Here is a 119,194-nt window from a genome sequence, read left to right on the forward strand (position 1 = left end):
CTGTTACTATAATAATTAGCGTTAATTGTAAATAATATTCAAATAAATTCAATTTGTCATCTCGTTTTTCAATGTCGAATTCAATAATCAAGGTTATAATATTATCAAGTTTAACGGGACTACGTCAAGGTCAATGACATTATTGTTCCTCGGAAAAAATCAATACTTTCGCGTCTTCGCACATCTCACAATTCACGACCTAGAACAAGGTCACTTCCGATCTTGTCAGATACAAATAAAATGTATATATCTGAATAATTTCAAGTTAGAAATATGGTCGAGCATAAAAAGTGGTATGAAATTCGCCTATAATGGTAATTAAGAAGCTCGTATGAAAATTATGAAACTCGCTTGCGCTCGTTTCATAAATATCCATACTCGATTCTTAATTACTATCATTATAGGCTCGTTGCATAATGTATTATTATCTCTGATTGAGATTCTGGCTGATATGTACATCTATTAATTATAATTATCAGACAGTATAATATCTCACTTGGCGATATATGTCAAAGGAAGAACAATTGAAGGGTTTTTGAAAAAAAATATATTAAAAAATTCAAATTTAAGATATTAAGCATATAGTGAGCGTATTGTAGCAACCATCTACTGAATTATTTGTACGGAAAAAAACACCATAGAGAAAAATACTTTGGCAAGTGAATTGTTGTATTAGTTATGGAGTCATCTTTAGGTGCAGAAGTAACCCCATGGAAGAAACGTAAGCAACGAAAGGAGAAGAAACAGGATATAATAGAGAAAACGAAGATTAAAGAAGAGGCACACTTCAGCCACAACAGAGTATTTTTTCTTAAAACAACCATTGTCCACAGTTACCTACATTTATACATGTATTTCTATGAGGCAATTTAAGTTGTTAAAAATGTACTTCAGTTTTCTAAGTTTCTACAACACCTTAAGAAATGGCATTAATTAAATTTCATACTTGACGTGTCAACAACACTCACGCCAGATAGTTTTTTATTTATCCTGATTATTTATGTTTTTAGTCTATGGTTGTTTTTTCAAAAACCCCTACAATTGTTTGTATACATCTGAAGCCTGACTAGTGTAATATGTTACTAGTCATCGATGTATTCAATGGAGGGGAGAAGGAACAGGCCACTCTACCCCATTATCTCCTGGCTTCGTTGCCTCATAAGTGATGCCTTATTGGTGTCACTTATGAGGTTCAAACCAATCTTCGGAATGCTGACTTGACATACATACATACACATACATACATAATATCTGCAGTGCCTGGGTAAAGTGACATAAGCCAGTTTCCACAAATCATTTTTGATAATTTATTGACAACTTACACTGGTTTAAGTCGATTTGATTTTCTTCTGTATGAATTATTGTAATGGGAGGAATACTTATGTCTCTTTTCCCAAGCGAGCAGATGTTCCGTAAGTTATCAATAAATTATCAAACAAGGATTGTGGAAACTGACTTGTGTCACATTTCCGAATCACTGCAGATATTTAATTCTATTTTCCAACAGTGGTATATCACCACTCCTCCCTGTCGTACTTGACTTACATCATTCAACCACCTTTATACATAGCCTATAGGTGTTTTATACCCAAAATTCGCTGTATAATGTAAAATAGGGCTACTGTAATAAGAGTTATTGGGATAGGGAGTAAAGACTAATACACTGTACCCATATTATTATTATTATTATTATTATTATTATTATTATTATTATTATTATTATTATGTTTCACTGCCTGCTACACAATACTAAGGTTCGTATCTACAATAAAAGATGGCAGCAGCAATATGTAGCCTTGAGTCTCCATCTGTTGTCAGAATAGTGTAACTCATTCTAAACAACAAAAGAAGAGTGCATTGCGTTACCCGTGTCTCCTTATCTAAACAGAATGTCATTATTCATAATCACTAGTTTCGGTAAAATAGAAGAAAAGATTATTTTCAATAGCAGCGTTAATTCAGAATTCCACGGTTTTCCATGCCTTTGGATTACGCAATATTTTAAATTAAAGTTGATTTTTACTCTGCTTTACTCTACTGTACTTTATTTAATCTTTGGAAGCAGAAGAAAATAAATAATATTAATTATCTTAGATATTATTCATCTTAAAAAGTCTTATTTGTGGAATATAGGCTAATTGTCACTTATGACTTATGTACGATCCTATACCTTGGACAGTAAGCATTCTCTGCGGACCTCTGGAAAAAGAACTGAGGAAGAGACTAGTGAAGTGCTTTGTATTGAGTGTAGCACTGTATGGGGAAGAAACATGGACATTTTGACGAAGTGAAGAGAAGCGAATAGAAACATTTGAAATGTGGATATAGAGAAGAATGGAGCGTGTGAAGTGTACAGACCAAAAAAGAAATGATGATGTGTTGGAAAGAGTGGGTGAAGGAAGAATGATCCTGAAACTGATCAGGAAGAGGAAAAAGAATTGGCTGGGACCTGGCTAAGAAAGAACTGCCTGCTGAAGGATACTGGAAGGAATGGTGAACGGGAGAAGAGTTCGGGGCAGAAGAAGATATTAGTTGATAGACGACATTAAGATATGTGGATCATATGAGGAGACTATGAGGAAGGCAAAAAACAGGAAAGACTGGAGAATGTTGGGTTTGCAGTGGAAGACTTACCCTTGGACAGAACACTATGAATGAATGAATTAATTAATTAATTAATTAATGAGTGTAGGCCTACACTTCAAAAAAATGTCACTGATATAAGGAAAAATGCTTTAAAAAATTCTGCAGGTTACAGTTAGGTTAGGAATGCAGGTACAGTCTTAGATAAAAGTTTCGTCGCACAGATGCTTTGTAAAGTCGGCCTCGGTAGCGTAGTTGGTATAGCGCTGGCCTTCTATGCTCCAGGTTGCGGCCCAGGCCGATGGCATTTCGCGTGTTTAAATGCGACAGGCTCATGTCAGTAGATTTACTGGCATGTAAAAGAACTCCTGCGGGACAAAATTCCGGCACACCGGCGACGCTGATATAACCTCTGGAGTTGCGAGCGTCGTTAAATAAACCATAATTTAAAAATTTTACTTTGTAAGTCCCGGAAAGTAGACAGTGGGCACGATCAGACATACAACGAAACAAAACTAATTTTATTATTTCAAATAGTCCTTCTCTTGTGAACCAGGTCGCTTGTTTTCTGATTATGCCTCATTTCTGGGACTTACAAGTCTTCAGGTCTCTGGACATACCGACATCTTATATCATAATCATGTATGAAGTATGTGTAGTATATTCTCAGGACTCAGGAGCATACACTGTAAGATTAATTGCAAGTCGCAAAATGCAGAATCAAAATTCTTTTCTCTTCACAAACAATTTAAGTCATATTACGTGGACATAGCTGCGAAGTGGTTTGCATGGATATCGCTAAATGCCTTTTTTTTTTTTAACAATTTATTGATCGATCAGCGCATTTAGCGCTATACAGATCATTTCTAAAAACTATAAATACAATACATGCCACTGAATTGAGGGCAGCCTAGATTGGGCTCCTCAATGAACAAAAATAATTGTTAATAAATAATTATTTACATAGGTTGGTGTGATGATAAATTTTGATTATAATATGAGGTCCATTGGAAGTCGGCTCTTGATTCTGGTGGGAAATGTGGACTTCCTTCCGAGAGAGTAATGGATGACGCCTGGAACATTTTCTAGGTTGTTATAGAACTTCTTAGCTTGTGAATGAATAAACTGTTTGATTGTGTCAATACCAGTTTCTCTGTGTAGTTGGCTGTTACGGACAAACCAAGGAGAATTGAGTGAAATTCGTAGGACTTTATTTTGAAATGACTGGATGTGTTTAATTTCACTTATTGCAGCTCCTCCCCAGACAGGACAGGCATAAAGCAGTAGAGGCCTTAATAGAGATGTGTAAAGTAGCATGCAATTTTGTAGCTTTAGAGATGATTTCTTGTTGAGGAGCGGATATAATTTAGCGAGTCCTGAGTAGGCCAATTTAAGTTTGTTGTTAATGTGATAGACGGCGATCTAAGTGCACTCCAAGATATTTTACACCTTCATCCTTTGGTTTCCACGGTATCACTTTGGTTGAAAACTTTATGCGTGGAGGATTAGCAGGACGACACAAAGTAAATATAATCCCTTCGCATTTATTGTAGTTCAGTGCGATGCGCCAATTTTCAAGCCAAGGGCATATGATGCTTAAGGCTTCCTGAAGGTGATTTGAGGCTATGTTAATGTTGCGATGGATTGCATAAATAGTTGTATCGTCTGCATACATATAAATGCCTTTTGAAATCCCACGATTTTCAACCAAAATAAGCTACACTTCTTTCAGTGACCTATGAAGAAAAATTACAATAGTTTTTAAGTGCTTTATTTTCAAGTACATACAGTATTATCCGGACTAAATTCGTTCTGATGTCAACACTTTGTTTGTAGTCCTACATCTTAACCAAACAGTGATAAGTTCCGAGGTGCGAAGTGAGAGATTCGCCAAGGAGCATGCAGCGATCACGTGACGATTACATGCGTAAAGAACCGTTCACACCAACTGGTTTTCACAAGCAATTGGTGAAAATTAGAGTAACTGTATTACCGAGACATTTGGTGAGAAATATATTCCGCGCGCACGTACAACTCCAGGTGGCTCTACAGTCGATCGCTAGCCTCTTAGTGTCCATTCTGTCTTGTAGCCTTAGTTTTAATAATTACACAATGTCTTACAGCTTAACAGCGGCGCTCATTTAATTACAAAATTGCCTAGCGTCGGACGAATTGGTGATAATGAAATGATCCTGAGCCCTGGCCATGAAATTACCTAACATTCGACTTAAATTAGGGGAAAACCTCTAAAAAATTCGACCACCTATTCCTCAGTCAACTGTGAGTAGAAAATAAGCAAGATTCAGAAAACATGAACTACTACTTCTATGAAAATCGTCTTCCATTAACTCCTGCAAGTGTTTGACTTCCTAAGAGTGATATTTAATACTGTGTGATATTCTCCAGGCAGTTTCTTTCGAGATATCTAATGCAGATTCCATTTCACGGAGTGAAGAATGTGGTTTCTCTTTGACCATCACCAAACGTCAAGTTTGAAATCATCGTCAGTGGACGGTCTACTAGATTTTTTAATGACTCCGACATGTGCATAATGTTTTATAAATTTCGGTAAATAGATGATTGTACTGTTAGAGAAGATAAATCGTGGCGGTAATAGATATGATGATCTCTAATGTACGAGTAGTGATAGGTGATTACAATCGATGTTTTGGGGTGGTGGTAACAGCATGTTGATGACAATGGCACGGTGGTGATGATGCAACAGATGATCTGTAGTTACAACACTTCCCCGTTAGCTTCCAGGTAATGTGTTCAGCTACTCTATTTCCATTGCTGACGCAACCAGTTCTGCTCTACTCTATCAACATACTGTATGTTTATGAATTTCATTAAAGTTTTGGAAGTCATATAAATGTAGGCACTGCATGTGTTCTTTCTTTATTATGCTTATTCTACATTGTTTTAAGGTGCAGTTGAATATGATGCTGATCACGTGACAAGGAAGTGCTGCTACTTGTGAACGTCAGTGTATATTGTTATGCTCACAGAGTACATCCAATCTTTGACAGAAATTATTTATTTATTTATTTATTTATTTATTTATTTATTTATTTATTTATTTATTTATTTATTTGATCAGTTTTTTAAATGATTAAGTTTGTACTTTTGTGAACTAATATCAATAAATCTATCACTAAATCTATCACTATTTATTTATTTATTTATTTATTTATTTATTTGATCAGTTTTTTAAATGTAAGTTTGTACTTTTGTGAACTAATATCAATAAATCTATCACTAAATCTATCACTATTTATTTATTTATTTGATTAGTTTTTTTAATGATTAAGTTTGTACTTATGTGAACTAATATCAATAAATCTATCACTATTTATTTATTTATGTATTTATTTATTTTCTATTTGTTTTCTTATTTTATATTTATTTACTAATTTTTTGTTTTCTTTACATACTTTTACTCTTATGCCTTTAATTTCTATTTTCATTTTATTTGCCTATTTTTTATTGTTTTAATTTTTTTATATTTTTTATTTAATTTTACTAATTTATTTTTATTTATTTCAGTTATTTATTTTATTCACTTATTTATTTACTTACTTATTTACTTATGTATTTATTTATTTACTTATGTATTTATTTATTTATTCATTAATTTATTTATTCACTTCTGCTTATTTATTTATTTATTTATTTATTTACTCACTGACTTATTCACTTATTTATTCACTCATTTATTTATTCACGTCTTTATTTATTTACTTATTTATTTACTCATTTTTTTATTAATTTATTTACGTACTCATTTATTTATTTACCCATTTACTTATTTATTCATTCATTTATTTATTTATTCCCTTCTGCTTATTTATTTATTTATTATTTACCCATTTATTTATTTATTTACTCATTTATTCATTTACGCATTTATTTATTTATTTATTTATTTATTTATTTATTTATTTATTTATTTATTCATTTATTTATTTACTTATTTATTTATTTGAAAGGGTGAGAATGAGATAGTCCTAAGCCAAACTTTTAACAAAAATGGTTTTTTGTGCGACTTCATTTCTTATAGGCCTACATATGGGAAAGCTACTATTAAAATAATTACAAAAATTACTCAACAAATGACGTAAGTATACGCCGAAGAAATTACGATACCGCTCTTAATAGCATTGGACTCTAAACCTTCATTGCGCTATCCTGTAAAATTTTGTCTATGTGGCTTAAGCCTATATCTTTCCCACCCCTTCATTATTTATCTATTTATTATTTATTTATTTACTTTTTAATTTATTTTCACACTTAATTTTTTTATTTATTACATATATGTAGTTATTTATTTATTTATTTATTTATTTATTTATTTATTTATTTCTCATTTGATACACAAATGCACTTCTCTGAAGAGAACACCAGCAGTGGTTTCTATGGCGACCAAATGCAGCCTGAAGAGCAGTGGGTTAGTTCCAAAAATATCCGTGAGCACAGATGTATGTATAAAATGGGTATTAAAACGAGGGCGCGGTTATTGACTCGTATTTATTAATTTGACCGCTTGTACTTCGCACAAGAGCTCGGATGCGGAACAATCTCACGTTCCCGCATTGTTCTCCAGTCACATGGCCCGGTGACACATCGCAATCACGTGAAATTGTTCTGCTTCTCACATAGGCTGAGTCAACACCTGGTCCGTCACTGATTGGTACAGTCGCGACTTCTCAAGCATTGAGTCTTCCGTTTCTGTATTAAACGACTTCGCAATATAGAATTCAATATTGGAAGTCAACTGGTTATCCATAAACAAATGAAGTACTAGAAGCAGATCCGATGAGTCTAACCTTATTCAACATAGCCACGGCAGATATGAATAGAATCAGAGATGTCGTTACTAATACAGTATTTTGTCAATTAACTGTTTACGTATAATTTATTTAGTATTATTTCAATCTATATTTATGTATGGTATTATAGGTTGGGGTGGAACTTATAAATCCAACCTTTATCCGTTAGTTTTACTACATAAAAAAGTATTAATAATATGTTTAAAAAAGCAGAAAGATTGTCCAACTGAATTGGTGTTTAAACACTTTAAAGTTTTCAATATCAAACAAATGTATTATTCCATTTCATTAAAATACTTTCATAGACATTTTAATAACTTTGAAAGGTAAGGTATATACATAAATATAGAACTAAAAATATGAATTCTCTACGTTTGTGTGAATCTAAATGTAAAATCAATGTAGCATGAGTCAAGGTCCCAGATTATTAAACAAATTTTATTTCAATATTAATTTAATCACGAATCCTCTCCAAATTAATAAAAAAAAATTAAAAAATTGTATTGGATTTATAGTTTGGGTTTAAACATATTAAACACTTTTAATCTGTATTCACTCTCAATTTTAATTTTATTTTTGTCTGAATTGGAATCCCCTCCTGAGCACGAGTCTTACTCATTCAGGAGTGGGCTAGTTTATCTTTCATTGTATTTATTAATTTGTATTCATTTCAAACTTACTAGCAATAAAATAAATAAATAAATAAGAATGGACAAAAATAACCGGCAATTTTTGCTTTCCGGTTTAACCTGATAAACTGATAACTGAACGACCGGTTATTTTTTAAAATATACACCGAATCAAACATATTATTTTTCAGTCTACCTCAAATTTAATTTCAGTCAAATATCGTTACATACTGTTAGCATACCTGACAGATGGTTTCGTCGTACAGGACTATTTATTTCGACAAATATCGCCGATATTCCCTTCGAGCATTATCCGCAATATCACCATTTTTTATAAAAAACCTTTGAGCTATTGCTCGTTGAGATCCATTCCATCTACCCATGCTTGTGCAGGTGGCGTAGTATTGTTAAAAAATGACGGCCAAAAATAGTTGGCAACATAAAAAGAAAAATGTTCTCAGTAAATTAAAAAAAGCACGTTCATATCAGACACTTTGTACCATTGGTCAACTTGGTTTTATTGTTTATGCGTATAGGGAGCTACATAGTAATTTATTTTGAGCATGGAACAATAAACTGCATGTGTTTGTTAAGCGACCTCATTCCGTCACTGCATGTATAGAACTTTATTGTGCCGTTCCAGCAAGTGCCATAGTTATGACGTCGTTGTGATAATAGTAACATGGTAATAAGCTAGACGCTCAGTGAAATACATTCAGTGATTCCAGGTAAAGTACCTACACGCCTCTCATAATTTATATTTAAATATACGAAGTGGGTATTTTGAAGAACATTTCAATGAAAATTCTGTGCTAAAGGGGTTAGGTACAGCTTACAGCAGTAAGGGCCGTATTCATAGACATTTTTATCGCGGGTTTCCGGTGGATGATCAGCGTTTTTCGTATTCGTAAACCAGTGTTAGCGATAGGATATGATTTGAATTCTGTACAAGTAACCAGTGGATAGCCGGGGCTAGCTTAGTACGCTCGTTGCGCGTGCTGCGAGATGTCTATGAATAGCACCCTAAAAGTTTTGGAAATATTAGACATTTTTTTCCTCCATTACTGTATCTTGTACAATAATGGTATGTGTAAAATACAGTCCTTCTGCTATGTGAAAAAAATATTTTTACGGTTTATTTTTATTTTTATTTTTTTTTTTCAAAATTAAAAACGGTGGCAATTTACTGTGCAGTGATGAAACGTTTCCCTCATAACTCATAAACTTGTTAAATTTTTCATGTTCTCTCTCTTTTATTTTATTCGTAAAACTCATGTTTACAATATCATGCTCTTTCAACTACATTCCTTAATAAATAATATTTTTTTTTTATTTTGTGTTAGAAGAAAGTATTGATATTTGACCATTTTTTAAATAAATTTAATTTTTTATCACACAATTTATCAAAGATAGAGAAGTGAACTTGCATCATATTGTAGACTAGCCGTACCCGTGCGCTCCGCTGCAATTGTTAGAAATAAATATAAAGTAATTACATAATTAAAATAGGACGTTTGATCCTCGGAACATTCGTGTTTGATAGAAGGATAAATCGTTTAATATGTTACTTAATTTAAATTGTATTTAAATAATTAAAATGCGGTCATTTTGGTCCAGAGAGCAATCATTTGGTGCAATGACAATTCTTTTAACATGTTTCTTAATTTTTATTACATGCAACCATAGTTTAATGAACATTGACATATAATTTAGTTTTAATGTGTATACTCTATGTTACTTGATATATGTTTCAGAAGTTACTGTAATAACAATGTAGAATTATGTCCATCTAGAGAAACTACACTTTCCAATAGTGAAATAATAATTAAACAATTAATTAGCTTCCGATATCACTTCATACAAACACAGAAACATTCTCTGTAGGCTATGTTTAATACCTTTCGATTGTTGTTGTCCAAGGCCCCTTATAGACGAAGTCACTTGTTTTTATTTCATTACAGCGCCTTAGATGGCGTTATCTTAATTTTAAAACTCATTTATCTCATTAAATATCAGTCCTATCAAAATTTTTCAAAGAATAAAACTTATCGGAAATCATATTTAAATAAACTTTTGTTATGTAACATTTTTCAAGAAAATTAATAATAAGGGAGATATTTCGATTTACTTAATTCAACCCCCCTTATAAGCCCCCTTTTAAATAAAGTATTTTGAATGCTATATATCCTAAAATCTAAGTTACAACGAACTTAATTTATATTCCAATTTTCATATAAATCGGTTCAGCCATTATCGCGTGAAAAGGTAACAAACATCCAGACAGGCAGACATACAAAAATTTCAAAAAAGCGATTTTCGGTTTCAGATAGTTAATTATACATGTTAACACCAATTATTTTTGGAAAATCGAAAATTACCAGAAAAATTTTGGCTACAGATTTATTATTAGTATAGATATGACATGCATAAAAACACACAAAAAATTTCATCACACAATGTTGGATAGTTTTTGAGTTATGTGGGAAACGCTTCATCACTGCACAGTGAGCTGCCACCATTTTTAATTTTGAAAAAAAAAAATTAAACCGTAGAAACATTTTTTTCCATGTCTATTCTTTTTTTCTGATAGGATATTCTGCATCCTAAATATTTAAAACTCCCTACTTGCTCAATAAGTTTTGAATTTATTACAATTTTTGACAATATACAGGGTGTTTCAAAAATACGGGACATAATTTCAGGTATGTATTTCCCACATGTAGACAATCAAAATAGTTCATTACAACATGTGTCCGGAAATGCTTCATTTCCGAGTTATGGCCTTCACAACATTGAAATTCACCGGAACGTTTTTCTTTCCGCAGGTCGTTGTCATTACAGAAGATGCTCAAAATGTCCACCTCCTGCTTGAATACAGACCTCACATCGATATCTCATTGACCTGCGAACATGATCTCAAACTCCAGCAGTATTGCGTATGTCCTCAGAACATGCCACAATTCGATTCCGAAGGGATTCCAAATCAGGCACCGGAGACGAATAAACCAATGATTTTAAATGGCCCCACAAGTAGAAATCGAGAGGTTCAGATAGGTGAGCGTGGAGGCCAAGCATTTGGGCCACCTCTACCTATCCATCGATCAGGAAACCTTCGATCCAAGTACGCCTACACAACACTGAATGTAACCTTCAACTCGGAATGAACTGTCAGAGTGCCCTCTTAATGTCTCCTTTGACGGCAACGATCTATGGAAAGAAAAACGTTCCAGTGAATTTCAATGTTGTGAAGGCCATAACTCGGAAATAAAGTATTTCCGGACACATGTTGTAATGAACTATTTTGATTGTCTACATGTGGGAAATACATACCTGAAATTATGCCCCGTATTTTTGAAACACTCTGTAGATTACATTGTAGAAGTGTTACAATGGGAACTGAATGAAAGTCCTTTGAAGTGGCAATAGCTCATGGTCCGTGCGACTCGTCTTGAGAATCACAGGTCCATCACGTGACAGGCCAGATAAGATCGAGATAATGCAGATGGATCACCACTATCACGATTTCAGATCGCGACACCATATCGAAGAAGCGTATGCTGGAAGCGGGATTGAGAGTTCAAAGAAAGTGAAAGGAAATGACGATAGTAATAAATGGACATTCATTTTTATGCATCATAGTTAAAATATGCAAGCATATATGCAGTTAAAATCTACTACTATTATTATTATTATTATTATTATTATTATTATTATTATTAATTCTGTCGAATGATTTTCCAATTCACTGCGGGCTAAAGCAAGGAGATGCACTATCACCTTTACTTTTTAACTTTGCTCTAGAAAATTCCATTAGGAAAGTCCAGGATAACACAGAGGGTTTGGAATTGAACGGGTTACATCAGCTGCTTGTTTATACGGATGATGTGAATATGTTAGAAGAAAACCCACAAACGATTAGGGAAAACGCGGAAATTTTACTTGAAGCAAGTAAAGCAATTGGTTTGGAAGTAAATCCCGAAAATACTAAGTATATGATTATGTCTCGTGACCAGAACATAGCACGAAATAGAAATAAAAAATTGGAAATTTATACTTTGAAAAGGTGGAAAAATTCAAATACCTGGGAGCAACAGTTGTTTAGTCAACTGAACCTCAAAAGTGACACAAATAAGGCATCACTCATGAGGCAACTAGGCCAGGAGATAATGGGGTAGGGTTGCCAGTTCTTTCCCCCTCCATTGCATACAATCGCCGATTAGCTACATACTACACTAATCAGACTTCAGATGCATACAAACAATTGTAATTCCTCTGACACATATCGTAAAGTGGGATGTAGGCCTATTGTCTGATATTAGATGTAGGCTTACATACTAGCCAGAGGTAGAAGTAACAATAATAAATATAAATGATACTTGGGAAGAAATTAAACGCAGAATAAATATCGAAAATGCGTGTTATTATTCGCTTGAGAAGCTTTTGTCATCCAGTCTGCTTTCTAAAAACTGAATGAATTTATAAAACAGTTATATTACCGGTTGTCCTATATGGTCGTGAAACTTGGACTCTTACTTTGAGAGAGGAACAGAGGTCAAGGTTATTCGAGAATAAGGTGCTAAGGAAAATATTTGGGGCTAAGAGGGATGAAGTTACAGGAGAATGGAGAAAGTTACACAACACAGAACTGCACGCATTGTATTCTTCACCTGACATAATTCATTCATTTCATTAATCAGTGTTCTGCTCAAGGGTAGGACTTTCACTGCAAACCCAGCTTTCTCCAATCTTTCCTATTTTCTGCCTTCCTCTTCGTTTCCTCATATGATCCATACATCGTAATGTCGTCTATGATCTGATATCTTCTTCTGCCTCGAACTCTTCTCCCGTTCACCATTCCTTCCAGCGCATCCTTCAGTAGGGAGTTTCTTATACTCAGCCAGTGACCTACAAATTCCTTTTCCTCTTCCTGATCAGTTTCAGCATCATTCTTTCTTCATGCACCTTTCCAACACAGCTTCTTTTCTTATTCTGTCTGCCCACTTCACACGCTCCATTCTTCTCAATATCCACAGTTCAAACGCTTCTATTCGTTTCTCTTCACTTCGTCGTAATGCCCATGTTTCTGTCCCATGCAATGCCATACTCCACACAAAACACTTCCCTAATCTCTTCCTTAGTTCTTTTTCCAGGAGTCCGCAGGAGCTGCTCCTTTTTCTATTAAAAGCTTCCTTTGGCATTGATATCCTCCTTTCGACTTCCTGGCTGCAGCTCATGTTATGACCATACTGTTTACAATTGTATTTTTAATTGGAGTAATGATTCCCATTTGTCAACTGACTTCTGTGCCACACGGTATAATTTCTTGTACATTAAAATAATTTCTTCACGTACGTGTCTTTGTTTGATAGTTCAATAACTACACTACAACCAGGAAAACATTACTAACAAACTAGAAAACTGGATTATTGCGAAACAAGTAAACCGTATGGTGAAAAAGTATGCAATCTTCGTGACACCATTTATTTAAATTTAAAATTATACTCGTCTCAAAATGTACAAACACTCATACGTCAGCACTCAAAATACAGTGAGGTAAGTCAAGTAGTGGTCGAATGTTAATGACAACGGAAAACAAATCTCCTGGGAAAACAACCCAGCCAAGAATCAAACCACGGATATTTTGCCACGAAATTATCGTGTCTGCATACATTACGTCCTTTTATAAACTGTTCCCAGAATGAGAATCAGGAATAGTATAGCCTATCAAAAAATAAAATCTTTGCGACAATACAGTCTTATATCCTCCTCATATTTATTTTGTGTACAGTACAGCAGATCCTAAGAAGAGCCAGGAAATATTTTCTACTTATTCCGTGTCTTATTGAGGCAATAATGAATGATCACAGATTAGCATTCACCCTACTGATGTACAGGAATAACTGCATAGATATATTTGCGCTGCTAATTTATCTACCGTTGCGGACAAGAACTTCGTTGCTAAGCAACTTGTTCGTACTCCCCTCCGACTATCCACTTCCAGTTGAGCTACCTCGAAAAGATTGTCAATGTCAACAGCTACAGCTTCGCAGCTTTCTCCTCGCAGCTGTGCCACTGTGAAGTCCGAGCTTCGACACCTAATCCATAACACAAAGCAGTCTTAGAGACCGGCACAATATAAAGAAAATTTTATGAACAGTAATCTCACGAGAGGTTTTGATTTTATCGATAAATCTGCGAGTGGAACAGGAGCAGATTTATCTAGAGAAAATCAAAACTCGAGTGGGATTTAATTGACTATTACACGATTAGAAGAAAGTATATAAAGATTATAAGTAACAAAGTACTCCAATACAATAAAATATTAATTGACTTACGAAAATAAACCTGTCTTCAAATGTATTATTGCACCATTACGCTAGATGACAGTTGTGCCAACTGGAATCTTCATTGAACTCTGTAGACGGTTACTAGTCAAGAAAGCTTTGTTGATTCAGTTTCATTTTTATTAAGACAGTTGCATTCCACTTCAATTATCCGAATCCCAGTAATCAACGTCACTTGACAGATGATTTTCAATAAATCTTAATATTAAACAATCTCTGATACGTGACTATCCATAATATCATATAGCAGAAGCTATAACATAACCTAACTAATATACAGAAGTGTTAGAAAAGTTTTAATTAACGACGACGACATAAAAAATAAACATGTATAATTTTAAAAGGAATAATTATTGAATGTACAATTTTCAAATTTGAATGTGGTTGGTGGTTCAATTGATATTATATTGTACGTGTGCGTAATAGAAGTGGAACTCGTTGATTTAGGCCTACATGGTGTATTCAACTTATTCAGGATTTCAGAATGAATAATTTTAAAAGGAATAATTATTGAATGTACAATTTTCAAATTTGAATGTGGTTGGTGGTTCAATTGATGTTATATTGGACGTGTGCGTAATAGAAGTGGAACTCGTTGATTTAGGCCTACATGGTGTATTCAACCTATTCAGGATTTCCGAATGGTGCTCTTCATTTATTTGTAAATCGGATTTCAGAAGATGGATAGGTATGATCAGTGATTTTTATTAATTCTTGTTCTTGAATGCCAATGCGAGTCATATTTGAAACTGCTGTGCATCGACTGGAGTGGTTTGTAATTGTATATATATATTTTTGACGTCCAGACCAGTGCAGTTTCAAATGTTGGCAAACAAAGAAACAAATGCTAGGGACGCGATAAAATTAAACAAATGCTAGGGACGCGATAAGCAGCCATGATTGGTCGAAATACGTCCTTTCGTACCGTTTTATTGGTAAAAAGTAGTATGACGTAGTACGAGTGTAATAGTCATAATAATAAAATACGAAATAAATATTTCAATGCTAAAATATCTGCGTTCCTAAGCCGTTTGGAGCAGGTTTACATCATTATTTACAAAATAAGTCTTCAGACATTAATTTTGCCTATATTTAATATGATACGAATTAAAATAAATATGCTTAGGGGATAGTCGGGTAGTATCGGACATCGGGTAATATCGGACAGTGAGTTTCTTTCATCTACCACACGATGATAGTACCTGATTGACATGGTTACGTTTCTGTGATGTCGCATAGAGAAACGTAACCATGTCATTCAGGTACTACCATACGGTGGTAGATGAAAGAAACGCAATGTCCGATACTACCCGACTCTCCCCTAATTAGAGAGTTTTTCAACATCATCTAACCCTTATCTGAATGGAAGAAGTAGGTGACAATTTTTTTACACTCCAAGAAACAGAAAAAAAAAAAAAAAGTTATTACATTGGCTGGACTCAACATTGGTTACAGTACAACACAAGGAGCTTTTCTATATATTCTGGCAAGCGATTAGGTCTACACTTTCTATCAGCTAATATTGTTTAGTACGATGACAAATTCACGAAGTTGCAAAAAAGAGGAGAATTAAAGTATAGAGCAGAATTTTCATGGTTGAAACCATTAAAAAAAGTAATGATTTAAACTACGTAGGGTAAACTGTATAGTGATTGACGACTTAAGCTAATGAATAATAAAACAATGAAATAGCGGAAAACGGTGGTAACTTATTGAGAGAATTTTAAAGGCATGGGGTCAAGTGAAGATTCAGAAACAAATCAACATCAATAAACAAAAGAAAAAATAAAATTTTAATGCAAAGATAAATTAAATAAACACAACAAGTCCACTTTGACAGTTATTGACCGTCTACTGCACAGTTATTGAATACTCATTTATTAGTGATTGAACAACACATTTTCACAATTTTCACTTTTTTCTTGTGTGTTTCGTTTCTCTTCTTCCGATCTTTCTCATTAAGAACTATTCGCCACCGGCGTAGCTCTGTCGGCAAAGGTGTTTGCCTGCCGATCCGAAGTTTCGTTCGGGCGCGGGTTCAATTCCAGCTTGGGCTGATTACCTGGTTGGGTTTTTCCGAGGTTTTGCCCAACCGTAAGGCAAATTTCAGGTAATCTATGACGAATCCTCGGCCTCATCTCGCCAAATACTATCTCGCTATCATCAATCCCATCGACGCTAAATAACCTCATAGTTGATACAGTGTCGTTAAATAACCAAGTTAAAAAAATAAGAAAAGAACTCTTCTCGCTGCCTTTTCTTTCATTTCTTATTCGCTTCCTTCCTTCTCTTGCCTCTTCTTCCATTTTTCTCTTTTGTGCCTTATCAGAAGCAAGTGTGTGTCATTTCTCTGATGTTATTACAAATGGCTTCACCCAGCACTGGACGAGGACCAAAGAACACTTTTCCTTCAACGGGATATTTGCTTCTGGACGCTAAGGTTGCTTTTAGGACACCAAACTTCTTGGCAGCTTCATTTAAATCAAATCCACTGTGGACAGGTTCTGTAGCGTTTCGTAAAGCTTCCCCTGTATAATGCACTTTACCTGGCTTAGGCATTATAATATAGTGTTAGTCCTGTAAAAATCCCCATCATTTAACCGATAACATATATAGAATTGGAGAAAATTGGTCATTATTCTAACAAATAATTTATGAACGACCAATCACTGTAGTTTGCGGCCATTCACTTTATAGTGATTGACCACGGGGCATTTTTATGTCATATAAAAACTTTAACAAAATAATATTCTGTGGCCGGAAACCTTATACCTTTTCTCACACTGTGAGTGTAAAAACGAGCACCAGAATTTATGTATCCTTTGCAGAATAAATAAATTATTGGATGCATTATTCTTAGCAATTTCTCTAGTTACTTACACTTGTTTAGGTTCAGTTGCATTTCCAATCGATTTCAGTCCTCTCAGACAACAGACACTAACTCAGTGGGATGAACAGCGACAACTAACCACAAATAAGGGTTGTTACTAGAGGTATATGCAGCAAAAAGTGAAATCACGATCGTGGTTTATTCACAATATACTTGAAAAAAGGAACCGGTCAATCACCGTATACTGGTCAATAACTACCTAGTTTACCCTATGTTGACATGAAAACAATGAAAAAAACTTTTACTGGATTTAGAAGAATGAACAAAGGTGGAATGTGAAGCACTTGATTTTGTTTTGGTTTCTCGAATTCATTCGCTCAATGACTCTACAGAGGAATTTTCAGATTTCACTTGTCATTGTGGATTAGGGTTACCAACTCTGGTAAATAAAATTACCGGCCATTTTACACACGCAAGTTTGGATGAAAATACAGTAGAACCCCGATTATCCGTCACCCTATTAACCGATTATCGGATTATCCAACTGTCTTCCTCTTGCTTCTTTTTTCTCCAGAAATATATGAAGTTCTGTACATTACATTAGCACGTTATTTTTTCGAGAGAGGATATTACAAGATTTCGCTCTTACACAGTATGGCCTACTGTTCAAGTTGTCGTATGTATAACTTCTATATAAAATTTCTTCCACGGGCATAAAAAAAATCGTGTTGTACTAAGTATCAAAAAGTCCAAATAGAGTGGTTTGGAGAACGAGAAACTGTGGCTCATCTCAGAATACGAGATTGGAATCACAATTGTATGCAATTTAATAACAATCAGGGAGAAAGTGTATAAAGTACCGGTTCGTAAATCTATGACATGAAACGTCCACTCTTCCTATCTTCCGACAGACACAAACTCCTCGATGACTATCAATCGGGTTTTAGGCATGGACACAGCACTACTACAGCCCTACTTAAAGTGACCGAGGACATCCGTGAAGCTATGGACCTACAACTTTACATACATTCCAGACCCAATACGATCAATGAATCGATTGACAAGTTAAATTGTGACCTAGCCACTGTCTCCACTTGGGCGGCCAATTTCGGACTCGCACTTAACCCAAGTAAGACTCAAGCCATAATTATTGGACATAAGCGTGTAGTTAACTCCCTTAATAACAGTAATCTTTCAGTTGTTACCCTTAACAACACGCTAATCCCTTATTCATCTGTCGTAAAAAATCTTGGCTTCTTTTTTGATAATAATCTAAGTTGGAATTTTCAAGTTAAAGAAACGATAAAGAAAATCTGTTCCTCCTTTCACTCTTTGAGTCGCTTGAGAAACTTCTTGCCCCAGCAACTAAAACTTACCCTAGTACAAACCCTAGTAATGCCGCACTTCGATTATTGTGACGTTTTGTTAAGTGATCTAAGTTCTGAACTGTCAGTCAAGTTACAGCGAGCTCAGAATATGTGCATCAGATACGTGTGCAACATCCGACGATATGATCACATATCACCGTCCTTCGCAAGTCTCTCGTGGCTCCGACTTAAAGAACGCAGAACTTTACACTCTTTGTCTTTACTCTTTCGAATTCTGCACACCTCAACACCAAATTACCTTTCGTCTCGTTTCTCTTATCTATACTCTAACCACGACGTAAATACCAGATCACTTATCTGTGGCACGCTAAATATACCTCTTCATAGAACATCTTGTTATTCCTCATCTTTTACAATATCCACCTCGCGTCAATGGAATTCCTTGTCACAAAGTATTAGGGGCTGCAAGACAACAAACACCTTTAAGAACAGCTTAAAAGATAACCTTATTAGCATTTCACTCCAATCATACTGATTTAAAATATTACTGACTACACTGTTGCTTTTTTTCTTTAGACATCATCCTGATTGTGCTGCATTTTCAAAATTGTCTCATAATAATCTCTTTCTATTATCTAATATAATTTGAAATATATTAACATTCTATGTATTTTAGTTTAATTCTGCTACCCAGTTTATTTCAGTGTTTAATTAATAGTTCATAGTATTTTGTTGTTTAATTCGTAAATAACTCTTGTATACATGTAACTCTCATCTAAATCAATTTGTTGAATTCTTTGTAAGTTCATGCATATGTATATACACTTTTTGCTGGTTGTGTGGAAGAGAAGGCCTTACGGCCTTAACTCTGCCAGCTAAAATAAATCATTATTATTATTATTATTATTATTATTATTATTATTATTATTATTATTATAAGGATTTCCTTGCAACTTAACAACCCGTTGTTAACAACCAGCCTTAAATCAGTGAAGTTCTAGCGTATTCAATACAAGACCATAGAGGTGCTTACGAGCGTGTAAGCATATTCACTAAATTTACGAAAATCTTTTATGGTACGGATTATCCGATTTTTTTATTAACCGTTCAGCCCACCCCCTTCATTACCACGGATAATAGAGGTTCTACTGTATATACGGAGTACAGAATCTGCTCTATGTTATGAACAAAAAAAAATAATAATAAATTGAGAAACAATTTTGATTCAGTGTTCAAAAATACACTTTTTAGTTTTGTATTTGCAGCTTGATATCACAGCCTTAAGAACGTCTTTTTTTCCCTGTAGAGCGATAAAATTCTACACAACTAAATTTAAGATTTTCCCTAGTACAAAGTTCAGCTGTTACTATTTCCACAGTTAAACGATTCCTTCCATTATTCCAGAAGATATCCATGATACTGAATACTCCACAAAAGAATTTCTTGCAGAAATAGGGAACACATGTTGAACTACCTTTCTTATTTGTGGGGAGTCCTTTGCGGCATCCCTATCCTGAAAATACTTACACTATTTCATAAAACTTGTCAAATGTGCATCTTTCACAAAGGGAGGATCCGCGTCATTTAACAAGCACAGTACATCATAGGGTACATCTTCATCTAGTTGCAGCCTTAGTTTTCGTCTAATACTTAAAATTTCTTCCACTTCTGATGTATAACTATCAAGTAAAGGGTGCGTCAGAAAGAACGGATGGATTTCAAACTATCGATACGCAACGAGGAGAGAGATATAGTGAGGGGGACCACGACTGTTGGGTCAGCCACAGAATGCAGTTTCAGTTGAGAATATGGTGTTGGTCTGGTGTACAACGTGCTTTCATCGTAGAGACATTTCTGAAAAATGAAGAGTCTGTGATCGCCACTCAGGACTCATTTCGACATCGGATGTCACGCTAGGATTCCAACTCGGAATACAATTTTGCGGTGGGTGGCTTCATTTCGTATCACAGGTTCAACATTAAAGAAGAAATCACGTGGACGAAATTCTATTGCACTGAGATTGTCCGAGGCTACGGTAAGATATCGCGCCCTGCGACTTCTTTCTTTGGGACCATTTGAAGGCGTAAGTTTGTAAACATCGATCACATACACTGGACGAACTGAAGACAGCGATTCGTGAAGAAATCGTGGCAATTGCACCAGCTATGACTGTGAAAGTGATGGCGAACATCAGAAAACGCCTCGATGCCTGTATTGAAAGCCAAGGACATCATATGGATAATGTTGTTTTACATAAATAAACTGCATATATTGGTGAATATGTTGATAACAATAAATTTTTGATTTGATGAATCTTTACAATTTTCTTGCCATGTGAAATCCATCCGTTCTTTCTGACGCACCCTGTATTTAGACTCAAGGTTACTTAAAAATTCCCATATTATCTTCAGCTGCTATAAATTAAAGGTTAAAATAACCCACGAAATAGACAGAAATCCCTTTTAGCATATAATGACAAAATCTGTTATCCCAAGTTCTGAAAGTCATTTAACAAAATTACCGGGCACAAGTAAGGCCGATAAGGGGTTGATATCGGCCACCGGTCTTATGTTGACATCCTCCAAAATTTCCGACCGTGCCGGTGAAATACCGACTAATTGGCAACCGGTTCCATTGTGAATCCTGGAATTTTGTTGCAATAGGTGGCTTTGGTTTTTCAACTGTTTCCTACAAAATTCTCTGCTGTCTCTCTGTTACATATGCTAAACCCAGTGCAGTGGTGGTTATAGGAACATTAACAGAGGTGAAAAAGGTGTAAAATTTGATGAAATATGGCAATTCTGCCAAAACATTATGAAACATGAAACATTTTTAGTAGTATTTACGACGCTTTATCAACAGCTTAGGTTATTTAGCGTCTGAATGAGATGATGGTGATAATGCCGGTGAAATGAGTCTGGGGTCCAGCACCGAAAGTTACCCAGCATTTGCTCGTATTTGGTTGAGGGAAAACCCCGGAAAAAGCCTCAACCAGGTAACTTGCCCCGACCGGGATTCGAACCCGGGCCACCTGGTTTCGTGGCCTGACGCGCTGACCGTTACTCCACAGGTGTGGACCAATATGAAACATTTTGGGCGTTAATTTATTGCATTAAACACGGTTTTTCTCGTTCCCATACCGCTTGCATGAATGGTAGAGAATATGAAATTTCATATTTTGCCTTATAAAGGGAGCCAAGTTCATGCTATAGTACACAAGGATGGAGTCTACTCATTTTCAATCGTTACAAAAGTCCTCTTTAAAAACATAATATTTGATTCCACATAATAATTATCCACAGTATCAAGAAAGCGTCCGGAGAAAATTGAAATAATTACTGCAATTAAATTTATGCAGCTTATTTTTTAAATCGCTGGTCCCACCATATATGTTACCGCATCTCAAACACAAATCTTTACTTGTTCTGAAGCTATATTGTTGAATACAATTTATTCTTCCTATAATGGTTTTTCCTGACAAACCATACCTCTTTGTTTCTTCACAAAGATCTCAAATTGTACAGATGCGCCACTCTGTCCAACAATCTGAGCACTTCTTGAAAACACTGTACACCCCTGTCCAACAGCTCGATTAATCTCTCTCGTATGTTCTCCATTAACAGTAAAGTTGTTCCAATCTTTGTCACTCACTTTGAATGGCTATTACACAAAGTGTGTCGGTACGCAGCTGTATCAAATGTAGTCCGTAAGAATGACCCCTTCAATTGTCAATACAATTATATAGGGTGCGATATGTACGTTAATTTGTGCGAATGTATTATTTCAACTCGGGCGGGTTCGATTCCCGCTTTGGTTGATTACCTTATTAGGTTTTTTCCTAGGTTTTCCCCAATGGTAAGGCGAATGTCTGGTAATCTATTTCACTATCACCAATCCCATCGACGTTAAATAATAATAATAATAATAATAATAATAATAAATCTAAAGAGCGTCGGCTACTTAAAACCTGTCATATTCGTATAAATTTACACAGATACAGAAATACAGAAAATTATTCTTCATTATAGTGCGATCCACAAGTCTCATGCCCTGGCATCGTGGTTTAAGGCATTCTGCCTAGGAGTCCCGTTACGAAATGCGCTGGTTCGATTTCTCATTGAGAAAGAAAAATAAAAATTAAACTGAATCAACAAAGACTTCTTGGCTAGTAATCGTCCAGAGTTCAATTAAGATTGTACAGTTGGTACAACTGGTAACAAGATAACAGCTCATCATAACATACTACTGCCATCTAGGAGACTATTTGTAATGATGAGATGGTACAATAATATACATTTCCAAGATAGTTCAGTATTTTAGTAAGTCAATTAATATTTTATTGCATTAGAATACTTCATTTCTTCTAATCTTTATATACTTTCTTCTAATCGTGTAATAGTCAATTAAATTCCAATCGAGTTTTTACTTTCTCTAGATAAATCAAAACCTGGAGCGAGATTACTGCAGATAATTGTTTGGACACCTGGAAGAAATAGACTCCAAGTAAATAAGGTAAAAGCATTGCTTGAGATTAAAGTCGCTTAAGGTTTTCATGCGTGGATTTCTATGACTTCATGAAAGAAAACACGTATTTTCTAAAGCAAGTTACATTCTTCCCAGAATAATAATATATGAATGACATAATTGATACTATATGTGTTTAAATCAGACTAGCCTATCTGTTTGTAACTATCAGGATATTAATGCTATGATAAGAGTAAAATTACGATATATTCAGTTTCGCTGTTAAGGGAACACTTAGCTTAGGCCTATATAATTTTTAAAACTTTCACAATATTCATCCAGAATTTCTGAAATGTAAACTACATAAACAGGTCTACAATACTATGAACTGTACAAAATTTGATGCCATTAGGGCTAATAGTTTTGAAATTAGATTTTAAAATTTATTTTATATTGACTTCACTTAAAAGTTTTCAAAATTTTAAATTCATATTTGCTCAATAGCTTGAAAACAGTCATGGGAATAAAAATTAATTATCTTTTTGTGCTAAGTCTAAATAGAGAGTCACAATAAATGTTTTAATTTTCATGAATTTACCATAATCTAAGTGCAATATAAAAATGTCCCGAAGGAACTTAATATTTCATACAAATGCTAGTTAAATTTCGTTTATCAACATTTAATTGACCTCTGTGAGAAATTACAGACCAATCTGACAATAAATGTTGCGCAAAGAGCTTTTTTTGTTCAATAAACTGCTTAAAATTTTAAAGTCCAGAAAACAGCATTTAAAAAAAACATTTCCCTCAAATCACGCAACGTACAGTATGTTTGGCTATATTTGATTATATGGCTAGATCATTTTTAAAAGTCTAAAATATAATTATTACGACCATAAAAACAAAAAAGTGGATTTTCTTAATTTTTCAGCATTACTTCACACCAATGCCTCCTTATTTTATGACGTATTGTATAAGGTAGTTTTCATGGAAATAACATCACAAATTTTTGGAATAACAAAAATATCCGTATTTTTGTATCCAGAATTATGGCAACCCTGACGATGACGATGATGATGATGATGGTGATGATGATGATGATGATAAGTTAAAAAAATGGACCGTAACGACAAAGTCTGGTGACAGTTTTTATTCTCGCAGTCATGAATTTGTAGGTAAAGAAATTAATGTAGTTCAAACCATATATTATAACAGCACTTTTTTTCAATATCACTCTAAATAAAATTCGTTGGAAATATGACTGATAGGCCCGTATGTTCTTACCTTTAACCGGATGTCCATCAGATCTCCGTGATGTCCGCCAGACCTCGGTACAATAAATTCTCACAAATGAATGTTCATCTTTTAATTCAGTTCACAAAACAGATTATTAGCACAGACAATAACACACAAATAAACGAAAATTACACAAACTAGAAGATCGTGTTTCTAGAAAATTAAGACCAAAATCCGAATATCAAAAATAAATAATCAAATATTAATCGATGACCTAATAAAAGAAAGAAAATACAGGAGAAATATCAACTACCACCCACGATATACCGGCCATATTGGAATACTAAATCTTGGAATCATATCAGCCAATCACATTTCTGAATCAGTGACTGAAAGAAGGAAGGGTGAATGACGTAGACACATCAATGTTCACACGGAGTTTAGAAAGTTAGTACACAATCAGTCGGATATCTTCATGTTAAGGAAGTTAAAATAAGGTTCACTAACGTTATAAATTATTCATAAACACAGCAGTAGAATCCCAGACGTCAAAAAATAATTAATATAAGCTTTCATTCATAACGAAGGTCGTAAACATTAAAAACTGCGAAATAAAACAAAAGAATATCAGTAAAGACAGAAACCGGTTATTTTCATCAGATGTATGGCCCCCTACATGGGCTGTTAATGTAAGTTATTAAGACGTGATAAGATTTCCACAACAAGGTGTTAAAATATTAGGCTATAAATTACGAATGACCACTTTTTACAGACAGTTTTGAAAGATAATACACAATCAGGGAAGTCACAGTTTCTGATTGTCCATTTTAAGTAGTCTACATAGAGCGATAGATGTGAAATTAGCATCAGATTTCTCATTCGTAACCAGGAAAGTAAACAATCCCTTTTATGAGGTTCACAAGATCGTAATGGAAATTCTGAAGGCCTCTCTTCAAATTCTACACTATCATCCATATGTTAACACGTAAATTTTTGTTTTAATGTACAAATCGAATCATTATTTTGCTCGTTTCATTTCCCTTTATCTTTTATGTTTGTTAATTCCGGATCCCAGTGGTCAACCTCACTTGAGGACGGATGATTTGAAATAAATCTTAGTAGGTGACATAAAAAAGTGACAGGAGATTTGAGGACATCTGTATGGTTGTGTGTAATATCTATACTGGAGTTAATGTAATAGATTTACGATAATTAAATACAATTTGTTGTAAGTTTAAGGGTTTGTAATGAGCGGAATGAAATAACTTATAACAATCTTCCAATAATAATAATAATAATAATAATAATAATAATAATAATAATAATAATAATAATGTACTGAAACAATGTTCTATTAAAAGAGTCGACCTGGTTTAAGTGTGCTTAAATGCGACAGGCTCATGTCAGTAGATTTACTGGCATGTAAAAGAACTCCTGCGGGACAAAATTCCGGCACATCCGGGGACGCTGATATAACCTCTGCAGATGCGAGCGTCGTTAAATAAAACATATACATTTTTAACATTTAACATCTATTAAAAGAAAAGTGTAAAGAATATTTTGAATGATAAACAATAATTCACAATTAACTAGTATACTCTATAAAGAACATGATATTATTATTATTATTATTATTATTATCATCATCAACATTGTAACTATTACTATTTCACCATTATTATTACGATTATATTAATTTTAACATTAATATTTGTATTAATCTTCTTTCTGTTTGTTGTACTAGTACTAGTTTTGTATTTATTCTTCTATGTGTATTGTTACTGGTATAAGTATTATCATTTCTTTTAATTTGTTGTAGATATATTTCTGACTTTAATTTTGTGTTTGTATTTCTATTTTATTTCTATCTCTGGTTGTATGGAAGAAGCCTGACGGCCTTAACTCCATCACTGTGAGTGAGTGAGTGAGTGAGTGAGTGAGTGAGTGAGTGAGTGAGTGAGTGAGTGAGTGAGTGAGTGAGTGAGTGAGTGAGTGAGTGAGTGAGTGAATAAAAATAATGAAATTGATTAAAATAAGTAAATGAATAAATATCTAAATGAATGAATAAAAGAAATTAAATAAATTAAATTAAATCTAAAAAATAATTTATGAACACATGTATGAATGAATAAATGAATGAATAATTTAACAGACTTTTCAACTAGTAACCAATTTGGTGGTTGTTTTAGCAACTTCCTTGACAATATTACAAACTTGGTCCATCATACCACGAAGTTAAATTCAGCTGCTGCATCATAAAACTCAGATACATCTAACTGAAATGTATTCGCTATAATTTACTGTCACAACTATTTAACAGTTTAACATTAAAATAAATAAAATTCCCATGTCTTTATGTGTACGCAGAACTGCACGCATTGTATTCTTCACCTGACATAATTAAGAACATTAAATCCAGACGTTTGAGATGGGCAGGGCATGTAGCACGTATGGGCGAATCCAGAAATGCATATACAGTGTTAGTTGGGAGACCGGAGGGATAAAGAACATTAGGGAGGCCGAGACATAGATGGGAAGATAATATTAAAATGGATTTGAGGGAGGTGGGATATGATGATAGAGACTGGATTAATCTTGCACAGAATAGGGACCGATGGCGGGCTTATGTGAGGGCGGCAATGAACCTTCGGGTTCCTTAAAAGCCATTTGTAAGTAAGTAAGTAAGTAATGTCTTTATGTGTTGTCATTAAAAATCAATACAAAGGCAATTTAAAGAAAAATAAATAAGAGCAAATTTTCGTGCCCTCGAAACAGGAGCCCACACCTATGGAGTAAAGGCTGGTTCACAATAAACCGGGAACGAAAACGACAACGAGAACGAGAATGGAAATATTGTTAAAATAAATGTTTTTAAATGATAGCATTCACAATTAACTATTGTGAGAGCTCACATTTAAATACATTTATTTTAACATTATTTCCGTTCTCCTTCTCATTGTCGTTTCCGTTCCCGGTTTATTGTGAACCAGCCTTAACGGCTAGCGCGTCTGGCCGTGAAACAAGGTGGCCCGGGTTCGATTCCCGGTCGGGGCCAGTTACCTGGTTGAGGTTTTTTTGGGGGGGTTTCTCCCAACCCAATATGAGCAGATGCTGGGTAACTTTCGATGCTGGACCTCGGACTCATTTCACCGGCAGTATCACCTTCATCTCATTCAGATGCTAAATAACCTAAGATGTTGATAAAGCGTCGTAAAATAACCTACTGAAATAAAAATCGAAACAGGGCAATCCGATTAGACCTTATCGCAACGTAGTTATCCTGAGCTCTATGAATTTCGTCTAGCGTCGTAAAATAACCTACTGAAATAAAAATCGAAGCAGGACAATCCGATTAGACCTTATCGCAACGCAGTTATCCTGAGCTCTATGAATTTCGTCTAGCGTCGTAAAATAACCTACTGAAATAAAAATCGAAGCAGGACAATCCGATTAGACCTTATCGCAACGTAGTTATCCTGAGATCTATGAATTTCCTCTAGCGTCGTAAAATAACCTACTGGAATAAAAATCGAAACAGGACAATCCGATGAGACCTTATCGCAAAGTAGTTATCCTGAGATCTATGAATTTCGTCTAGCGTCGTAAAATAACCTACTGAAGTAAAAATCGAAACAGGACAATCCGATTAGACCTTATCGCAACGTAGTTATCCTGAGATCTATGAATTTCGTCTAGCGTCGTAAAATAACCTACTGAAATAAAAATCGAAACAGGACAATCCGATTAGACCTTATCGCAACGTACTTATCCTGAGATCTATGAATTTCGTCTAGCGTCGTAAAATAACCTACTGAAATAAAAATCAAAGCAGGACAATCCGATTAGACCTTATCGCAACGTAGTTATCCTGAGATCTATGAATTTCGTCTAGTGTCGTAAAATAACCTACTGAAATAAAAATCGAAGCAGGACAATCCGATTAGACCTTATCGCAACGTAGTTATCCTGAGCTCTATGAATTTCGTCTAGCGTCGTAAAATAACCTACTGAAATAAAAATCCAAGCAGGACAATCCGATTAGACCTTATCGCAACGTAGTTATCCTGAGATCTATGAATTTCGTCTAGCGTCGTAAAATAACCTACTGAAATAAAAATCGAAGCAGGACAATCCGATTAGACCTTATCGCAACGTAGTTATCCTGAGCTCTATGAATTTCGTCTAGCGTCGTAAAATAACCTACTGAAATAAAAATCGAAGCAGGACAATCCGATTAGACCTTATCGCAACGTAGTTATCCTGAGCTCTATGAATTTCGTCTAGCGTCGTAAAATAACCTACTGAAATAAAAATCGAAGCAGGACAATCCGATTAGACCTTATTGCAACGTAGTTATCCTGAGCTCTATGAATTTCGTCTAGCGTCGAAAAATAACCTACTGAAATAAAAATTGAAACAGGACAGTCCGATTAGACCTTATCGCAACGTAGTTATCCTGAGCTCTATGAATTTCGTCTAGCGTCGTAAAATAACCTACTGAAATAAAAATCGAAACAGGACAATCCGATTAGACCTTATTGCAACGTAGTTATCCTGAGCTCTATGAATTTCGTCTAGCGTCGAAAAATAACCTACTGAAATAAAAATCGAAGCAGGACAATCCGATTAGACCTTAAAAGCAACGTAGTTATCCTGAGCTCTATGAATTTCGTCTAGCGTCGAAAAATAACCTACTGAAATAAAAATCGAAGCAGGACAATCCGATTAGACCTTAAAGCAACGTAGTTATCCTGAGCTCTATGAATTTCGTATAGCGTCGTAAAATAACCTACTGAAATAAAAATCGAAGCAGGACAATCCGATTAGACCTTAAAGCAACGTAGTTATCCTGAGCTCTATGAATTTCGTCTAGCGTCGTAAAATAACCTACTGAAATAAAAATCGAAGCAGGACAATCCGATTAGACCTTATCGCAACGTAGTTATCCTGAGCTCTATGAATTTCGTCTAGCGTCGTAAAATAATCTACTGAAATAAAAATCGAAACAGGACAATCCGATTAGACCTTATTGCAACGTAGTTATCCTGAGCTCTATGAATTTCGTCTAGCGTCGAAAAATAACCTACTGAAATAAAAATCGAAGCAGGACAATCCGATTAGACCTTAAAGCAACGTAGTTATCCTGAGCTCTATGAATTTCGTCTAGCGTCGTAAAATAACCTACTGAAATAAAAATCGAAACAGGACAATCCGATTAGACCTTATCGCAACGTCGTTATCCTGAGCTCTATGAATTTGGTCTAGCGTCGTAAAATAACCTACTGAAATAAAAATCGAAACAGGACAATCCGATTAGACCTTAGTTATCCTGAGCTCTATGAATTTGGTCTAGCGTCGTAAAATAACCTACTGAAATAAAAATCGAAACAGGACAATCCGATTAGACCTTATTGCAACGTAGATATCCTGAGCTCTATGAATTTCGTCTAGGAAGTAGGAACCCCTGAATTCAGGGTCCGTGAAAAGTCGCGCAAAGACCAGCTGCAAGGGCTATACTACACGAACGTTAAAAATGTTGCGTTGACAGGCGTTAGTAACGCGTGAAAAATGTGTAAACTACACGTTGCGTTAGGGACGCTGTGTTTGGTTTCAGAACTGCAATGGGTGTTATACAAGCTGCATATGTAGCTCTGCTATGTGTTCAATTTATAAGTCTGTCTCAAAAAAGAGACTTTCGACAGGAAAGTTTTATACTGTACTGCATTTTAAAATCACCGACAGTATCCCGACAAGTTTTTTCTCTAGTACAGAATGCCAATAAAAATTTTGATGATCTTTTGAATTTAATTTCTCATAAAATCAGGAAAACTGATACTGTAATGAGAAAATCAGTTCATCCTGTCGAAAAGTTGATTGTAAAATTAAGGTAAGTAATAAAATTTGCCTTAATTTGTAATGATTGTATTTTTATTTTATGCATAATATGTTGAAAATTAAGAACGTTACAAGCTGCAGAAAATGATTACCGGTATATTTTTATTTTATGCATAATATGTTGAAAATTAAGAACATTACAAGCTGCAGAAAATGATTACCGGTATATTTTTATTTTATGCATAATATGTTGAAAATTAAGAACATTACAAGCTGCAGAAAATGATTACCGGTATATTTTTATTTTATGCATAATATGTTGAAAATTAAGAACATTACAAGCTGCAGAAAATGATTACCGGTATATTTTTATTTTATGCATAATATGTTGAAAATTAAGAACATTACAAGCTGCAGAAAATGATTACCGGTATATTTTTATTTTATGCATAATATGTTGAAAATTAAGAACATTACAAGCTGCAGAAAATGATTACCGGTATATTTTTATTTTATGCATAATATGTTGAAAATTAAGAACGTTACAAGCTGCAGAAAATGATTACCGGTATATTTTTATTTTATGCATAATATGTTGAAAATTAAGAACATTACAAGCAGCAGAAAATGATTACCGGTATATTTTTATTTTATGCATAATATGTTGAAAATTAAGAACATTACAAGCTGCAGAAAATGATTACCGGTATATTTTTATTTTATGCATAATATGTTGAAAATTAAGAACATTACAAGCTGCAGAAAATGATTACCGGTATATTTTTATTTTATGCATAATATGTTGAAAATTAAGAACATTACAAGCTACAGAAAATGATTACCGGTATATTTTTATTTCATGCATAATATGTTGAAAATTAAGAACATTACAAGCTGCAGAAAATGATTACCGGTATATTTTTATTTGATGCATAATATGTTGAAAATTAAGAACATTACAAGCTGCAGAAAATGATTACCGGTATATTTTTATTTTATGCATAATATGTTGAAAATTAAGAACATTACAAGCTGCAGAAAATGATTACCGGTATATTTTTATTTTATGCATAATATGTTGAAAATTAAGAACATTACAAGCAGCAGAAAATGATTACCGGTATATTTTTATTTTATGCATAATATGTTGAAAATTAAGAACATTACAAGCTGCAGAAAATGATTACCGGTATATTTTTATTTTATGCATAATATGTTGAAAATTAAGAACATTACAAGCTGCAGAAAATGATTACCGGTATATTTTTATTTTATGCATAATATGTTGAAAATTAAGAACATTACAAGCTGCAGAAAATGATTACCGGTATATTTTTATTTTATGCATAATATGTTGAAAATTAAGAACATTACAAGCTGCAGAAAATGATTATCGGTGTATTTTTATTTTATGCATAATATGTTGAAAATTAAGAACATTACAAGCAGCAGAAAATGATTACCGGTATATTTTTATTTTATGCATAATATGTTGAAAATTAAGAAAATTACAAGCTGCAGAAAATGATTACCGGTATATTTTTATTTTATGCATAATATGTTGAAAATTAAGAACATTACAAGCTGCAGAAAATGATTACCGGTATATTTTTATTTTATGCATAATATGTTGAAAATTAAGAACATTACAAGCTGTAGAAAATGATTACCGTTATATTTTTATTTTATGCATAATATGTTGAAAATTAAGAACATTACAAGCTGCAGAAAATGATTACCGGTATATTTTTATTTTATGCATAATATGTTGAAAATTAAGAACATTACAAGCTGCAGAAAATGATTACCGGTATATTTTTATTTTATGCATAATATGTTGAAAATTAAGAACATTACAAGCTGCAGAAAATGATTACCGGTATATTTTTATTTTATGCATAATATGTTGAAAATTAAGAACATTACAAGCTGCAGAAAATGATTACCGGTATATTTTTATTTCATGCATAATATGTTGAAAATTAAGAACATTACAAGCTGCAGAAAATGATTACCGGTATATTTTTATTTTATGCATAATATGTTGAAAATTAAGAACATTACAAGCTGCAGAAAATGATTACCGGTATATTTTTATTTTATGCATAATATGTTGAAAATTAAGAACATTACAAGCTGCAGAAAATGATTACCGGTATATTTTTATTTTATGCATAATATGTTGAAAATTAAGAACATTACAAGCTGCAGAAAATGATTACCGGTATATTTTTATTTCATGCATAATATGTTGAAAATTAAGAACATTACAAGCTGCAGAAAATGATTACCGGTATATTTTTATTTGATGCATAATATGTTGAAAATTAAGAACATTACAAGCTGCAGAAAATGATTACCGGTATATTTTTATTTTATGCATAATATGTTGAAAATTAAGAACATTACAAGCTGCAGAAAATGATTACCGGTATATTTTTATTTTATGCATAATATGTTGAAAATTAAGAACATTACAAGCTGCAGAAATCAGTACTGACTAAAATTAACAATGAATTCAGAATCATTTGAACCATCGGTAATAACACTCAACGGCGACATATCTGACAATTGGGACATTCTTGATGTTGCCCGTTGCTCGACAAGCAGATTTCTGAACGCTTCAGAAACTCTGAAACGGGCTTCAATTGCAAGCTCTGGAAGTGAATTGTCCATGATTTGACAAATGATAATAGGAAAGCTTTGTTTCCATCCTTGTCATTCTCTCTGTCTTGTCTTTGTATGGCTACGCTCTCTGATACTATATTTGTAATATCCCTTGTTGCAGTTACTAGAATATTTTCAGATTTTTCTTTTCTTCCTGTCCCTGTCGAGCGAAGAGATGGTCCCGATTTTGTTTGCGTATCGTTTACATTACTCTCATGACCCGAAGTAGGCTGAGAAATAATACCATCCGGTATGTCTTCTTGTTTAGGTGGAGGTATATTCGAAATGGTTTCATTCTCACCAAGAGTAGGTAGTAAAAACTGCATTTGCTTCACAATATCCAGTCTGTTGTTGACGTTGCGTTGGTGATGCACATGTAGTATGAATCAAAAGATGGCGTTGCCAATGCAGACCTCTGCGTTGAAACTTCTCAACGTAGAAGGAACGCAACCAAACGCAGCATTTTTAACGCTTGTGTAGTATAGTCATGAATAGAGCAGTGCAAAGGGAGCAGTTGTTCGACACACCGGCAACAGGGCAAGGGTTGTAAGTTCACCTTGTGTACCTGCAGAGGTCTGACTCTGCGGTACACAGGATAGCTGCAAGCAGTAGGTACAGCGTAGTAAGGCAAACGTCAATACTGAAGAAACGTAAGAACAGTTCGGTTCTAGTGTTACGATGCCTGAGGGGGAGCAAATTCGTTCGGCAAAGTTAAGAGACTTAATTCCGAATATGGTGATATTTTTGTTAATTGATTCAAGCATAAAACAAATTGGAATACATTGAACCGAATTATGGGTTTATTCCTGATTGTGTAACAGCTTTAGAAATGTCTAGTACTAAACTGGTTGATCAGATTTCCCTACTGCGAAATATCTGGAAGAAAGTGACTCGAGTAGACGATAAAATTGGTAAAATAATATCTGCGAAAATAACAAATAAGTTGAAAAAAAAATGGTGGATATTATAAACTCTGAAAGATTAGTGACAGTATTTCTGGAGATAAGGATTCCTTTGAAGAACTAACAGAAGTTGAAAAAAATGTTTTACAGGATTTTACGTATGCCCCAGTTGTCTCAACAGACGTAGAAAGAAGCTTCTCCACATATAAGGCCATGCTATCAGATAGACGAAAATCGTTTTCTGTTAATAACGTACAAATGTCATTTGTTGTGCACTGTAACAATATTTGGAAGAAATCAGATAACGTATCATATGTGCATTAATAAATCACACCCATTGTAAAGAAAAGGAAAAACAAAAAACAATTGTCCAAGTGCTTTTGCGAATAGAATATCATGAACCCGTTACAAATAAACAGTGATTTTGTTTGCGTTCTGTATGAAATCATACATGTATACAGTATATTATTTGTTTAGGATGAAATGGTTAATTAGTTTTGTAATTTTGAAATCTTACTAAAGTATCTGTAGGAAATTAATTGTAGAAACGTTAGGGAACTGTGTCATTTCTATTGTGTCGTCTGTACGTCAACACATCGTGTACATGACCGTCGCTTGTACACAGGGAACACGCCGAGTAACGTCGGAACCCTTGATATGATGCCATTCTGTCTGTTACGTGCTCCGTCTGCACCGCTCTAGTCATGAAATTATACAAGCGATCATATTACCAAAAACCAAGTTCCTATAAAAGAACGATGTTAACGCAACGTTTTTTACGTTCGTGTAGTATAGCCCCAACTGTGACTGAAAACGAAGAATATGTCATCTCACTGAGGTATTAACTCTGGTTTTCGTATAGATTAGGGAAGTAATTAAAAATTCGAGTAACACACTGTCGTTCGCTTTCCCTTCCCGGCGTAAACAACCAACTTCACCTTGGACAGAAATAGCTCGGCAGGGGTCCACACACTCGTGGCCGGGACTGTACGCATAGGAAGCTGTAGCCGCATATCAATTGTTTGGCGAGTATGGCCGGCCGTCTTCACCTGGCTGTTATCTCGCCTGCACTTCGACCAGCGTGGTGTGCGAGGTTTAAAGGCAGGCAAGCTGCGATCAGGCGCAGTGTACCACAGTGCAGGGCGAGAGCCATTCATGCGAGGAGACCGGTAGCGTTCGTGTGCACAAGGTACAGTACCTTCGTCTTTTGTTATTGTCATGATCCGGCTGTTATCGGGGTTTACAGTGATGTGCCATCTTTAGAGATCCTATTTTACGGGAAATAAAATTATTAAATTTCAATATAAAAAATATGGTTAACTTCAGTATTATTATTTCGCACAAAGAAACATAAATTCTGTGTTATTTCATAATTAAAAGACTCAAGTTCTTTACTCTCGTAGTGCAAAATACATTACTGAATATTCCTATACAAAGGGAATCTTAATCTTTATACATTTTAACAACACTTAACAGTTTTCGGTGAAACTAGCGCTGAGGTAGTTCCGGTGATTTCAGAAGTGAAAATCGTTGAATTTATAACGGATTTTTTTTTTTGTGGAGATGCAGTTGACCGTATATGTAAGACTCAAAAGAAGCCTATAGGAACCAAACCTAACCTATTCAGTTTTTTTTCGGCACTTTTGTTCTGAAGATAAATTTGTGTAACAGTCTCTAATCCGTTATATGAATAACATAACTATGAAACTAGCGCTGAGGTAGTTTCGGTGATTTCAGAAGTTAAAATCGTTGAATTTATAAGGAATTTTCTGTGGAGATGCAGTTGACCGTATATGCAAGGCACAAAAGAAGCTTACAGGAACCAAACCTAATACTATTCAGTTTTTTTTGGCACTTTTGTTCTGCAGATAAATTTTTGTAACAGTCTCTAATCTGTTATATGAATAATATAACTATGAAACTAGCGCTGAGGTAGTTCCGGTGAGTTCAGAAGTGAAAATCATTGAATTTATAAGGGATTTTTTTTTGGAGATGCAGTTGATCGTATATGCAAGACTCAAAAGAAGCCTATAGGAACCAAACCTAACCTATTCAGTTTTTTTTCGGCACTTTTGTTCTGCAGATAAATTTGTGTAACAGTCTCTAATCCGTTATATGAATAACATAACTAGTATGCACCACACCACACAACATTCAGGGTATTTCTACTTGATATTTAAAGATAAAATCACTCAAAATACGGTTACAATATTAGATTCAAAATTCTGTATTCAAATAGAGTTTTGAACCTTTTTCAACATGTGGTACATTAAAGCTGTAAAATTTAAAATCTCGCGGCACATTCATGTACTCTAAAGGAGTGGTTCCTAACCGGGAGGAAATTTTGAGGGTTTTAGGAGGGAATTTGTTACTGAATTTTTATTTGTGTCCCGTTCACTGAATGTTTACTTTGTGGACTCTCTTTTTACTGTTCTTTTCACTTTTACTTCTCCAATTTACTACGATGACCTTCAATATTTTCATTTTCTCGCTGCACATTAGCAGATCATTCGCGGCACACCGTTTGAAAATAGATTAAATAAAGTTTGAATATTAGATTAAAAATTCTGTACATAAATATCAGTCTGCCAACAGCACGACATGCAGAGAACTTAGTTTCACCAAAGCTTGTTGTATTATTTCATGCATATATTAATCTGACTCCCACTAAATATAACTTTTTGGCATTTTAAGGTGACACTCCACTAAAAATGACAACTTTTTTCCTAATCATTTTTTCAACCAAATTTTGAGAGCATGTTTAATATGTAAAGGACTAATAAAATCCAAATTTTGAACTCGCAAATGTTTTTTACTTTTGATTTTTTAATTTTTTTTTCTATTTTTTTAGAAACATTTTCAAACTCAACTTTTTAGTAGAAGGTGTCAATATTTAAGCTAACTTTTTTTGGTTACATTCACAAGACACAGAGAAATATTTCTAAGCACTGATTTTATAAAATACCTTATTTACTCACTTTCAGATATATTTTTTCTAATTTTGAAAATGTTATTTTGTCTGTAATTCATAAAACAATATTAATGAAATAAACTAGCAGCATTTCTTAGGAAATAAATGCATAGAAACATGCGGCTACTTCATAAATACTTGCAGTAAAAATTTCATCCAGATTTGTTAACATTTGGCGTAAAAAAGTTAGTGTTGAATCAAGAAGATTAAACTTACGGAAAAAAGGATTTGAAAGTAGAATAAATATTTATGTAAAACATAAAACTGTCCTCTGCTACATTCATCTACTAACTTCAGGGAGCCAACTTTAGAAGAAAAAGTTACTAGATTTATAATCAGAAGCTTGTAAAAAATAATTCTTTAAATTCCACGCCCTTTTACAGCCTTAATTAAAAAAATAAACGTATATGTAATCAGAATTAAACTAAATCCATTTGGGATACGAAAATATACATTCTAAAGGAGTGAAATAACAAAATTTTTTGTTCGGAAAATTTTCATGATTTTCAGTGGAGTCACCCCTTAAATTATTTTAAAAAAAGGTACTCAAAATTTTCCTTGAAAAACACGAATTTCGAATAAATTTCTGCTAAAAAGAAAATTTTCGCTTTATTTCACAAGTTAAAACTCGCGATATTTTGACCTGGAAGTGTTTGAAACATACGAGTTTAGCTTTTATCCGTGGTTTGTGAAAAACAGGTAGCACATCTGTAGCCGATGTATTTTTCTTTCTCGAGTTCATTCCATTTTTTATTTGGGCAGTATTTACTCGAGGCATTACTGTACATTCCTGTGCTATCCTGAAAGCTAAAGAAGAATTTATTCAGCTCATATTATACAATCTCACAGAGACAAGAATCATAGGTCAATTATTAGAATATCCTCAAGTTGAATTTGTCCTTTGAAACACTTCCTTACGTTCGTTTCCCCTATTTTTTTTATCGCATAACAAGAGCACCGCGGTCCGCTGATAAGGTTCTATGGCCGCCCTTTGGACAGCCCGGCTCTAGTATATCAATCTTGTTTACACTTCTGTTATCTGTGTGTCAACGAAAATAGAATCACCTGTCAGTAATTTTGTGAGTGATTTCTCTAAACTAAGATTACATGTTATATCCAGTTTGGTGTTACTAGCTCGTAACACGCTTGCCAGGGTTGCCAACCGTCCGGAATTTTTCCTGATTGTCAGGAAATCAGTCCTCTACACAGGAAAAAAATTGTTGTTAGAACGCTTAATGTCCGGAATTTTGTTCATTGCAATATTATATTCTGAAATTTCATATTAATATTTCATTATTAGAGATCCGACGTAGTTTGCAATGACTACCAAATACATTTTATAATTGAAGGGTTTGCCGGAAGAAAGGCGGATAGACTTCCACGCCCTTCTTCGGGAAAACGGTTTAAAATGCAGTGAATAATTCGTTAATTATAGTAGCGAAATTTTGTTTTGATTGTACTGTACATAGCTGCAGGACAGGGCTGCGTGCGTGCGTGCGCGATTTAGTCAGTCTACATTTGGTGCGTTACGTTAAGAAGTAATACTTATTTTTATTGTATACAGAGAGACAGATAATCTGATTTTACTTACTTTTAGGCTTTTTGCTCATTTATAAAAATGTAAAAAATATTGAGAAAAAAACCTTGCATTATTAAGAGGGATTCGGCATTGTTTGGTTAGTGGCTCGGCAATAAGTTTCGAGGGTATTAAATAAATTATTTTCACATGCCTAGACTTGAACGGCGCAATACCGCACGCACTGGCCGAGAGCTGAAGATAAGTGAGCGTTGGGCGTCATTTTACTCCTGTGTTTATGAAAACTTGTGATAAAGCTAGCCCAGCTATGCGCTACTAGACGAAACATCACGTGTTTATGTCTCCTGACCTTGCTTGTCTCGACTACCTCCCGCTGGTTAGTTCACGCGCGTACTATTTATTTTCTTTATTTGATATTTTCAATACTTTCTTATGAACGGTGCACCAGTAAAAAATATGTGTTTATTTGTACTTTCAATGCGGAATCTAACCATATATTTTAAAAATATTTTTTCGTAGGCAAAGGCGTCTTAATGAAGAAAAATCTAAATTTCTCAATTTCTACAAAAAGTAAGAAAAACTGTTTACATGTCAATATAAATTTTAATTTCTCAGCATCAAAATAAACCATGATTTTGATCATTGGGTGAAAGGGTTTCGGAGCCATAACAGTTTAAAGTTGCTAATTTTATGAAAATACGATAAGTTTAAATATTTTTAATTTAAACACTATGAAGTTCTGATGCCTCAAAACTTTGCACAAAGCATTGTATCACAGTTGTCTACGGACAGAAAAAGTGTCATTGTATTTAAAAATTGCAAGGTCAATTTTCTCTATATTTCGGTCGATTTGAGATGGAATAGCCCGTAAGGTCTCCTCTAATTGCGCACTCTTTTTAGGGTTGAGGCGCTCTGCACTGTTCCCTTTATTGTATCCAGATTCTGTTGAAATTTGGATAATTTGAGACCTGTAACTCGGAGGTTACTGTAGCAGGCATTGCAACAGAAGATAACTAAAAGCTGTAACCTGTTAATCACAATTGACACATATAATTGCATGATACGGAATAAAAGCAGGGTAGGCCGATTAAAACCTGTTTGTCAGCACACTCGTGGAACTTGAGTCCACTGTTGTGAGAACCCATCAGCTGATCCAGTGGATTACGTCAGGACCGAACCTGAGGACCTTGATCCTCCAAGCCAGAAATAGTGCCGCGTAATGACAAACACGCACCTGTGGAAACGTGGGCGGCGTGTTTTCGTGTTTGCAGAGTCGAGCAAAGTAAACTGTGATAACGACGCTTCAATTGGAACGAAAATATTGTTTGGCTGTGGCAGGCAGAGAAAGCTAACAGACAATCAAAGCGCCTAGTAAGTCAAGCTATGTTGCCAGGTGACAAAAAATTATCTGTGTAGGAAGAAATCGCTGGAAATTTAAGGTGCGAGAAATATATATATATATATATATATATATTAGCTTAAGCTAAATTGGGTATTTATTTGATAGATTATATTTTGTTAAATATAAATTTGACAGGTATGATGAGGGCCGATAAGCTGATACAATAACAAGAGGAGTTTTGTCAGGATCCGTCTGTGCTTATCTATTTAACAAATATTATTAGTTTACAATATTTGTCACATTTATTTAGTTTTTAACGTTTTCGGCTTAATTCAGCCATCTTCAGAAAAGTTCATGCCTATATACATGAAAGTAGCACATGTGTATGTGAGAATTGAAAGAAAACATACCGCTCGTGTATCGTACGTTATGTCGTGCGAAGATCGTTTATTACATACCTGAAAGAGGAATTTCTAATTAGTTGCAATGAAATCTCCATCTTGGTTTCTGTTCAATGACGGCAAATTTGCAAAACAAAAATATCTATCTTCAACATTGTTGCTTTAAAATATTTTCTGTGTTTACTATACTCCAGCAGGCCGAGATATACGTCTGTCTTTTTTTTCCCCCAGTCTATGATGAGTCTGGAATCTTGTTGATTTTTTCACGGCTTCCTTAATGTTACGAATGCAGTAACTTTAGTGGAGTTGTAGAGTTAACTTAATTTTTGCAAATATTTAAAAACAATGATTAACAGTGCAATTTAGGTGAAATTGCAGTGGTAAGTTTCCAATTTATAATTATTACTATATTGAACGTCTCTAAAAATAATATGTTAAAAGCCTAAAGCAGTAAAATCAATATGTCACTTAAGCGGTAAGAAGAGGGAAATTATGTGTGTTAGGTTGGGAATAGCCTACTGAATGTGGAATTTTAGACTTTCCGCGGATTGGTTTTGTGCGGAAACCAAGCAAATACACACGAACATAATTTGAAACAACATTATGTAAATTTGCAGCCTATGTACTGTCCACGTTTGGTAGTACAAATGCTTGTGGAAAGTTCTTCACCACAATGAAGCTTATGAAGCCAAGACTGAGAGCAAACATAAAGGATACAAAATTGAAAGCTGTTTTGTGGCTTCCATCATTAAAATATTTTACTACTTACATTGCGAAAATAAATTAAGAAACAAAGAAAATCCATTCTTCCAAAAAATAAGTTTTGAAGATATACAGGTCTTGTTGTTATTACTGTTCGAAGAGACAAAAAATTGTTTTGTAATAGAGTAAACTTATATTTGAAGTATCCAAGAAATTAGAAGTCAGCATGACACCTGCCAAAACCAAAACGAACAGAAACAATTTTCACGAATTAACAGTGTGGATGAAGGAGTTCCGAAATAAGTAGCTACAGTATGCAACTTCTGCAGCGGAAGAAATACCAGAGTAGTTCGTTAAGCTGAAACTAAAATTGCATAAATCGGTTGGCAGGAAGGAGGGAGGGGGTTTGAACTCCGATTGTCGTGATATTGCGCAACATAATTAGCACAGCAGCCAGTGTGTGTTGGAACTGTTTGCATACCAAACAGCTTAAGTAGCTTTTAATTGGAAGACTGCAGCCATCTGCGTTCAAGAGTGGCATAACGACAGCCCCGCTCTAAAATTCAATCCAACTTTACTTTCTCGCGTTTCTTTCACTTTGAATTATTTTATTACCGTCACCATAAACTTGTAATAGTAATATACGTTACAAGAGCGGTATGTTGACGTTTTCATGGTCGAGGAAAAGATTGAAAAAGCGAAACGTAGTTGAGCTTTTTTAATTTCCGAGAACATGAAAACAAACATACCGCTCGTGTATCGTACATTATTTTGTGCGAAGATCGTTTATTACATACCTGAAAGACGAATTTCTAATTAATCGCAATGAAATCTCCATGTTGGTTTCTGTTCAATGACGGCAACTTCGGAAAACCAAAATATCTTTCTTCAACATTGTTGCTATAAAATATTTTCTGTGTTTACTATACTCCAGCAGGCCGTGATATACGTCTGTCTTTTTTCCCCCCAGTCTATAAATAGGAACTTAAAACAAACGGTAAGGTTATGTAATGATTTATTTTTCATTTTAATATTTTAACAATATTATTTATATAACATATTGCAGTAATAACATCCGCATCTGGAATCTTGTTGATTTTTTCACGGCTTCCTTAATGTTACTTGTATCAGGAATGCAGTAACTTTAGTGGAGTTGTAGAGTTTACTTAATTTTTGCAAATATTTAAAAACAATAATTAACATCGCAATTTAGGTGAAATTGCAGTGGTAAGTTTCCAATTTATAATTATTACTATGTTAAACGTCTCTAAAAATAATATGTTAAAAGCCTAAAGCAGTAAAATAAATGTCGCGCTTAAGCGGTAAGAAGAGGGAAATTGTTATGTGTGTTAGGTTGGGAATACTGAATGTGGTATTTCACACTTACCGCGTATTGGTTCTGTGCGGAAAACAAGCAAATACACACGATCTCGCACAAACTTTTTTTTTTTTTTTACAGAGATGTCACATTTTGGAAGTTAAATGCTCAACAAAATAAATTCGTGCATAAAACGTAGAAAGCTTTACCCTCGAATATCATTTTTTTTTAAACTCGACAAGTGTTAGGCCTATATTTAATATAGATCAATGTTAATATGATTTGAGGATTTCCAACTGTACTAATAGTTTTACTGTCTGCCGAGCGTTTGGGATTTTTCAATTTAACAGACGCTTCATATCTCGTGATTGCTAGTTGCTATAGAAATAATGTTTGCCTATAAATGCAAGGGAGGTGAAAGGTCTCCTTCTTGAGCCTTTACGAACACTTCCTAAAATCATTGAGTATCTGCAGCCAAATCATATAAAATATTTTTATTAATACACAAAGATTAAGGAATTTACATTCACTTCTCCTTCTCTTCGAAATCTTGAACTCTTCTATTCCTTCGTACCTGTCGTCTCGCTTCACTTACCTTTCTTCCCACCATAATCTGAACACACGCTCTCGCCATGAAACAATACTAACAGTACCATCCCATCGCACCTCCTCATACTCATCCTCTTTTACAATAGCCCTGCCAAGACTCTGGAATTCGCTACCTGCTAGCGTCAGGGACTGTCGAAATAAAATTGAATTCAAACGCAAACTTACTAGGCACTTGGTCAGTAATTGATTTCTTGTAAATAGTTTCCTTAATCTATCACAAAATATTTCAATACCCAGTAATTTCATCGCTATAGAATTTTGTTATTCTAGGTTTAATTTGTAATTCAGTAAATATAAAATATTCTTTGTTTTTCTATGACTATTACACTCTTACTACGTTGCACTACTTTTGACCAATAAAACGGTAGGAAAGGACGTATTTCAACCAATCATGGCTGCTTATCGCATAATTTTATCGCGTCCCTAGCATTTGTTTAATTTTATCGCGTCCCTAGCATTTGTTTAATTTTATCCCGTCCCTAGCATTTGTTTCTTTGTTTGCCAACATTTGAAACTGCGCTGGTCTGGACGTCAAATATATATATATATATATATATATATATATATATATATATATATATAATTACAAATCACTCCAGTCGATGCACAGCAGTTTCAAATATGACTCGCATTGGCATTCAAGAACAAGAATTAATAAAAATCACTTATCATACCTATGCATCTTCTGAAATCCGATTTACAAATAAATGAAGAGCACCATTCGGAAATCCTGAATAGGTTGAATACACCATGTAGGCCTAAATCAACGAGTTCCACTTCTATTACGCACACTTCCAATATAACATCAATTGAACCACCAACCACATTCAAATTTGAAAATTGTACATTCAATAATTATTCCTTTTAAAATTATTCATGTTTATTTTTTATGTCATCGTCGTTAATTAAAACTTTTCTAACACTTGTGTATATTAGTTAGGTTATGTTATAGCTTCTGCTATATGATATTATGGATAGTCACGTATCAGAGATTGTTTAATATTAAGATTTATTGAATATCATCTGTCAAGTGACGTTGATTACTGGGATTCGGATAATTGAAGTGGAATGTTGCATTTTAATAAAAATGAAACTGAATCAACAAAGCGTTCTTGACTAGTAACATTGGGCATTGCTCACTACTGCCATCTAGCATGCATCTAGCGTAATATTTGTAATGTTGAGATGGTACAATAATACAATTGAAGACAGTTGTATTTTCGTAAGTCAATTAATATTTTATTGTATTGGAGTACTTCGTTACTTCTAATCTTTATATACTTTCTTTTAATCGTGTAATAGTCAATTAAATCCCACTCGAGTTTTGATTTTATCTAGATAAATCAAAACCTCTAGTGAGGTTACTATTGATAAATTATCTATCTTTCATTATTCAGGTAATCTTTTCGTACTTCGATTGCTATTGTAACTGCATTTGTAAATTTAATACTAATTGTAATTGTATTCTTCATATTACAGTTGGAATCTCCTGGTAGAGGGGCAGAGATGGCCTCACGGCCTTATCTCTACCAGGTTAAATAAATGAATACTAATACTAAATTGTATAAATAGTGGTTCTCAGTAGCGAACATTCACCTACAATCACGTTCGCTCTACATGCAATAACATTCACTATACAGTAACCGTGGAATGAACTTGTCAGTGCCAACATGAAGCTATTTGTGTAGCAATAAAATATCACAGTGGTTTATTTATACCTTGATTTTACTGTAAACATTCCCTTATCTACCTCCTCGTTCAGGAGTAGAAGTTAACCAGGTACAAGTTCGCACAAGGTTGTCGATATCTTTATCACGTCGGCAGCCTTGCAAATCAGTACAAGCTTGTACAACACACAAAGCTCTCTCTCACGCCTTTCATTTTCTTTCTATCTCATCTCTACAGCAATGCTTTCTTGTTAGTTTGTAATCCAGAATAAAACAATGATTTCCACTCCTGCCTTTAATTCTTTTGGTGTAACGACCACATTCAGCAGAACACATCGTTACGTCATTGGTCACGTGACGCTGAACAATCTCGATGACTTTTTCTGAGTAGACTTAAATCTTAAAATGTAATTGAAGGTACGAAGAAGATTTATCTAGAGAAAATCAAAACTCGAGTGGGATTTAATTGACTGTTACACTATTAGAAAAAAGTATATAAAGATTAGAAGTAACGAAGTACTCCAACACAATAAAATATTAATTGGCTTACGAAAATACAACTGCCTTCAAATGTATTATTGTACTATCTCAACATTACGCTAGATGGCAGTAGTGCGTTATGATTATGTTTTCTTGTTATCAGTTGTCCCAACTATGGAATCTTCATTGAACTCTGTGTACGGTTACTAGTCAAGAAGGCTTTGTTGAATCAGTTTCATTTTTATTAAAACATTTGCATTCCACTTCAATTATCCGGATCCCAGTAATCAACGTCGCTTGACAGATGATTTTCAATAGATCTTAGTATTGAACAATCTCTGATACATGACTATCCATAATATCATATAGTATAAGCTATAACATAACCTAAATAGCCTAATATAAACAAGTGTTAGAAAAGTTTTAATTAGGGATGATGAAATAAACAAGAAACGTTTTAATTAACGATTAAATAAAAAATAAACGTGAATAATTTTAAAAGAAACAACTATTATTGAAAGTACAATTTTCAAATTTGAATGTTTTAGTGATTGGTGGTTCAGTTGATGTTATATTGGACGTGTGCGTCAAAGAAGTGAACTCGTTGATGTACATGGTGTATCCCTCAACTTATTCAGGATTTCCGAATGGTGCTCTTCATATATGACCAATGATCTTTATTAATTCTTTTCTTGAATGCCAATGCGAGTCATATTTGAAAGTGCTGTGCATCGACTGGAGTTGTTTGTAATTTTCTGTTTTTTGACGTCCAGACCAGTGCAGTTTGAAATATTGGCAAACAAAGAAACAAATGCTAGGGTAGTGATAAAAATAAACAAATGCTAGGGACGCGATAAAATTAAACAAATGCTAGGGACGCGATAAAATTGTGCGTTAAGCAGCCATGATTGGTTGAAAGACGTCCTTTCGTACCGTTTTATTGGTCAAAAGTAGTGTGAAGTAGTAAAAGTGTAATAGTCATTTGAAAATAATCGTGCCTAAAATTGTTACAATTTAATGAATTTAAAGTTTATGAAAAAAAAAAGTTATGTAAGTAACTAAAAGTGTGTAGGTCTACCATAGAGAATAATGTGCCGCGTGCGTATTTGTAAACTTATTCGTCTACGTCCAATACAAACATGTCAACAGACAGGCTCAGACGACTGTGGCAACTTCACAACATATTTATTAATTTAATAGCCCTCCAACCGGTTTTCCTTGCTACACACAAGTCGTCTCATTTGAATTTCACCTTGGGAACGCAGCAAGTGGGCCGAACAGCCTGGCAAATACAATGCAGAAGAATGAACCGTGGCTACAGACATGCGGAAGAGCTGTAATTATGAAGGACACACGGCAATGTCTGGATCCCAGAGTACTGATCCACGTTTTGGCACCAACTGAGGAAAGTGTAGGTGCGACTCACCGGTAGCCGCTCATCAAGGAAACTACAGTACTGGTCTCGAGAACGGAATTCCTCAGAGTATACTTAATACCCTAGGGGTGAAACCTAACTATCTTTCCCTCCATTACTACATATGCTAGTGGATTGTGGTGATTTTCTACTTTGCAGATTGAATTTTCTTTTGGCAACTTTGTTAAAAATTTCGATACTAACAAATACTACAAATAGTAGTGATTTTGTAACTGGTAGGCTATTAGTATTTAGTGTTTATTTATTTAACCTTGTAGAGATAAGGCCGTCAGACCTTCTCTGCCCCTCTATGTTCGCAGCTGAGACGAATGTTGTCGGTACTGGAGTTCCATGAAATTAAAATTGTACTAGATTTCTGAGCCGGTTACAGAAAATTTGAACATAGTAGTAATTAATTAATATCAGTATTAATATTAATACATAATAATTATTTTATGTGTTGCGTTGTGGTTATAATTCAAGACTATAGTCAGGTAAGTTTTCGGAGTTAGTACTAATAATTTCATTGGTCAAACAAAATACATTTTTAGGTTAGGTCTCGTGAGTCAATTGTTTAGTCAAACCAATGAATTTCATATTGTCAGACAAAATACCAAACATGTTGATCCCTTTCTCGCATAGTCTGCCCACGAAAATATGTAACTAATTATTGAATTATTTAGAATAATCTTCCAACATAAAGATAAAGTATGGTAAGTAAATAAGTTATTCAGTACGTAGGATCGTGTGATATCAGGTAACAGTTGGCAACACTGACAAGACGGAATTCCCCAGAGTATCTAAAACACTTCAGTTTCACCTGGTTTATTGCACACACTTTTTATACTTATCAAAGTATTTTACTGAAATGTTAATATGGTTGGTGTTATCCAGTCATTTTGGTCCCTATTTTATGACACACAAAGGATAATAACTCAGAGGACATTTCATTACGCTTAGATTTTTTTGTAATTTTAAACATGCTTGTATGAAGTTGAAGTTATGTTATGTAAACAAAGGAACAAGTCGTATATTTACTAAAAATAATTGACATATCAGTATTATTACCGTCAAAGTATTAAATAACTCAAAGGACATACAATTAACCTAACGTACCTTCATATATGTCACACTTGAAGCACATTTAGGGTCGAATTCATAGTCGTCACTTATAAAATGAGGAAACACTTAAGTAATGAGCATTTCCTTAGCACTTATTTCAGATCGTATTGCAGAGACGCTACTCATTCATATGCCCTGAGCATTCCCTTGACATTGAAAGAAATATGGCAACATGGCTAGACGTGAGCGCTTTCCTACATTCAATTGTTTTCCAGCGCCTTCAAATTGTTAAATCGGCATTATTGTCATACACAAATACAGAAGTAAATATTATAGAGCTAAAAATTATACGAGATGTCCAGAAAGCATTTTACAGAAAAGAAAGAAGTGAGCTAAGATAACTAGTTATGAAATATGGAGATATCGTCGAAAGTAAAAAAAAATGATAATTGTTTTCTCCAAAAGAAGAAATTGACATGGAACAAAATTGCAGTTGAGTTTAATGCAAACTCCGGAAATATTCCTGTAAGTAAATCATTTTCATTTATTTTTCAGTTATTTTATGCTAAACAAAGTGGAAATGATATAATTACGCAAATTTTAACAGTTTAATTTTTTGGATAGAATACAAACAAGAACACAAATAACACTTTGTTGGGACGTGAATATTTTTCGAAAAAAATGCCGCTTAAATCTACCTGAAATGCTCCTGTATCATAAAATCTCAAAGCAACCAGTACTTTCAGCAGTAGCGAAATCGGTAAGCCTCATGGTTGTATTGTGAATTTAAATGAGAGACACCAGAATATTCACAACAGTGTTCTTGTCGAAACGGTATCTCCACTTAAATTGTTGATCATTATACATCTCTAAAGGGTTTTCCATATCTCTGATATATCTTTTGCTTGCCGAAACTCATTTTCATTTTAATTACAGAACTCAATAAATTAAATTAAATCATAATCGTCATGTATTGTGTACCGAATCAGCTGATTACAATGCATATGAGGAAACACTTGAGTAAACTGAGAAGCTATCTTATTTGAATAAGTGTTCACTTCAGTGGGATTTATGAATTGGAAATTATTGTAAGGAACTGTTTAAGTGTTTCCTTGCGGTAAGTGTTGGCTATGAATTCGACCCTTAAACACTGTAAAGCAATTCTTCTTTCCTGATATATGTATGACAGGAATATGCTCTGATAACAGCACGCTATACCGTAAAGTCTAAAAACCAATGCAAATATATAAATATTACTACAGACATATTAGGTAACACCAAGGACATCAGTATTCAATGACGTATTTGAAAATCACTTTCTAAGTTCAAGTTTGATATAGTGGACGTGTAAAGTGCCTAGGTTTGGTATTAATTTAGTAGGAGTTAGTTTTCAAACAAGAGCATCTGAATCTTCCCACAACCCGTGAACTTATAAAGCGATAGTATTTCAATTGTGTGGTTGTGGACAATTTATATTCACAAGTACTTCAACTAGCTTAGGAAATCATTTAAATATATAATAAGTTGAAGCACAATTAAAATGTTGTGCCAATTGAGTGGCTCAGTGCCAGAGTTGCCTATCCCACAAATTTTTAAGTCTCTGATTTCTCCATAAAATAACTGTAAATTATTTTTATATGTACGCCTAAAGTACTTCTACTAGATAAATATTAGATTATAGTCAAGGAGAAATAATTTCCAATTGAGAGCACACCTAATTAAAAAAAACGACGTCTAAGTTTAGACTTCTGTAACTTTCTTCAGTGTAATTGTGGTTTAGGCAACTCTAGCACTGAGCCACTCAATTGTTCTTTGCGTTCTACTGATTATTTTAAAATTTAATTTATATAGTAAATATGAAACATGGTAATGATAGTATGACATTAGAAAAGTTTAGGATAACAGAGAGGGTTTGTCTATGCGGATGACGTGAATATGTTAGGAGAAAATCCACAAACGATTAGGGAAAATACGGGAATTTTACTTGAAGTAAGTAAAGAGATAGGTTTGGAAGTAAATCCCGAAAAGACTAAGGATATGATTATGTCTCGTGACGAGAATATTGTACGAAATGGAAATATAAAAATTGGAAATTTATCCTTTGAAGAGGTGGAAAAATTCAAATACCTGGCAGCAACAGTAACAAATATAAATGATACTCGGGAGAAAATTAAACACAGAACAAATATGGGAAATGCCTGTTATTATTCGGTTGAGAAGCTTTTATCATCCAGTCTGCTGTCAAAAAATCTGAAAGTTAGAATTTATAAAACAGTTATATTACCGGTTGTTCTGTATGGCTGTGAAACTTGGATTCTCACTTTGAGAGAGGAACACAGGTTAAGGGTATTTAAGAATAAGGTGCTTAGGAAAATATTTGGGGCTAAGAGGGATGAAGTTACAGGAGAATGGAGAAAGTTAGACAACACAGAACTGCACGCATTGTATTCTTCACCTGACATAATTAGGAACATTAAATCCATACGTTTGAGATGGGCAGGGCATGTAGCACGTATGGGCGAATCCAGAAATGCATATAGAGTATTAGTTGGGAGGCCGGAGGAGAAAAGACCTTTGGGGAGCCCGAGACGTAGATGGGAAGATAATATTGAAATGGATTTGAGGGAGGTGGGATATGATGGTAGAGACTGGATTAATCTTGCTCAGGATAGGGACCAATGGCGGGCTTATGTGAGAGCGGCAATGAACTTCCGGGTTCCTTAAAAGTCAGTAAGTAAGTAAGTAAGTAGTGATATTTGCCATGGAATTCCTGCAAAACTCGAGAATGACTCATATGCACGGCATAATAAAAGCCTAAACTAAACAAACCTAAAGTGTTACAGATTCGTATATTCAAGGTATATAAGGGAACTACCTCAGCGCTAGTTTAGCCCAGCCCGACTAAAAAAAATTACAGTAGGAAAGTATATCGGCCATACGTAAACATATACTGTAATGCAAGTTGAACGGGAAGCGCGCACCCAGCTGACAGTCAGCTGTTTCGTGCTGTGTGACGCATTTATAAGGTCGCAGGCTTGGTCGCTGTTGCAGACTTGGGACGATGCAGCGCTGGGCAGGACGCGTGGCCATGGTGACGGGCGCCAGCTCGGGTATTGGGGCCGCCATCACCAAGGAGCTCGTCAACAAGGGCCTGCGAGTCGTCGGCATGGCGCGAAGAATCGACAACATCGAGGTGAGTCTATCACACTTCCTTCAGTGCCTGCAACACGGACTTCCGTGTCCTGGATCCAACACAAAATTCGTTCTCCACGTATTAACGCAAAATTAAAAGACATTTCATTTAATTCACTATAAGGATGAAGTACATACAGGGTGTTCTTTTTTTAAATCTCCAGCTGCTTATCTCGAAAACAACGCGAAAATACATTTTTGAATAAACGTTTCTTCGTTTGAAGGGGAAAAGCAATTGAATTAGTTACACCAGCGAATAGGGATTATAAAGAATGGACACTGAGCGAATTTTCCTGTGTTTTGTTTCTCTGTCCGCCAGCGGTTAGTTCCACTTTCAAGCGCTAGAGGTAATGTATTCGAGCATACGCTAAGATAATAATTGAGAATAGAGTTGAGACACAGGATCCAAACATCGCCTACCTTATTGCATAATCCAGTAACGCTTTGCTTCAAGTAAATTAAAGTTAACAGCTTTTCCTTATTTCTCAGTGACAAACTAGTTGTAATAATAAAATTTTATATTTCAGATATCATAAATTATATTATAAAATAATATAATACATTATAAAATTAAGTATCGAATTCGTTTAATATTTGTATATAATATAATATAGGTATATGGTTTTACTTCTCGTAAGAGTTTTGTTTTTCCATTTTCAGCGCTATCAAATCATTACATATTTTAATTGTTGTTGGGGTCAACGTCTCAACTCTCATTATAAAGGAACTCTTAGAGTCTAGACATTACAGTTAATGAAGGATTTATTATTTTATGGATCCAATTTATTTTATTTGAGTACATAATGTACCTAGATATATTAATTATATGTGTTATATTTCCGCTGTGTCGATTGCTAGCTGGTGTGATGTCAGCGCCAACTCTAGGGAGAAAGCAGAATCTCACGCTTTAGCTGGCTTGAAGGTCATTGAAATCGGTCCGGCTACATCAAAGGTACCGACGCGAGGTGTCCATTCTTTATAATCCCTATTCGCTGGTTACACTATGTTCCAAAAGTCAAGATGGGGTTTCAGAGGATTATATTTTTTGAATGACTAGAAATGTAGTACTAGTGCCAGATAACTCAAAACATTTTCGTCTGTAAGTTTGAGTCAATGAAGGAAACAAAACACGGTAAAAATCGAACAAATGCAATAATTTTCACTGTTACAATTAATTATACAAGATGGATGCCCCAAAAAAAGTGCAGTGTGTTTTGTGGCTGGCAAAATTTGAATTTGTGACTTGTATACGACGTGAATTTAGTCGCGTATTTAACGGAGAACCAACAAAAGAGAATAACATTCGTTGTTATGGTAGACAGTTAAAAGACTGGAAGCCTATTGGAGAAAATGCGTAATGGAAGTTCGTCGACAAATGCTGAAACGGTAGAAGCCATTCGAAGAGAATTTTTTCAGAGTCCAAAGAAATCAGTTCGTAAATGTGTCCGACAATATTATTAGGACTTCCGAAAATAACAGTTCACAGAGCTTTAAAGCGACGTCTTCATCTGACACCTTATAAACTTCAATAATTACATACACTTCATCCAGATGATTGCCACAAAATGTACGAGTTACAGACTTTACTTCTTCTTCTTCTTCTTCTTCTTCTTCTTCTTCTCCTCCTCCTCCTCCTCCTCCTCCTTTCCCTTAGTTTAACCTCTCCCTTTTAGGTTCATTTGCACGACCCACGCCACCCGGGCCTTAGAGGGCCGCGACCTGTCGGGAGAGGAATTAATCTATGGATTACATACATACTTTTTTGACCACACAAGGACATGGAGAGCCTCCCCGGATGAGGGATGAGCTTAATGCCAGGGCCGCCTCCGATACAACACAAACATTTAAGACATTACACATCATTCACTCACACATATGAAAGGATTAAGGGAAGGATCGCCGTCCATGGCCGGACTTCCCGACATTTGCCTGGAAATAACTGAAGAAACCATGAAAAACCTTGGTTAGGATTGCCGGTCCGCGGGATCGATCCCCAGACCTCCCGAATGCAAGGCCAGCCCTCTATCACACCGCTAGCCCGCTCCGTTACAGACTATAGTCATACTATATTTTCGCCCATGACCGAGAAACAATCTTCTCCGAAACACTGGCAAACTTGCAGATTTTATTGGTGGCTTTTTAATACATCTTCACAATACTTTTGCTAGATCACAACTGAACTCTTTAAAGGTAGGTTTAATTCTTAAACAGAAAATAGGCGTGCTGTGTCGAAACAACCAATTAGAATGCAGTAAACAATACAATTAAACTTCGAATGAACAGAGCTCCCTTCACACGAAGTCTTTCATTTTGCATACGAACATGAAGGTACATCAGTGTACAACTAACGTCATCCTAGAGCCAGTGACCCTTAAACCTGTAGCCACCTCTAGGCAATGTTTTGGTGTCCAGATTTCGTTCCCTACTGATGATGTTTCTCCATTCTAGAAGTGGTTTACCCACTTCCTAACACATTAAATATTAACAAATTCTTCTCTTATACAATCCTCGGACGTGTGAGAGCTAAGAGATATTCTATCACAATTCTTTGCTTCTGGCGTGTGCTCATTCAGCAGCCATTTTTCAAGGTCTGCCAACCAACGAGAGATAAATTCCGGGAGATGTCAGCAATGGAACGAAGACCTAATATTAGAAAGTCAAGCGATTACTTCCAAATCCCAGAGAGCGGAAATTGTGAGCTAATTATCTACGGTTGACTTGCGGATTATGTATGAAAGTTGGTAGGTGTGTAATTTAACCACACACTAATGAAAATTCCTCCCGCTATCACTCAAGAAAATACTAGTGGAAACAATAGTAATGCTCCACTTCGATTATTGTGATTCTTTACTGACCGACCTCAATGTCAACCAATCGCAAAGATTACGTGTTCATAATTCTTGTGTTCGCTTCGTCTGCGATGTCCGTCGCGCTGACCACATTACCCCATCCTTCCAAACTCTAAACTGGCTACGGCTTAACGAACGTAGAAATTTTCATTCTCTTGTTCTCCTTTTCCAAGTACTTCACACCTCTACACCTACCTACCTTGCCTCCCGTTTCAGTTACCTGTCATCATATCATAATCTCTTCACACGCACGCAAAATAGCCGCATACTAGCCATACCAACACATAAGACATCATCGTATTCATCATCATACACAATCTCGCTCTCGCGCTTGTGGAATACCCTACCCAGTGACATCAGAGACTGTCGGAATTTAGTAGCGTTCAAAAGCAAACTTATTAAGCATTTTCTCACTGCGTAGAGTAGGTTTAATTTTTACTTAGTTAATAGGAAAAAAAAATCTCTCTCTTCTTAATTTTTACAATGAATTGTCTAGCTTTTATTAGTCTGTTAATCTTTTAGTACTTTAATTTTTATTGTATTTGTAAATTTTATATTAATTGTAATTATAATTGTAATTGTATTCTTAATATTGTAGTTGTAATCCCCTGGCAGAGGGTAAGAGAAGGCCTGATGGACTTATCTCTACCAGGTTAAATAAATAAATCAAATAAAATAAAAAATAAATAATGACAACAAATCTACAGTAGCGACGTGCCTCCGAAAAGACTCGTTCCTTGGGCGGACGTAACCGAACTTTAATACTGTTATAATTAAAGTAGACTTGCCGATTTAAATGACGATTCATCATTACTCGCCTGACAGAAATAATCTTGTTTTGTGAATGAATTTTGGCCACTGATCTGGCTTAATAAAGCCACAAAATTATTTCTACCTACAGTATATCCTCTATCCAAAGGTCGCGCGAACTCAACGAATGCTTATCGGTGAGGTATTGATGACTAATATTGGCCAGGCAAAGTTTCAAGTTTCTTCTCTTTATCTCGCATTATTTACTGTTGATCACAGTCCGATGTTTACAGGTCATAGTCTTTTGCTATACACATCTCTGCGGGCGGGGATCTATTCCAAAGTGATTCTAAATAGACGGCCCGCGGGCCACATCGTCAAATATGGTCCGCAGATCACACATTAGTTAACAAAAGAAGTCCAATTAGAAGATATACCACACTCTCATGATGTGATGCTAAGCAGACATAACGCTATTTGTGATCCTTGTTTTCTTTAAGAGAATGCATACTACACTACAGACGTGGACAAATTATTAGACTAAAACGTTTTCTTGGAAACATAATATAATTCGTCATATCAACTATCAGTATAATTCACAGCGTCTCTATTGTTGTAAATATAATTGTTTACATCTTCTAGCATATTTTTCCAATGGTTAAGTATATTTTTTCTGGTTATGTTGGTACTACTGGTGTTTTAATTATATACTGCAGAAGATATTCTCCCATGGCCTGCAAGAAGACCGGACATGAACGAAATTGAAAATCTGTGATCTATACTGAAGAAAGTGAACAAAAAGAGGCTTACAACAAAATATGGACTCATTTAAACACTATCTGATATCTGGCTAAATAATGCTGATATTCAAAGAAAGTGTCAAACTTTGGTTTCCAGCATCCCTGGCAAAATCAACGAGTTGATAAAGGATAAGGGAATGTTCAAGTTTCTGTTCATTATATTAATTATATGTGCAAAATACATTTTTGTTCATTATTTCTACCGATAAATACAGCTTCGTTGCACATATAATTAATTTAGTCTAATAATTTGTCCACGTCTGTATGTACCATAAAGTAATTGGGCACTGTTTTTCCTACTTTAGAACCTCTTGTTGCTATAACAGCAGCCACCCTGTCAGGCATGCTCTCCACTAGTTTGAGTAGGATATCCACTGGAATGCGTCACCATTCCTCTTGCAATATGGCACTCAGTTGGACAATGGAAGTTGGCCCCGTGTTTCGGCGGCTACTATGCAGACAATAATGTTCACCGGTTGGACTGGCCTGCACAGAGTCCTGATCTCAATCCCATTGAACACCTTTGGGACGAATTGGACCGGCAATTGAGATCTCGGGAGATGCGGCCAACTTCCATTGTCCAACTGAGTGTCATGTTGCAAGAGGAATGGTGACGCATTCCAGTGGATATCCTACACAAACTAGTGGAGAGCATGCCTGACAGGATGGCTGCTGTTATAGCAACAAGAGATGGTACCACGAGTTTCTAGAGGGGCAAAAACAGTGCCCTATTACTTTTTGGAGATAGCGTATAACAAACACTAGATGAGTAAGGAGCCTAACCCACAAGAACTGTAAAAAGTCTTCGCCACGTTTATAATGTATATAATTTATTTAAGGCAACTTTTAACACTTCTTATAGCGTCTAGCTACCTGCAACTTCCGACTAAAGAATTTCTAAACATGCCTGCACCCTCCGTATTATAGTTACCTCCAGTCACAACTCAGATGCTATGGTGGTAGGACTCCATTCTACAATCAGTCCTTCAAAACTATGTCAGATTTCTTCTGGCCTTAGTATATATTGTACCAAGCGAAGAAGCTAGAAGGAAAGACTGTAATACATGCTTATAATTTTTTTAAAGGAATTGTCTTGAGTAAATTTCAATTGAACCCAACAATACTGCTGCCTATGACTCCCATGCTGATGGAAGAATGAGCTATGTACGTATTATATTTATTAAGATTTCTAGTGCTCTGGAGTTGATGACGTATATTTTTTCTGAGACATCACAGACAATGCAAGATGCAATACAACCTCGTTTCACTTCAACACGAACTAATATAGCTTACTTTTATTTTGCTTTTTTTCTGTCTTTTATTGTCTATTGATCATTTTGTAGGTAATGTTCCACTTTTTGCTGCAGTTTTTGTCCTTTTCTGCTTATGAACAGACATTTTTTACTATGTAGTTGTAGTGTATATTCGAGAATCTACTACAGATTTCTTATATAATTCTATTACGTCTTACAAGAATTTCCCTTAAGGTTGCATCAGCCTTGACTCCTGATCTCGTCTATTACGCGCTTCCCCTAATCAAAGAACGGAACAAATACTGCAGCCGCAGTGCCCGCAGCCAACATATCGTATCACACAAGTGAAGACGTAAAAATGCCGGAAGTAAAACAAAGCAGACAAAGTTTCTTGCGACAGTTAGTGACTGAGTTTGGTGACAATGTATTTTTTATTTAATTTTAATTGGCTGTTTTACGACGCTTTATCAACTGTTGTGGTTCTCTAGAGTCTGAATGAGATGGTGATAATGCCGGCGAAATGAGTCCACGCTCGCCGAAAGTTACCCAGCATTTGCTCTTAATGGGTTGAGAGAAAACCCCGGAAAAACATCAATCAGTAACTAATCCCAAGCAGGATTTGAACCCGGGCCCGCTCGTTTCACGGTCAATCATACTAACCGTTACTCCACAGCGGTGGACGACAATGTATTTTCCACAGATGGAAGTATACAATAAATTATGTTGTTTTTATTTTACTATTAAAACCATGGTCTTTTTTTTTTAATTTTAATCTATTTTTATATTTTTATTGGGTTATTTTACGACGCTGTATCAACATCTCAGGTTATTTAGCGTCTGAATGAATGATGATAATGCCGGTGAAATGAGTCCGAAAGTTACCCAGCATTTGCTCGTAGACGGTTGAGGGAAAGCCCCGGAAAAAAACCTCAACCAGGTAACTTGCCCCGACCGGGATTCGAACCCAGGCCACCTGGTTTCGCGGCCAGAAGCGTATTTTTATATATTTAAGATCATTTCATACGTCATTTTCCTCTGATCATCAACTTCCGAGCCCTAGTGACTGCAGATACTCAATGCAGTTCAATTCAGCAGATTAAACGAGACTTTTAGCTTTCAAACACATTATTCGCCCGATAGCGGCGTAGCGGGTGCGGCTGCAGCAGTTCCTGATGACAAAGTGAACTTCCTGTCAGGTGACGTCACACAACAGCAACAACGCCGTGTGGGACATGTGGACACGGCCTGCGAGCGTGCCTGTCGCCTGATGCAGGCAGACCTTCAAAACGCTGACATACTCGTACTGCACGTAAATTCCGACTCCAGTTCAGTGCTGGAATGCTATGTTACGATGCAATAGGGTTTCCAATTTAGAATCCCTGAATTCCACGACAAGTTACACGAGACACAAAAAAACTTCTTCAACCGAAAACAATTTAAAAGCAATCTGCACAGTTTCTATGGGCATATCTATTTGAATAAAGTAGGCGAGACTGTTGTACCTTTAAACATTTTTCACATTTTAATTGTTTTTTAATTTTGGGAATTAAATTTTTTAAATGAAAAAATGCTTGAAATAATTATTGAAGATTCCTTCACAATTTCCCTTACGTATTTTCGTCCTTTACAGATCTATTAAGGCTGGAAAAAATAAAAAGAAGGAATATGTAATGTGTTCAAAGGTACAACACGTTCATATACCTTGGAACAGACCCTCTTGTAAGTTGGAAAACGTGGAATATAGGTCGGAATATAGCTGTAAAAACTGACATATTTAAAATGTATTTGCATTCATAAACCAGAGCAGGCTTCTCTGATTGATATTTTATTTCCTGGATGACCAATAATTGCTTCAACAGCTTTCTCCAAGACATCCGGATCAATTGGGGCCTCTTATCTCCAGACTTATTTCGTGACATGATCTTAAAATAAAAAAACGATACTATGGTGTACCTTGGAACATGTTCCATGGTACAAGATGTTTTGTGTTCAAAGGTACAATAGGGTGCACTTTTAAACAAATATGGCTCCCAAAATTAGAGATTCGAAAAAATCATGGAAATTAAAATACGTTATTACTCACCAGATCATAGGGAACACACTGTACTTAAAAGATATTAACAAATACAATGTGGTTTTGTGTTAGAACACATATATCAATGAACGAAACGTTTACTTTTGGTACTAAAAATACTTCTTTTGTCCACGGAACTCACACTTTGCAGTAAATCAAACTGAAACTACGACCAGAGCTACTTAGCGGCTTTCTCTACAATCTACTTCAGTTTGAGTCTTCCAGGTAGCAGTAAAAATTTAAAAACAAAAAATGTTTCAAAGGTACACTATGCTAGAGGTACAACAGTCTCCCCTACTGCCCATCACAATTAGTTGACATGACCATCTTAATTCAATATGTTGATTATCTTCCTTAACACAATGAGTGCTGATAGTTTCTCGATAATTTAATTGAGCTTAACGAATGTATGTTGCCATGATTATCTTATGATAACATACGTAAGTTCAGAAGCTCAATTAAATTATCACAGAGAAAACATCAAACAACGAATTGTATTCAGGGAGATAATTCCGAAGCGAAAAAGATGCCATTTTGATTGGAATTTTAATAATATAATAATTATACTGTTCATGTTCATGGCAGTGACTTACCTCTTTCATCTTCGCAAAGACACAAATTTTATTATCTTTATTGCAAGGAGAACAACGCGGATGTCTGAAATGTAATTTATTTAAAAACAACTGAACATTTCAGGTTATAGCAACATAATCAATAGAGGAATGCGTGTTTTCTCTACCTTAATTGAATGAAGCAGGGATGATGGGAATAAAACAAATGAATTACAGAACAAAGCTAAACATTTGAGGTTATACACATATGCATGAGTATAGGTTTTTAACATTAAACTTAAGGTTATAGGCTTAATAACCCAATAATGTTATTAACTCTCTTTCCATCAACTCTTATTTGTAATAATTAATGGTACAATTGATATTATAATTAGTTAACTGTTCTATGTTGAGAGTCAGCGTTTGATTGCTGATATTTTCTTGGGATGAATATGCATGAGTACAGGCTTACTATCGAAGTAGAGATGATGGCAAAAAAAAATATGAACGAAGGATAAACAAATGAACGTGAGAGAAAAAAATTATCGGGTTTCAATTTTAGAGCACCATGTTATGCACTATCAGTATAATCAGATTCTCATAGGCCAATCGAGTGTCAGTGAGCTGGTTATATTATGAGCTGGTTGAATAGCTGTATGGCGCTCGCTTGGAATTATCTTACTAATCACATTTTAAATTTTGTGGAAAAATAATATAGTTACATATTTAATTGTGACAATTTATTTTTATTTATTTATTTCGGACTAATTTATTCACTGCCTGGATTCATTTATTCATTCATTAATTTCTTTGTCTCTTTCTAGATTTATTGATTTATCTCTAGATTTATTTATTTACTTATGTATTTATTCACTTCTAAATTTATTTATTTATTTATTTATTTATTTATTCATTTACTCATTTATTTATTTAGTTAATTATCTCTTTAATTCTATACTTAATCTGCCTGTATATATATATATTCATTTATTTATTCATTCATTCATTCCTTTACTCATTTATTTATTTATTCATTCATTCATTCCTTTACTCATTTATTTATTTATTTATTCATTCATTCATTTCTTTACTCATTTACCTATTCATTTATTCACTCATTCCTTTACTCATTTATTTATTCATTCATTCATTCCTTTACTCATTTATTTATTCATTCATTCCTTTACTCATTTATTTACTCATTCATTCCTTTACTCATTTATTTATTCATTCATCCATTCCTTTACTCATTTATTTATTTATTCATTCATTCCTTTACTCATTTATTTATTTATTCATTCATTCATCCATTCATTCCTTTACTCATTTACCTATTCATTCATTCATACATTCATTCCTTTACTCATTTATTTATTCATTCATTCCTTCCTTTACTCATTTATTTATTCATTCATTCATTCCTTTACTCATTTATTCATTCATTCATTCCTTTACTCATGTATTTATTTATTCATTCATTCATTCCTTTACTCATTTACCTACTCATTCATTCATTCATTCCTTTACTCATTTATTTATTCATTCATTCATTCACTCATTTATTCATTCATTCATTCCTTTACTCATTTATTTATTCATTCATTCATTCCTTTACTCATTTATTTATTCATTCATTCATTCCTTTACTCATTTATTTATTCATTCATTCATTCCTTTACTCATTTACATATTCATTCATTCATTCATTTACTCATTTATTTATTCATTCATTCATTCCTTTACTCATTTATTTATTTATTCATTCATTCATTCCTTTACTCATTTACCTATTCATTCATTCATTCCTTTACTCATTTACCTATTCATTCATTCATTCCTTTACTCATTTATTTATTCATTCATTCATTCCTTTACTCATTTATTTATTTATTCATTCATTCATTCCTTTACTCATGTATTTATTTATTCATTCATTAATTCATTCATTCATTCATTCATTCCTTTACTCATTTACCTACTCATTCATTCCTTTACTCATTTATTTATTCATTCATTCATTCATTCACTCATTTATTTATTCATTCATTCATTCCTTTACTCATTTATTTATTCATTCATTCATTCCTTTACTCATTTATTTATTCATTCATTCATTCCTTTACTCATTTACATATTCATTCATTCATTCCTTTACTCATTTATTTATTCATTCATTCCTTTACTCATTTATTTATTTATTCATTCATTCAATCATTCCTTTACTCATTTATTTATTCATTCATTCATTCCTTTACTCATTTATATATTCATTCATTTATTCCTTTACTCATTTATTTATTCATTCATTCCTTTACTCATTTATTTATTCATTCCTTTACTCATTACCTATTCATTCATTCATTCATCCATTCCTTTACTCATTTATTTATTCATTCATTCCTTTACTCATTTATTTATTCATTCATTCACTCATTTATTAATTTATTATCCATTCATTCATTACTAATTAGTTAATTCATTTATTAATTCATCCATCCATGTATTCATTAATTCATTTGTATGGTGTATATTGCAGATTCTGTTTAAATCCTAAGCATAATAACATTTAGTATATCGGAAAGCACTAATTCATTTTGCATTTAGCAGTAATATCATTTTATATTCTGAGACAATAGGTTTTCAACGCCCAGCAGATAATAACTAAATTGTCAAATTTCCAGACGAGATTGCACTGCCTTATTATTGCCATTTCCGCTGAAATTCTGCACATTCCATATCCTTTCGCCCAATAAGATTCGTTGCAAATCATACGTCACGTGACTGAACCATTAATTATGCGAAACTCGTAGGACGGGCCTGGAATCTGATCTTCCTCCTTTAAGACGCTATTAAAACATTCAATTCGCCTTGGAATAACAGGGGTAAACAAACACTGGACATTCACACACGTGAGGTATCACTAATCTTACACCTCTGTGTTGAATTTTCACATTATTATTATTATTATTATTATTAGGCCTATTATTATTATTATTATTATTATTATTATTATTATTATTAGGCCTATTATTCCCCACAATTCCTTGTGGCAGCATTTTCATCTGTCAGGACATAGTATTGCATGCTTCCCACGCCCAGATGTATTTTGTATTAAGAAAGAGTTTCATTATGAAAAATAGGCCCTATCTACTTTTTTGCACAGATTTCGTTCATATTCAGTATCTACTAGTCAATTTATCAGGGAATGATGTAGGGTAGACCGGGGGAAATCGGGTCACGGGGAAAATCGGGTTGTTTTAAATTACGCGCTTATGACTTGTCGACCAAACAGAAAGAAATCGCTCCACTGGCAAGGATGTGCTGACATCTACCAGAAGAAATGACTACTTCATGCTGCCAGCCCAGGACGAGCTGCAGTTGAGGTTTGGATGTGTTCTTTGTTGGTGCTGTTGCTGACTGCTCGCTAAACAATCGTCTGATGTAAGTATTACATATTCAACTTTAAGCATTTAGTGCATTTATTATGGTATTACTTAAAGTCCAATGACTTTCTATCTTAATATACACATCAATAAGTAGGATTATTAAATAAACTTGCATCTTTTATGTAATAACAACATGCATTGATTGCATTTATTGAACATGCAATTTGGGGTAATTCGGGTCTCTTCTAGAGGGGTAAAGCGGATCATTATTTCTTTTCATTGATGGGTAAATTTCTTCACACTGTTTGTGTATATATAGTAGCGTATCACTTTTCCATGAGTGCTGTAGAACAATGTTAATCAAATGGTGGGTCGCGACTCAGTGGTGGCCCGCAATATGAATGGAAGTGAGGCACAAGTAGGCTATTGTAATAGTTTATCACACAGATACGTTTTTAACCTAACAGTTTACGGGTATAATAATTGATGGGTCATACTCGAATATAATAATATTTAATGACATTTAATGCCAAGTAGAGCATAGTGTCCCAAATTGCAGTGCTGCTAACACGAGAAAATCGTTGACACTATGACAGTTTTAAAATATGTACAAATGACCTACTCCTTTTATTTAGTAGGCCTATAGGCTAATTTACTCTTATTTATTTATTTATTTATTTATTTATTTATTTATTTATTCATTCATTCATTCATTCATTTCTTGTTACTTATTTATTTAGTTATTTATCTATTTATTCATTTCTTGTTATTTATTTATTTATTTATTTATTTATTCAACAAATTAGTCGAGTAGCATGAAAGAAAGATAGATATATTATAAATGCGTCAGTGATAGACTGTAATATTACAAAACGTCAAACTTACTAATTTATATTGCTATTTTCAGATGCCACGTACTTATGTTAAGAAAACCACACATGGTTCTTGGTCAAAAGTTGCTATGGAGGAAGCTGTTACATCTATAAAGGAGGGAAGGTATTCCATAAGAAAAGCAGCAAACGTTTTTGGCGTGCCCTTCTCAACACTTCAGCGAAGAACATCTGCTTCTGAAGATTCCCCAGTGTTGACGGTAGGGCGTAAACCTGTGTTATCCCTTGATGTTGAACGAGCACTAGCGACAAGATTGATATATTTATCCAAGAGAGGCTTTGGTTTGACTCCAAAAACTGTCCGTAAATATGCATACCAATACGTATCTACACGTGAAATCCAACACAATTTCAACATTCAAAATGAAATGGCAGGTGAAGATTGGTTTCAGGGATTTTTGAGACGTAACCCTGAACTTTCACTTAGGAAATCCGAAGGTCTTTCCCGAGCTAGAATTAATGGGATGACACGTGATAATGTGGACCAGTTTTATGAGCAATTAAAGAAATTGACAATCGAGTGCAATCTTGAAGGAAGACCCGAGTGCCTCTACAATCAAGATGAAACTGGTCTACCTATGAACAATAAGCCGCCTAATGTTGTTGCTCAGAAAGGCTCTCGTGACGTTGTTTCATTGACGAATGTGGAACGTGGGGAAAATGTGACAGTTATGGCGTGTGTTTCAGCCACAGGTGCATATATCCCGCCCTTTGTAATATTTAAAGGGAAGAGGATGAGAGCTGAATTCAGCGACAACATGCCAGCAGGAACAGAGGTATGCATGACAGAATCTGGATGGGTGAATGAAGAAGCTTTTGGAAAATGGTTGAAGCATTTTAATAAGCATAGAACGCCAGGCAAAGTAATTCTCATCTTGGATGGACATCATTCTCACACTTCGTTTGCAACAGCTGATTTGTGCGAAAAATATGGCATTGAAGTCTTGCTTTTACCGCCACACACAACACATGCACTACAGCCCCTTGATGTCTGCATTTTCAAGCCACTGAAGAGCTATTACAATTCACACGGAACGTCATGGCAGCACTCTAATCCAAATAGAGCAATATCAAAATTGAGTTTCGGCAGTATTTTCAAAAAAGCCTGGGACTCTGCAGCAACAGTGGGAAATGGAGTAAAGGGCTTTGAAGTAACTGGCATTTACCCACTTAACAGAACAGCTATTGCAAGCCACAAATTCGTATCAGAATTTGGACCCAACCAAGACAACTCATCAGTAGGCCTAAACGATGTGTCACCAGAACCAAAATCACCTGAGCAACCCCCCAATTCATCGCAACTCAGTAGGCCTACCGCAACACCTGAAGCATCCACTAGTCATGAAGACGTCAGAAGTTTGTTACCATCTCCAGCAAAGATAACACCAATGAAACGTAGGAAAACCATCAGACCTACTTCCTTGGTATTAACTTCACCAGAGAATATTTCTCAACTGAAAGCCAAGGCGGCCGAAACTAAGAAGAGAATCGCCAGAGTTCAAAAGAAGGGGGATATAAAAAAGAAGAAGCAGAGTGTTAACATTATCTGCGATTCAAGTGAAGAAGATGAAGAGACCGAAGAGCAAAAAGACGAAGATGAAACAGAATCGGTCTGCAACTTCTGCAAAATGTCATACAACGATGACAGAAGTAGTCATGCAGGTGATTGGATTCAGTGCCAGAAATGTAAACTGTGGTACCACGAACGCTGTGTTAATGCTTTTGGACGTAAACAGTTCGTATGTGGAATATGTATGTGGAAAAAGTGAAATTTCTTTCTGACTCGATTTACCCCAGCATTGATCCAGTTTACCCCGTATCATTGGGGAAAATCGGATCAGAACAGCTTGTGGCAGCATTTTCATCTGTCAGGACATAGTATTGCATGCTTCCCACGCCCAGATGTATTTTGTATTAAGAAAGAGTTTCATTATGAAAAATAGGCCCTATCTACTTTTTTGCACAGATTTCGTTCATATTCAGTATCTACTAGTCAATTTATCAGGGAATGATGTAGGCCTACATGAAATATAATAATTTTAGTATTAGTCTGTGGAATCTGTGCACAGCGATTTCTACTAAACTATTGGACGGATTTTGTTCATATTCAGTATCTACGAGTCAATTTATCAGGGAATGATGTACATGAAATATAATAATTTTAGTACTAGTCTGTCTGTGTACAGCGATTTCTACTAAACTATTGGACGGATTTTGTTCATATTCAGTATCTACGAGTCAATTTATCAGGGAATGATGTACATGAAATATTATAATTTTAGTACTAGTCTGTCTGTGTACAGAGATTTCTACTAAACTATTGGACGGATTTTGTTCATATTCAGTATCTACGAGTCAATTTATCAGGGAATGATGTACATGAAATATAATAATTTTAGTACTAGTCTGTCTGTGTACAGCGATTTCTACTAAACTATTGGACGGATTTTGTTCATATTCAGTATCTACGAGTCAATTTATCAGGGAATGATGTACATGAAATATAATAATTTTAGTACTAGTCTGTCTGTGTACAGCGATTTCTACTAAACTATTGGACGGATTTTGTTCATATTCAGTATCTACGAGTCAATTTATCAGGAAATGATGTGCATGAAATATAATTATTTTAGTAGACCTATGTACAGCGATTTCTACTAAACTATTGCAAGGGTTTTGTTCATATTCAGTATCTACTAGTCAATTTGTCAAGAAATATTCATTCATTCCGAAGTAGTATATTTTAGGATAAAAGTTAAATGCATATGCAGGTTTTTGTAAACAGATAAGAATAGGCCTATTAGAATTGATTATTATATGTTGTGTAGCTGTTTTATGTAAATATATATTCAGCTAAATACTTTTTGTATTTTCTATGTATCTTGTAACTTGAGAAAAATAAAAAAGTAGGTATATCGCTTCCAACATGATAAAGTAAATGAATTGTTACAAAATGCATAAAACATGTGAGATACTATCACCTTCCTGACCATTTGTTTCCATTGTAGTCTACTTAAATTTCTTTCTTTCTCTAATGTTTCATGCACACAAGTCCGTTTCCTTGTCAAACCCCTGTGGTGGTTGTGTGGTCAGGCGTTCAGCCTATCAGTTCGGGTTCGAGTCCCGGTCAGGTCTGGGATATTTCATTGAAGGACAAGGTCGCAGTTGGAGGTTTTCTCGCGGTTCTCCCGTTTTTCCCCATGTTTTGGCATTCACATCATTCCGTCACCATTTCTCCGTTTCGTCATCATTCCACAGCATTCCCCGATAGCCGACTGGCGACGCACGGAGGGGGCTGGCCTAGGACGAGTAGAGTTGCCTCTTCTAAACCTGGGTACGCAGGGAACTTTAGGTGTGGGTTTGGGAATGCGCCTAGCTTGAGGGTTAGCGCAATAGATCGTAACAGGTCGCAGTGCTGGGCGATATTGCCCCCTCCCCATTTCTTGTCAGAATTGTTTAATCTTTTCACGTATTCTTTACGGGCCGTATTCATAGATATTCTTAGCGCGGGCTTCCGGTGGATGATCAGCGAACTAACGTTTTTCGTATTCACAAACCTGTGTTAGCGATATGATATGATATGATATGATATATGATATGATATGATATGATATGATATGATATATGATATGATATGATATATGATATGATATGATATGATATGGTATGATATGATATGGTATGGTATGATATGATATGATATGATATGATATGATATGATATGATATGATATGATATGATATGATATATGATATGATATGGTATGATATGATATGATATATGATATGATATATGATATGATACGATATATGATATGCTATGATATGATATATATGATATGATATGATATGATATGATATGATATGATATGATATGATATATGATATATATGATATGATATATGATATATATGATATGGTATGGTATGATATATGATATGATACGATATATGATGCTATGATATGATATATGATATGATATGATATGATATGATATGATAATTTATGATATGCTATGGTATGGTATGGTATGATATGATATGATATATGAATATGATATGATATGATATGATATATTATATATGATATATGATATATGATATGCTATGATATGATATATGATATATTATATGATATGATATGATATGATATGATATGATATGATATGATATGATATGATATGATGACATGATATGATATGATATGATATTATATATGATATGATATATGATATGATATGATATGGTATGATATGATATGATATATGATATGATATATGATAGGATATATGATATGATATGATATGATATGATATGATATGATATATGATACGATATATGATATGCTATGATATGATATATGATATATGATATATATGATATGATATGATGTGATATGATATGATAATTTATGATATGCTATGGTATGGTATGGTATGATATGATGATATGATAATTTATGATATGCTATGGTATGGTATGGTATGATATGATATGATATATGATATATTATATATGATATGATATGATATATAATATATGATATGATATGATATGATATGATATGATATATGATATGATATGATATATGATTTATGATATATGATATGATGATATGATATGATATGATATGATATATGATATGATATATGATATGATATGATATGATATATGATATGATATGAATCCCGTACAAGTAACCAGTCGATAGCCGGGGTAGCTTAGTACGCTATCGAAATGTCTATGAAGAGCACCATGCAAGTTTAACAGAATATCATCATTTACACGGCACGTCGAGGGGGATGATGCATAAGTTATTTTTTAACCTGTACTGAAGGTGAAGGAAAAGACACTTACAAGAACTTTTATCATTGGAAGCCACAAGGAAAAGGGCGAAAGAACGTCAGGGAAAGTTATGAAGAGAATGGCCAGTACAGGATTGCACATGCCGCTTTGCAGGATGCCAATGAGCTGTATAACCCGGACTGTTCTCGTATGTGTGTATGCATTCATTACGTTATAATTGACGCGAAAAAAACTACTATATTACTGTAGGGGCGTACAAACTGTCGACGTCCACGCACGACGTAATCTAACTTATCGACGTTATTCAAACACACACATGCATGCATACATACATACATACATACATACATACATACATACATACATAAATTAAATAATTTACTACGTACCGAAATAAGATTAATTTAGTATTCTACACAAAAGGGGAACCGTGTAATTAAAAAAGTAAGTGATTCGGTCTAATTTAATTTTATTAATTCATGCCTCCCGCAAATTATGAGGTTGCCATCTGACAAATAATAATGGGAATAATATTGAAATCGAATAAAACATGCTAAGAAATCAAGAATTTTGTAATATAGTAATCAATATAAATTTAACGTGACAATTACACTTTTACTACGTCGTACTACTTTTGACCAATAAAATGGTACGAAAAGACGTCTTTCAACCAATCATGGCTGCTTATCGCACAATTTTATCGCTTTGCTAGCATTTGTTTAATTTTATCACTTCCCTACCATTTGTTTTTTTTATCTTCGTTTCTCAACAAATTTATCTAGAATTGCAAATGCTTTATGGTACTGTAAAACATGCTTTGCGATAGTCATTTTTTTTTTCTGCATAGATAATCGACTGAAAATGGCGGCTCCGTTCAAACATTTTGGTGAAGGTAAAATTAGTAAAATAGAATTTCAGTAAGTTAATTTATATCTATTTTATTGTATTAGAGTACTTTATTTCTGCAAATCTCTATATACTTTCTTCTGATTTTATTACCTCCCTACCATTTGTTTTTTTTTCCAACTGCAAATTCCTTACGGTACTACAAAACATGCTTTGCGATCGTTTACAGCATAGACAATGAACTGAAAATGGCGGCTTCATCCAAACGTTTTGGTGAAGCTGACATTAGTGAAATAGAATTTCAGTAGGTCAATACTATATTGTATTAGAGTTCTTCTACTCTTTATATAATTTCTTCTAATCGTGCAATAGTCAATTAAATCCCACTCGAGTTTTGATTTTCTCTAGATAAATCAAAACCTCTAGTGAGGTTACTGTTGATTAAAGGATAAAGAAACTGGTACTAGAAAGGTAGCTCAGGACGTGAAACAAAGATGATGGTGTATGATAAAAATTGAAAGCTTCAATGACTCAACAGCTACCCCTTTAACCCTATCATTACCCTACCATTGCCCACCCTTTTATTATATAAAATTTCTCCCAATAAATGAAATCTGGCAATAATTTTCACCCTCCCTCTATTTGTTTCTAATATGATAAAGCATAAGTTTACATTTTTATTCTGTTTTAGATTTGAAATATAACAGACTAATGTTGAAGTATTTGTTGGTGGGTAAATTTTACTCATGACAGCTACATTTTTAAACATTTTCAAGTTTGAATCTGTGATTTTTGTCCATTGTTGTAACTTTCTCAATGCCATATTGAAGGTATACCGATAAGCTATCACAATTTGACTGTAATTATGTATGTATGTTCCGCCTTTGCTTATCATACAATTAAATGGAGAAACTAATAAATCATAATTTCATTAACGTTTTCGGTACTTATGTACTTATTCAGATGTATGTATATAATGCTAATTGTTAACCAAGCCTCTAGGTGCATGTGTCGTAAACTTAGATAATCAGTGTTTTTGTGCGTACTGTACTATATCGATGAAGTGTTGCCATGATTGAATAAATAATTACCTAGCTCTTATATACTATTTGTTGGTACAACATACTATCAAAATTAAAAATTAAAAATTAAATGTTTCAGTCAATGTTTAAAACACTATTTAAAAACACTATTTAAAACTGTTTAAAAACACATAGTTTATACATCACTTTAAATATGTGAAGTTGGTGATCACTTGTTGTGCGGTGTTTGCCGATGTAAAGTTGAATGAGGCAGTTGTGGTGATCTTGTTTATTGGCGTTGAGTTAGACGTGATATCGTTGGCATGGCTATGTTTGCTGAAAGTGATGTTGTGGTACTTCTATAATAGTTAATGGCATTGCTGTGATTTGTACCCATAGATGATTGTTAAAACAAATTGAAGGTTGTCAAGTCCATGGATTTAGTATCGCCTGGCGTGTAGTTTTACCGCGTGTTGGTCTGCTCGTGCTTGATGCTAGTATCATTCAACTTCACATCGGCAAACACCGCACAACAAGTGATGTATAAACTATGTGTTTTTAAACAGTTTTAAATAGTGTTTTAAACATTGACTGAAACATTTAATTTTTAATTTTTAATTTTGATAGTATGTTGTACCAACAAATAGTATATAAGAGCTAGGTAATTATTTATTCAATCGTGACAACACTTCATCGATATAGCACAGTACGCACAAAAACACTGATGATTTAAGTTTACGACACATGCACCTAGAGGCTTGGTTAACAATTAGCATTATATACATACATCTGAAGATGGTACATGAGTACCGAAAACGTTAATGAAATTATGATTTATTAGTTTCTCCATTTAATTGTATGATAAGCAAAGGCGGAACATACATACATAATTATAGTCAAATTTCTCAATGCCGTTAAAGTCGCTGATTGTTTCAATACTTCACTTTACCAGTTTCTCGCAGTGTGGAAGCTTGAGTTAGTAAATTTTAAATTTGTTTTTTGGTGCTTATTCAAATCTAGTTGTATTCAGGGGTACAGACAATAAACATGAGTTCTTTTGTGGATAGTAGTAGGTCTAATGTTTTGGCTGAAAGTGAGATTATAGTGCTATTGGCAACTGATTTACCGGCGGAGTTAGAGAAAGAAAGTGGCAGTGAGGAAGATAATACAGAAGTGATTGGTGAAGGTGAATCCAGTTCTATTTGAAGTTCTAGCTGCCAACAAGAAAACTGTTCACTATGTCACCAAAACCAGTGGCAGATGTGGAAATAGTGGACTTACTTTCTGTAAAAAAAAAAAAAAAAAAAAATTGTATGTGCTGGAGCATTTTGCTCAAAAATGATGTAGAATCACTGGAATGGAAAAATTGTATGTTTTTTTAAGTATTTTAAAATTTTTGCTAGTTAAATTTAATTGAACGTATTGTAAATCTTAAGGGAAGAGGATGGTATTTTTTTTTAACTTTTTTCCTATTTGGTGTAAAATATTAATTTTTTGTGTGTTGAGAGCTCATAGCTGTAGGGACTCAACCAAATATAAATATTTTGAAAAAATTATTTGGGGGCCTAAATTTGAAAAAAAAAAATACCATTTTTAAATATAGATTCAAACAATTTTTTACAATGTACTTGCAAAAGCATGCTCTACAATCTATCTGTAACAGAATTTTGATATTAGTCCCTACGTTTGTAAAATAAACAATTAAAATTTAATAACACTTTTTTATTTCCTTTTTCGCAAACAAACGGGCATATTTAAAAACTGAAATATATTAACAAAATTCTGTTACAGAGAAAAGTTTTCTATTAGAGTAAAGAATGTCTGTTCTAAATTGCATGCATGTATCTTTAATAGTTCAGAAATTATATCCATTTTTATCTGGCAATGTAGCAAAAAAATGAAGTTACCAGAAACAACGCTAAAGGGGGCGAGTGATTTAAAAATCCATAGCGCAGGAAGTTTAAAAATGGCGTCTCAACATCCGATAAGGGCACAAATACCCATAAAATGTTATGCAATACATTCCACACATATCACAGAGTATTTTAAAGATTTTTTTTTTTTTTTTTTTTTTTTGAAAATTTAATTTACCGGAAACAACAATGAAAGGAGACGTGTGATTTAAAAGTTCATAGCGCAAGAAGTTTAAAAATGACGTCTCAACATCTGACAAGGGCACAAATACCCACAAAATGTTATACAATGCATTCCACACATATCACAGAGTATTGTAAAGAATTTTTTTTTTTTTTAGTTTACTCATTTTTCACCAAAAAATATTGTCGTCTCCCCTTAAAAAAAGAAGGTAATTGTTCAGTGATAAACAGTAACACAATAATACATTTAAATTTAATTTGGTAGACAATTTTTGCCCACTCTTGGTAATCCACGTCACAAAATTTATCTTGATAATGCTACGGCTAATGATTGTAGTTGGCATTTCAGAGCGTTTGCAGAAAGAAAGGAGACGCGTGGTGGTTGTTCCTCTTGCACCAATAAACGGATCAATAACTTCTATATCCCTAAGATGGTAGGCATTTTTATAGTGCGGATCGGTCGACTCATAGATATGGATTTTTTTCCGCGTCCACCTCATCAGGTTGGCTTCTGTGAGACTCCTCAAGCCTGATAGTTGATATCTGACACCTTTAGCACAAAATCACACAAGAATCGAATCACTAAATACGAAAAGGGAATAAGTCACCTTCAGTTAGTTTTGAGAAAAATATAAATAACTTCTGCAGACAACGAAATATAAACAAATTGCATCAAAAATATTTCTATGAACCAGTCGTGACTACACAAGATATTTATATAAAAAAATGTCTATTTCTCAATTTATCCTGCCTTATAGAAACAATTTTTGTGTGTGGACTTGTTCCCCTTTCATATCTAACGAAATATATTGTAAAGCATTAAACAAAATGTATCGTTATTTCTATTTTTGAATACAAAAACTGTATTGTGTACCAATTTATGAACAATAGTAGAAAGTAGCATATAGAAACATTGAAAGCTGTTGACCAAACTATTTATTTTCAATTTTCTTATTAATCTTCAGTGTTTTTATCAGTAGTGGCCACTGTAAGATCTCATTCCAGAATTCTTTCACTTCTTCAGGTATGAACTTCACCAGTTTCTTAATGTCCTCAATTTTGAGTGTGTTAATCTGTCGTCATGTTGCATATGTTCTATGGGAAAATTGGGAATAACATTTTTCCTTGACAAGAACTCAAAAGTGTGATAGATCAAACCATCGCTGTTCTCATATGCCATAATTCTGCCAGAATATGAGCTGTCATACACACACGTGAAATACTGTGAAATATTAAAATTTATATTTTTATGGGTGGGGATGGTTCGTCCAATGGATTCTATTGGAAGTGTATTCTTCTCCTCTAGATGGCAGGAATAACGAACTTGAATTTCTTATGAGAAGGGAACAAGTCGTGGACTAAGCCCCTTTTCAAAGTAAACATGAAAATTAAAGTGTTGAAATCTAGACTAAGGAGATGCGGGACCTGTTACCTTTTCATGCAGAATAGAAGAACATACCTAAAATAGTATGACTACAGTTTTAACTCATTTTTTCCAAAACTGTGACTTATTCCCTTTTCATATTTAGTGATTCAATTATACTCGTACATTCTAGCACCAGTAGTTTTTAGTAGGCCTATCATGTTTCTAATCACAAAATCTGTTTTAGAATTGATATAAATGTCATGATAATACTCATTAAGCTACAATTGTGATGCTTGCTAGTCCTTTAACAAGTAAGGGCCAGAAGTTGTAGCACGTACCCTAAAACCTGCACGTCACGTTTTTGCAACGATTCCACTCCATCTGTGACTATTTACAACGGATAAGAACTCACAATCAAGAATAGAAACAGTTTTATAGACAATAACTAATTCCTCAGGGAATTTCTCTGATAGGTTTCTGTGCGACACGTGGTTGGCACAGAGGCCAAGGTGCAGTTTTTCTGCTCATATCGCCTCTCCTCGTGCACGTGGTCCAAGTATGTTACGTAATCGCTCGCACCTTTGTTTACCCTGGATAAGCACAGGCCGCTGTCGAATCCGTTACGAGGCGGTGACTGTGTACTGAATCTCACCAGCATCACATACGGCACATACTTTCTACTTCTGTTATGTTGGTTTACAGCATACACTGACTTAAACAAGCAGGGTTCTCAAGTAATGTCCTACAAAAACTAAGTTTGTGACAGAAATTAGGAAGCAAGAGTAGGAGAAGATTAATGGAAAACGGGAGAAGAAAGAAAAAGAAGATAGTAACAGAGAAAGAAAGATAGACAGGAGGAAATAAGAGTGAGAGAAAGACTACTTTAATTAACCCTTAGAGGCGCAGAATTCGTAATCAACAAATTTGAGGTATATATTGCTCAATGAAAAAAATACACAAAACAGGGATGCAATTTGCAAACAATTTATATTTTTTCATAAATTTGCATACAAATTAGGAGGTGGCTTTATCTGAAGCCACTGTGACACAAATTCAAGATATTAAAACAAAATAGGAAGTGTGATGGATTGAAATGAAGCCACTTTGCCTCAAGGAGTTAAAGAACAGAAATAGAAGAGGAAAAATGACTTGATGAATAATTAATTAATTGAAGGAATATTTGTTTAATTAAGGACTTAATGAATAAATGCATAAATGACCGATAGAATGAAAAATATAGCTACTTCTTATTTAACAAATTTAATAAAGGATTAATGGAATACATGACTGCAATAGTGAAAGAAAGAAAGAAAGAAAGAAAGAAAGAAAGAAAGAAAGAAAGAAAGAAAGAATGTATGTAAGAAAGATAGAAACAAACAAACAAACAAACAAACAAACAAACAAACAAACAAAGTCAGAAGAGAGAAAGAAACAAACAAAGTAACGAAGAAAGAAAGAAAGAAAGAAAGAAAGAAAGAAAGAAAGAAAGAAAGAAGAAAGAAAGAAAGAAAGGTCTGTATGTAAAAAAGATAGGAAGAAAGAAACAAACAAACAAAGTCAGAAGAGAGAAAGAAACAAAGTAAGGAAGGAAGGAAGGAAGGAAAGAAGGAAAGAAGAAAGAAAGAAAGAAAGAAAGTCTGTATGTAAGAAAGATAGAAACAAACAAACAAACAAACAAAGTTAGAAGAGAGAAAGAAACAAAGAAAGTAAGGAAGGAAAAATAAATAAATAAATAAAGTCTGTATGTAAGAAAGATAGAAAGAAACAAACAAACAAAGTCAGAAGAGAGAAAGAAACAAACAAAGTAAGGAAGGAAGAAAGAAAGAAAGTAAGAAAGTATGTATGTAAGAAAGATGGAAAGAAGAAAGAAAGAAAGAAAGAAAGAAAGAAAGAAAGAATGTATGTATGTATGTAAGGAAGATACAAAGAAACAAACAAAGTCAGAAGAGAGAAAGAAACAAACAAAGGAAGAAAGAAGGAAAGAAAGAAAAAAAGAAACAAACAAACAAACAAAGTAAGGAAGAAAAAAAGAGAGTAACAAAGTAAGAACGAGAGAAATAAAAAAGAAAGGAGAGAGAGAAAGAACGAAAGAAACTAGCTAATAAAAATGGGAAAAGGAAATTTGAATTAATGGATGGATTTATGATTGAATTAGGTCTACTGATAGAGATAGGATAAGAAAACGATACACATAAAGAAAATAATGGTTAGGAGAAATAAGTAAAGAGACAGATAAAAAGAGAATTATTGTAAGTTGAAAAGAGAAAGAAATGAGACCAGAGAAAGAAATGGGGAAGAAAGGACGAAAGACAGAAAAATAAAAAGGTAAAGAACATAGACAAAAGAAAGAAGAGAGTCAGAGAGAATAAAGAACATTTGAAAGAAGAAATGCAAATGAAAATAAGAAAAACAAACAACAACAAAATGATAAATTGATGAAAGGCTGGCAGATTCAGTTAATGCAATAATAAATAAATGGATAAAAGAAAGGAAGTTGATTTATGTTTAAGAAGGAGATAGCGACAGAAATAAATTAGTAATGGAAGACAATTAACAATATTGCGTAGAGACGAAAAGAGAAGGTTACCGGTTCATTGATAATGTCAATCGTGGTTTTCTTTCCTATGTTGTGTGTAGTGGGAGTTCGTGGGTCTGGCCTAAGAAGGAAGATGTGCTGTATCTATGGAGAACGCTTCTGTCGTAGTTAAAACAAGTGGAATATCCAGGAGTTGTAAACAAGTCTGGACAGTTCTTTTTTATGATTAACTTTCACAGTAAAATCAAACAGTAAAACTATGTGATTACATTTTTTTCCTTTTATATCTTTAATTACTTGTATTTTCAGATGTTTGGAGAAATAACAACAAAATACTCACTCCGTTCCAAAATATGGCAGACTAAGAAACAAAAGTTTTATTCTTTCGCATGCGCGCATGAAATGTTTCGCGGTGTGGTACTTTGTTCAGTACTGAAGGAACTATCAGACAGTGCAGTTGTGAATGTTTCTAATCTTCTGTAGTGCATCAAACTATAATATTTAAATAGTTTACTATGAACAGAAATCAAATGGGCATTTGCTGTTGTGTTCCTGTTGCAGAAAATGTAACACCAACCCAGTCAATTTTGAATAGAACATCTAAGGCACAACAGTCATATAAAAACGGGTTATAATTTATTGCAGTTTTTATGTTAACAGGCCTGTCTCTGAACAATTTTTTTAATTAATTAATTTGACAAATTTTCTTCACCTGACATAATTAGGAACATTAAATCCAGACGTTTGAGATGGGCAGGGCATGTAGCATGTATGGGAGAATCCAGAAATGCATGGGCTATTCCATCTCAAATCGACCGAAATATAGAGAAAATTGACCTTGCAATTTTTAAATACAATTAAACTTTTTCTGTCCGTAGACAACTGTGATATAATGCTTTGTGCAAAGTTTGAGGCATCAGAACTTCATAGTGTTTAAATTAAAAATATTTAAATTTATCGTATTTTCATAAAATTAGCAACTTTAAACTGTTGTGGCTCCGAAACCCTTTCACCCAATGATCAAAATCATGGTTTATTTTGATGCTGAGAAATTGAAGTTTATATTGACATGTAAACAGTTTTTCTTACTTTTTATGGAAATGGAGAAATTTAGATTTTTCTTCGTTAAGACGCCTTTGGCCACGAAAAAATATTTTTAAAATATATGGTTAGATTCCGCATTGAAAGTACAAATAAACACATATTTTTTACTGGTGCACCGTTCATAAGAAAGTATTGAAAATATCAAATAAAGAAAATAAATAGTACGCGCGTGAACTAACCAGCGGGAGCTAGCCGAGGCAAGCAAGGCCAGGACACATAAACACGTGATGTTTCGTCTAGTAGCGCATAGCTGGGCTAGCTTTATCACAAGTTTTCATAAACACAGAGTAAAATGACGCCCAATGTTCGCTTATCTTCAGCTCTCGGCCAGTGCGTGTGGTACTGCGTCGTTCAAGTCCAGGCGTGTGGAAATAATTTATTTAACACCCTCGAAACTTATTGCCGTACCACTAAGCAAACAATGCCGAATCCCTCTTAATAATGCAAGGTTTTTTCTCAATATATTTTTTTACATTTTTACAAATGGCCAAAAAGCCTAAAAGCAAGTAAAATCAGATTATCTGTCTCTCTGTGTACAATGAAAATAAGTATTACTTCTTAACATAACCTAGCAAATGTCAGCTTCAAAATGAGCTCTCGTTCAATGTTCTGCAGTAAATGGTTCCAGAGTTCTGAGCGCTGAAAGAGGCTTGTTCTTATAAAATACGCTAAATTTGTCGCTCAATAATACGAAAACCGTTTGACTTTCGATAGTATATTTTTGAAAATGCACTCCCCTCAGCACCTTGTATAAGTAGGGAAAAAATTAGAGTATAAAAAAATGCGAGGTTTTTTACTGATCGATTTCGTATGGAATAGTCCGCATACAGTGTGTTAGTTGGGAGGCCGGAGGGAAAAAGACCTTTGGGGAGGCCGAGACGTAGATGGGAGGATAATATTAAAATGGATTAGAGGGAGGTGGGATATGATGATAGAGAGTGGATTAATCTTGCTCAGGATAGGGACCGATGGCGGGCTTATGTGAGGGCGGCAATGAACCTTCGGGTTCCTTAAAAGCCATTTGTAAGTAAGTAAGTAAGTAATTTGACATCACACAGAATGAAATTCACCTAATTTTTATATTTTTTATGTTAATTTATCAACCAAATAAGTATCTAGAATATATATTAAAGTTACATTATATTACTGAGAACTTTAACAAATGTATACCATTAAAATTAAAAATAATGGAGATAATTATTACAGTTGTCTAAACACTATTTATTGATAAAATAAATAAAATAATAAAACTGGTTAGAAACCATACATTTTTCGGGGGCTATGCTCCCCCATCTTCAGTGGTTGTACCACGACTGCAACAAGAGAATGGAATGTATAAAGATATTGAATATGTTACAAAATTATAAAATTTATAAAATACCAAGTCTGAGACAATATCGTTAAAAAGTAAAATGATCTAATGTATTGAATTGAAATTTCATTATAGACTTAATAAAAAATAAACTTGAGAATAGTTATTAAATATTGTTAAATGATATCTTATAGAAGATATATATAATACAATAATATATTCCATTCTCTTGTTGCAGTCGTGGTACAACCACTGAAGATGGGAGAGCATAGCCCCCGAAACATGTATGGTTTCTAACCAGTTTTATTATTTTATTTATTTTATCAATAAATAGTGTTCAGACAACTGTAGTAATTATCTCCATTATTTTTAATCTTCACTTATGAACACTGTTGTATTTTGACCTTTTAAATATTTAAATGTATACCATATTTTGGAAAAGAATTAATTGGAACAGAGGGAGTGACTGAAATTTCATATTTTAATTAGGCTATTCTGTCACACTCGTAATAGGCCTTACTGTATGTTAGAAATATTCTCTATGTCTTTGGTCAAACGGAAATCCAAATTTAAAAACGGTAATCTAGTTCTAAAAGATTAAAAGATACAAAAAAAGTATACTCTTTCAGAACATACCAATTAGCAGAAATGCTAAAAGAACTACATGAATGCTGAGTGACAACTGAAAATTTTGTTACATCCGTAACATTTAGTCTTCCCCCTCCCCCTTTTCGTAGACAAAAGATATGGATTTCATAATTTTATTATGAATCAACATCTAGGTAACTAGAGGTTATATCACAGCTTTTTCAACTATCTACAAGTTAGGAAACTGACATAATCTCAAGTCTTTTAGACAATATAACTGTAAATATGTTGTCTCACACCCGTAACAATGGAATGACCCATATAGAAAGATCAGACGGGAAGAAAGAAAACAGATGGGGAAAACGATGGAAAAAATGAACAAGGATAAGAAGACGAGATAAAAAGTAGGCAAGAAGAGAGAAAAAGAAAGGCAATGCGGAGGTAATGCGCGTCACACTGAAGCACTTGTGTCGAGTACCAAGTAAACAAATCGGTCCGTTTTGGAAGCGTGGAGACAAGACTGCCAGCAGCAGGAAGGCTATGCCAAGGACACGACTGCGGAAGAGTTGACGTACGGCGCCATGGCCAACGTTGTGTTCAACAGCTGTTGTGTGTACACTCCCACCCACACGAAATGTCGCTAAGTTAATGTTCAAATTAATGCATACAAGTAAGTTAACAGTTAGGTGGGAAACAAAATGTCTGGCAAATATTTTAACAAGTGGAATTGAGAAACAAATATTTGACTAACTCAGACAAATTTCAGGTCTGTTCAAATCATCGCACAGCAATGGATTCTTTGTTCTTTTTGTCCAAATTTCAATCGCACATAGCACTGGAATGTCCTGTAGCCCATGGCAGAGACATTGGGCATTACAGTTGGGTCGATTCGTGAACGAATCGTTCATTTGAACGATTAATAATAAAGAATCCTAAGAATCGATTCGTGGTATCAAGGAATCGTCGTTCAAAAGAATCGTAACGAATCGTCGTTCAAAAAAATAGTAACGAATCGGCATGGTATCGTAACCCATGATTCTGCTTACTTGTTTGATGTAATCTGTCAGCGGACATTTCCGAACTGTGCCGAATGCTCTCGAGCGAGAGTGAAATCAAAATATTGTATTTGTTAAGTGTGAAAAATAATGAACAAGAACCTGAAATTTACATGATTAAATAGAGATGTAATGCAAAAAATGTACTTGATAATAAGGTTCAGTTGATAAATTATAATTAAGAAACCCTAACTTGAATAATTTTGTAGACTAATGGAGGTCATAATGAACGGTTCCAGCCAATGAGAAAGAGACAGTCCAATGTCCCGACTCTTATGCCATCTATGCGATGGATGTAGAACGTTTTTGTTCTACCCGTGGTTTGCAAAGGAAAGTGTCCTGTGAATCGTTCGCTGACGATTCAAAAGAATAGTTGGAATCGCAGACTGGGAAGAATCGTGAACGAATCGTTAGAATCGATTCGTAATGTATAATTGAACCGTTGGAATCGACTTCTGAAAAATAATCATGTTGCCTAACTCTATTGGGCATATTCCACCCTTAAACTATGTAACTTCGCAACATTTCACTTTTCAACTTTTTGAAAGTTAAAAGAATTTTTGTTTCTGTATACATTAGAGACTGCTTTGCGCTTTTCATTTCAATAAGCAAAACCTTTGTATATCAGTAATCATTGCAACTCCAGGCTTCTGATTTTCGTTACTGTGGCAACCTCGAATACCGTCACATTTCTACAGAAACACATGCCGATATCATCTCGCAAAAGGTCCATCTGTCAATCATGATGAAAGCTGGGTGATGTATCAGTTAATGAATAATTTATTATAAAACTCCTCACTGCAAAGTCACTATTCTCTAATCTCCTATTTCCTTCCTTCTTCCTAGTCCCCGTTTACGATCCATGTATCTTAATGTTGTCTGTCATCTGATATCTTCTCCCGCCTCGAACGTTTTTTCCCGTTCACCATTCCTTCCTGTGCAACCTTCAGTAGGCAGTTTCTTGTTAACCACCGACTTAGCCAATTTATTTTTCTCTTCCTGATCTGTATACATGATATAATATTACCGATTTTTCTGTAGAAATATGCAATGAAGATACAGCACGAAAATGACCATCAATAAAAGTAAAGGCTAAGTTAAACTTTATATTTTGTAAAATAAATGTGAAGTTTAGGCTTAATAGTTGCTGGAGGTAATGACAAAAAAAAAACAATTGGCCCGTACAATTAAACAAATTTTAAGCTGGCATAGAGCAAAAATGAACTAGGTCTAAGTAGGCCTAAAATTCATTTAATAAGAAATGTTAAAATCAAGATGACAGTTTAACAGAAAGTCCAATAACTAATACTTAAAATTTAATTATTTTTTTTATGCTCGACCATGCCGAAATTTACTAATTATACATCTGGTAGCAGTCATTTAATGCATGTCATTAAAGTACACCTACTCATTAAAGTACAGGTCTTCAGCCAATGATAACTCAGCTTACATGTGTTCAGCCAATGACAAGTCAGCTTTGTACCGTTATAAAACCGCAAGTATCGATTATTCTCGGATATGCAATCGAAAGAGAATTAGCGAAAAGTCACGGAGGCTGGAAATCCAATACTGTCGCAGAAGGTTATGTTCTGTTACTATAATAATTAGCGTTAATTGTAAATAATATTCAAATAAATTCAATTTGTCAACTCGTTTTTCAATGTCGAATTCAATAATCAATATTATAATATTATCAAGTTTAACGGGACTACGTCAAGGTCAATGACATTATTGTTCCTCGGAAAAAATCAATACTTTCGCGTCTGCGCACATCTCACAATTCACGACCTAGAACAAGGTCACTTCCGATCTTGTCAGTTACAAATAAAATGTATACATCTGAATACCGGTAATTTCAAGTTAGAAATAAGCTTATGGTCGAGCATAAAAAGTCGTATGAAACTCGCCTATAATGGTAATTAAGAAGCTCGTATGAAAATTATGAAACTCGCATGCGCTCGTTTCATAAATGTCCATACTCGATTCTTAATTACTATCATTATAGGCTCGTTGCATAATGTACTATTAATAGATTTTATGCTCGACCATGCCGAAATGTAGTAATTATACACCTGGCAGTAGCCCTTTAATGCACCTCATTAAAGTACACCTATTCATTAAAGTTCAGGTGTTCAGCCAATGACAAATCACCTTTGTACCGTTATAAAACCGCAAGTATCGATTATTCTCGGATATGCAATCGAAAGAGAATTAGCGAAAAGTCACGGAGGCTGGAAATCCAATACTGTCGCAGAAGGTTATGTTCTGTTACTATAATAATTAGCGTTAATTGTAAATAATATTCAAATAAATTCAATTTGTCATCTCGTTTTTCAATTCTAAATCAATTTCCAGGTTATATCAGAGTAATCTTCATCTTATTCTCTGCCAAGGTCAATGAAATTCGGCCTCGGAAAAAATCAATACTTTCGCGTCTGCGCACATCTCACAATTCAGGTCAGTTCGCTACTCACTGACATAACCATAACATGACCTACTTTTGAATAATTTCAAGTTAGAAATATGGTCGAGCATAAAAAGTCGTATGAAACTTGTCTAGAATGGTAATTAAGATGCTCGTATGAAAATTATGAAACTCGCTTGCGCTCGTTTCATAAACAAACATACTTGCGTCTTAATTACTACCATTATAGGCTCGTTGCATAATGTACTATTACTGATCGTTCAGCTCTTTACCGCTATACAGATCTTTAGAAACGAAATAACATACCAATAAGCAAATAACATGGTCAGCCAATTTATAGGTCCTCTGCGACAGAAAAACGAATGTTCGAAAACAATTACTTGATAAAGAAATTAATTTATAAATAAATAGGAAGTAAAACCTACTGTAGAAAATGAAAAATACATAGTGGGCGAAAAAAAAAAGCACAAAATTTAAATGGTTATATTTCAGTAGCTAATGATTTCGCTTGAAAGTTTATTTCACAGACAAATTTCACAGTCCTTGTAGACCGGGAAAGTGCTGTAATATTTAATTGTTTACCATTTATTAAACATTATTTTTTTATTTTTTGTAAGGCAGTGCAAAATCCATCGTTTATGCCGAACTAAGCATTATGGTCTTACGAGTCCAGCAGGCCAAGCCGTTTGTTGTGCTATCATCATTTGTTTTCTTCCGTTTCGAGTTCTCGTTTCGTGAATAATGGGTCGCTTAACGAACGAAGACAAGATTTTCATTAAACATTTGCACCAATATGATAATTTATCTGCCCGTCAAATTGTAGGGAACTACGCTCAGCGAGAATGGTCTGTTTCAAGTGTACAACGATTGATTAGCAAGATACGGACATGATATCCCTCCTGAGAGATTACTGCGTGAAAGATCGCATTTCTCAGATTCTCTGATGGTTTCCGCTGGAGTTTCAAACGAGATCTTAATCCTATGGACTATTTTGTATGGAGTCAACTACAAAAAGCAGTTTACTACAAAACAAGAATTCGTAATACTGAACATTTAAGACAACGCCTTCTTGAATGTTGGGACCGGCTTGATCAAAGACAGATATCCAGTGCTATTGGACCATGGAGAAGACGCCTACAAATGGTTGTGCGGGCAAATGGCGGTCATATAGAGCATCATTTCTAATTTTGATTATTTGAAAGATAATTAATTATTATTAATTTTACCAACATTCAGTTTCTGCATCTTCAAGTAATAAATTGTGTTCAAAAACCACATTTTTCGCATCATTGTGTATTGACCTCCATAAGATTTTAATTGAGTCTCAAAAAACATAATAAAAAGTCCTGCTCATCTTTAAAGTCTACTCTTTCCAACAGTGTATTCATTATACATTAATGTTGTGTATTTCCGAAAATAGAGTATTTCTAATTTTGTGCCGTTTTCTGGTCCACTGTGTATATTGCACACAACCTTTTTTTAGTTAGTTTCCCTTAAATCGTTTACAATATATGGGTATTGAATTAATATTTTTCTGACAGCTTTTTCATCTACTGCTGCCGCGGCGAAAATGCGACTCACGAGCACATTGTGGCTCGCAGTGCTTTTCTCTCGCTTCCTACCTACAACCCCCACCCTCTCACTCACTGGAGGCAAACTCCGTTCTATTTGTATACCTTATTTTATTTCAAGGAGTGCAGTTCGGTGGCTCCTTTGAACACCCACTTATAGATTTATGGCTTGCTACACAAACAACTCTGACAATTCCATCCTGTCCCCTCGTCCCAACATTGCATAGTTGCCACAATCCTGGTGACCCTCTAAATTATGCAGTGAAACTGATGGGATTCTTGGAATTCGGAAAAGATGCGACAACTCTGCCTCCACGTGGATTTGACGGCAGCCTGTCAATTCTTCTGAACGAGGGTTGTGATTGGTGAAGACAAGATTTCCGTCACAGTAAGGAAGACATTTATTTATGACAGCCAATTAGTAGGGGGCAGTAGAAGGTCTGTCGGCAAAGTCTTTTCTATGAAACTGCACTCCATGAAATAAAATAAGGTATATTTGTCTCGGACCTGCGAGTGGCGTATCGTCGCAATATCTCTCTCGAAACCATGTACCTCTATAAAAAACGGAAGTTTCAAGTAGGATGGGAGGATGCATTCTTTTGCTTACAATATGATGAGAATATTAAATGTATGATTTGTTCACAAGTATTACTAGGAAAACGGTTGTATAACATAAAACGGCATTATAAGTTACTACATGTTACTGATGAAACATTAAAAGGTTAAGTGTTATTATTATTATTATTATTATTATTATTATTATCATCTCATCATCTCTGTACGTCGATTCTTTTACAGCAGATGTACGAATAATGCGGTTAGATTTTCAATTTAAACTCACAGATTTACAATGTGACGTTAAATGAAAGCTAGATGTAAGGACTTCACAGATATTGAACTTTTCAAATCTTTGGAAAAAAAATAAATATTTGAAGCTTCGTTCTTTCGCTTGCTCTGTTGAAGCCATGTTCGCTGTAACTTACGTTTGTGAAACATTATTTTCAACAATGAAAATAGTAAAAATCAAATTTAGATCCCAACTGACAGACAAATACCTTCGTGATCAACTACGATTGGCAGTAAGTGACATAATTCCTGATTTTGAAACTTTGTCGCAGAGACATTCTGAAGACAGTTAATTTTAGGTTGTGATAATGTGTCCTATGTTTTCTTGTTCATTTCTTTCTTCGTTACACGTCCTAAACATTAACTTCCCCTTCGGTTGTCCGCCTCCCTCCATAGGTGCTATGCACGTTGCAGCTTACACAGTGGCTTGGCGCACCATGGCCTTTTCGCCACGGCTGATCTACTGTAATGTTACAAAAATGTGATATTGGCTGTTTCGGCACATGAATGTCGATATGATGGGAACATGGTGCAAGTGTACGGCTCTATAATCTCTGCATCCCTTCAGCTTTCCTATCTTATCTCGAACCTCATGTCTTCCTCATTACATTCCCTATCTACCCAACCCACGGCTTTCCACGTTCTTCGACAAACTGTTCACAACTGATTATCAGTACCTGCATTAATGTTGTATTAACCACGCTTGATTGCTTGCTTACAAATGACTTTCAAAGAACCCCGAGGTTCATTGCCGCCTTCACATAAGCCCGCCATCAGTCCCTATCCTTAGCAAGATTAATCCAGTCTCTACCATCATATCCCACCTCTCTCAAATCCATTTTAATATTATCCTCCCATCTACGTCTCAGCCTTCCCAAAGGCCTTTTTTCCCCTCAGGTCTCCCAACTAACATTCTATGTATTTCTGTTTATTTATTTATTTATTTATTTAATTATCTATCTATCTATCTATCTATCTATCTATCTATCTATCTATCTATCTATCTATCTATCTATCTATCTATCTATCTATCTATCTATCTATCTATCTATCTATCTATCTATCTATCTATCTATCTATCTATCTATCTATCTATCTATCTATCTATCTATCTATCTATCTATCTATCTATCTATCTACCTATCTATCTATCTACCTATCTATCTATCTACCTACCTACCTACCTACCTACCTACCTACCTACCTACCTACCTACCTACCTACCTATCTATCTATCTATCTATCTATCTATCTATCTATCTATCTATCTATCTATCTATCTATCTATCTATCTATCTATCTATCTATCTATCTATCTATCTATCTATCTATCCCACATGCTAGGTTTCTGCCCTCAGGGCGAATTACTGTGAATTGACAGACATAACACAGTCCGCTCAATAATTGCTAACAGATTAAGGGAACATGGTGAATACGAAGTATATGAGGAAGTTCAATGGAAGGATCTACACGGCGTGCTGACATCATCATAATTGACTGAGATAAAAAAAAACTGGCCTCATTCTTGATCCCACTGTTAAGGTTCGAAATTAATGAAGATCAACCAAAGCAGGTACATGAAGAGAAACGCGCTATTTACCTTCCATGCTGGACTTATGTTTGGTGCGCGAGGAACAATTCCCAAGTTTACATTGGAGATTCTCAGAAAATTTAAGGTTCCTGATAAGACTCTTCAGACAATTGCATCAACCATTTTAAAATCTTCATTGAACATCATCAATCACCGTCTCTATTCATCTTTATAATATTCAATGTATATTATTTATTTTCAATAATTTTTTTATCGTTTTGATAGCCACCACATCTTGTCGCAGAATATTCTTTTTTAAAATTTCATTATGTATTTTTTTAACATTATTTTACATTTTCTTTTTTGTTCATTTGAATTGATTAGGATGCCGATATTTTAAATCCAAGATTTGGACGGCTATCATTTCGATGATATTCTCTCTTTAACCTGGTAGAGATAAGGCCATCAGGCCTTCTCTTCCCCTCTACCCTGTACCATGTCAGAGAAATTATCACAGGTAGACTAATTAGAAATACCAGGAGAGGATCTGAGTTTACTGGTAAATTCTCGAGCTACATAGAACCTATTATTGAAAAAACGTACCTAGGAAGCTCAGATTGTCGAGTGGCATTTATTAGGACTATTTCCCGAATGGGACGGGAACACTAGAACATAAATAAAATTATAAAATGCGCTTATTAAAAATGTGTTACATTATTTTATTTAAAAGAGCAATTAAAATCCTAATGGAGCATGAACAGCCTCACTGCATGCTGGATAATAACGGAATGATGATAATTCTTTTAGAAACAGTTTCGCCAACTTCTGAAAACTAAAAACAGTTATCGGCAGATTAAGGATGCGATCTACTTTATCTGTAAAGCCATAGGAATATTTTCATCACACAAACGAATCAACTGATTCTCATTCGATTTTACTGCTACAGCACTGGAATGTTCTGTAATTATTTTCTGCACATTTAAATTTATTCTGATGTACAAAAGGGTTGAAATTTCGTTGAGATTCCCTAAATAGCTATCTTATATCACTTTTGCCGTCATATTCCACATGGTTTTCACAGTATATTTTTTATATTCATCAGTCATCACTGGAGCCCTGAAGTTCAAGCATTTATTTTGACTAAAATAGGCAGACAAATGGCACTTAATATTCAGGAAATGGAGAGTAAAATCATTAAAAAAATAGGCATTTAAAATTACTGTACGAAAATAAACTCATCAAGACAGTAATTTAATATAGGGGCTAAAGGTTGGTAATATTGTGATAGTTCTTTTTGAGAATTTATTAGAATTTTACTGAGCGAAAGGAAGATCGGTATTTGGCGCCAACGTATTAAGGAAATCTCCGTGGCAAGTTGCTGCACAAAACCAGTCCTTCTCTCGCTCAGTAAAATTGTAATAAATTCTCAATAAGATGTATCACAATATTACTCCTATCACAGTATTACCAACCTTTACCCTACGTTATTTAATAAACCTGTATATCACATTTCAATATTTACTCTTACTTTTCTTGGTAATACGCCACAACAAGATGATTTCTCAAGTGTCCAACTGTTAGAGAGAATGTTTTTCATGATAGAAAAGGATCGTTCTACTTCCACCGAAGTTACTGGAGGATATTTAAAAACATATTATTGTGTGGATGGACTCATATCGGTAACAATAGCGCAAACTAACGTGCTAATCCTGCTAATCGATTTCAATACGGTTCTATCACAGTCTAATATATACTTACAGTCGCGAAGCTCAATACGTAGTAAATATGCAAACTTTAGATAGTTGCTCACCACTAGGATCGCTAATATCGCCTCATTACAGGCAATGCGAAATAGTACCGTCATAGTCTATTGTTTCTAGCACCCTCAAAACTCAAGCTTCGTGACTGTATATAGTAGACTGTGGTTCTATCCATCAAAGAGTTAATTTTTTTTCCTCTCTGCTATGTTTTCTTGGGATCTGTAAAAAGTGAACCTCTCAGAAGAGACAAACCAACTGTCCCGGGTGTGAACATGATAGCAGTTACTGGTCCCACCAATCCTCTCGGGCAACTAATCAGCTTAGGGCTGGTTTGTAGGCAAACCACCACAAATAATTTAAGTGTATTTATGTGCAGTGAGATTCTCAATAGAGATCCCTGCATGCAAAAATATTGTACAATTTTTTCTTGTATTGAAAGAGAGGGGAAAAGGGAGGAGAAATTTAAAAGGTACCCGAAAACGCGTCCTGCATAGGGAGTTCGGTACTGTGACAAACTGAATATGTGAGCTCCAAGCCTGTTGGTAACTTGTCTCACTCCGGGTTTCACTGCTCCACTGTAGGAGCTCTTATTTTTTCCGTGTACTGATTATTTAATGTATACATAATAACAGAAAATATGCATCAAATGCAAAAAAAAAACATTAAACCTTAAAATAGGCAACGAAATCTAAAATAAGCCAAAAAAAAGGCAAAATGAAAACTGGCCCTATCGTCCCGGAATGTGCGGAAACGTGTTTTTCTCCATTAAACTGCTTCGTATACTATCAGTCTATGAAGTGAAGAAAAGCATTCTCCCTAACTTCCGGGTTTTAGTCATGTCTGGGAACCGGATTTTTATGTAATATCAAGCTGTGCAATATGTACATATTTATGTAAGAAAAATAAGCTGAATATGTACCAAAATATGTAAAATCATGAAAATATTTAATATCAATATGTGGCAGGTATAGGATAGGTAAGACTCTCCAGTTGTGATTTCATAGAGCACCCGACTTTTTTACCGCACACTTGACACATTACTATTTTTCCATCTGTAGTGAAAACTTTGTCCATCGCAATCCATGATTTTATTTTTGTCGTTAGGGTTGAAGATACAGGGGCCATTTTAGTTAGTTAAAAGCAGTTTATACTTTATACTGTAAGTACTAAAACTAGAGAACTGAGTGAAATGAATGACACAACAGTACTGCAAGCACTGTTTCGCTTTACTGGATTAGGAGAAAATAGGAGATGTGGGACACATGCATTTTAGCTGCTCCCTGTAAGAAACAAAGTACCTACTAAAACGTCAAACTATAGGCATTTACAAACTGTTGTTTGAAAAGTGACATTCCTGTCTCATTCAGAAGGGTAGGATTATTCCATCCGAAAACCATACTTTCTATTTGCTCGGAAAATCCCATTTCCGTACAGCTCTACTAAATTTAAAATTAAGAGGTCAAGCAATAGCCTGAAAGTCTCATGTCAGACTTGACATAGGTTTTCCCTGGAAGAATTAGGAAGAGGGTGGGTAAGATTGCAAACTGCATGGGAACGACTTGTTAAGACGTGTGCAGAACAATTATAGTTCGAGACAAATCATGTCGTCCTCGTCCCATCCACCGCATGAAGGCAACGCTACTTTCTGAGTGATTTTTACAATACAATGTAGCTGTATGAGAAAGGTTGCATTTTATTCACTCATATTTACAATGGGTGGTATGGGATGAGTTCCTCTATTACTTTCTGGAACTAAGGACGTTATGTTTCGTTCCGAAATATATCTTTTCTTGGGTAGGTGAAAAGGCTTTTTAAATCTGTGTACTTCAAATTGTAAACTTCTTCAGCAGAAGTTTTTTTCTGCCTTTCGGAGAAGTAAAAATGAATAAAACCTCTAAATACGTAGATTTATGTAATACCAAGCCATAGATAGATAGATAGATAGATAGATAGATAGATAGATAGATAGATAGATAGATAGATAGATAGATAGATAGATAGATAGATAGATAGATAGATAGATAGATAGATAGATAGATAGATAGATAGATAGATAGATAGATAGATAGATAGATAGATAGATAGATAGATAGATAGATAGATAGATAGATAGATAGATAGATAGATAGATAGATAGATAGATAGATAGATAGATAGATAGATAGATAGATAGATAGATAGATAGATAGATAGATAGATAGATAGATAGATAGATAGATAGATAGATAGACAGACAGACAGACAGGCAGAACTTTATTGTCGATGGCATAATGTACGCACAGACATGGTCAAATATATACAATTACAATTTAATGTAAAATAAGTCAAATATAAAAAAAAAAAAACATTATTCATTTCAAGGGCCCATGCGTGCATCCTCAAGACTGTAGAGACACAATTTTATTAATTTCGTTTTTATATAATTCCTAAATTTCAGAGAATTTTTTGTATATTTGATGTCATCAGGCAAACTGTTGTATATTTTGATACCAAAGACCATATATGTTCTACTAGTGTTTGTAAGGTGGTGAGCTGGAATAGTTAAACTATTTTTGTTACGAGTGTCGTAGGTATGGAAATAACAATTTTGATGAAAATCAGACAGATTTTTATAAATTAGTAGTAAAACATTAAAAATATATAAACCATAAACAGTAAGAATATTATATTGTAAAAAATGTTCCCTACAAGAGGTCCTACTGTCAACGCCCGCTATGCATCTGACAATACGCTTTTGAGCAATAAATACATCATTCAGCATGGTTCCGGATCCCCAAAAACAAATACCATGTGAAAGCCTTGACTCGACGTGTGCGATGTGTAATATGTAATGTGGGGTAAATATGTAAAAATATGTAGTATCAAATTTTAATACATTAATGGTAATTACAAGATTCGCAAAGATTTGTAATTTATATACGGTTAGGTTGAAAGGAATATAATATGTAATTACATAAAAATCCGGGCTCTAATCATCACCATTTGATTTCCTCATGTTAATGTAGTTATGTGTTGTGGGTGCAGGCACTGTCGGCATCGCTGCAATCCGCACCCGGGCAGCTGTACCCCGTGAAGGCGGACCTCACGCTGGAGAACGAGGTGTCCTCCGTCTTCCGATGGGTCAAGAGCAACCTGGGGGGCGTGGACATCCTCGTCAACAGTGCGGGCACCGCCAGCGCTAACTCTCTAGTTGGTAAGGGCAGCCGCCAACAAATGAATTCGCAGAGTAATCATTTCACCAACTTAGATTAAAGCAGAGGTTTTCAAACTGTGACGCATCCATCGGTTCTAAGGCTCTCAAAAGACCACTTTGGTTATTTCGTTGTCGTTCTCAGCAAGCAGGCGAGAGCTATCTTCACCTCATCGTTAAACATTATCACGTCGTAGCTCTTATGATCAACCGGGCTGTAATTATCAGGATTCATAGATAAATGTCTAAGGAAAGACATCTTTATATTCTTCATCTTATACAGTTTCAGTTGCTAGAAATTGGAACTCGCTACCGAGTGATGTAAGGGGTTGTTGGACAATAACTTCATTTAGGTCAAAATTACATAAATTCTTTCTTAACAAATTAATTGCTGATTAATATTTATTACATATAAAGAAACTAACATCTGTCCATTCTTATTATTATCATTAATTTCTCTAAATAGATTTACAAAACCTCTAATGGCAATTACATTAATATTCTAATTATAGAAATATATTTTAGATTTATATATATATATATATTTTTTTCCTCCCTGTAACATAGTTCTAGTAAGCTTATATTAAATTAATTTTCATCATTTTACTAGCTATCTCAAATCTCAAATTAATTATAATTGATTGAATTACATTAGCTCATAAATTAAGTTATTACTTTACCTTACAGGTTTATCTAAATTTAAATAAATATGTAGTCTACTAGTCGTTAAAACTTAACTGAAGAATATTGCTGGAGAACCTTTTTTAAGTGTAGTGTAAATATTTGTAATTTAAATCTGTATTGTATTGATTAAGGCTGGTTGAGTGGAAGAGAAGGCCTTATGGCCCTAACTCTACCAGCGACAACAAAACATTATTATTAGTATTATTATATTATTAACTTATTATAAAAATTCGAAATCGGTAACTTTTTTGGAAAGTGAGAAAAAATACTAACTTCGAAGTGATCCGTTCAAAATAAGCATTGACACCCTAAAAATTAATAAGCGACAAACTTTTTATTTTTCACTTCATATGGGGGGTCAAAACAAGAGAAATGTTTAGAAAAAATGGAAACTAATTTTATAAGTAGCTGTTGCTCAAAATATTTACTAGTTTGCGAGTTTCGGCGAGTTAAACAAAGAACTCTCGCCTGTCGGACTTCCACATGCAGAGACACTGAACTTTGGTCTATTAGATCTGCGGATTCTCATAGAAATCATCGCGCTGATTTCATATTTGTTTTCAAAATGTTTCCATTACTTAAGGTTTTCGATTTAATCATGAGTCCTTTTATGGAAAGTGAGAAAAAATATAAGTTCGAAGTTATCCGTTCGAAATAAGCATTGACACCCTCAAAAGTTTATAAGCGACAAACATTTTTATTTTTCACTTTGGATGGGGTGTCAAAGCAAGAGAAATGTTTAGAAAGAATGAAAATTACTTTTGTGCGAGATCGTGCGTATTTGCTTGCTTTCCGCACAAAACCAATACGCGGTAAGTGTGAAATACCACATTCAGTATTTCCAACGTAACACACATAACAATTTCCCTCTTCTTACCACTTAAGAGATATATTCATTTTACTGCTTTAAAATTTTAACATATAATTTTTAGAGACGTTTAACATAGTAATAATTATAAATTGGAAACTTACCACTGCAATTTCACCTAAATTGCACTGTTAATTATTGTTTTTAAATATTTGCAAAAATTAAGTAAACTCTACAACTCCACTAAAGTTACTGCATTCATGATGCAAGTAACATTAAGGAAGCTGTGAAAAAATCAACAAACTTGCCGATGTTATTACTGCAATATGTTATATAAATAATATTGTTAAAATATTAAAATGAAAAATAAATCATTACATAACCTTATCGTTTGTTTTAAGTTCGCATTTATAGACTGGGAAAAAAAAAGACAGACGTATATCACGGCCTGCTGCAATATAGTAAACACAGAAAACATTTTATAGCAACAATGTTGAAGAGAGATATTTTTGTTTTCCAAAATTGCCGTCATTGAACAGAAACCAAGATTGAGATTTCATTGCAACTAATTAGAAATTCCTCTTTCAGGTATGTAATAAACGATATTCGCTCAACTACGTTTCACTTTTTCAATCTTTTCCTCGAACATGAAAACATCAACATACCGCTCTTGTAACGCATATTACTATTAAAAGTGGCCGCTGATCACAAAATTTTCTGATTTGCGAGTTTCGGTGAGTTAAACAAAGGAGCGTTTTTTCCTGGCGGGCTTTCGTATGCAGATAGACTAAACTGGTCTATTAGAACTGCAGATTCTCATAGAAATCATCGCGCTAATTTCAGATTTGTTTTCAAAATGTTTCCGTTACTCAAGGTTTTCGATTTAATCGTGAGTCCTTTTATGGAAAGTGAGAAAAAAATTCTAACTTCGAAGTTATCCGTTCGAAATAAGCATTGATACCCTCAAAAGTTGATAAGCGACAAACTTTTTTATTTTTCACTTTAGATGGGGTGTCAAAGCGAGACAAATGTTTAGAAAGAATGAAAATTACTTTTAAAAGTGGCCGCTGATCACAATAGTTACTGACTTGCGAGTTTCGGCGAGTTAAAGAAGGGAGCGTTTTTTCCTGGCGGACTTTCGTATGCAGATAGACTAAACTGGTGTATTAGATCTGCGGATTCTCATAGAAATCATCGCGCTGATTTGAGATTTGTTTTCAAAATGTTTCCATTGCTTAAAATTTTCGAGTTAATCGTGAGTTTGCATATTTAATTAAAATATCATTTCGAAGTTAGCCTATTTTTTTCTCACTTTCCAAAAAAATATTGATTTCGAATTTTTTCCTATGCTTTCCTTAGACATTTATCTATGACCTGATAATTACAGCACGGTTGATTGGCTATCAAGAGAGCTACGACGTCATGATGTTTAACGGTGCGATGAAGATCGTTCTCTTCTGCGTGCTGAGAACGGCAACGAAAGAACCAAAATGGCGAAGGATTATACTTAGCCTTTATAGAGCCCTAATCGGTTCCAGCAGACTATTTTTTGGTTTTAACACTCTAACACAGTGGTTCCCAAAGTGTGGGTCACGACCCCCCCCCCGACCCTTTGGGGGATCGCGTATAGGGCTGAAGAGGATCCCGAGATGATTTACAAAATAAAACAAAAATTCGTTGTTAACATACATTTACGTTGTATTTAAAAATATAACCATAAACGTTGAACATAAAATAAAAAATGTTCAGTACTTAGTAAAAAATAATTAATACGATAAATGTGCTCGTGTTTTCAGAAAGTAGCTTCTCAAATCTGAACTTTATGTTGACACACACACACACACACAAACACACACACACACACACGCAATGATATCATTTTCAATATCAAAGAGATTTTTCGCTTTTATTTTGATGATAATCATGGCACAACTGCATACTTTATTGAGTCTTTCCTTATTTTTAAATTGTTTATTATGTTCTTAATTTCAGCCAGTTGAAAGCAACAATTTAAAAACTGATTCAGTATTCACCTTTGACCAACGTAATTGTTTTGAGTTTCTCCGGAAAATACTCAAAAAGCTGTTTAAATTTGTGTAAACTTAAGAGCCTTCTGCAAAGGTATTTTGAAATGTTACATTTGTTTGGATCAAATTTCTGCACATTTAAAGGACAAAACTAAAATTCTTTCAATCATTCATTATCATAATACACTGCTGTCTTCAACATCTGAGCATATTGGGAATTAAGATCAATGGCTTTCCCAAAACACTCTATGAAATGTTTCATATAAAACAATTTTTATCTCGAAAAGGAAACAAAAATAGCAAAATTGTATTAAACTTTTTTGTTTTAAATATCGCAAGGAATAACCTCCCGAGACTAATTACATTACTTAGTTTCACCCAGTATATAAGATCATGGCCTAAAGACTACAGCCTTATTTCAATTCCTGTATAGTGATTTCTTTTATGTCTGTTCTGTCCTTATTGGTATTCTAGTCTTGTAATAATTTTACTGAATTTAGTAAATGTTGGGAGCATTATTTGTTATGTATTACTAGCCGTACCCGTGCGCTCCGCTGCACTTGTTAGAAATAAATATAAAGTAATTACATAATTAAAATAGGACGTTTGATCCAGGGAACATTCGTATTTGATAGAAGGATAAATCGCTTAATATGTTACTTAATTTACATTGTATTTAAATAATTAAAATGCGATCATTTTGGTCCAGAGACACTCATTTGGTGCAATGACAATTCCTTTAACATGTTTCTTAATTGTTATTACATGCAACCATAGTTTAATGAAGATTGACATATCAGTTAGTTTTAATGTGTATACTTTATATTACTTGCTATATGTTTCAGAAGTTACTGTAATAACGTTGTAGAAAATTATGTCCCTCTAGAGAAACTACACTTTCCAATGGTGAAATAATAATTAAACAATCAAACTGTTTGAGTTAAATAGATGAGGGTATTTCCTAATTAATTTGTTATAAATTCTAGAGCCATGCCTTTAGTTATGTGTTTGTGGGTAAATGGTCTGAAATTTGCGTGATTTTTATGTAGGCCTATAAAACTTTGTAATACATTGATATAATGCGGTGTATTTACAAGATTTTTAATTCTTTAAGCAATTTTTCGGCAGAAAAATTAAACAATTACTCAGCTTCCGATATTACTTCATACACACACACAAACATTCTCTGTAGGCTGTGTTTAATAGCTTTCGATTGTTGTTGTCCAAGGCCCCTTATAGACGAAGTCATTTGTTTTTATTTCAGTACAGCGCCTTAGATGGCGTTGTTACTGTAATTTTAAAACTCATTTATCTCATTAAATATCAGTCCTATCAAAATTTTGTGTAGAATAAAACGTATCGGAAATTATTTTTAAAGAAACGTTTGTTATGTAACATTTTTCACAAAAATCAATAATAAGGGAGATATTTCGATTTATTTAAATCAAGCCCCCTTATAACCCCCCTTTTAAATAAAGTATTTTGAATATCATATAGCCTAAAATCTAAGTTACAACGAACTTAATTTATATTCCAATTTTCATATAAATCGGTTCAGCCATTATCGCGTGAAAAGGTAACAAACATCCAGACATACAAACAAAAATTTCAAAAAAGCGATTTTCGGTTTCAGGATGGTTAATTATACATGTTAACACAAATTATTTTTGGAAAATCGAAAATTACCAGAAAAGTTTTGGCTACAGATTTATTATAGATGTTCTAGAGCTTGTTTCTATCTGCTCTGTAGAACTCTTTTTCGTAATCTACGTAAGGAAGGTAGGTTAGGAGGTTAAATACACATCTTTTCTGAATTATCAATTTTGTTGTCAAGATTTCATGTTGACAAGATCTTCCTTTTCTAAGCCATATTGTTCTTCTGACAGCTTTACTTCTGCCGTTGTGGATAAATTGTATTTATTATTTTCACATATATTTTATAACATGAATTTAACAAATGTATTCCGCTATAATTATGACATTTATTTCGATCTCCTTTTTAACATGAGTGCTATTACTGCTGTACGCGAATAGTTTGAGATTTTACCTGTATAACAACACAAGCCTACATTAATTAATCTAAATATCTGTATTTTTATACGTTTGGGAGAGTATTTTAATAATTGAGTATTAAATGTCATAAATACGTGTAGATTTTTTTACGTTTCATAAAATTAAAATGTCAATCAATTACTTTCGCACAGATAGGCCTATTTAAAAACAAAACTTCTCTCGAAAAGACCGACGGGGATTAGGGTATTTTGTTTATCATGGCAGGCTCGAGCACTGCAGCCCATTAAGCGCCCATATCCTGCACCACTTTCGCAGTCGTCTGTGTAGATTGCCACACGGGTTAGAGACTTCATTATTCAATTGTTCGAATGACAGTTTATAAGCTGCACTGCTCCAAAGCGTTTGTCACTTGATAATATTAGTTACCATCCACATCTCAAACACAGAAAATTATTTTACCCTTGCCCAGATCCGGCTCTCCTCTCCCCTTCCTTCCTGGCAGTTTCAACTACAGACACTTCACAAATACGTACAGGGTGATTCAAGACGAATCTATACTAATAATAAATCTGTAGCTAAATTTTTCTGGTAATTTTCGATTTTCCAAAAATAATTGGTCCTAACATATATAATTAACCACCCTGAAACCGAAAATCGTATTTTTGAAATTTTTGTTTATATGTCTGTCTGTATGTTTGTTACCTTTTCACGCGATAATAGCTGAACGGATTTATATGAAAATTGGAATATAAATTAAGTTCGTTGTAACTTAGATTTTAGGCTATATGGCATTCAAAATACTTTATTTAAAAGGAGGGTTATAAGGGGGCCTGAATTAAATAAATCGAAATATCTCGCTTATTATTGATTTTTGTGTAAAATGTTACATAAAAAAGTTTCTTTAAAAATGATTTCCGATAAGTTTTATTCTTCACAAAATTTTGATAGGACTGATATTTAATGAGATAAATGAGTTTTAAAATTAAAATAACGCCATCTAAGACGGTGCAATGAATTAAGAACAAATGACTCGTCTATAAGGGGCTTGGACAACAACAATCGAAACAGGGGCCTTGGACATCAACAATCGAAAGCTATTAAACATGGGCTACAGAGAATGTTTCTGTGTTTGTATGAAGTAATATCAGAAGCTAAATTAATCGATTTGTACAATTAATTATTATTTCATCATTGGAAAGTGTAGTTTCTCTGGATGGACATAATGCTATAATGTTATTACAGTAACTTGTGAGTGAATTGAGGACAGGTAAGATTAAAATAGCTTCTTATGCACAGAAAACCTGATAGGTTATTCTGTATATTCATTTCCTGTATTTCTTATAATAATGTTTATGAACATATTCATTTTTATCTAAGAGAATTAACGAACAACGAGAATGTATTGATTTAGTATGCAGTAATAGTACGTTAGCTTAGCAATCCATTATTTTATAATTCAAATTGTAACTATGCTCAATTGAATCGTGTTAAAATACATAAAATATATATGCAATAAATGCAATGCAAAAAAAAAAAATTCGGCAATGAGCGAAGCAGATTATCTTGCGCTGTTGTAAAAGTTGTTCCCTGGATCAAAAGTCCTATTTTAATTATATAATTACTTTATATTTATTTCTAACAGGTGCAGCGGAGCGCACGGGTATGGCTAGTAGTAAATATTTTAAGGAGTGGTAATATAGACTATTTCGAGTACAGAAATTCACACAGCGTAAACATGTGCTCAATTTTCAATAGCTGTTGAGATGCAGCCGTTTGAATGTTACGGATAACAAGTTTTACAAATGGTATGAACGAGCGACAAATGACTAGGTACGCACAAAGAAATAGTAGACCTACGTGTCGCTCTTCTGAGACCGTCTAAGAACTGTTCGTAATGGATGTTAAAGAAAAGGTCGTTTGTAGTTTCCTTAGCTACAATGACGAGCATGTTCTTCCAGCACGAAGGAGCTCCTGTGCATTTTAGCCGTTAGGTGACACATCATCTAAATCTCACATTTCTGGAACGATGAATCGGTGGTGCTTATTGCCACGTGGTCTGTCACGCCCTTGTGTTGACAGGAGGAATATTGTGTAATATTAAAATAAAGTAAAAATATTTATTTCTACATAAATTGTAATACTACAATTAAGGGACAGGACCTACACGAATGACCAAATATATGTAAAAATTAACATTTTTATTTTTATATTTAGTTTAAAAGTACTTCGTAGTATTGACATCATTTGAGCGAAATTTCAATGTCGTTAGGAAGAAAATAATTGCTTTTACGCCATTTTAAATAGCCGCTGCGCTCCAGTCCCCTTCAATATATCCGGAGTTAGTTTATTTTACATTTTTAAACATTTAATATGTAATATCTCAGACAATAATAGAGATAACTGAATAAAATTTCCAGGGCATATTCTCAAATTATACATGAATAATTATGTAAGAGGAAATTGTCAAATTACAAATTAAAGTATAAGTTAAAAATAGACGTGTAGTTTTTATTTCTCTTCATAAAAATGCAAAATACAAATAGGCCTATAAAAATTAAAATTTCTAAAAAATCATCAAACAAAATTGATTAGCAGTCTTTTAACTTTCATTTAAGAGAATATACTCATGAGAGCAGATATATAATTTTCTTTATGCTCGACCATGCCGAAATGTACTAATTATACACCTGGTAGCTGTCCTTTAATGCATGTCATTAAAGTACACCTACTCATTAAAGTACAGGTCTTCAGACAATGATAACTCAGCTTACATGTGTTCAGCCAATGACAAGTCAGCTTTGTACCGTTATAAAACCGCAAGTATCGATTATTCTCGGATATGCAATCGAAAGAGAATTAGCGAAAAGTCACGGAGGCTGGAAATCCAATACTGTCGCAGAAGGTTATGTTCTGTTACTAAATAATTACTAATAATTACCGTTAATTGTAAATAATATTCAAATAAATTAAATTTGTCATCTCGTTTTTCAATGTCTAATTTAATTTCAATGTTATCTCTGTAGGTTCTTATGGCCTAGCAAGGTCAATGTGGACATCTGTTCCTCGGAAAAAATAAAATACTTTCGCGTCTGCGCACTTCTCACAACATACGGAACATTGCTCAAATAAAATTAATAATATCAAGTTAGAAATATGGTCGAGCATAAAAATTCGTATGAAACTCGCCTATAATGGCAATTAAGAAGCTAGTATGAAAATTATGAAACTCGCTTGCGCTTGTTTCATAAATATCCATACTCGCTTCTTAATTACCTTAATTATAGGCTCGTTGCATAATGTACTATTACAATAGGCTACTATATATTTTTTCGCATTTTGTTATGTTTGTGACAAAAGTGAAAATATTGTATATTTAAAAGGGCTTCATACATTCATATGAAACTAAGTTAGGGAAATAGAGGCTCTACTTAAAATAATATGAGAAAAGATATTTCCTGTAGGTCCTTCCCCTTAAGCAAAATAAAATATAAGTTTCGAACGCTGAAGCCCTTCCATATAGAGTGTGATTCAGTAGAAATGACAAATATGTTTAGGGGATTGCAATTTGGAGAGGAGGGGGGTAGTATGGACTATTCCGAGTAAAAAAGAAGTTCATACAAACATGTGTCTAATTTTCAATGGGTGTGGAGATAAGCTGTTTGAATGTCAGGCATAACTAGCCTTACAAATGGTATGAAAGGATGACATATCACCTGTCACCTACTTTCGATGGAAGAGATAATAACGTTAGACATGAGCTTACCTAATATTCGTTTTACAACTAAATAAAACCTCGAATAAACCCAATCGAGTGGTCAGCCCTAACTGGACTCGATCCCGCGCCCTAATGCAGCCCCGGTCTTGTTACTCGTTGATTATATTAATTTGTAATCTGTCAGATCGCAGCTTCGTACACAATTCACTGTACAGTAAACCTATTACATCAAAACCGTTTAAGAAGTTCGTGGACCCAGTGTTCTTGGGAATCAGAGGCTGGTTTCTACACTGACTAGGAAATTATAAGAGTTAAGCTTTGTGATAAGAACGCAGCGCTGTTTTGTGGTTTATCATTTCCTTTCTGGCAGTCATACATAAACATAAGGGCCATGTTGATATCGTACTGCACAGAGCCCTTCCCTGTGTAAAAGTATCGGCACCACTGCCAACTAGCTGAGGCCATCTCGCTTCCTTAAATTAATTTCATTAATAGTACATTATGCAACGAGCCTATAATGGTAGTAATTAAGACGCGAGTATGTTTATGAAACGAGCGCAAGCGAGTTTCATAATTTTTCATACGAGCGTCTTAACTACCATTATAGTCAAGTTTCATACGACTTTTTATACTCGACCATATTTCTAACTTAAAATTATTCAGAAGTTCTTATCTGACTTTTTTAGTTATCTTGTATAGTGATGATTATATAGATCTGATCCTAAATCAAGAGCTTGATTGCCATTTTCACTACGATTCTTTTTAATTGCAGTAATATTATTTTGTATTAATTTTTTAGGTAGTGATATTAATTCTATATTGAAGAGCGGAACTGACCTTGTGCAATAGCTCGTAAATTGTGAGATGTGCGCAGACGCAAAAGTATTGATTTTTTCCGAGAAACAAATGTCCACATTGACCTTGATATAATCTAGAGAGTAAAATAAACATTAATCTTGATATAACATTGAAATTAAATTAGACATTGGAAAACGAGATGACAAATTGAATTTATTTGAATATTATTTACAATTAACGCTAATTATTATAGTAACAGAACATAACCTTCTGCGACAGTATTGGATTTCCAGCCTCCGTGACTTTTCGCTAGTTGTCTTTCGATTGCATATCCGACAATAATCGATACTTGCGCTTTCATATTGCTACAATGCTATTTTCTGATTGGTGGAACACCTGAACTTTAATGCATAGGTGTACTTTAATGAGGTCCATTTTTAATTTTTAATTTTAATTTAAATTTTGTATTTATTTTTTATTTTTATGTTTTTATTTTTTATTTATTTTTATTTTTTCATTTTTTATTTTTTTACTGTATTTTTATGTTTTTTATTTTTATTTTTTTTAATTTGTAATTTTTTTATTTTTTATTTTTTATATTTTATATTTTAATTTTTATTTCTATATTTATTTTAATTTTTAATTATTTATTTTTTATTTTAATTTTTATTTTTATTTATTTATTTATTTATTAATAAGTCATCTTAATTGCTGGAATTGCCTATATAAATAGACGACATACGGATGGCTGGTGGTTTCTTTCAGGAAATTCTGCTATGCACATAACCTCTTAAGATATAAAAACAAATTTAGAACGCTTCATGTCACATGTCTGTAGTGTTGAGATAATCCCAGCATTACGAGCACGTGAAGCATTCCTTTCCCTTTGGCGGCAAACTTTCAAAGCGAAATTTCGGATCGTTTTTCCGTCCCATGCTTTGGGCACCTGATAGTGTTCATGCTAAACCAACAGATGGCAACATCAGCTTTATTTGCACCGAAAATGGACCGTGAAGCGTCTTTTACGCTTGGTATTTTCTAATTTATGTGTGCATCAACATAATAGGCGTGGGACACGCATTTCATTTCATCAATTTTGTAGCAGAAGCATAACCTGAGCCATGAATAAACAAATGAAGCTTACCCACAAACGAATGCGTTGTGGGTTGCATCGACACAACTCCCGTAAGGCACAATGTTGTAATATTTCTTACAGTTCTTCTCAAGTTGTTACGCAGAAAAACGTTCCACGTTAAAACGACTATAATAGTACATTATGCAACGAGCCTATAATGAAGGTAATTAAGAAGTGAGTATGGATATTTATGAAACGAGTGCAAGCGAGTTTCATAATTTTCATACGAGCTTCTTAATTACCATTATAGGCGAGTTTCATACGACTTTTTATGCTCGACTATATTTCTAACTTGATATTATTAATTTTATTGTATCTGACCTGGAGCAATGTCCCGTATGTTGTGAGATGTGCGCAGACGCTAAAGTATTGATTTTTTCCGAGGAACAGATGTGCACATTGACCTTGCTAGGCCATAAGAACCTACAGAGATAACATTGAAATTAAATTAGACATTGAAAAACGAGATGACAAATTGAATTTATTTGAATATTATTTACAATTAACGCTAATTATTATAGTAACAGAACATAACCTTCTGCGACAGTATTGGATTTCCAGCCTCCGTGACTTTTCGCTAATTCTCTTTCGATTGCATATCCGAGAATAATCGATACTTGCGGTTTTATAACGGTAGAAAGCTGACCTGTCATTGGCTGAACAGTTGTAATCTGAGTCGTCATTAGCTGAAAGACCTGACCTTTAATGAGTAGGTGTACTTTAATGACATGCATTAAAGGTCTGCTACCAGGTGTATAATTAGTACATTTCGGCATGGTCGAGCATGAAATAAATAAGCAAACAAAGCTGAAGATGTGATCAACTGATTGTTTTATTTATCATCGACAACTAACTACGGTTTCCATTAGAACGGAGCACTGTACACGAACTATATTAATTGTTAAAATGCCTGATTACCATAAAATATTGTAGAGGGAGCAACAATAATGATGATGATGGCATCATCATTCTCATCATTTGTTATTATCACAGTTCTGCGGCCAATGTAAATGAAACTCAATGTTGCAGATGGCCCCATCGAGAACTGGAGATACATTCTGGAGCTCAACATCCTAGGACTCAGCATCTGCACCAAAGAGGCCCTGCAGTCCATGAAAGAGAGGAATGTGGATGACGGACACATCGTACATATAAACAGGTACGACATGCTGAGCCACTTTATTTCTTATAGACTGTCACTGGAACGTGATTATTAAAATCGAAATTTCAAGAAAAACAGCATAAAAATAGAATAGGTAAAATCCGGATATCAGTTACTACTCTTTATAGAGTCTGGTATTTAACTTCCGTGTCACATCTAAAAAAATTGGAGACTTATCCTTCGAAGAGGTGGAAAAATTCAAATATCTTGGAGCAACAGTAACAAATATAAATGACACTCGTGAGGAAATTAAACACAGAATAAATATGGGAAATGCCTATTATTATTCGGTTGAGAAGCTTCTGGCATCTAGTCTGCTTTCAAAAAATCTGGAGGTTAGAATTTATAAAACAATTATACTACCGGTTGTTCTGTATGGTTGTGAAACTTGGACTCTCACTTTGAGAGAGGAACATAGGTTAAGGGTGTTTGAGAATAAGGTCCTTAGGAAAATATTTGTGGCTTAAAGGGATGCAGTTACAGGAGAATGGAGAAAGTTACACAACACAGAACTGCACGCATTGTATTCTTCACCTGACATAATTAGGAACATTAAATCCAGAAGTTTGAGGTGGGTAGGGCATGTCGCACGTGTGGGCAATCCAGAAATGCGTATAGAGTGTTAGTTGGGAGAACTGACGTGGAAAGAGCTTTGGGGAGGCCGAGACGTAGATGGGAGGATAATATTAAAATGGATTTGAGGAAGGTGGGATATGGTGATAGAGATTGGATTAATCTTGCTCAGGATAGGGACCGATGGCGGGCTTACGTGAGGTTCCTTAAAAGCCGCAAGTAAGTAAGTCACATCTAAATGATGGTTTTTCGTAAGTAGACCAATTACAATATACGAACAACTATTTTATGTAAACCTGTAAAAATTAATTGCTTTTACAGTATTTACTTCAAAAATAACATTTATAAATGAAGACAGATGTCTTAATTTTGAGCTTAAAGAGCTTTTATACTGTGTAAACTATAATTATTCTAGATGACCATAAAAGTTTTGTTATACAATTTTCAGTCAAATATTTAACGACACTTTATCAACTGAGCAGTTATTCAAAGTAGAGCTCCACCCGCCACTGAACAAATATTGCGCACTTTTGTCACTGCCAATGATGTGGCGCTATAACCAATTTTCAACACTTCTGTCGCAGTCACAACACATTTAAATTTTAATTGCACTACACAGGGTGGAAGTGAAATAGCCTTGGAGATTTTCACACCGAATAGCTCATGTTGCATGCAATAAAAAAACTATATCATATTGGTGGAAAGTTAATAGTTTTTTTTAGAAACAAAAAAAAAATTCTCAAATGTTTAAAAACCTCTTGTTCGGTAACTTTTGCAAGTAGAATCGTGATTTTTGTCCATATCGGTAGGAAAACTGCTGGGGACAAAAACGGGGACATTTGCTCCCCGGGGACAGCAACTCAAAACCGGGGCTGTCCCCGGAAATCAGGGACGTCTGGTCAACCTAATTAACTAGGTCGTAATTAAACTCAACTGGAGGTGTTGTGAAGAACATACAGCTATTTGCTTGGGATAAGGAGTAAGACTGACCCTGTTGCTTGCGTGCCACTCAGTGTTTCAGGCCACATCGTTCCTCCCGTCAGCGACCCGGTGTTCATGTACGCCGCCTCCAAAGCTGCGAACGTCTCCCTAACGGAAGGACTCCGGAGGGAGCTGGTGCAGATGAACTCCAAGATACGCGTCACAGTGAGTAGATCCGCCTCAGCCTACTAGATATTGCAACGAGCGACACTTCCGCTGTAGGTATTTTCTGCAGCAGGGGTAGTACGTCGGGCTCTAAAGCCTCCCTAAGGCCCTTAACACACTTGAAGAGTTTTCGCTAGCGAGAAATGTGTTGCGAGAAAGAGGCGAAGAGCCTTCCTCCACACACTTGGCGAGTTCTCGCTATCACAGATCACACCTCGCTATGATCATCTATGCACTGCCTTCATGCAGAAAGCATTTTTCTGATTATAGTAATCACTCGTTGGGGGAAATACACTCAGGGACAAAAAAAAACCGACACTTTAATATTTGCTGGTATTTTGCAAAACATACAATATTATGGTAGCCATCTGTTGTTATGGAGACATGTATACATTTTTTATTGTTTTTTGTTTTATAAACAATCCATTACAACCAAATATTCCAATTTTGCATTCGGAGTCTCAGCTATAACAATTTTGTCTCAACCATTTTGTTCTTCATTATCGTTACCATTCGTTATTTCTTTATTTTTACATTTTCTGAGTTTAAGTGGGGTTGTAACATTTGTCTTAAAACAAGATGCGACCTGAAGATGTGGCTCGAGCTGTAGCCCTTTACGATGATGGACGCAGTGTACGTTACATTGCAAATGTTATGAATATGGCTAGAAGCACAACCCATGATGCCATAAAACGATATAGAGAGACCCTAGAATATACCAGAAGACCAGGTTCGGGTCGTCCAAGAGCTACAAATCCAAATGAAGACAGGTATATGGTGTTGAGAGTTCTTAGGGAGCGCAACCTGCCAGCTACTAGTGTAGCCCAGCAATTTGTTAACATGCATGGACGCCCAATTTCGGCCAACACAGTTGGAAGGAGGTTGAAAGCAAGTGGACTGATATCAAGTAGACCTGCAACTGGTCCCAGACTTCTCAGGATGCATCGAGTTGAACGACTGCGTTTTGCAAATGATCACAAGGATTGGAGAAATGGACAGTGGAGCTGTGTTCTGTTCACCGATGAGTCCCGTTTCAATCTGTGCTCACCTGATGGACGTGAAAGAGTTTGGAGAAGGAGGGGAGAACGATTTTCACAGTGTTGCATTTCCGAAAATGTGCCGTATGGAGGTGGTGGAGTGATGGTTTGGGCAGGAGTGTGTACGGATGCTCGTACAGAGTTGGTTTTTGTTGAAAATGGAAGACTAACAGCTGATAGGTATATAAATGAATGTTTGGCTGATCATGTTGTGCCATTTGGCCAATTTGTAGGCGATAATTTTGTTTTAATGCATGATAATGCACGGCCGCATATTGCCCATGCGGTCGGAGATTATCTCCAAGAAGTGGGGATCCATGTTCTTCCATGGCCAGCAAGGAGTCCAGACATGAACCCAATTGAACACGTGTGGGGCATGCTGGGACGGCGTGTTAAGAATAGACAACCGAGACCAGAATCGTTACAAGAGTTGAGGCGAGCACTTGGCGAAGAATGGGAACTTATTCCTCAATAAGACATTGCTAACCAAATTGAGAGCATGCCAAGACGTATGGATGCAGTTATTCAAGCCAGAGGGGGTAATACCCGTTACTAAAAAGAGTTTTTAATGTTTAAGGCACCATAAAATGAAAAATACAGTTAGACCAAACGATGCCATAGTTATACACTCTTTGTAATTTTATGTAAATTTTCTCATCAGAGATTTTTTTTTTTCAAATGTTGTCGTATACGGTGATAAATGAAACATTATTTTGTTTAAATGGCTTTTGTTTCATTTTGAAATAATTGGCAACAAAATACAAGCAAATATAGAAGAGTGTTCAGTTTTTTTTTGTCCCTGAGTGTATTACAGGTTATGTATTTACGTATACGAGTATTGTCGTACTTAAATATATAACCTGTAAAATATACTTTACAAATTACGTACGAACGCTATGTTGAATCTGAGTATTCAGATGATGAGGAAATGGAGTTACATGAACATATTTTGTTAATGAAAGGAAAAAGTAGGCCTAAAATTAAAGCCAGAAATATCTGAAAATCACATTGTATCTTACGAAACTAAGGGCGAGTTTTGGACACTGGTTTCGATTTGAATGAAGATACGTTTAGGCGTTATTTCAGGTTGAATAGACCACAGTTTTTTGCTATTCATGATATGATAGAGGATTCTTTGCTATGTTCTGATTAAATTTATGTAAACTGTTAAGACATAGATACATTATTTCAAATGTTTAATTAACACTATTAAATCTCATGAAAATAAAATATAGCCCTATTTATTTTCAGATAATCTGATATTTGTCTCCAGATTTCTTCTTTAAGTTTCGTGTTTTTATAGTTTTCATCCCGTGTATCATATAAATAGGGCTACGGGTGACATCGTACAAGTTCGATAAGTTTTAACTGTAATTATCAGCCATGTTTCCTCATTTTCAAATAAAAACAATACAATTCATCGCCGCCTGTGATATCTTTTTCTACATTCAATCGTCATGAAGAGTATAAATGTCAAACTTCTTTGATAAATGTGTCAAGAAAATTCGCTGAGCTACCGATTCCAGCGAGAAACTCGCGCGAGGTTTTTGCCTCGAGCGAGAATCTCTTCCAGTGTGTGGACGTCCATTTGAATCCATGTTATCAATTTTTTTATTTTCTCGCAACACATTTCTCGCTGGCGAAAACTCTGCAAGTGTGTTACGGGCCTAATGTAGCGGTTGCTGTTCGGATTGCCCTGAATACGTAGGAGGCGAGATCGTATATTGTATCCAATGGCGCCCCAAACCATCACACTAGGCGTTTGCCTGCTATGCCGATCAACAATGCAGGCTCTCAGCTTGCGCTCATCACAGTGGCGTCTAACACGTATGCGGCCATCTTTGTAGGACAAGATGAAGCGGGACTCGTCCGAAAACACCACATTTTGTCACTCAGCACGCCAGTGACGGGGTTCAGGTGCCCACAAACAGTAGTGTATAAAATGACATTAAAAATGTCTTACAAGAAACTAAAATTTGTAGTAGATAATATTTCACATAATTAAAATTTATAAAAAAAAAAATACAGATAAAAAAATAGAATGAGAAAATTCAACTGTAATTTAAAGGTATGCACATTTTGTAATCGCTGAAGCATTTTTTTTTTTTCTAAGATTTGGTGAACGTACATTTAATAACAATTTCGTCCTAACAATTACCATGACCAACTGCGCCATGCCATGGTAATAAAACAAACTGACTAGTTCACACTAGTCATGTAATATGCAATGAGGTGGGCGAGACCTCATTCATATTCGATACATAATGGGCTTTATTTGTATAAAAAGTACTTAATATAAAATTAAAATACGACTGCCATTTTATTCTTCAACCACTAATGAACTCTCTTCCGCACACTGTAGGCTACAACATTCAGAAGAAAGTTCAGCGAGATTTTAAGAAATGTGCAATTCCTGATCACTACACTTCGTCAATAATAGAAGGGCGACAAAAAAAAACTCAGATATTTGCAAATTTTCTATGTAGTAAACATTAACATCACCCAACGAGACAAATTTATGTAAAAATGAAACATTTTGAGGAATGAATTTGTTACATGAAAAAGTAACAACCCATAACAGAATAGCCTGAATATCTTTCCTCTGTTACGTTGTCAAGGCAACCGAATGAAACAATTGACAACAAATATCGTAACGCTGAGCCCTATTTTGCTCTTAATTAAATCTGTGGCCGGGAGGAAAAAGGTCTTAAGTCAATTTTTTTTATGAAAATAAGATTTTTATACATTTTGAAAGCGGAAACAATTCTCTACAATCTGGTAAAACGGTTAAAGTCAAATAAGACCCCTGACTGGATTTATAGAGCGTTACCAAATGTCCAGAGTACTTTTTGAATCAGGCACACACAGAATAAAGGACTTAAGAATATTTAATACTTTATTTCTTACAAACCATCACATGTTTACTTTCCATGCTTCCCTATTAAAAAGGTCTAACGTGTATTTTAGCCATTTTATCACATACTGATGCTCTTTTCTTTTAAAGCTTTAAGCACCAGGGTAAACAGTCCTATAATTGTTTAAGACCCATTTTGCTTTCCCAATAATTTACATTTATTATTTATTTTGACATGAAAAAGTTCTTATGTTTACATAGTCCCTTCTACTCAGTTTGGGTTCTAGTCTTAAAAGGGCTTAAGTGCGGCTATTTTTGGAAATAATAGATAAAATTGTTAAATGAACAACATTACCTATTTTAGAAGAAATATAAACAAATAATATCCAGGAAAACCCTCTTAATTAAAAAAAACTCTATAATTGACACCAATTTCAATCTTCCTACTGCTCTCCTGAGATGTATAAAATTTTTACTTAAGACCTTTTTCCTCCCGGCCACAGAAATAATACTATAATTTTATTTTAAATCTTATTTTAACTAACGAATCCTGTACTTTTATTGACAATTTACTACTCGGTGCAGTGTGGACAGATAATAATATAGCTAAGATTTTTAAAGATTGTTTATCCCATTAAGTTACAGACGAAATGACTTCTCAATATAGCCTTTTCTACCCTGTATATCTAGATTCGCCCTTTTTAATGACACAGTCACGAAAACATTCACAAGGCCCATAACGTTTCAATTGCATTCTAACAGGTCAAATCAGAATAACTCTTTTCGGGTTCTCAGCCAGGTGAATTGGAGATTTGCTTCCAAGCTTTCGACGGCTAGCTCTGCCATCTTCTTCAGGGAATGAAGTGATTTAGCTCTTGATTGGCTACCGCTTCCACCAACCAGAATGCGCCTGGCGGTCGGGACTAGGAACTAGCTCCTGATTGGCCAGCAGCAGGAAGCTCTACTATTGCATATACACCGGCTAGACATGGTCCCACATCACTTCATTCCCTGAAGAAGATGGCAGAGCTAGCCGTCGAAAGCTTGGAAGCAAATCTCCAACTCACCTGGCTGAGAACCCGAGAAGAGTTATTCTACATAAAACGCCGGAAAAGCCTCAATTCATACAGGTGAAATCAGGTTCCTTGAAAGTTACAAATGCCAAAAACATAGAACAGAAAGTGTTTCATGGAACTTCTTTTGTCTCATTGCAGAGTATCAGTCCGGGGATGGTACGCACCGATCTGGCCGAGGCCTCTGGACTGACTGACCCCTACGAAGACAACCCTTACCTGGAACCGCAGGACGTGGCCGACGCCGTCCTATACGCCCTGGGCACTCCGCCCCACGTGCAGGTCAGTTGCAACACGGAGATGTAGATTTGTTTTCGCTTTGCCAAGTACTACACAATTTAAGGGAATAAGATAATTAAATTTGAAATATTATTTCTACTTGATAAACAATTTTCTTTTTTTCTCTCTCTGTAGAAATATCATCTTAAATTCAAGATCAGTTTAGGGCCCAATTTTGGGGGGGGGGGGCGAAGAGAATCATAAAATAAAATCAGGGAAGGCTAATGCATATTTTAGCCAATTTTTCTTTGAGCATAATTTTGAAATTGTTTTCAAAATTATAAGATAATTAAATCTTAAGGATTAATTTCAGTGGTACTTTTACACAATTATGGTGGCATATTTTTCAAATCCAACAAAATAACAAATTTTTGTTCCAGAGAAATGTTTCCTAATAGCCTAGAGAATGTGTGTTCCAAATATCACGCATGTAGCCTTGATAGTTCCAAAGATGTAACTTTGTGTATGGAATAATACAAAAAATTTAAGTTATGGGAAATTGCAATCAAAGTTCATTGTCATTTTTAAAAGCCCTGTGCACCAGAGCTTTAAAAATGACGTCACAGCAGCTGATAAAGGCATAGAAGATCATCAAATTTTATGTAATGTGCTGTTCAAGTTTCAAAGAGTACTTTAAAAATTATTCTTTATTATTTATGGTTTGCACAATCTTCTCCCCTTAAATAAATTACGACTATTATTTTGCTTATCATTTTCTTCTTCTTCTTCCTATCACGTATTACGCCTGGTGGCCTGTTAGGAGCCACTCCATCGTTTCAGCGGACGGCCCAAAGATCTTGTTCTTAAAGGCGAAGTGCTTGGTGTGATATCCTTGTTCAAGGCATCCTGAGTATATGAGATTTCCATTTCTGTCTATACCTTATCTTTCATTTAATATTTAAGGAGAAAATATTAGACTATTACACTTTTACTACATCATACTACTTTTGATCAATAAAACGGTACGAAAGGACGTATTTCAGCCAATCATGGCTGCTTATCGCATAATTTTATCGCGTCCCTAGCATTTGTTTAATTTTATCGCGTCCCTAGCATTTGTTTCTTTGTTTGCCAACATTTCAAACTGCGCTGGTCTGGACGTAAAAAAAAAAATCAGAAAATTACAAACCACTCCAGTCGATGCACAGCAGTTTCAAATATGACTCGCATTGGCATTCAAGAACAAGAATTAATAAAGATCATTGGTCATAGCTATGCATCTTCCCTGAAACCCTATTTACAAATAAATGAAGAGCACCATTCGGAAATCCTGAATAAGTTGAGGGATACACCATGTACATCAACGAGTTCACTTCTTTTACGCACACGTCCAATATAACATCAACTGAACCACCAACCACCAAAACATTCAAATTTGAAAATTGTACATTCAATAATTATTCCTTTTAAAATTATTCATGTTTATTTTTTATGTCATTGTCGTTAATTAAAACTTTTCTAACAGTTCTATATATTATTTAGGTTATGTTATAGCTTCTGCTATAAGATATTATGGATAGTCACGTATCAGAGATTGTTTAATACTAAGATTTATTGAAAATCATCTGTCAAGTGACGTTGATTACTGGAATTCGGATAATTGAAGTGGAATGCAACTGTTTTAATAAAAATGAAACTGAATCAAGAAAGCTTTCTTGACTAGTAACACTGCCATCGTGATCTAGATCGAGAAGGCATTGCTAGTAATCCTCTACAGAGTTCAATGAAGATTCCATAGTTGGCACAACTGAGTGCAAGATAACAGCTAATCATAACACACTACTGCCATCTAGCATGTATCTAGCGTAATATTTGTAATGTTGAGATGGTACAATAATACATTTGAAGACAGTTGTATTTTCGTAAGTCAATTAATATTTTATTGTATTGGAGTACTTTGTTACTTCTAATCTTTATATCCTTTCTTCTAATCGTGTAATAGTCAATTAAATCCCACTCGAGTTTTGATTTTCTCTAGATAAATCAAAACCTCTAGTGAGATTACTGTTGATAAATTCTGTAGGAAAAATTAATATAATCTATAATATTACCTTCCATTGCTAAAAATTTCAAATAACATGATTTGTTTTTTCTGTTGTTCATACTATCCACTAGCATAATCGAAGTAATCATTGTTTTCAAGCTCGTGAAAGTCTGACGACGGCCGAACTTGTCACTCAGTGTGCGAACGTCTTTGTTGCAGGTGCACGAGCTCATCATCCGGCCGATCGGGGAGACAATGGTGTAAGCAGACGGCACGTCTGGCCCCACATGTACATAAACCCACACGTTTTTTATTGTATCTTACAGTAGACAAATAAACTATGTTTTCTACACTTTACACTGCACACTGTCTTCTGTTTCCGCCAGTCTCGGCTTTTTAACAAATTATCAACTCTGGGCACAGCCTCTACGTCAGCCGTGGCGAGAACGTGACTCGCGAGACATTGTGGCTCGCAGTGATAGCTGTGCATTTGGCTTGCTTCTAACCGCCGCCAACCCCGACCCTCTCACTCACTGGAGTCAAACTCCGTTCCATTTGTATTTGTCTCTGACCTGCGAGTGGCATATGTCTCTCTCGAAACCATGTACGAAAGTTTCAAGTAGGATGGGAGGACGCATTTTTTGCTGTCAATATGATGAGAATATTAAATGTATGATTTGTTCACAAGTATTACGAGGAAAACGGTAGTATAACATAAAACGGCATTATACTACATGTTACTGATGAAACATTAAAAGGTTAAGTGTTGTTGTTATTATCATCATCATCATCATCATCATCATCATCATCATCATCTCTGTACGTCTACCCTTTTTCAGCAGATGTACGAACAATGCGGTTAGCTCTTCAATTTTAACTCACTGATTTACTATGTGATGTCAAATGAAAGCTAGATGTAAGGACTTGACAAATGTTGAACTTTCAAGTCTTTGCCAAAAAATAAATATCCGAAGCTTCGTTCTTTCGCTTGCTCTGTTGAAGCCATGTTCGCTACAACTTACGTTTGTGAAAAATTATTTTCAACAATTAAAACAGTAAAAACCAAATTTAGATCACGACTGACAGACAAATACCTTCGTGATCAACTACGACTGGCAGTAAGTGACATAATTCCTGATTTCGAAACTTTGTCGCAGAGACATTCTGAAGACAGTTAATTTTAGGTTGTGATATTGTTCATTTATTGTTCATTTCTTTCTTCGTTTCACGTACTAAACATTAGTTTGTAACCTTATACTGTATAAAATTATATTTAAGTGCTTGACGTAAGGAAAATGAAAATCCGTTAATAAGTCAGACAGTTGCTTCACTTCCCCTTCGGGTGTCCGCCTGCCTCCATAGGTGCTATGCACGTTGCAGGTTACACAGTGGTTCGGCGCACGATTACATTTTCGCCACCGCTGCTCTACGTCATCAAGCCCTTCTTCTTCTCCCTCTTCTTCTTCTTCCTCTTACTTTCAATTCTTCCTAATACGTTTTTTACAAAATAATTGTACAGCAGACGTGTCCATGCAACACGCCACTATTACTCTAAAAGAAGGGAAAGAAGCCCAAAGTTTTTTTCTCCCTCTCTTTTCCCCTGTCTACTATCCCTCTCCACTCTTCACTTCCCTGTGCTGTCCTATATGCCTCTCTCTCCCTTTATTTAAGATTTTCTTTTACCTGCTAGTTGTGTCTATCTCCCTCTCTCAGTCTCTCTCCCTCTCTCAGCCACCGACTTAGCTCAGTTGGCTAAGGCGTTTGCCTGCTGATCTGGAGCTGCGTTCGGGGGTGAGTTCGATTCCCTCTTGGACTTATTACTTGGTTGGGTTTTCTCCGAGGTTTTCCTCAACCGTGAGGTGAATGTGAGGTAATCTATGGCGAATCCTCGGCCTCATCTCGCCATCACCGAACCAATCAATGCTAAATAACGAATATTTGATACAACGTCGTTAGAAAACCAACTAAAAATCTCTCCCTGTTCCCCCTTCTCTCTCTCTCTCTCTGTATACCTGCGTCGAACTCTACTTAATTTTTGTGCGAGATCGTGCGTATTTGCTTGTTTTCCGCACGGAACCAATACGCGGTAAGTGTGAAATACCACATTCAGTATTCCCAACCTAACACACATAACAATTTCCCTCTTCTTACAGCTTAAGCGCCACATTCATTTTACTGCTTTAGGCTTTTAACATATTATTTTTAGAGACGTTTAACATAGTAATAATTATAAATTGGAAACTTACCACTGCAATTTCACCTAAATTGCACTGTTAATTATTGTTTTTAAATATTTACAAAAATTAAGTAAAGTCTACTATTCCACGAAACTTATTGCATTCCTGATACAAGTAACATTAAGGAAGCCGTGAAAAAATCAACAAGATTCCAGATGCCAATGTTATTACTGCAATATGTTATATAAATAATATTGTTAAAATATTAAAATGAAAAATAAATCATTACATAACCTTACCGTTTGTTTTAAGTTCACATTTATAGACTGGGGGGAAAAAAAGACAGACGTATATCACGGCCTGCTGGAGTATAGTAAACACAGAAAACATTTTATAGCAACAATGTTGAAGAAAGATATTTTGGTTTTCCGAAGTTGCCGTCATTAAACAGAAACCAAGATGGAGATTTCATTGCAACTAATTAGAAATTCGTCTTTCAACTACGTTTCGCTTTTTCAATCTTTTTCTCGAACATGAAAACGTCAACATACCGCTCTAGTAACGCATATTACTATTTTTGCATTCGTATGGCTATAACTAAGCGGTATCGCGCGCGAGCAAGTATCACTCTCATTCTTCATAGGCTGAGACTCGTGGGTTAACGAACTGAGCTAATCCGGTAGCCCAAGAAATTTTCCAGAGACTAAAATTTTACGTTAAAGTAAAAATACAATCAAAAAAAAATGTACATAATAAGGAGAATACTACATTAAAAGAAGGAACGACGTCATTTCATTATTGCCATTAACAACATGCGAATAACAAACAAGTCCACACCTGTGAAGTAACTGTTAGCGAGTCTAGCCGCGAAACCAGGTGGCCCGGGTTCGATTCCCGGTCGGGCAAGTTACCTGGTTGAGGTTTTTCCGGGATTTTCCATCAACCCACATGAGCAAATGCTGGGTAACTTTCGGTGCTGGGCCCCGGACTCATTTCTCTGGCATTATCACCTTCATCTCATTTAGATGCTAAATAACCAAAGATGTTGATAAAGCGTCGTAAAATAACCTACTAAAATAAAAAATAATAAAAATAACAAACAAAATCGAAGAATGCTAACCTAAATAATTTTATGGGATTTGTACTCTAACTGCATAATGCTGACAGCATTGCTTTATGGCTTGGCACTTAATTTGGAACTTACAAACTGTGTGTATTGTCAGGTTGTAGGAAATGAATTATTTTCCATACCATACACTGGAATAGACTTGAGCTTAAAAAATATTTAAACCACATAACACGCAATGAACATATTCTTAAAGTTTACTATTTTCCTCCATTTGTTAAATATTTTATATTATGTTAAGGCACAAATAGAGACATTCGACAATCCATGCAGCATTTCAACAAATTCGACACCAAAGTTTTATAGTTTTCTTCTTTTGTGTTTCTGAGAAAACCATACACAACCCTTGTAATGATTGCCAAGCTGCTAATTCAACCGTTTGTAAATTTTTAACCAAACATTTCGTCCTCCATGAGTTTTCTGATTTGAAGTCCAATAAAAATCCCTTGTTTCAATTTCGTGCGTGTTAACTGTGAAAATTTGCCTTGTAAATATGCAAATCCACTACCGTCCTTGTAGAGTGCCTTAACAAAATTTATCAGCCCAAGTTTTATCTGTAAGAAAGGAAGAATAATCTTATCAGGCTGAACCAATGTTGTTTCTTTCACATTACTTTGCCCCGGAACATATTCCTGCCGCTTGTCCCACTGTTGTACCACATAATGTTTTTCTGTAGCACGGCTGTACCACAAACACAAAAAAACATATATCTATATATATATAATTTGAACTGGTAATGAAAATTACGGGAAAACGGCTGAACGGATTTTAATAAATGACTCCTCATTTTGAAGCTTGGAACCCAACGTTTTTCAGAAAAATAGTAGTTTTCAGTGAAATGTCAATTTTCCTACATCATTTCCCTATTTTATAAAATCCATCTGTCGTCAGTTTTGAGAAATATGGCTTTTCAGAATAAAACAAAACACGCACTACAATAAACAATATTACACGAAGCCCATCTGCAGGATTGCTGACATATTTAAAGTTCAGATGGCGTATAAAAATAATTTACAGGTCTGATTCTCTGGTCTGTAGTTTTCCGAGTACAGCTGTCTATTGGATATTAAGAACTACAACACTTAAGACTGTTTGATGACATTATTAACATTAAAAATGAAATATTATAATTAATGCCTCTAATTACACACAATTCTATATTGGGGTTTTATATAAGTAGACGCAGAGAAAGAATATTTTAAATTAGATCTTTATTTCTATAATTTACTGAGTAACAGCTATATATATTGTTACTGAAAACTATAAAACTTACGTAAGGTAACAATATTGTTATTAAAAATGAAATATTTTTATAGTTATTAGTCAAGTGATGTGAGTTTTTTCATATAATTAACGGCAGTGTGATGTAGAAATTTATATGTGTGATTCTCTAATTTTCCTGGGTAGTAATGAATCGTGCTTCCTATTTTAGCTGCGTCTTAAAACTAAATCAAAATTAATTTCATATTTCTTTGGTTTAATAGAACCTGAAATTTTCTTAACTCTCACCTATAATCCGCAATGACCTGAAATAGCTACTGCATTACTCCCACATGAAAAATTCCCTGATCGTCCTAACATTGTTACTTGCGTTTTCACATTGCAACTCAAGAACTGAATATGGATAGGTTCAATGAAATGTATTTGTCATAAAAAGCATTCAGAGGGAGTATGTTTCACTATTATGAAAGCAAATAACGTTCAAAATGTCTGCTATTCTTCATTGGAAATAAATCTGAAAAATTTTAATTTGAACTTCTAATGAACTTACTTTGCAGCATTTGCTGCACAAGCCACTAGTATACTGTATATATATATATATATTTTTTTTTTTTTGAGAAGCCCCCCCTTGTAAACCGAGCAGAAAACCAATTACTTTGACACCACATATCTTCCAACAATGAGCCTCATATTTTAAAACACGCACAATCTTAGTCATACTTTCATAACTTTTTAAAGACCTACAGAATGGAAAACAGGAACAGATGGAAATGCATTACAATTATGAAGTAACGATGTTTTTAAGCTAAACTTAGACGAATCTATAAACAATCGCCAGTCATCTTGATTACGCTCACCCCCTAGTTCACTCATTAAATCATTAACATATTCTCACATAAGTTACAATACGTTTTATGCAGGAAATAATATTACTTTGTGCGAGATCGTGCGTATTTGCTTACTTTCCGCACAAAACCAATAAGCGGGAGTGTGAAATACCACATTCAGTATTCCCAACGTAACAAACATAACAATTTCCCTATTCTTACCGCTTAAGCGTCATATTCATTTTACTGCTTTAGGCTTTTAACATATTATTTTTAAAGACGTTCAATATAGTAATAATTATAAATTGGAAACTTACCACTGCAATTTCACCTAAAATTCACTGTTAATTACTGTTTTTAAATATTTGCAAAAATAAAGTAAACTCTACAATCACAGTTTCCAGTGCATCGACTTCTTGCCAGACGGAAGGTTTATCAAATGCTGCCATCTATTGTGCTAATGCTTCAACTTCGACGGAAACTGGAAAATCAATATTCATGCAAAAAAGTTTCACAATAGAAAAAAATGGTGGTGGTGCTCCAGTGACTCTGAATAACTGCACAAATGTGACAATTAATTTTAATGTGCAGAAATAAATAATTTTCTTAAAGTATTAAAATGAAAAATAAATCATTACATAACCTTACCGTTTGTTTTAAGTTCGCATTTATAGACTGGGGGGGGGGGGGAAGACAGACGTATATCACGGCCTGCTGGAGTATAGTAAACACAGAAAACATTTTATAGGAACAATGTTGAAGATAGATATATTTGTTTTCCAAAGTTGCCTTCATTGAACAGAAACCAAGATGGAGATTTCATTGCAATTAATTAGAAATTCCACTTTCAGGTATGTAATAAACGATCTTCGCACAAAATAATGTACGATACACGAGCGGTATGTTTGTTTTCATGTTCGAGGAAAAGTTTGAAAAAGCGAAACGTAGTTGAGTTTAATTTCCGTCAACATACCGCTCTTGTAACGCATATTACTATTACAGCCCCATTAGAAGTACCAGACCTGTCTCTACCTGAGTTTATCTCTTTGCTGTGTCTACTTCTAGTAAAAAAGACAGATTTATTATCCTGATAACTGATGAAGACTTGGTTAGATGGTACTGTGTAACAATCAACACATTTTCATCTTTACATCTTGTAAGTATGTAAGTAATCGTGTGTGACAGGGGTAGCCAAGCGAACTCGTTTTCTATGTAGGATATCTAAAATATCGCTGGCTCAATATTACAAGGTTCTATGTCTATATCAGAAATATTACTGCATACATCCTTGTAACATTTAGCCAGCGATATGTAAAAATTGTGACGTAATGTGACATTTTAAGCACTGTTTTCACAATCTTCGCGTGAAAATGGATTAAAAACTATTAATTTTACGGAGATAAATTTCATGTTGGGTAGTGTAATTATTATAAAACGCAGCAATAAGATATTATTATGTTTCCTTGTAATGACGTTCAAAAACAAACTGCTATCTGTCACGGCATACTAAATACTATTGTCAACTACTCAGAGCGGAAATACGAAACAACAATACTTAACCTTAAAAGTAAGATAAACTGAAATGTTACATTAACAGAATAGCCTAAA

General features: G+C 34.5%; 2 protein-coding genes across 2 annotated transcripts; both read left to right on the top strand.

The window, feature by feature from the left end:
• Positions 1–34,663: 34,663 nt before the first annotated feature.
• On the top strand, positions 34,664–112,592 carry LOC138700939 (farnesol dehydrogenase-like). Its single transcript, XM_069827381.1, has 7 exons — positions 34,664–34,836; positions 50,202–50,343; positions 90,782–90,950; positions 103,157–103,286; positions 104,876–105,008; positions 110,114–110,254; positions 112,455–112,592. The coding sequence occupies exons 1-7, from the start codon at positions 34,679–34,681 to the stop codon at positions 112,497–112,499; spliced, it is 918 nt and encodes a 305-aa protein (XP_069683482.1). The 5' UTR covers positions 34,664–34,678; the 3' UTR covers positions 112,500–112,592.
• Positions 61,936–64,725, top strand: LOC138702175 (uncharacterized). Its single transcript, XM_069829781.1, has 2 exons — positions 61,936–62,060; positions 62,913–64,725. Exon 2 carries the CDS (start codon positions 62,913–62,915, stop codon positions 64,662–64,664), a length of 1,752 nt encoding a protein of 583 aa, XP_069685882.1. The 5' UTR covers positions 61,936–62,060; the 3' UTR covers positions 64,665–64,725.
• Positions 112,593–119,194: the final 6,602 nt, after the last annotated feature.

Source organism: Periplaneta americana, chromosome 6, assembly GCF_040183065.1.
Source record: "Periplaneta americana isolate PAMFEO1 chromosome 6, P.americana_PAMFEO1_priV1, whole genome shotgun sequence".
In the NCBI taxonomy this organism is placed as follows: Eukaryota; Metazoa; Arthropoda; class Insecta; order Blattodea; family Blattidae; genus Periplaneta; species Periplaneta americana.

Coding starts and splice junctions, on each gene's coding strand:
- LOC138700939 (XM_069827381.1), top strand. CDS start 34,679: ATGGCCGGCCGTCTTCACCTGGCTGTTATCTCGCCTGCACTTCGACCA. Junction 50,344..90,781: donor GAAGAATCGACAACATCGAG/GTGAGTCTATCA, acceptor TTGTGGGTGCAG/GCACTGTCGGCATCGCTGCA. Junction 105,009..110,113: donor ACTCCAAGATACGCGTCACA/GTGAGTAGATCC, acceptor GTCTCATTGCAG/AGTATCAGTCCGGGGATGGT.
- LOC138702175 (XM_069829781.1), top strand. CDS start 62,913: ATGCCACGTACTTATGTTAAGAAAACCACACATGGTTCTTGGTCAAAA.